Source organism: Podarcis filfolensis (genome assembly GCF_964270895.1).
Source record: "Podarcis filfolensis genome assembly, chromosome: 13".
Classification (NCBI taxonomy): domain Eukaryota; kingdom Metazoa; phylum Chordata; class Lepidosauria; order Squamata; family Lacertidae; genus Podarcis; species Podarcis filfolensis.
In genome coordinates, this window is record NC_139615.1 from 11,649,540 (window position 1) to 11,771,435 (window position 121,896).

The 121,896-nt window shown below is 41.7% G+C and overlaps 5 protein-coding genes across 5 annotated transcripts; 1 reads left to right on the forward strand and 4 right to left on the reverse strand.

The window, feature by feature from the left end:
* Positions 1-35,764: 35,764 nt before the first annotated feature.
* LOC310748535 (vomeronasal type-2 receptor 26-like) lies at positions 35,765-39,932 on the reverse strand (the record flags this gene model as incomplete). The annotated part of the gene is made up of 4 exons (XM_083584366.1): positions 35,765-36,666; positions 36,903-37,029; positions 37,529-37,756; positions 39,312-39,932. The coding sequence occupies 4 exons, from the start codon at positions 39,930-39,932 to the stop codon at positions 35,765-35,767; spliced, it is 1,878 nt and encodes a 625-aa protein (XP_083440492.1).
* Positions 39,933-46,154: 6,222 nt separating this feature from the next.
* LOC310748536 (vomeronasal type-2 receptor 26-like) lies at positions 46,155-53,628 on the reverse strand (the record flags this gene model as incomplete). The annotated part of the gene is made up of 6 exons (XM_083584367.1): positions 46,155-47,053; positions 47,946-48,072; positions 49,884-50,111; positions 51,951-52,165; positions 52,607-52,811; positions 53,593-53,628. 6 exons carry the CDS (start codon positions 53,626-53,628, stop codon positions 46,155-46,157), a joined length of 1,710 nt encoding a protein of 569 aa, XP_083440493.1.
* Positions 53,629-60,392: 6,764 nt separating this feature from the next.
* Positions 60,393-78,134, reverse strand: LOC310748537 (vomeronasal type-2 receptor 26-like; the record flags this gene model as incomplete). The annotated part of the gene is made up of 8 exons (XM_083584368.1): positions 60,393-61,291; positions 62,508-62,634; positions 64,120-64,347; positions 66,990-67,112; positions 75,034-75,261; positions 76,246-76,460; positions 77,028-77,106; positions 77,847-78,134. The coding sequence occupies 8 exons, from the start codon at positions 78,132-78,134 to the stop codon at positions 60,393-60,395; spliced, it is 2,187 nt and encodes a 728-aa protein (XP_083440494.1).
* A 10,674-nt stretch (positions 78,135-88,808) lies between these two features.
* On the reverse strand, positions 88,809-105,409 carry LOC310747120 (vomeronasal type-2 receptor 26-like). The gene is made up of 4 exons (XM_083581455.1): positions 105,295-105,409; positions 91,601-91,828; positions 90,800-90,926; positions 88,809-90,070 (listed from the first exon to the last, which is right to left on the reverse strand). Exons 2-4 carry the CDS (start codon positions 91,667-91,669, stop codon positions 89,172-89,174), a joined length of 1,095 nt encoding a protein of 364 aa, XP_083437581.1. The 5' UTR covers positions 91,670-91,828; positions 105,295-105,409; the 3' UTR covers positions 88,809-89,171.
* A 5,628-nt stretch (positions 105,410-111,037) lies between these two features.
* Positions 111,038-121,663, forward strand: LOC310748539 (vomeronasal type-2 receptor 116-like; the record flags this gene model as incomplete). The annotated part of the gene is made up of 4 exons (XM_083584391.1): positions 111,038-111,295; positions 114,034-114,261; positions 115,589-115,715; positions 120,509-121,663. The coding sequence occupies 4 exons, from the start codon at positions 111,038-111,040 to the stop codon at positions 121,408-121,410; spliced, it is 1,515 nt and encodes a 504-aa protein (XP_083440517.1). The 3' UTR covers positions 121,411-121,663.
* Between the last annotated feature and the right edge of the window lie 233 nt (positions 121,664-121,896).

The following is a 121,896-nucleotide window of genomic DNA, read 5'->3' on the forward strand; positions in this document are numbered from 1 at the left end:
AAATCCCTTTGCGTAGATACAAATTTGGATGGACCAGGGCCCTAGAATTGTAGATGCTTCACTCATTTCTTCTTCTTAACTGCTCCTTGTTGTTCAGCTCTGGCTTCATCACAATAATATAACATTTAGGTGAAAATATACAGCCTAGTAAACCAGCACTGGAGGCCAAGATGGAGAAAATCTCCACAGCCACCATATATTTTCCTTTTGTGCTTAAATAAGTTGGAACAAAGGACAGCCACACACTGCAAAATACCAGCATGCTGAAGGTGATAAACTTGGCTTCATTAAAGCTGTCGGGTAACTTCCTGGCTAGGAAGGCTACAGATAAGCTGACAATGGCCAGCAAGCCCATAAACCCCAAGACACAGTAGAACATGGTGACTGACCCTTCATTACATTCCAGAACAATTTCTTTACTCATTGAATGCATGTCTAAAGCTGGAAATGGGGGAGAAGTTGCCAGCCACACAGTGCAAAGAGCAGCTTGAATCAAGGAACAGGAAAGAAGAATGGAAGTGGCCTGTTGTTTCCCCACCCATTTCCTCATGCTGGACCCTGGTTTGGTGACCATGAAAGCAAGGACCACAATGATTGTCTTTGTCAACACACAAGAAACTGCCACTGAAAAGATGATGCCAAAAGCTGTTTGTCGAAGGAAACACGTCACTTTCTCAGGTCGACCGATGAATAGAAGAGCACAGAGGAAAGCAAGCAAGAGGGAGATGAGGAGAGTGTAGGAGAGGTTGCGGTTGTTGGCTTTGACGATGGGAGTGCTCCGGTGCTTAATGAAGATCCAAAGCACCAAAGCTGTAAGGAAGGACAAGGAAAGAGAAAAACAGGCCAAAGAGATCCCCAGGGGTTCCCCATAAGACAAGAAATGGATGTCCTTTGCCACGCACGAATCCTTTTCCACATTTGGGTAATGATCCGGTCGGCATTGAAAGCATTCATCCGTGTCTGAAAAAGAGAAGCCATAGGAGCACCACTACATGCATAATACTAAAATGATCAAAATAAAAACAACAAAACTTAAATAAGGGTTGCCAGCTTGAAATCTGAAAAACAATTTGCCACACTTCTCATTTAATTATACTATTAGCAACATGCCTTATTCAATTCCCACCCACCCCCAGATGTTAGCACCTAACACGACTTCTGAAGCTCAATGTTATCTCTTACGGTCAGGATTCTAGCAGATTTTACTTGTTCACATTTTTAAACATCCCAACATGATTTGAACTTCCCATTCTAATATGTCGATTGGAGCAAGGTTGTATTTCAGTTTTATCACATCTCCGAATTGTGAAAAATGGTTCTTGGATCTTGTTTTTTAAGAGAGAGGCTGTTGCACCGTTAGCTTTCCCCTGACGTTCTTTCATATTTCTGAAGGTTTCTGTTTTTTCCGTTTATGATACCTCCTTCGTTTGATTAATTACCAGCTGTCAGTGGCTTGGGCTGATATTATTGAATATATCAGGCTGTATCCCCATATCAGGAACCACAACCTTCACTGAATTCTGAACAATTTTCCTGAATTTTCTGAACAACTGAACACCACAAGGGAATTGCGTCTCTGAATATCTTAGTGTCAGTACATTTGAAAGGCTCTATACATGATGTCTCTTACCTGTCTGGTTGGAAATCTTCCCTTCTGGACATAAGACGCAATCATAGCAGCAAAATGGTTTCCCTTCCTTCTTTGTTTTTTGATAACCCAGAGGACAATTGGCATTACAAAAAGAAACAGGCTGTGCCTGTCCACAAATGAAAGAGGATCATGGTTGTTGTTTTTCCCAATATTGTGTATCCACAATGTATACTTGCTGAACGATCTCCTTGAACTGTTGCATTACCAGCACCAAACCTGGGCACTGTATATGGAGGTCCTGGGTTGCCCAGACAAAAAGACATTTTTCTTGACCTCACTGATGTGGTTCAAAGGAAAGCAGAGCAATATGTCACAGATTTGGGTAGGGAAAGGAAATGAGCAAGCCCCGTTGTGATAAAAGGAATCCTTAGGCCGCCTTCCCCTACACGAATATGACCCTCTGTAAATTTATGAAGTTTTACTTTTTTTTCGGGTGGTAAATTTGGTGGTTGTAGTGCAATAGTGGATTTAATGAATGTCACTTAATTGGCAAAACATGGAAGATCTCTACAGCCATGCCCTCACTCCTATACTAAGCACATGGATATACAAAGCACAGAGCTAGATCAGTATCTGAATTGTGAATCGTTGTAGAAGTGATGGATAGTCTACAAAATATGAATTTATCTCACCTGGTTAAACCTGCTGGGCCACACAATGGCTTCTTCACAAATGCTGAACTCTTCTTCTTGGGGAGCCATGGGGTCGATCTTTCCAACTTTCACCCTCCGAAAGGACTGGTTTGGAAATGTAACCCAGTTTATAATATCAAATCCAGACTCTAACTCTCCATTTTGGTTGAAGGAAACTTTCCCCCCACCACTATTATTAAATGAAATGCTTTTAACAAAGTGGTTGAGCTGTTTGGGGGGGGGAAGAATAGATAGAATTAGAGAGAAATTAAAAGAAAGCAAATTCATAAGAATATAGGTGATCAGGCTTGTGATCATTCACAATTGATTCCTGAACTGTTTAAAGCTTTATACCAAGGAAGAATGGATACAGAGAAAGGAAGAGCCCGATAGGCCACCTTGAGCTTATTGCAGGAATGTTGAGATACATGTACAACAATAAACAGATAGAGTAATAAACTACAATAATAAAATGTAACCGTGCTACTAATGAAGGAAGTGACTGGGCAGCAGTGGAGCAGGTCAGAATGGCATTAGCCACCACTACATTTATAACCGTGACGTGCTGGATGGTAGAAGCAGAAAGAAACCCTGCTCCATGCTTCTTATTATCACCTTTTGGTCTTTCCAGAGAATCTAGATTCTCTGCTTATTCCTTTGTATCTGGTGAACAGTGGAGATTAGATAAAGTCAAGGAAGAAATTGGATATCTATGGCTATTAGCCACAATGACTTTATACTTGCTGCAGAAAAAATGGCATTTTCGCTCTGAACACCAGACTGTTGGGAGTGAACTATTGCGATTATGTCCAGATTGAGCACTTCCCACTGCCTTGGGAAACCTTTGGACTGATCCATCCTCATTTCTACTCCACTTTTAGCACGCTCGGGAGATTACCGTCCACAACTGCTCATTCTGAAATGTTTTTCCTTCATCCACTGTTATTCTGCCTTTCATTCTAGATGTGTGCATGGCATGCAAACCATGTGCAACCACATAGACTTCTATATAGACATTGTAGTTGTACGGTGCGGGACCTACAGGTATTGGCTATGTTTGCTGGGGATATGGGTGTTGCAGTTCAGAAATATCTGGAGGGCTGGAGGTTTCCCATCCCAGCCTTAGGACTAGAGACAGAAGTATTTCCATTACACTTCTTTCGCAAAATGGCCTGCAACAATGTGTCTGGAGTCAAAGCTGATTAAACCTGCTGGGCTATAAAATGGCATCCTCATGAATGGTGAACTCTTTGCCCAGGGGTTCTTGTGGGTCTACTCCTTCAACTCTCACTCTAAGAATGGACTGGTTTGGGAATGTCACCCAGTTTATGAGATCAAATGCAGCCTCTACTTTTCCATGTTGGTTGAAATAAACATTTCCCCCAGCTCTAATATTAAAGAAGCTATTTCTCACCAAGCAGCTGAGCTAAATTATGCAGGGGGAATGATGGGGAAAGGAGGGTATTTCAAAAGCAAATATAACAGGTTGATTATGAACTTTCCTTCTTGAGGAAAATGAGCAAAGATTCAAAAGACCAGTAATGTATGCAATAGAAGTCACTGAGCATTACATCACCATCATCTTCTTTTGACGAATGAGGACTAGATGGCCCAATGTCCTGGTCCAGCAATATCTTCTTATGGCCTTACGTAAGGGAATGCAGAACAATTACCTCCTGTATTCTCTCTTTCTCGGCATACATATGGGCATTTTATTTCAGTAATTTTTTTAAATAAGATCTTTTTATGAAGAGGAGAGCGAGAGAGAGAAATCCTTCTGAAGAAGCTGCCATTTGGCATTAAATGGAAACTCCTGGTGTAATCTCCTATTAGTAAGATAAAAGGGCTAACCCCATTCAGTATGAGTCAGTCACAGTCCTGAGTGAGGTCCCTGGAACAGATTCACAAAACAGTGAGCTGTGTTTTCAATGTCACATGTAATTTGGTCTTTAGATGCTAACCACCCTTCGTAGAAACAGAAACCTTTCAAACACTCTGGATACTTTCTTTTTATTGTTATTTCCAGGGCTATGGTGAACATTCCTGCATTATTGTGCTCATGATATTACCTTCCACATCTGTTGATTCCAAAGCTTCAGCCGCCCTTGATCCACCCTGCGCTTCAGCTTAGATGAATGCATGGCATGTACAGCGTGTGCCACAGCATAGACTGCATTGTAGATGCTATAGCTGTGGCCAGTCATGCTTGTTGGAAAAATAGAGCTAGGAAGAGTCTCCAGCTTCTCCTCCCCAGTACATATATCACCATCCTGCGTATTTCCCTCAGAGTCAGGGAAATGACACTGAAATGCCTTTTCCCAGTATATCCTCATAAAGCCATCTTCTTTTTCCAAGATGGGATTTCTCATCTGAACAAATTCCTGGAATCCCAAGACCTCCTTTGAGTGAATTGTGAAGGATAGAGTACCATGGAGGAAGTCTATGTCCTGATCTCTCTGAAAGGGAAGTGATGTGAAATCCATCTGAACTGTCATAACCCAAACTTTACCTTTAGCCTTTATTGGTATATCTTCATATTCTGATATAGCAGGAAACATTCTCAAAAGTGTCATGGAATCTATTTCCCCATGAATGATCAACACATTAACAGTACTTCTCATGGCAACATTAAATGACTTGAGCCCATCTGCAACCAAGTCCGTAACACCATTAGTATAAGACATTGATGGAAATCTTCCTATGAAATCAAAGCAGATTCCTCTCCGAATAAATTTTGGAATCATGCTTTGTAGAAACCTCTCTCCATTCTCATCATTCACAATCACCACACCAGTCCAGAGCCATCTGAAGTGTAGCAATAACTTGAGAATCCCTTCATATTGATGGTCTATATTTGGGAACATTTGGTTAAGGAAAGCAACTTCAGTTTTACTATTTCTCATTGGAGCAGGACCATAGATGAGCTAAATCAAAGACAGGAAATGAGGAGATGAGAAATTTTGTTTAAGTGTACAGTGGTTTTCAATGTTAACTAGTATTCACTGCAGTGAAAATACAATCTAGATTTCAGATTTTGTTTTGAGGGAGTGCTGCTGACATGGGATCTTGTCCACGTTTTCCTCAAACTTCCTCAAACTTAAGAGAACATTAAAGAATGAGCAATCCACTAAACATAGAAAAATGTTCTCACCAGTGATATTGTAGTAGCACAAAGTATATGCTGGTTGAGGGTTGTGGCAATCTGCTCAAGCAATAATGCTCAGTTACCTTTCATGGTAGTGCCATGTCTTACATTACACTGGTTAAACAGGATTTCTGCCGTATTCCATTGTAGGATGAGAACTCCCATAATCTATGAATAGGTTGCTCTTGCTGGCTGGGGCTGATGAAAGTTGGATTTCAATAACATCTGTAGGACACCTTACTGTAGTCCCTAAGGCAGCTTATTTCAATTATTTGTATTAAGATATCTAGCTCCTCACTATTTATTTCCAAGTCAGTTAATAACATTCTATATTAAGCAACAAGGAGAAAAAGCAAATGAAAAAGAACCGACAAAGGATCAACACCATAACAGTTGCGAAGTGGCAGCTGATCATCGGTGCTTGCAAAGTACCATCGTTTTGTCTGAAAAGAAGACCTAATGGTCTGGGTAGTTTTTTATCAGGAGAGGAGCTCTGAGAGAATGTTACCTGTGGAATCTTGTAGTTGCTCAGTATACTTGCCATATGAAGACAAACCTTAGAGTTCGGACCTCCAATGACTGCTGCTAGTTCATTCTGGGAGTCACACTTGTAGTTGGGGATGAATCTGCTGTACGTAGAGAGGAGTTCCAAGGAGGCACGATAGGTCCAGCTGGCACTAAAATGGCTGTTATAGATGTGGAAGCCCAGGGTGAGGTTGGGTAAGATTTGGATGTTAGCATTGATCTCTTTTACAGCAAATGCTAATGCCAGGATATGTTGGTAGAGTTGTGTCATAACCCTGAAATGAGAGTTACATGCTGTAACACAGTGCGTTTCCTTCTGGATAGGACAATTGTGACACCATAGCTACACCAATAGTAACTTACTGATCAATCTCAATTCAGGTAAATCTGGAGGAATATTAACATGCCCAAGTTCCAGCTCTAAACTATGGTCTTTAAATCTACTTCTTTTTCAAATTAAATTTCTACACAGGTGTTCATCCAAGGATCATAGGGCACTTTAAAACATAAAAACACAAAAATACATAAGGCTCCTTAAAAAATGTAACAAAGGCACCAGGTGAGCCTCCCTTAGCAGAGTATTCTACAAAGAGGGTCCACTGCAGAAAAAGGCTCTGAACCTTTTGTGAAGGTGACACACAAAGAAAGGCCTCAGATGATGATCGCAAGGTCTCACTTAGTTCATATGCGGCATAATAGTTTTTTAGGTATTGCAGTCCTGAAACAGTTAAGGCTCACTTGAGTGATTTGTACCCCACTAATCTGAGTTATAATGTACAGATAATAATGTGGCTTAGCCCAAGATCTGTCTGTTCCAAACTCTGCACATTCTGGCAGATTCTGGGCTTGAAATGCTCCTTAGGCTGCTGATATTAGATTCATGGCTGCCACAACTAAAAAGATAACAGATGATGATTAATATGGGGGTGATACAACTCTTTGGCAAAGACAGAGAAAGCTGTCCTTCTCTCATTCACTGGATCTACCACTGCTCTATGGGCCTGGCACTCCTAGGGAAAATTAATATAACACACGGTACCAGAGGTTTTTACAAAACAAATCTTACACAATGTCATCAAAGAGGTCAGTAGAAGGACATTTATCGAAGTCTATTGGGCTGAATAATATGGAGATCTGAGACATAATACCAGCAACGATGAGGTCTCCTGGTTGGTAATAATTGTGAAGAAAAGGAAGGGGACTGCAGATGCTGCACTTAGTGTTAGGAATCTTGCACATCACCTGAAGCAGAAGCACTGATGGCAATAGTAATATAAATCCAACTATCTTACATGAAATAATTCCTCTTCTACCTAAATTCTCCTGTCCCCACATTATCTTTCAGTAAGTCCTTTGCTGTGTTGGGCAGCTTAACTTAACTCCATACTACACTGATTTGTGAGTCAGATTGTGCAGTGTAAAGCATCTGTTATCAGCCTGACCAAGCTCTGACTATCTCTTGTTACACCTTGGAATTGTACCGGCGATATTCACAGCATCCTCCTATCTTCATTGATAATAATGCAACTCATATCTGCAGCTCCCTTGATAATGTGCAAACGAAGCTTCCATGCTTAATTGCATAATTACAGGGAGGATAATAATATCATTGAGATTTACAGGCACTTAGATGTGACGGCTACATTCATCCAGCTCATGTGGTCATCTAATAGTGTTATGAGAATTAATGGTCCCAGATAGTGCAATTTGTAGCAGGAAACTAGGTGGATGTAACTATAGTAGTTAGGAGCAGATGATATTTATATTCTCGACTTTGTACAAGTAGGGACCTTTGAGCAAATACCATGCTAGATGCATTACACTTGAAAGTGAAGTTACTCAGCTTGCTCTGTGCAGGTCTCACTGGTATTCACAAACTGACAGATTAATATGATGATGCCAAAAATCCCCTTCAAAAAATGGTATGTGGGGAGGGAGTTAAATGTCATTGAAAACCAGCCCTAAGTTTGTATTCTGTACAGTCCTGACTTTTGTTCATTTTGTTGTTGTTGTGGGTTTTTTAAATAAATTTATTTATTTTTAAAATATTCAAATTAACAAGCAATCCTCAAACAACAAAACAGGGGGGAGGTATTCCATAAATACCCATGAACATCTCTCCTCCCCGTTGTGGGTCCTTTATTATCTTTTTTCTCCACATTTTCTCTGTTGGACTTCTGTTCATTTGTAATGAGATACCCAGAGAGCAAGGAGCAACTCGTCATCCCAGCTGACCCTCCCCCTCTTCCCATGCCAGATGTTGCCCATCTTATAATGTCTGCCAGAGACTATTCATTCCCTGCCCAGTTCTGTATTGCAGAAACTTCCAAGTTCACATAAGATGAGTCTGGCTTCACATTGGACCTTAAGGCCCTAGAAACTATACACTGGTTAGCTTAACATCTGTCCTGGGAAGACTGAAATACAGGTCAATCATTCATTAGCATTTTTATTTGTACCCTGCACTTCCACTGAAAGCATTTTACTCCAAGTAGCTAACAACAAGAATACAGGAACACATCTCAAAATCAACAGCGTCAAGAACAATTTCATAATAAAAGAACAACAAAATAGCAGATTTAATGACATAGAAAAAGGAATAGTTTAGTGTAAGAAATATAGCAAGATGACATTAATAGAATTAAACCTCTCGGAAACAGCAAAAATAACCACTCATCTAACCACAACACCCTGCTGACTATATGGTGGCTGTAATAAATGATGTAGATTCAGTATCATACAAGCCGGAGCATTATACATAATCTTTGCTCCACAACCAGTCTGTTTGGGGGAATAACACAAGATGAAATGCTTTGCTAGATGAAATGCACTCCCCAGCAGAGCTAAACAGGTTGCTGAGTGCAGACCTTTCTGTCCTTCATGCAATGAGAACAGGGCTTGGGAATTCCAGATCTGGGAGCTGAATATGATGCTGATATTTGGAATCTTCCCAGGTAAAACCCCTTAGTAGCCAGCTCCACACCCAGAGATCTTTTCCCTCACTGGAATGTGTCCTTGAACTCCAATAATGCCCCTTACTTGACTTGTGAGTGTGTGCAGGTACTAGTGTACTGTACAAATGCAAAACTTACATTTGTTGCTGCTCACTCTTTTGCCTCTGGACCCATGTGTGAAAGGAGGTGGAAGGCTGGTCCGGAACTTTTTTCTCATTTCCTTTTGTAGAAAGCTTTGATTTCCCCCTCCCCCATGTGAACTCTAGGTTCTCCCTCCCCCGACACTCTGGAGCAGATACTGCGAGGGTATGAGACCAACCCAGGGTGAGGAGAAGGGAGAAAATCCATTATACAAGCAGAAATGCTTGCTTTCATGAGATGAAGCAGTCTCACATAACTCAAAAAGTTGGGGCAGGAGTTTTCTGGAGTTGGGAGCTTTGAATCTCCACAGAGCAACTAGTCAAATGACATGGCCCATTTGCATATAGGCAGACAAAATAAATTTCCCACAAATCCTGAGCTATGTATAACTTAGATTTATTGTTTGTACTCTTGCATTCAGGAAATAAATGGCAATGCTGTGGCATTCAAAATGGAAGGGCAGACTTATATTCTTGGGTTGGCTATAGATTGTTGGGCTGCCGGATGAGGGGAGGAAATAATGAATTAACATAGGATATCTCCAAAGAGGGGGTATCTTCATATCCACTCTAGGTTGCAGATATTCATGCCACTACGTTTGGCAAACCAAAGGAAGAAAGATTTGGCTCCCATATCTTGTTTGGTTGCCAGACTTGGGATAGGGAGTTGATACTAACATAGGATGGTTCCTATATTCAATCCATATGTTGCAATATATATGTACTGCCTAATGAGGGAATAAAGGGAGAAACTGTAATCTAAACTGCAATCCATTAGAACTAATCAGTTGTGGCTGTCTTAAATCCCTTTGCGTAGATACAAATTTAGATGGACCAGGACCATAGAATTGTAGGTTCTTCACTGAGTTCTTCTTCTTAACTGGTCCTTCTTGTTCAGCTCTGGCTTCATCACAATTATATAACATTTTGGGGAAAAGATGCACGCCAGTAACCCAGCACTGGAGACCAAGATGGAGAAAATCTCCACAGCCACCATATATTTTCCTTTTGTGCTTAAATAAGTTGGAACAAAGGACAGCCACACACTGCAAAATACCAGCATGCTGAAGGTGATAAACTTGGCTTCATTAAAGCTGTCGGGTAACTTCCTGGCTAGGAAGGCTACAGATAAGCTGACAATGGCCAGCAAGCCCATAAACCCCAAGACACAGTAGAACATGGTGACTGACCCTTCGTTACATTCCAGAACAATTTCTTTACTCATTGAATGCATGTCTAAAGCTGGAAATGGGGGAGAAGTTGCCAGCCACACAGTACAAAGAGCAGCTTGAATCAAGGAACAGGAAAGAAGAATGGAGGTGGCCTGTTGTTTCCCCACCCATTTCCTCATGCTGGACCTTGGTTTGGTGACCATGAAAGCAAGGACCACAATGATTGTCTTTGTCAACACGGAAGAAACTGCCACTGAAAAGATGATGCCAAAAGCTGTTTGTCGAAGGAGACATGTCACTTTCTTAGGTCTACCGATGAATAGCAAAGCACAAAGGAAAGCAAGCAAGAGGGAGGTGAGGAGAGTGTAGGAGAGGTTGCGGTTGTTGGCTATGACGATGGGAGTCTCCCGGTGCTTAATGAAAATCCAAAGCACCAAAGCTGTAAGGAAGGACATGGAAACAGAAAAGGAGGCCAAAGAGATCCCCAGTGGTTCCCCATAAGACAAGAAATGGATGACCTTTGGCACGCATGAATCCTTTTCCACATTTGGGTAATGATCCGGTGGGCATTGAAAGCATTCATCCATGTCTGAAAAAGAAATGCCGTTGGAGCACCACTACATGCATAATACTAAAAAGATCAAAATAAAAACAACAAACCTTAAATAAGGGTTGCCAGCTTCAAATCTTAAAAACAATTTGCCACACTTCTCATGTAATTATATTATTAGAAAAATGCCGTATTCAATTCCCACCCACCCCCAGATGTTAGGACCTAACACGACATCTGAAGCTCAATATTATCACTTACTGTCAGGATTCTAGCAGATTTTACTTGTTCACATTTTTAAACATCCCAACATTATTTGAACTTCCCATTCTAATATGTCAATTGGAGCAAGGTTGTATTTCAGTTTTATCGCATCTCCGAATTGTGAAAAATGATTCTTGGGTCTTGTTTTTAAGAGAGAGGGGCTGTTGCACCTAGCTTTCCCCTGAAGTTCTTTCATATTTCTGAAGGTTTCTGTTTTTTCATCATCATCATCAATCTTTATTACGGTCCAGAGACCCAACAAATCGTTAGCTGTTTTTTCAGTTTTTGATACCTCCTTCGTCTGAGTAATTACCAGCTGTCAATGGCTTGGACTGATATCATTGAATATATCAGGCTGTATCCCCATATAAGGAACCACAACCTTCACAAAATTCTGAACAATTTTCCTGAATTTTCTGAACAACTGAACACCACAAGGGAATTGCGTGTCGGAATATTTTAGTGTCAGTACATTTTAAAGGTTCTATACATGATGTCTCTTACCTGTCTGGTTGGAAATCTTCCCTTCTGGACATAAGACACAATCATAGCAGCAAAATGGTTTCCCTTCCTTCTTTGTTTTTTGATAACCCAGAGGACAATTGGCATTACAAAGAGAAAGAGGCTGGGCCTGTCCACAAATGAAAGAGGATTATGGTTGTTGTTTTTCCCAATATTGTGTATCCACAATGTATACTTGCTGAACAATCTCCTTGAACAGTTGCATTACCAGCACCAAACCTGGGCAGTGTATAAGGAGGTCCTGGGTTGCCCACACAAAAAGACATCCTGCTCGACCTCACTGATGTGGTCCAAAGGAAAGCAGATCAATATGTCACAGATTTGGTTAGGGAAAGGAAACCAGCAAGCCCCGTTGTGATAAAAGCAATCCTTAGGCTGCCTTCCCCTACACGAATATGGCCCTCTGTAAATTTATCAAGTTTTACTTTTATATATATATCAGTCCAAGCTATGGTTTTCCCAGTAGTGATGTATGGAAGTGAAAGCTGGACCATAAAGAAGGCTGATTGCCAAAGAATTGATGCTTTTGAATTATGGTGCTGGAGGAGACTCTTGAGAGTCCCATGGACTGCAAGAAGATCAAACCTCTCCATTCTTAAGGAAATCAGACCTGAGTGCTCACTGGAAGGACAGATCGTGAAGCTGAGGCTCCAATACTTTGGCCACCTCATGAGAAGAGAAGACTCCTTGGAAAAGACCCAGATGTTGGGAAAGATTGAGGGCACAAGGAGAAGGGGACGACAGAGGACGAAAGAGGACGAGATAGTGTTCGCGAAGCTACCAGCATGAGTTTGACCAAATTGCGGGAGGCAGTGGGAGACAGAAGTGCCTAGCATGCTCTGGTCCATGGGGTCACAAAGAGTCAGACACGACTAAACGACTAAACAACAAAAACGTTTTTTTCAGGTGGTAAATTTGGTGGTTGTAGTGCAAGAGTGGATTTAATGGGTGTCACTTAATTGGCAAAACATGGAAGATCTCTACAGCCATGCCCTCACTCCTATACTAAGCACATGGAATACAAAGCACAGAGCTAGGTCAGTATCTGAACTGCAAATCGTTGTAGAAGTGAAGGATAGGCTACAAAATATGAATTTATCTCACCTGGTTAAACCTGCTGGGCCACACAATGGCTTCTTCACAAATGCTGAACACTTCTTCTTTGGGAGCCATGGGGTCGATCTTTCCAACTTTCACTCTCCGAAAGGACTGGTTTGGAAATGTAACCCAGTTTATAATATCAAATCCAGACTCTAACTCTCCATTTTGGTTGAAGGAAACTTTCCCCCCATCGCTATTATTAAATGAGATGCTTTTAACAAAATGGTTGAGCTGTTTGGGGGGAAAGAATAGATAGAATCAGAGAGAAATTAAAAGAAAGCAAATTCATAAGAATATACAAAAGGCTGGTGATCATTCACATTTGAGTACTGAACTGTTTAAAGCTTTATACCAAGGAAGAATGGATACGGAGAGAGGAAGAGCCCGAAAGGCCACCTTGAGCTTATTGCAGGAATGTTGAGAGATACGTATAACAATAAACAGATACAGTAATAAACTACAATAATAAAATGTAACAGTGGTACTAATGAAGGAAGTAACTGATCAGCAGTGGAGCAGGTCAGAATGGTATAGCCACCACTACATTTATAACTGTGACGTGGAGGATGGTAGAAGCAGAAAAAAATCTTTTGCCATGTTTATCATGATCACCGTTGGGACTTTCCAGAGAATCTAGATTCTCTATTTATTCCTTTGCTTCTGGTGAGCAGTGGAGATTAGACAAAGTCAAGGAAGAAATTGGATATCTATGGCTATTAGCCACAATGACTATAGACTTGCTCCAGAAAAAGGGGCATCGTCGCTCTGAACACCAGACTGTTGGGAGTGGCCTATTGCCATAATGTCATGATTGAACACTTCCAACAAGTATCAAGTTGGCTGCCTTGGGAAACCTTTCAACTGATCCATCACCTTTTCTACTCTGCTTTTAGCATTCTCGGGACACTACCGTCCACAACTGCTCATTCTGAAATGTTATTCCTTCATCCACTGTTATTCTGCCTTTGAGTCTAGATGGGTGCATGGCATGCAGAGCATGTGCAACCACATAGACTTCTATGTAGATATTGTAGTTGTAGGGTGCGTGGCCGACAGGTATTGGCTATGTTTGCTGGGAATATGGGTGTTGCAGTTCAGAAACATCAGGAAGGCTGGAGGTTCCCCATCCCTGCCTTAGGACTAGAGACAGAAGTATTTCCATGACACTTCTTTTGCAAAATGGCCTACAAAAATGTGTCTACATTTGGCAGGGGGAATGATGGGATAACAGGTTGATGATGAACTTTCCTTCTTGTGGGAAATGAGCAATGGGCCCTTCAAAAGATTCATAAAGACCAGTAATGGATGTAATAGAAGTCATTGAGCACTTCATCACCATCATCTTCTTTTGATGGAGGATGCTAGATTAGATGGACCAATGTCCTGGTACAGTCATATCTTATTATGGTAAGTGAATGCGGTAAAACTACCTCCTGCAATCTCTCTTTATCGGCATACATATAGGCATTGGATTTCAGTAAGGGTTTTTTTAATATGCTCTTTAATATGATCTCTTTTCATGAAGAGCAATGAGAGAGAGAGAGAGAAATCCTTCTGAAGAAGCTGCCATTTGGCATTAAATGGAAACTCCTGGCGTAATCTCCTCTTAGTAAGATAAAAGGGCTAACCCCATTCAGTATGAGTCAGTCACAGTCCTGAGTGAGGTCCCTGGAACAGATTCACAAAACAGTGAGCTGTGTTTTCAATGTCACATGTAATTTGGTCTTTAAATGCTAACCACCCTTGGTAGAAACAGAAACCTTTCAAACACTCTGGATACTTTCTTTTTATTGTTATTTCCAGGGCTATGGTGAACATTCCTGCATTATTGTGCTCATTATATTACCTTCCACATCTGTTGATTCCAAAGCTTCAGCTGCCCTTCATCCACTCTGTGCTTCAACTTAGATGAATGCATGGCATGCACAGCGTGTGCCACAGCATAGACTGCATTGTAGATGCTATAGCTGTGGCCAGTCATGCTTGTTGGAAAAATAGAGCCAGGAAGAGTCTCCAGCTTCTCTTCCCCAGTGCAAATATCGCCATCCTGCGCATTTCTTTCAGAGTCAGGGAAATGACACTGAAATGCCTTTTCCCAGTATATCCTCATAAAGCCGTCTTCTTTTTCCGAGATGGGATTTCTCATCTGAACAAATTCCTGGAATCCCAAGATCTCCTTTGAGGGAATTGTGAAAGATAGAGTACCATGGAGGAAGTCTATGTCCTGATCTCTCTGAAAGGGAAGTGATGTGAAATCCATCTGAACTGTCATAACCCAAACTTTACCTTTAGCCTTTATTGGTATATTCTCATATTCTGACACAGCAGGAAGCATTCTCAAAAGTGTCATGGAATCAATTTCCCCATGAATGATCAACACGTTAGCAGTACTTCTCATGGCAATATTAAATGTCTTGAACCCATCTGCAACCAAGTCTGCAATACCATTAGTATATGAAATTGATGGAAATCTTCCTATGAAATCAAAGCAAATACCTCTCAGAATTAATTTTGGAATCACGCTCTGTAGAAACCTCTCTCCATTCTCATTATCTGCAATCACCACACCAGTCCACAGCCATTTGAAGTGTAGCAGTAACTTGAGAATGCCTTCATATTGATGGTCTATATTTGGGAACATTTGGTTAAGGAAAGCAACTTCAGTTTTAAAATTTCTCATTGGAGCAGGACCATAGATGAGCTAAATCAAAGACAGGAAATGAGGAGATGAGAAATTTTGTTTAAGTGTACAGTGGTTTTCTATGTTAACTTGTATTGACTGCAGTGAAAATACAATCTAGATTTCAGATTTTGTTTTGAGGGAGTGCTGCTGACATGGGATCTTGTCCAGGTTTTCCTCAAACTTATGAGAACATTAAAGAATGAGCAATCCACTAAACGGAGAAAAATGTTCTCACCAGTGAAGTTGTAACACAAAGTATGTGCTGGTTGAGGGTTGTGGCAATCTGCTCAAGCAATAATGCTCAGTTATCTTTCATGCTAGTGCCATGTCCTACATTACACTGGTGAAACAGGACTTCCAGCATATTCCATTGTAGGATGAGAACTCCCATAATCTATGAGTAGGTTACCCTTGCTGGCTGGGGCTGGTGAAAGTTGGATTTCAATAACATCTGCAGGACACCTTACTGTAGTCCCTCAGGCAGCTTATTTCAATTATTTGTATTAAGATATCTATCCAGCTCCTCACCATTTATTTCCAAGTCAGTTAATAACATTCTATATTAAGCAACAAGGAGAAAAAGCAAATGAAAAAAAACTGACAAAGGATCAACACAGTAACAGTTGCGACGTGGCAACTGATCAGCGGTGCTTGCAAAGCACCATCATTTTGGCTGAAAAGAAGATCTAATTGTCAAGGTAGTTTTCTATCAGGAGAGGTGCTCTGAGAGAATGTTACCTGTGGAATCTTGTAGTTACTCAGTATACTTGCCATATGAAGACAAACCTCAGAGTTCGGATCTCCAATGACTGCTGCTAGTTCATTCTGGGAGTCACACTTGTAGTTGGGAATGAATCTGCTGTATGTAGAGAGGAGTTCCAAGGAGGAACGGAAGGTCCACCTTGCACTAAAATGGCTGTTATAGATGTGGAAGCCCAGGGTGAGGTTGGGTAAGATTTGGAGGTTTGCATTGATCTCTTTTACAGCAAATACTAATGCCAGGATATGTTGGTAGAGTTGTGTCATAACCCTGAAATGAGAGTTACATGCTGTAACAGAGTGCGTTTCCTTCTGGATAGGACAATTTCTGCACCTCAGCTGCACCAATACTATCTTACTGATCAATCTGAATTCAAGTAAATCAGGAGGAATATTAACATGCACAGGTTGCAGCTCTAAACTATGGTCTTTAATTCTAGTTATTTTAAAATTAGATTTCTATGCAGGTGTTCATCCAAGGATCATAGTGCACTTTAAAACATAAAAACTAAAAAACATAAAAAATACACAAGGCTCCTAAAGAAATGTAACAAAGGCACCAGGTGAGCCTCCCTTAGCAGAGTATTCTACAAAAGGGGCCACTGCAGAAAAAGGCCCTGAACTTCTTGTGAAGGGGGCACACAAAGAAATTCCTCAGATGATGATCGCATGGTCTCGCTAAGTTCATGTGGGGCATGACAGTTTTTTACGTATTACAGTCCAAAGACATTTAAGGCTCACTTCAGTGATTTGTACCCCACCAATCTGAGTTACTATGTGGCTTAGCCCAAGACCTGTCTCTCCCAAACTCTTCAAATACTGGCAGATACTGGGCTTGAAATGCTCCTAAAGCTGCTGATATTAGATTCATGGCTGCTGCAACTAAAAAGATAACAGATGATGATTAATATGGGCATGATGCAACTATTTGCCAAAGACAGAGAAAGCTGTCCTTCTCTCATTCACTGAATCTGCCACAGATCTACGGGCCTGGCACTCCTAGGGAAAATTAATATAACAAATATATGGTACCAGAGGTTTTTAACAAAACAAATCTTACACAATGTCATCAAACAGGTCAGTAGAAGGACATTTATCAAAGTCTATTGAGTTGAATAATATGGAGATCTGAGACATAATACCAGCAATGATGAGGTCTCCTGGTTGGTAATACTTGTGAAGAAAAGGAAGGGGACTGCAGATGCTGCACTTAGTGTTAGGAATCTTGCACATCACCTGAAGTAGAAGCACTGATGGCAATAGTACAAATCCAACTATCCTGCCTGAAATAATTCCTCTTCTACCTAAATTCTCCTGTCCCCACATTATCTTTCAGTGAGTCCTTTGCTGTGTTTGGCAGCTTAACTTAAGTCAACACTACACTGATTTGTGAGTCAGATTGTGCAGTGTAAAGCATCTGTTATCAGCCTGACCAATCTCTGACTATCTCTTGTTACACCTTGGAATAGTACCAGCGATATTCACAGCACCCTCCGATCTTCATTGATAATGATGCAACTCATATTTGTAAATTCCTTGATATGTGGAAACAAAGCTTCCATGCTTAATTTCATAATTACAGGGAGGATAATAATATCATTGAGATTTACAGGCACTTAGATGTGACGGCTGCAATCATCCAGCTCATGTGGTTACCTAATGGTGTTAGGGGAATTAATGGTCTCAGATAGTGCAATTTGTAGCAGGAAACTAGGTGGATGTAACTATAGTAGTTAGGAGCAGATGATATTTATATTCTCAACTTTGTACAAGCAGGGACCTTTGATCAAATACCATGCTAGATGCATTATACTTGAAAGTGAAGTTACGCAGCTTGCTCTGTGCAGGTCTCACTGGTATTCACAAACTGACAGGTGAATATGATGATGTCAGAAATCCCCTTGAAAAAATGATGTGTGTGGAGGGAATTAAATGTTGAAAACCAGCCCTAAGTTTGTAATGTCTACAGTCATGACTTCTGTTCATTTGTTTTTCTTGTGGGTTTTTTAAAATAATGTTTTTTTTCAATTTTTCAAATCAAAAACAATCCTCAAGCAACAAAAAGGGGGTGGGAAGGTATTCCATAAATCCCCATGAACTTCTCTCCTCCCCTTTGTGGGTCCTTTACTAAGTTTTTTTCTCCTGCATCTTCTCTGTTGGACTTCTGTTCATTTGGAAAGAGATACCCAGAGAGCAAAGAGCAATTCGTCATCCCAGCTGACCCTCCCCCTCTTCCCATGCCAGATGTTGCCCATCTTATAATGCCTGCCAGAGACATTCATTCCCTGCCAAGTACTGTATTGCAGAGACTTCAAAGGTAACTTAATATGAGTTTGGCTTCAATCGACTTTAAGGCCCTAGAAATTATAGACTCGTTAGCTTGAGATCTGTCCTGGGAAGACTGAAAGTACAGGTCAATCATTGATTCATAATTTTATTTGTACCCCGCACTTCCACTAAAAGAATCTTACTCCAAGTAGCTAACAACAAGAATACAGGAACACGTCTCAAAATCAACAGTGTCAAGAACAATTTCATAATAAATGAAGAACAAAATAGCAAATACAACAACATAAATCCCCCCAATATTTTAGTATAATAAATATAGCAAGATGGCATTAATAGGATCACACCTCTTAGAAACAGCAAAAATAAACACTGATCTAATCACAACACCCCGCTGACTATTTGGCGGCTGTAATAGATGATCTAGATACAGGATCATACAAGCAGGACCATTAAACCCAAGCTATGCCCACAACCAGGCTGTTCGGGGGAATAACACAAGATGAAATGCTTTTCTAGATGAAATGCACTCACCAGCAGAGCTAGACAGGTTGCTGAGTGCAGACCTTTAGGCCTTCATGCAATGAGAACAGGGCTTGGGAATCCCACACCTGGGAGCTGAATATGATGCTGATATATGGAATTCTTCCCAGTTGAAACCCCTTACTAGCCAGCTCCACACCCAGAGATCTTTTCCCTCATTGGAATGCGTCCTCGAACTCCAATAATGCCCCTTACTTGACTTGTGAGTGTGCGCAAATACTTGTATACTATACAAATGCAAAAGTTACATTTGTTGCTGCTCACTCTTTTGCCTCTGGTCCCCTGTGTGACAGGCAGGTGGAAAGCTGCTCTGGAACTTTTTTCTCATTTCCTTTTGTAAAAGGTTTGATCTCCCACTCCCCCATTTGAACTCTAAATCTGTCCTAGGTTCTCCCTCCCCCGACACCCTGGAGCAGATATTGGGAGGGTATGAGGCCCACCCAGGGTGAGGAGAAGGGAGAAAATCCATTGTACAAGCAAAAAAGCTTGCACTCATGAGATGAAGCAGTTGGATACGACACACAGATTTGGGGCAGGAGGTTTCTGGAGTTGGGAATCTCCACAGAACTACTAGCCAAACGATACCACCCATTTGCATGCAGGCAGACAAAATAAATTTCCCACAAATCCTGGGCTCTGTATAACTTGGATTTATTGTTTGTACTGTTGCATTCAGGAAATAAATGGCAGTGCTGTGGCATTTAAAAATGGAAGGGCAGAGCTTACATTCTTGGGTTGGCTATATGTTGTCGGGCTGCCGGATGTGGGGAGGAAATAATGAATTAACATAGGATAGCTCCAAAGAGGGGGTATCTTCATATCCACTCAAGGTGGCACATAATTATGCCACTACATTTGGCAAACCTAAGGAAGAAAGCTTTGGCTCCCATATCTTGTTTGGTTGGCAGACTTGGAATAGGGAGTTGATATTAACATAGGATGATTCCTATATTCAATCCATATGTTGCAATATATATGTACTCCCGAATGAGGGAATAAAGGGAGAAACTGTAATCTAAACTGCAATCCAGTTGAACTAATCATTTGTGGCTGGCTTAAATCCCTTTGCGTAGATACAAATTAAGATGGAGCAGGGCCATAGAATTGTAGATGCTTCACTGATTTCGTCTTCTTAACTGGTCCTTGTTGTTCAGCTCTGGCTTCATCACAATAATATAACATTTTGGTGAAAATATACAGCCTAGTAATCCAGCACTGGAGGACAAGATGGAGAAAATCTCCACAGCCACCATATATTTTCCTTTTGTGCTGAAATAAGTTGGAACAAAGGACAGCCACACACTGCAAAATACCAACATACTGAAGGTGATAAACTTGGCTTCATTAAAGCTGTCGGGTAACTTCCTGGCTAGGAAGGCGACAGATAAGCTGACAATGGCTAGCAATCCCATAAACCCCAAGACACAGTAGAACATGGTGACAGACCCTTCGTTACATTCCAGAACAATTTCTTTACTCATTGAATGCATGTCTAAAGCTGGAAATGGGGGAGAGGTTGCCAGCCACACAGTACAAAGAGCAGCTTGAATCAAGGAACAGGAAAGAAGAATGGAAGTGGCCTGTTGTTTCCCCACCCATTTCCTCATGCTGGACCCTGGTTTGGTGACCATGAAAGCAAGGATCACAATGATTGTCTTTGTCAACACACAAGAAACTGCCACTGAAAAGATGATGCCAAAAGCTGTTTGTCGAAGGAGACATGTCACTTTCTTAGGTCGACCGATGAATAGCAAAGCACAAAGGAAGGCAAGCAAGAGGGAGGTGAGGAGAATGTAGGAGAGGTTGCGATTGTTGGCTTTGACTATGGGAGTGTCCTGGTGCTTAATGAAAATCCAAAGCACCAAAGCTGTAAGGAAGGACATGGAAACAGCAAAGCAGGCCAAAGAGATCCCCAGGGGTTCCCCATAAGACAAGAAATGGATGACCTTTGGCACGCATGAATCCTTTTCCACATTTGGGTAATGATCCAGTGGGCATTGAAAGCATTCATCCATGTCTGAAAAAGAAATGCCATAGGAGCACCACTACATGCATAATACTAAAAAGATCAAAATGAAAACAACAAACCTTAAATAAGGGTTGCCAGCTTCAAATCTTAAAAACAATTTGCCACACTTCTCATGTAATTATATTATTAGCAAAATGCCGTATTCAATTCCCACCCACCCCCAAATGTTAGGACCTAACACGACATCTGAAGATAAATGTTATCACTTACTGTAAGGATTCTAGCAGATTTTACTTGTTCTCATTTTTAAACATCCCAACATGATTTGAACTTCCCATTCTAATATGTCGATTGGAGCAAGGTTGTATTTCAGTTTTATCGCATCTCCAAATTGTGAAAAATGATTATTGGGTATTGTTTTTAAGAGAGAGAGGCTGTTGCACCTAGCTTTCCCCTCAAATTCTTTCATATTTCTGAAGGTTTCTGTTTTTTCATCATCATCATCAATCTTTATTACGGTCCAGAGACCCAACAAATCGTTAGCTGTTTTTTCAGTTTTTGAAACCTCCTTCGTCTGAGTAATTACCAACTGTCAATGGCTTGGACTGATATCATTGAATATATTAGGCTGTATCCCCATATAAGGAACCACAATATTCACAAAATTCTGAACAATTATCCTGAATTTTCTGAACAACTGAACACCACAAGGGAACTGCGTGTCTGAATATCTTAGTTTGAAAGGCTCTATACATGATGTCTCTTACCTGTCTGGTTGGAAATCTTCCCTTCTGGACATATTACGCAATCATAGCAGCAAAACGGTTTCCCTTCCTTCTTTGTTTTTTGATAACCCAAAGGACAATTGGCATTACAAAGAGAAAGAGGTTGTGCCTGTCCACAAATGAAAGAGGATCATGGTTTCTTTTTTTGCAATATTGTGTATCTGCAATGTATACTTTCTGAACAATCTCCTTGAACTGTTGCATTACCAGCACCAAACCTGGGCAGTGTATATGGAGGTCCTGGGTTACCCAGACAAAAAGACATCCTTCTTGACCTCACTGATGTGGTCCAAAGGAAAGCAGATCAATATGTCACAGATTTGGGTAGGGAAAGGAAATGAGCAAGCCCTATTTTGATAAAAGGAATCCTTAGGCCGCCTTCCCCTACATGAATATGGCCCTCTGTAAATTTATCAAGTTTTACTTTTTTCAGGTGGTAAATTTGGTGGTTGTAGTGCAATAGTGGATTTAATGAATGTCACTTAATTGGCAAAACATGGAAGATCTCTACAGCCATGCCCTCACTCCTATACTAAGCACATGGATATACAAAGCACAGAGCTAGATCAGTATCTGAATTGTGAATCATTGTAGAAGTGATGGATAGGCTACAAAATATGAATTTATCTCACCTGGTTAAACCTGCTGGGCCACACAATGGCTTCTTCACAAATGCTGAACACTTCTTCTTGGGGAGCCATGGGGTCGATCTTTCCAACTTTCACTCTCCGAAAGGACTGGTTTGGAAATGTGACCCAGTTTATAATATCAAATCCAGACTCTAACTCTCCATTTTGGTTGAAGGAAACTTTCCCCCCATCGCTATTACTAAATGAGATGCTTTTAACAAAGTGGTTGAGCTATTTGGGGAGAAAGAATAGATAGAATCAGAGAGAAATTAAAAGAAAGCAAATTCATAAGAATATACAAAAGGCTGGTGATCACTCACAATTGATTCCTGAACTGTTTAAAGCTTTATACCAAGGAAGAATGGATACAGAGAAAGGAAGAGCCCGATAGGCCACCTTGAGCTTATTGCAGGAACGTTGAGAGATACGTATAACAATAAACAGATACAGTAATAAACTACAATAATAAAATGTAACAGTGGTACTAATGAAGGAAGTGACTGGGCAGCAGTGGAGCAGGTCAAAATGCTATAGAAGAAGAGAAGAAGAGTTTGGATTTGATATCCCTCTTTATCACTACCCCAAGGCGTCTCAAAGCAGCAGTGGAGCATGTCAGAATGGTATAGCAACTTCTACATTTATAACCGTGATGTGGTGGAAGGTTGAAGCAGAAAAAAAACCTGCTCCATGCTTATTATTCTGAGCTTTTGGACTTTCCAGAGAATCTAGATTCTCTGCTTATTCCTTTGCATCTGGTGAGCAGTGAAGATTAGACATGGAAGAAATTGGATATCTATGGCTATTAGCCACAATGACTATATACTTGCTCCAGAAAAAGGGGCATCGTTGCTCTGATCACCAGACTGTTGGGAGTGGCCTATTCCCATAAAGTCCAGATTGAGCACTTCCTAGAGGTATCACATTGGCTACCTTGGGAAACCTTTGGCCTGATCCATCATCATTTCTACTCCACTTTTAGGACCCTTGGGACATTACCATCCACAACTGCTCATTCTGAAATGTTATTCCTTCATCCACTGTCATTCTGCCTTTGAGTCTAGATGGGTGCATGGCATGCAAAGCATGTGCAACCACAGAGGCTTCTATGGACACATTGTAGTTGTAGGGTGCGGGACCTACAGGTATTGGCTATGTTTGCTGGGAATATGGGTGTTGCAGTTCAGAAACATCTGGAGGGCTGAAGGTTCCTCATCCCTGCCTTAGGTCTAGAGACATGTGTCTGGAGTCAAAGCTGGTTCAACCTGCTGGGCCATACAATGGCATCCTCATGAATGGTGCACTTTCCCCAGGGGTCTTGTGGACCATTTTGGTTAAAATAAACTTTCCCCCCAAGCACTATTATTAAAGAAGCTATTTAAGGAAGCTTTTAATGTTTGATGGATAACTGTATTTTAATATTTTGGTGGAAGCTGCCCAGAGTGGCTGGGGAAGCTCAGCCAGATGGGCGGGGTATAAATAATAAATTATTATTATATTATTATTTCTCACCAAACGACTAAGCAAATTGGACAGGGGGAAAATGCTGGAGGATTCCATTACACCTTTAGTTGCAGGCATGAGATTATTACATGTCACATGTCTGTTTACATTTCAGCACAGTTTGCTGGCGTAAGCAGAACTTCCGCTGTATTTCTTTTGTTTTGACTCTCTCTCCGAGAAGACGGCAAGGAAAGATGACATGTTTCTTTGTTCTGATTTATGAAAAATAAATCCGTAGTTGTAGTATGTACCCACAGCCTCTTCTGTTTGTGCGGTTTACACTGCTACGTATAGTGTGCTCAAGTCAGCTAGGTTGAGTCGCTAATTTATGTCAGAGCCAGAGCTTGATGGATCTTTGCAGTGTGAAGGCTGAGAGGGAAATGAACCAGCTGAGGGCTAGCCAGCTGGCCTTTCAGCCCCCGGATGCAGACAGAAAGATGGGAAAAGAAGGGTATTTCATAAGAAAATATAACAGGTTGATGATGAAATTCCGTTATTGGGGATATGAGCAACGGACCCTTCAAAAGATTCATAAAGACCAGTAATGGATGCAATAGAAGAAACTGAGCATTACATCACCATCATCTTCCTTTGACAAAAAAGGATGCTGGACTAATGGGCCAATGTCCTCCTGCAATTACCTCTTGCATACTCTCTTTCTCTATGTTCATATGGGCATTTAATTTCAGTAAGGTTTTTTTTTATAAGATCTTTTCATGAAGAGCAATGAGAGAGAGAGGGAGGGAGGGAGGGAGGGAGGGAGCGCGCGCGCGAGAGAGAGAGAGAGAGAGACAGACAGACAGACAGACAGACAGAAATCCTTCTGAAGAAATCCTTCTGAAGAAGCTGACATTTGGCCTTAAATGGAAACTTCTGGATTCAATCTCCTATTAGTAAGATGAAAGGCCTAGCCCCATTCAGTGTGAGTCAGTCACAGTTCTGAGTGAGGTCCCTAGCAGCTTCTCTTGGCATATGTAGAACAGATTCACACAACAGTGATCTATGCTTTCAATGTCACATGTAATTTGGTCTTTAGATGCTAACCACCCTTGGTAGAAACAGAAACTTTTCAAACATTCTGGATTCTTTCTTTTTATTGTTATTTCCAGGGCTATGCTGAGCATTCTTGCATTATTGTGCTCATGATATTACCTTCCACATCTGTTGATTCCAAAGCTTCAGCCGCCCTTCATCCACCCTGCGCTTGAATTTAGATGAATGCATGGCATATACAGCGTGTGCCACAGCATAGACTGCATTGTAGATGCTATAGCTGTGGCCAGTCATGCTTGTTGGAAAAACAGAGCCAGGAAGAGTCTCCAGCTTCTCCTCCCCAGTGCAAATATCGCCACCCTGCATATTTCCCTCAGAGTCAGGGAAATGACACTGAAATGCCTTTTCCCAGTATATCCTCATAAAGCCATCTTCTTTTTCCAAGATGGGACTTCTCATCTGAACAAATTCCTGGAATCCCAATACCTCCTCTGAGTGAATTGTGAAGGATAGAGTACCATGGAGGAAGTCTGTGTCCTGATTCCTCTGAAAGGGAAGTGATGTGAAATCCATCTGTACTGTCATGACCCAAACTTTACCTTTAGCCTTTATTGGTATATCTTCATATTCTGACATAGCAGGAAACATTCTCAAAAGTGTCATGGAATCAATTTCCCCATGAATGATCAGCACGTTAGCAGTACTTCTCATGGCAACATTAAATGTCTTGAGCCCATCTGCAACTAAGTCTGTAATACCATTAGTATAAGACATTGTTGGAAATCTTCCTATGAAATCAAGGCAGATTCCTCTCAGAATAAATTTTGGAACCACGCACTGTAGAAACCTCTCTCCATTCTCATTATCCGCAATCAACACACCAGTCCATAGCCATCCGAAGTGTAGCAGTAACATGAGAATCCCTTCATATTGATGGTCTATACTTGGAAACATTTGGTTAAGGAAAGCAACTTCATTTTTATTATTTCTCATTGGCGCAGGACCATAGATGAGCTAAATCAAAGATAGGAAATGAGGAGATGAGAAATTTTGTTTAAGAATACAGTGGTTTCCTTTTTTAACTTATATTGACTGCAGTGAAAATACAATCTAGATTTCAGATTTTGTTTTGAGGGAGTGCTGCTGACATAAGAACTTGTTGCTTTTTCCTCAAACTTGAAAGAATTCAAAGGTACAGATACACTGATCAATCCTCTAAACATAGAAAAATGTTCTCACCAGTGAAATTGTAGTAGCACAAAGTATGTGCTGGTCAAGGGTTGTGGCAATCTGCTCATGCAATAATGCTCAGTTACCTTTCATGGTAGTGCCATGTCTTACATTACAATGGTGAAACAGGGCTTTCACCGTCTTCCATTGTAGGGTGAGAACTCCCATAATCTATGAGTAGGTTGCCCTTGCTGGCTGGGGCTGGTGAAAGTTGGATTTCAATAACATCTGCAGGACACCTTACTGTAGTCCCTCAGGCAGCTTATTTCAATTAGTTGTATTAAGATATCTATCCAGCTCCTCACTATTTATTTCCAAGTGAGTTAATAACATTCTATATTAAGCAACAAGGAGAAAAAGCATATGAAAAAGAACCGACAAAGTATCAACACTGTAACAGTTGCGAAGTGACAGCTGATCATCGGTGCTTGCAAAGTACCATCATTTTGTCTGAAAAGAAGACCTAATGGTCTGGGTAGTTTTCTATCAGGAGAGGTGCTCTGAGAGAATGTTACCTGTGGAATCTTGTAGTTACTCAGTATACTTGCCATATGAAGACAAACCTCAGAGTTCGGACCTCCAATGACTGCTGCTAGTTCATTCTCGGAGTCACACCTGTAGTTGGGAATGAATCTGCTGTATGTAGAGAGGAGTTCCAAGGAGGAACGGTAGGTCCAGCTTGCACTAAAATGGCTGTTATAGATGTGGAAGCCCAGGGTGAGGTTGGGTAAGATTTGGAGGTTTGCATTGATCTCTTTTACAGCAAATACTAATGCCAGGATATGTTGGTAGAGCTGTGTCAGAACCCTGAAATGATAGTTACATGCTATAACACAGTGAGTTTCCTTGGAACTGAATATAGGCTGTAGGGGGTAGAAGTAGAAGATAGTGTATTTTAAAATAGTATTATTTGTAAGTGAAATGGGAATAAAATGTGAATGAAAGTTCACATCTGGGCATGTTTAGCCTGGAGAAGAGGAGGTTAAGGGGTGATATGATAGCCATGTTCAAATATATTAAAGGATGTCATATAGAGGAGGGAGAAAGGTTGTTTTCTGCTGCTCCAGAGAAGCGGACACGGAGCAATGGATCCAAACTACAAGAAAGAAGATTCCACCTAAACATTAGGAAGAACTTCCTGACAGTAAGAGCTGTTCGACAGTGGAATTTGCTGCCAAGGAGTGTGGTGGAGTCCCCTTCTTTGGAGGTCTTTAAGCAGAGGCTTGACAACCATATGTCAGGAGTGCTCTGATGGTGTTTCCTGCTTGGCAGGGGGTTGGACTCGATGGCCCTTGTGGTCTATTCCAACTCTATGATTCTATGATTCTATGATTCTATGAAAAAAATTGTAAAAAGAAATACAAAACAAATCTTACACAATGTCGTCAAAGAGGTCATTAGAAGGACATTTATCAAAGTCTATTGCGTTGAAAAATATGGAGATCTGAGACATAATACTAGCAACGATGAGGTCTCCTGGTTGGTAATATTTGTGAAGAAAAGGAAGGGGACTGCAGATGCTGCACTTAGTGTTAGGAATCTTGCACATCACCTGAAGTAGAAGCACTGATGGCAATAGTACAAATCCAACTATCTTGCATGAAAGAATTCCTCTTCTACCTAAATTCTCCTCTCCCCACATTATCTTTCAGTGAGTCCTTTGCTGTGTTTGGCAGCTTAACTTAAGTCAACACTACACTGATTTGTGAGTCAGATTGTGCAGTGTAAAGCATCTGTTATCAGCCTGACCAATCTCTGACTATCTCTTGTTACACCTTGGAATTGTACCGGCGATATTCACAGCACCCTCCTATCTTCATTGATAATGATGCAACTCATATTTGTAAATTCCTTGATATGTGGAAACAAAGCTTCCATGCTTAATTTCATAATTACAGGGAGGATAATAATATCATTGAGATTTACTGGCACTTAGATGTGACGGCTGCAATCATCCAGCTCATGTGGTTACCTAATGGTGTTAGGGGAATTAATGGTCTCGGATAGTGCAATTTGTAGCAGGAAACTAGGTGGATGTAACTATAGTAGTTAGGAGCAGATGATATTTATATTCTCAACTTTGTACAAGCAGGGACCTTTGAGCAAATACAATGCTAGATGCATTATACTTGAAAGTGAAGTTACGCAGCTTGCTCTGTGCAGGTCTCACTGGTATTCACAAACTGACAGGTGAATATGATGATGTCAGAAATCCCCTTGAAAAAAGGATGTGTGTGGAGGGAGTTAAATGTTGAAAACCAGCCCTAAGTTTGTAATGTCTACAGTCATGACTTCTGTTCATTTGTTTTTCTTGTGGGTTTTTTAAAATAAATTTATTTTCAATTTTTCAAATCAAAAACAATCCTCAAGCAACAAAAAGGTGGTGGGAAGGTATTCCATAAATCCCCATGAACTTCTCTCCTCCCCTTTGTGGGTCCTTTACTAAGTTTTTTTCTCCTGCATCTTCTCTGTTGGACTTCTGTTCATTTGGAAAGAGATACCCAGAGAGCAAAGAGCAATTCGTCATCCCAGCTGACCCTCCCCCTCTTCCCATGCCAGATGTTGCCCATCTTATAATGCCTGCCAGAGACATTCATTCCCTGCTGTCAGGGAACTGTCATCTGAGACGAAGGAGGTGAAAGGGCTCATGGAGGGTGAGAGAGACCACTCAGCGGAGGAGGGGACCAGCAGGGGGAGAAGTGGAGTTACAAGGGAAAGTGAGTCGGAGGGAGAGCTCAGAGATACTTCAAGCGGGAACAGTGGAGAGGTTTCAGGACCTCCCGTAGGCATACCCACTCCTCGGCGGAAACTGTCACGCCGAGAGTCCAGAAGACGCGTTTCCGTCAAGGAGCTTTTATGCTGGAAGAAGTTCCGTAAACGCCCACTGTCCGATTCAACGAGCGATTGATGGAGCCATGCTTAAGGAGCTCCATCACAGACAGAGGTTTGGGAACTTAGCCAAACTCTGAGGGATCAGGATTTTACGCACAAGCAGCTCACCATCCCATCACAGCAATCGGACAGTCCCTGAAAGCAGCTTGTGCAGAGAGGCATCATGAGCAACCCAGCTGGAGCCGGAGGAGCAGCAGGAGCTGGAGAAGGTCCAACTCTGGAAGAAAGGTACAGAGTTTTGGAACTCCAGCTAGCAATGCAAACGGCGAGGCTAGAAGAAAGGAGGGCGCAGGATGCAGAAAAGGCAAAAGGCGCTACACTAGCAAGAAAGATGCCAGGAATGGTGCAGAAGTTTGGGGGGGACCCCAGGAACTACCAAGCCTTTAGGACAGAGATGCAGTATGCTCTTGAACTGCAGTTTAACGACTTTCCCGATGAGGCATCGCGAGTGGCGTTTGTGATTGGCCATCTCGAAGGGGGGGCTAGAGACTGGGTCCGGCCCCTGATGGCAGGGAATAGTGACATGCTGAAGGACGCGAGGAAGTTTTTTCGCGCCATGGATTTGATGTTTTCCAGCGAGATTGAACAGGGACTGGTGCGCAGACAATTGATGGCTTGCAAACAGGGGAGCCGATCGGTTCGTGAGTACTGGACTGAGTTTACAATGTTGATACATAAATTGGGGTGGGACCTATCGGCGGAACCCATTCAAATGCTCTTTGAAGAGGGGCTTTCTTCGGCGGTGAAAGACGAACTTTCCCGGGCGCCCAGGGCGGAGTCTATGGACCAGCTGACCAAATCAGCGCTGACCATTGGAGCGCGCCAGGAGGCAAGAGCCTTGGAGAAGCGGGAGGGGAAAGGAGAGGGTTGGAGGGATTTCCGCATTCCAGAGATTCCAGAACCCAGTTTCCCGCCCGGAGAGCCGATGGAAGTTGGAACAGCGCGCGCGCGCGCAGTTTCAAATCCCAGTGAAGGGAGGAAGAAGGAGGGAAAGAGCGCCAAGAAATGTTACCTCTGCCAGCAGCCAGGTCACTTTGCCAGAGTCTGCCCACAAAGAAAGGAATGGCAAGGGATGGCGGGAGCTGTTGGGGGGAAGGAGGAGGAAGTCCAGGAGCCAGTAAAAGCCAACGCCTGTCTGCCGCTGTCAGGGCACTGCAGACAGGCCAAGGAGCAGTAAAAGTGCCCACTCCGGAACCTCCAAGACCAGCTCTAGTAATAGAGGTGCTGCTAGAGCTGGCAAACGGATACCCACTAAAGACCAAGGCGCTGTTGGACTCAGGCAGCTCCTGTAATTTTATGAGCAAGGAGTTTGCAGCTGAACACCAGATACAGACACTCCCTTTAAGCAACCCCCTGCAGGTCACCACGATCGATGGAAGGGAGCTGTTGGGGGGAGAAGTTAGCCTACAGACCGTCCCAATGGTTATGAGGGTGGCAAGGCACACTGAAAGGATAGCGTTCAATGTAGCCACCCTGGGAGGGGCGCCAGTCATTTTGGGAATGAGCTGGCTAGCGTTGCATGACCCGCTAGTGGGCTGGCATCAGAGAGTGGTCTCCTTTGGGTCAGCACATTGCCTGGAGCACTGCAAAGAGGGAAAGGTGCCAGAAGGGGCAAAAGCCTCCCTAGCAGGGATGGAAGTGGCGGACAAAGGGAAGGTGCCCAAACAATACGCTGACCTGAGCAAGGTCTTCAGCGAAAGGGAAGCAGATAAACTACTACCGCATAGAGACTTTGACTGCCAAATTAACCTGGTCCCTGGGGCCCAGCTCCCCGTGGGCAAGCTGTACGCCATGTCAGACAGGGAAATGCAGGAGTTGAGGGAGTTTATTGACAAAAACCTGAAGAGAGGTTTCATCAGAGAGTCCAGAGCGGTGGGGGGCAGCCCAGTGTTTTTTGTGGACAACCGTCGTGGACTACCGGCGGCTGAATGCCGTGTCAGAACCAGTGACTTTCCCCATGCCCAGGATTGATGACATTTTGACCAGGGTGAGGAAGGGAAAGATATTCACGAAACTGGACCTGAGAGGAGCGTACAACCTGATACGAATAAAGAAGGGGGATGAATGGAAGACAACGATGTTCACCCCCCTAGGGGCTTTCGAATATCTCGTTATGCCCTTTGGATTACAAGCAGGCTCCGCCTGTTTTCAATCGCTCATGAACCATGTACTGGGACCTTTGCTCTACAAGAATTGCGTGGCCTTTCTCGATGACGTGCTGATATATTCAGAGAATGAGAAGCAGCATGTAAAGGATGTCAGGGAAGTGCTGAGCCAGCTGCAAGCAAACCAGTTGTGGGTGAAATTGGAGAAGTGTCAGTTCCACGCCAAGGAGGTGGAATTCCTGGGGTACCGCCTATCAGACAAGGGATTAGCCATGGATCCAGGCAAGGTACAGGCGGTGCTGGAATGGAAGACACCGAAAACGAAAAAAGATGTGCAAAGGTTCTTAGGGTTTGGGAACTTTTACCGTAAATTCATCAAGAACTTTGCCCACTTAACGGCTCCCATCACGGACTGTCTGAGCAGCAAGAAGAAATTTGTTTGGACGGCGGAGGCGGAGCACGCTTTTGAGGAATTGAAAAAGGCATTCGCTTCGGAAGAACAGCTCCTGCATGTGGATTTACAAAAACCCATGAGAGTGGAAACTGATGCCTCAGACCGCGCGGTGGGGGCGGTGCTGCTTCAGCCAGGGAGCAATAAGTCGGAATGGAGACCGTGTGCCTTCTTTTCGCGTAAGCTGAACAAATCCGAGAGGAACTACACGGTATATGACCGAGAACTACTCGCCATTCACGAAGCGTTCCGGAGATGGAGACACTTACTAATTGGTGCACAGCATAAGGTACAAGTATGTACGGACCACAAGAATTTGGAGTATTGGAGAACGGCACGAGTGCTCAACCAACGACAAGTGAGATGGGCCCAGGAGTTCTCCAAATTCCATTTTGAAATCTGCTATGTGCCAGGTCCAGAAAACATCAGAGCGGACGCTCTCTCTCGCAAACCTGAATATTTGGAGGGGGAGGGAGCGCCAGAAGAGAGACATATTATCCCAAAGGACCACTGGGTGTGTGGTGCGGCCTGGCTGGGGCAAAGAGAACTGGTAGAGGGAACGGTAAATGATGAGTACGCCCAGGATAAGCTCAGAGGTTTAAGGGGAGAGGGAGAAGACCCCGGAGGTTTTGAAGAAAGAAACGGGGCATTGTATTACAAAGGGGCGCTATATATACCCGAAGGGGAATTGAGGGGGAGAGTACTCAAACAGCTGCACGACAATCCCACAGCGGGGCATTTTGGGCAACACAAGACCATGTGGTTGGTGACCAGGGAGTTTTGGTGGCCCAAGGTGAGGGAGGATGTACGGGAGTATGTGAGAAGGTGTGACCAATGCCAGAGAGCCAAAGGAGAAAGGCGGGCACCAGCGGGATATTTAGAACCGTTACCCACACCAGAACGACCGTGGGAGGCGGTGTCGATAGATTTTATGACTGATCTGCCCAAATCCCAGGGGAAAACCGCCATACTAGTCGTAGTAGACCAGTTAACTAAGATGGGTCACTTTGTAGCTTGCTCACATGCAGTCACGGCGGAAGAGACAGCAAAATTGTTTGTAGAACATATTTTTAGGCTGCATGGCGCCCCCTTGAGGCTGGTTTCCGACAGAGGGAAACAGTTCACGTCCAGGTTCTGGAGGAAGCTTATGAGCTTGTTGCACGTAGAGGTCAACTTTTCGACTGCCAGGCACCCTGAGACCAATGGGCAGGCGGAGAGGGCAAACGGTATCCTTCAACAATACCTGAGGTGTTATGTCAATGACAGAGAAAACGATTGGGTCGAAAAGTTGGCGCTAGCGGAATTTGCTTACAATAATGCAGAGAATGTGTCCACCGGGATGAGCCCCTTTTTGGCTAATTATGGGTGCCACCCCAGGGCGTTTCCAGGGGAAGGAGGAGAGAGATGGAGTGTTCCGGCCGCTGAACTTTTTGTAGAAGAAATGGAAGCGATCCATCGTCAACTCCAACACAACTTAGAAAGGGCCAAAGAAGAATATAAGAGGCAGGCAGACAAGAGCAGAAGGGAAGGTGAAACAATTAGGGTGGGGAGTCGGGTCTGGCTATCAACCCAAGGGTTGCCGTTCAAGGGTAGTTGCAAGAAATTGAGACCCAAAAGATTGGGACCATTTGAGGTCATCCAACAGGTCAACCCAGTGGCTTTCAGACTCCGGTTACCGAACCACATGAAACTGCACCCAGTATTCCACAGGTCATTACTGTCACCATACAGGGGGGAAGGTGAAGGGGTATCCACACGGGGGCCAGCCATAGAAGAAAGGGAAAGCCGCAACTATGTGGCGGAAATCATCGACTCCAGGTGGAAGGGTAATCAGGTGGAGTATTTGGTCGCGTGGGAAGGGGAACCGGAGTCGGAAAACACCTGGGTGAAGGCAGAGGAGGTCCATGACGAGGTCTTGATCGAAACGTTCCACCAAAGGTTCCCCAGGAAACCTCAACCAGTAGCGAGGTTCCGGAGGGAGTACTTTGGCACCACCGACGATGAGGAGGAACTGGAGGGATTCAGGGAATCGGAGTTGGAAGAGGGTACAGACTCCGAGGAGGAGGAGTACTTGGAAACCGGAAACAGCAAAAGGTGGAGGGAAGTGTTCGAAACTTCGGAAGATGAGGGAGGTTCCTTCAGGGGTTTTGCTCCCTCGCCTCCCGCAGAGGAGGGGAGGGAAGGGGGTGAAGGGGGCCCTAGAGGGGAGGTGGATGTCAGGGAACTGTCATCTGAGACGAAGGAGGTGAAAGGGCTCATGGAGGGTGAGAGAGACCACTCAGCGGAGGAGGGGACCAGCAGGGGGAGAAGTGGAATTACAAGGGAAAGTGAGTCGGAGGGAGAGCTCAGAGATACTTCAAGCGGGAACAGTGGAGAGGTTTCAGGACCTCCCGTAGGCATACCCACTCCTCGGCGGAAACTGTCACGCCGAGAGTCCAGAAGACGCGTTTCCGTCAAGGAGCTTTTATGCTGGAAGAAGTTCCGTAAACGCCCACTGTCCGATTCAACGAGCGATTGATGGAGCCATGCTTAAGGAGCTCCATCACAGACAGAGGTTTGGGAACTTAGCCAAACTCTGAGGGATCAGGATTTTACGCACAAGCAGCTCACCATCCCATCACACCTGCCAAGTACTGTATTGCAGAGACTTCAAAGGTAACTTAATATGAGTTTGGCTTCAATCGACTTTAAGGCCCTAGAAATTATAGACTCGTTAGCTTGAGATCTGTCCTGGGAAGACTGAAAGTACAGGTCAATCATTGATTCATAATTTTATTTGTACCCTGCACTTCCACTAAAAGAATCTTACTCCAAGTAGCTAACAACAAGAATACAGGAACACGTCTCAAAATCAACAGTGTCAAGAACAATTTCATAATAAATGAAGAACAAAATAGCAAATACAACAACATAAATCCCCCCAATATTTTAGTATAATAAATATAGCAAGATGACATTAATAGGATCACACCTCTTAGAAACAACAAAAATAACCACTGTTCTAATCACAACACCCCGCTGACTATATGGTGGCTGTAATAGATGATGTAGATACAGGATCATACAAGCAGGACCATTAAACCCAAGCTATGCCCACAACCAGGCTGTTCGGGGGAATAACACAAGATGAAATGCTTTTCAAGATGAAATGCACTCACCAGCAGAGCTAGACAGGTTGCTGAGTGCAGACCTTTAGGCCTTCATACAATGAGAACAGGGCTTCGGAATCCCAGACCTGAGAGCTGAATATGATGCTGATATATGGAATTCTTCCCAGTTGAAACCCCTTACTAGCCAGCTCCACATCCAGAGATTTTTCCCCTCACTGGAATGTGTCCTTGAACTCTGGTAATGCCCCTTACCTGACTTGTGAGTGTGTGCAGGTACTAGTGTACTATGCAAATGCAAAACTTACATTTGTTGCTGCTCACTCTTTTGCCTCTGGACACATGTGTGACAGGCAGGTGGAAGGCTGCTCCGGAACTTTTTTCTCATTTCCTTTTGTAAAAGGTTTGATCTCCCACTCCCCCATTTGAACTCTAAATCTGTCCTAGGTTCTCCCTCCCACGACACTCTGGAGCAGATATTGGGAGGGTATGGGGCCCACCCAGGGTGAGGAGAAGGGAGAATATCGCTTATACAAGCCGAAAAGCTTGCACTCATGAGATGAAGCAGTGGGATACGACACACAGATTTGGGGCAGGAGATTTCTGGAGTTGGGAATCTCCACAGAACTACTAGCCAAACGATATCGCCCATTTGCATATAGGCAGACAAAATAAATTTCCCACAAATCCTGGGCTCTGTATAACTTGGATTTATTGTTTGTTCTGTTGCATTCAGGAAATAAATGGCAATGCTGTCACATTTAAAATGGAAGGGAAGAGCTTACATTACATTAGGTTGGCTATATGTTGTTGGGCTGCCGGATGTGGGGAGGAAATAATGAATTAACAAGGGATAGCTCCAAAGAGGGGGTATTTTCATATCCACTCAAGGTGGCAGATAATTATGCCACTACGTTTGGCAAACCTATGGAAGCAAGCTTTGGCTCCCATATCTTGTTTGGTTGGCAGACTTGGAATAGGGAGTTGATATTAACATGGGATGGTTCCTATATTCGATCCATACATTGCAATATATATGTACTGCCTAATGAGGGAATAAAGGGAGAAACTGTAATCTAAACTGCAATCCAGTTGAACTAACCAGTTGTGGCTGGCTTAAATCCCTTTGTGTAGATACAAATGTAGATGGACCAGGGCCATAGAATTGTAGATGCTTCAGTGATTTCTTCTTCTTAACTGCTCCTTGTTGTTCAGCTCTGGCTTCACCACAATAATATAACATTTTGGGGAAAATATAAAACCCAATAACCCAGCACTAGAAGACAAGATGGAGAAGATCTCCACAGCAACCATGTATTTTCCTTTTGTGCTCAAGTAAGTTGGAACAAAGGACAGCCAAACACTGCAAAAGACCAACATGCTGAAGGTGATAAACTTGGCTTCATTAAAACTGTCGGGTAACTTCCTGGCTAGGAATGCCACAATGAAGCTCACAATGGCCAAGAAGCCCAGGAAGCCCAGGACAGAGTAGAACATGGTACTGGAACCTTCATTACACTCTGATACAATTTGGTCAGTCACTGAGAGCATGTCGAATTCTGGGAATGGAGGTGAGATTGACAGCCACGCACCACAAAGAGTGGCTTGAATAAGGGAACAAGAAAGGACAATAGAAATGGCCAGTCTTTTCCCTGCCCATTTTCTCATCCTAGTTTCAGGCTGAGTGGCCATGAAGGCTACAACCACAATTATAGTTTTGGCCAGCACACAAGAAACAGCCACTGCAAAGATGATAAGAAAAGTGGTTTGCCGAAACAGGCATGCCACCTTCTCAGGCTGACCAATGAACAGGAAAGCACAAAGGAAGGAGAGCAGGAGGGAGACAAGGAGAGTGTAAGTAAGATCCCGATTGTTAGCTTTGACTATGGGAGTGTCTTGGTGCTTCACAAAAATCCAAAGCACCAAAGCAGTGAGGAAAGAAAACGAGAGGGCCATAGTAGCCAAAGAGATTCCCAAAGGTTCACCAAAAGTGAGGAAGGTTATGAATTTTGGAATGCATGAATTATGGGCATGGTTTGGATACTGATCTTCTGGACATCGAAAGCAGTCATCCATGTCTGGAAAACAAAACATCTGCTTTAAAATATGGTAGCCCTGATGGAACCTTGAAATCATATCTTGATATTACAAAGAAATGAACGAGAGTTGTCAGGCTGAAATCTAAAAAACAAATATTCAGTCTTATTGTGCCATTTTGTTAGAAGGTTGTAATATTCCAGATTACGTAGAGAAACAAACATCTGATTACCCTAAATTTTTTATATTTTACATGCTCTGTATAGTACATCCTTACCTGTCTGGTTTGAAATCTTCCCTTCAGGACATGGAAGGCAATGATAGCAGCAAGATGGCTGCCCTTCCTTCTTTGCCTTATGATATCCCAAATTGCAATGGTCATTACAAAGAGAAAGGGGCTGAGCCTGTCCACAAATGAAAAAGGAGAATGTTTTCTCTTTTGCATGCTTCCATATATACAATGTATTATATTATGGAAATCCACTAAGCTATCTCCAACAGGACAGCCAACAGAGATCAGAAGCCAGATAAGTGTTTAAGGCCACTATTTCTTTGTCACACTTAACAATGATAGCAGTCCACATTGGTTGGTCACTTATGTGATTTTTCCCTTTGGCCAAGTTATATAGTTATCATTGCTGACATTATGAAAGGTATGTCTTCTCAGCATAATTAGTTGCAGTTATTTGGTTATACTTTGCTCACTCATCTTTTTGTTATGCCTTTGCGTTCCAATGCATGATTATTTGGAAGTAAGCTACACTGTACACCATAGAACATTTTCCAGCATACATAGGAACTCAGAATGGTGAGGTCAATACTATACAAGTATGTTGGTGTTTGAACTGCGAACCTCTGTGAAAATGAGTAGTGGAGACACCCCAATATATGAACGGACCTTACCTGATTAAACCTGCTGGGCCACACAATGGCTTCCTCAAAAATGGTGAAAACTTCTTTTTGTGGAGTCATGGGGTCAATCTTTCCAATTTTAACTCTACAAAAAGACTGGTTTGGAAATGTGATCCAGTTTAGAATATCATATCCAGCTGCTAACTCTCCATTTTCATTGAAGGAAACTTTTTCTCCCGCACTATTATTAAACGAGATGCTCCTCACAAGATGGTTGAGCTAATAGGGGAAGTGGAAGTGGGGAGAAATTAAGGGAAACAGTTAGACAATTATTATCTTTCCCATTTGAACAGAGGCTCCCCATTTGTAGAAAGTTCTTCTCAGGGAAACATGCCTGTCCCCATCTCTGTCAGCTTCCAGACACAAAGCTAAGCCTTCCTTTTTGCTTAGGCTTTTGGCTGTTAATTTGGATCATTTCTTGGTATGCTTTTGGCCTTTTTTTGTCGTGCTCATCTTTTGGTTGGGTGTGGAGTATTTATACTTTTTATACCATTGTTGGATGAGCACTTCAGGAATTTTGTTTGATTTTGTTTTTCCTTTTCATATCTAGCCTTTATTAATGTTTTATTCTGTTGGTGTTTACTAACTTTGTAAGTAAATTTGAGACTTTTCTGTAGAAAGTGATGTATAAATGTGAATGTAAATCATTATCCACAGAGCGAATAACATATTAATATGTGCATGCTGCTAAATTGTTGCTTTCTGCTTTAAAGACTATTATTTTGACTTGGAAAATCAAAAATTCAGCCTTAGAAACTGACGCCTAAAGAAGAATGAAACCTAAAAGCTATGGGTTGAGGAAAAAGAGGCCAAAAAAGTTGTGCAAAAGGTAAACAGTATTCTACTGCTCTTCAGATTCATCATGTGGCTAAGTGGGGGAGTAGTTAGAGTTTACTGATTTTTTCTCCATAATGACTGATACTTAGTGCTAGCTTACCTTTTTAATTAACAATGCGTATATATCTGGGGAAAGTCAGTATAAACCATTCAGCTATCTCCATTTTTTTCTATTTAGTCCCCCAATTGTTGGTATATGGTTACTGCACAGATACACAAAGCTAGACCACACATGAATTGTGACCAAGGCATTAGTGTTTTTTTAAAAATTGACTTTGACACAGCACTAGCCGAGGAAAAGCAAAATTTAAACAGCAAAACTGATGAAGTTTTCAAAACTGGGTGGGAAGGTTGTTGGGAGGAGAGGAATATATCACAATCAGTGCTTCATCTTACTCAGCTGTGAGTGATCGCCAAAAAGAGAGAGAAGAAGATGTGAGGAATGAGAGAACATTTCCCTCAGTGGAGTATTATTATCATCTGTGTAGTACCTATTACATTTCTATACTGTCCATATTGATAGTTGCCTTGCAATTCAAATCAACTGGAATCTCCCATTGACAAGAATAAAGAGTTAACCCCACTTCCTGCAAGCCACAGTTGCACCCCTAAACTGCTGCTATATAGAACTTTCAGTGATTCACATAATGCCATGTGATGTATCTAACATATCACATAATGTGGCCCAAAACAACCTTGATAAAAAGAAAATTTTCTACAGATCACTGATGTTCTTTTTGCTCCCATAGATATGGTGAACTCCAGATTTAAAAGGGTATTAGCCAAGTTCATGGAGAAAAAGGCTATCAATGACTACAAGCCATGACAGCAGACTCAGAGCCTCAATGCCTCTGAATATCACCTCCCAAGAGTGGGAGGAGACCATTACTATTGATGTAATCCAGCAAAGCTCATCTCAGGCTCTTTGTGTGTTCACCTTCCACAGTTCTTGGCTAAGAAGCTTCATTCTTCCGTCATGCACCATTCCTCTGTGTTTGAATCTAGATGAATACATAGCATGCAAAGCATGTGCCACGGCATAAACTGCATTGTAGATGCTGTAGCTGTGGCCGGTCATGCTCCTTTCAAAAACTGATGCAGGAAGAGACTCCAGCTTCTCCTCCCCACTGCAGATTTCCCCATCTTGGCTGTCTACCTGGGAGTTGGGGAAGTGACATGCAAATGCCTCTTCCCAGAAGACTTTGATAAAACCATCTTCTTTAGATGAAGTAGGACTTATAATCTGAAGAAATTCCTGGAATCCTACAGCTTCACTGGAGTGAACAGCAAAGGATATAGCACCATGGAGGAAGTCTATGTCCCAACCTCTTTGAAAGGAAAGAGATGTGAAATCCATATGGACTGTTATAATCCAGACCTTGCCTTTTTCTTTTATTGGTAGGTCTTGGTGTTGTGAATACTGAAAAAATATGCTCAGCATGATCATGGTATCTATTTCACCATGAATGACCAAGGCATTAGCATTACTTCTCATGAGAATATTGTGTATTTTGATCCCCTCATTGAACATGTCAACAACAGCAGAGGAAAAAGCCATTGTTGGGAATTTTTCTATTAATTCAAAGCAAATGCCTCTCTGGGCATACTTGGGAAGTATGTTCCGCACAAACCTCTCTCCATTGTCATCACTCACATACAACACCCCAATCCATGTCCACCTGAAATGCAGCAGTAACTGGAGAATCCCATTATATTGATGGTTCAGTTTTGGGAATATCTGGTTGTAGAGAACTGACTGGGTTTTCTGATCTATCACTGGAGCAGAGCCGTATATGAGCTAAATAAAATGGGGAAAATAAGGATACAGGAAATGATACTATCAATATTTAAGGAAAATGTGAGCAGCGATATTATGTGTAAAGTCTATTTTCTAGATATCAATTCATATTATATTCTGATTTGAATCACTGTATTCAAGTGGTTGATGAATTACAACAGTGTTCACCAACCTGATGCCCTCGCCCACATGATTTGGAAAACAACTCCCATCAGGCTGAACCAGAATTATGATGGTGGATGGAAGTTGTAGTCAAAAACATCTGGAGGGCACTAGACTGAAGAAGGTTGAACTAGGAGATTTCAAAATTTCTGAAGTTCCTGTTAGTGGGTGAACTGCAAAGGCACAACAGACTGGAGCTACCCTATACACCAGGCTTCCTCAATCTGTTGCCCTCCTGATGTTTTTTTACTTCAATTTCCCTCAGCCTTTAGCTAGCGGCTTCATTTACAATAATGGTAATATAGCTGCATCTTGCTTGGAGACTGATGTGAGTTGTAGTATGTTAAGGACCACTAAGAAGCACCCAACTGCACCCTGTGTTTCCTTCCTACAGCCAACAGGGATTGCTGATAGATGTTAGAAAGGAGTAGAGCCTGCAGGAAGAGAAGACATGTAATTTTCCCTTCCTGGGGGGCTGCCAGGTAAGTTAGGTAGCAAATAGTCAAAGCCATACAAAGTTTCAGGCTTGGTGAGGTCTCAGGTCCTCTTCTAAAAGAAACACCAAAGAGAGGGACAGAGGCCAGGCAGAGACCAGAAATGGAAGAACTGGCTGGAGTCACTGTTGAACAAATAATGAGCAGAAAGCAAAATTCCTAGAAGGACCTTGAGCATCCGGCTTTGCCCATGGTAAGGTATATCGACTGGCCATGCTTAACAGACCCCAGTCTAGCAAGGTATCCACGGAGATGCCACAGAAGGAACTAGAGTGCCAAAAGAGGTGCTCTCCTGGCATGGAGACTGTTTTGAGTCTGACAAGGAAGTAAAACTCATTCAGGGTTTATTTACCAGGAAATGCTGCAAGGTCTTAAAAGTTAGTTTTTTCCTTCTTCATACATTCAACAGCAAGTGCTGAGTTATAGATGCCAGAAAAAGAACGTCTTGGGTTGACCAGGTAGAAACTATGGATGGATAAATCTGTCAATTTCATTTTCTTTCAGTATTTTGTTGTTCCAGTTCTCCTCATAAGTTTCCTTTTTTAATTTTTAAGAAATCCCTGTTAAATTCCATTAGTATTTTAATGAGAATTTGTCCTGAGGCAGATATAATTATGCACACATTACGTGGCTGGAGAACGGTGTTTCAAAATTTAGAGACGAGTGAATTTCAAATGATGGCTGTGTTTAAGATCACATATTATTTTGGGAAGTGCAGATTAAGTAGATTTAGCTTTTAAAGTGAACTGGAACAAAAATCCCACCCACCCACCCCCACCCCCGACCATAGGAAGGACAGTACTTTTTGCTGGCAGATGGCAGATGTGTATTAATCTGTATCACGGGGTGATAAAAGGAGGCTGTATTGATGCTCAGGGTAACTGATGCTGTCTGGGGGTTGCAGAGTAAGCTGTATCAAATAATGCCCAGTAAAAGCTGTGAGTAACCTGTTTTCTGAGAAGAGAAGACTCCCTGGAAAAGACCCTGATGTTGGGAAAGATGGAGGGCACAAGAAGAAGGGGCCGACAGAGGACGAGATGGTTGGACAGTGTTCTCGAAGCTACAAACATGAGTCTGACCAAACTGCGGGAGGCAGTGGAAGACAGGAGTGCCTGGCATGCTCTGGTCCATGGGGTCACAAAGAGTCGGACACGACTAAACGACTAAACAACAACAACAACAAAACCTGTTTTCATTTTTGTTCAATATTCTAAAGAAAAAAACCCCATTGATTTCCTTTGAAATATGATGGTTATTTTTCTTTTTAAGCATTTGACCTTAAGGACATATTAAACCCCTATGTTCCATGCATACACCTTACCTGTGGAATCTTGTATATGCACAAGGTATCTGCCATGTAGAGACAGACTTTAGAGTTAGGTCCTCCAATGACTGCTACTGGATTGTTCCGAGGATGACATTTGTAGTTAGGGACAAATCTGCCCTGCGTAGAGAAGAGTTCCAATGAGGCCTGATAGGTCCATCTTGGATTGAAATAGCTATTGTAAATATGGTAGCCCAGGGTGGCATTGGGTAGGATGTGTGGATTTTCATTGATCTCCTTTACAGAAAATACCAAGACCAGGATGTGCTGGTAGATCTGAGTCATGACCCTGAAATGAGAGAAACATGTTATGTGCATTTGCATCAGACCAAAGTACTTGTACCATTATCCATATTGGCCAACTAATCCTTTACCACTGAGTGGTGAGACCCTCTGGAATTCAAGGATATTGGGAAAGCATGAGATAGAAATATTGTAGCTTAGTTATAGAACATCTGTCTTGTAAGCAGAAGGTTGCAGGTTCAATCTCCAGCACAAGGCTCCAAGTCCCTGCTATCTGAAACCCTGAGAAGCCAACTGTCAGACAATGTGCAGACAGTATTTAGCTAGGTGGACTGGCATCCTATGTGCCTAGAGGGCTTTTCTCAATGGTGTCGCTCTCCCTCCTGAAATTCCCTCAGGCAGTTTCTTTCCTTGGTCATGATCGGAAGCAATTTGAAGATGTTTGCATTTGTTCATACTTTTGGAAGGAAATAGGTATTGTTAGGTGCTGTAGGGTTTTTATAAGAGGAAGAAAATACTGGGGATATTGGGGAGGGGCAGAGAGTTAATTTAATGGGTATTCCATACAGTTCCAGAATTAACATAGTTATATGCAAAATTATTTGATAAATCGGAATCCTATGCGAGATTGCATGTTCTCATTCTTTTTGTAGTAGGGGCTGCCTGATATTGGAAATTCCCTGACTCCCCCCCCCCATAGTTAGAAATTAGAATGCTTTCAACCGTAAATTCACCCTGCTATTGTGCTATCCCCCTTAATCTCTCCAACAATAGCAAAAACAACCACAGGCTCCAGTTACTTTAACCCCCAAAGTCCTTAGACAGTGGAGTTTTATGATCACATTTTCCTTTTATTTGATTGTATGTTGCTAGCCAGCCTCATCGCCCTTTGAGGAAGACGGGTAGGATATACATTTTAGGCTGCAACAGTTTATAATATGGGAAATCTCATTGTTGAATAGTGAACTAAGAAGAGGTGCTCTCTCTTTTGCATGTTTATGATTTAAGTATAGCTTCAGAAGCTATTACAGGGGCATGAGATAAGGTTCCTACTGATGCTGCCTTCAACACTATAGCTTGCACCATTCCTTTGGCAACCAACCCAACTTTTAGTCATTCCAACTAAACAGTATATTATTATCCCACACCACATTTTGGCTGAGAGGGCCCTCTGTAGAAATTTCCCATTTATTTTTCTATCAGGGGAGATATTTTTCAACGTTCACGCTGGAACTCCTGAAGAAGAATATATCACATGCAATAGTAAAATCAGTTAAATTTTTATATATTTAAGGTCTTACAGAGTTTCTTCAAAGAGGTCAATAGAAGGACGGTTTTCGAAGGTTATCAGTTTGAAAATTATAGAGATCTGAGACATAATGCCTGCAATTATAGCGTCTCCTGGCTGGTAGTGCTTGTGAAGAATAGGAAGAGGGTCACAGAGTCTGCATTGAATAATTGAATTCTTGCTTGACACCTGAGGCAGAAGCACTAATACCAGTATCACAAATCCCATGATTTTGCATGAAACAGTTCCTTCTGTACACCAGTTCAGCTTTCTCCACATTATCCTTTAATTTGCTGAATTGCACAACCTGACTTGAATGGAGAACCAGTTCTTTGTTTAAAATTATCAATGATTAGACTGGCAGAGTTCTGACTATTCCTAGCCCCAGTTCGGAATGGTGCAGTGATTATTATAAGCATTTATAGGTCTTGGTTCGTATTTTTGCTGTTGCTTGATGCAATTCTGTTAGGTCTTGAAAGAATACTGCATTGATTATGGCTGAGCTGATATTTTGAGCAGTAGTAATTAATGACCAACCATAGTTAATGTGATAATTAAAGGGACACACACCTATTTATAATTACAGTTATTACACGCACAAAACATATTTACCACATCTCTTCACTTGGTTGCAATAGACACAAAGACTTGTAATAACCCACAGCAAGAAAAGCTTCTCAGAAAAAAGAAGACTTAAAACATATGTGGTGAACATCCAGCCTGAAGGCCAAATGTGCTTCATTAAAGGAACAGGTTTTGACCATTTTCTCCAAATCATGCCCACCCACCCCACACCTGATGCCATATGTGGTGTGGTGTGTACAGTGGGAACTGATGTGGCTTATAATATACAATTGGGAGCTAAAGCAAACTCCTGATCATTCATTTGCTTGAAATGGACCATGTGAGTGCACCTTTCTCCCAGGCGGGGAGAAGTCGTTTCCATTAAAACTGCTGTTGAAATAGAAGAAACAAATCTCTATCTGGCAGTGGTTTCAATGAAAGCCATTTCACCCCCACCCCCCACCAATTTGGCTCCTTGAAATGCTGAAAAGTATAGGTTCAAAGAGCAATGTTAGGCTATTTGATAGCCCTTTTGAAAAGAGCTCCCCGTCACACTTTAAACCTCATAATTGAAATAAATCTTGACTGTACCAAACAATAATCCAACCCCACTTTTGAAAGTCTGACTTTTACTGGTTTTAGAGTCCCATAATTATGAAAGGGTTTATTCTCAATCTTGTCTTCCTGGAAACATCTGATCAGGAATCCAAATATACCCTCTCTCAGAACAGCAAGAAATTGTGCATGTAACTCATTAGCTAAGTTAGACTGATTCTACTTACTTCATTGGCAAGTCTCTGTGCTGCATTGTTGCTTTCCCTCCTAGCAAGTAAACACATGTTCTTGTATCCAAAGTAAATCATGCTTAGAATACGCCCATTGAAAATAATGAATAGTTAATAACTAATTTAGGTCCATGGGTTTCAACTGTTCTACTAAGCATATTTATTTTTCCAATATTGTGCTGAATCATGCAAGCTGAACATTAATACCAAACTTCATTTTGCTGTCCAGAGAATATTTAATAAACACAAAAGATGTAACAGGCTGTACGTATGAAAAAATAATATATACTATTCATTGTATTAAATTGTAGATTTCAACAGAAGTAATAAAGTTCAACGAAAAAGGTTGAAATGGCTGCTGAACAATGCCAATGGCTTTGTAACTTATAAAGTAGCTCTCTGTTCCTTGGCAGCAAGGATGCTTAGGGGAAAAGAACATTTTATATGAGGACTATCTTTTATTCTATGCACCAAAGGATTTTAGTAGATTTGGCTGTGGTTTTACTATTTATTTCACGACTATTGATGTTTCAGAGGATGTTTCAGCCTTTGGGTAGTGCAATGAATCAGTTCTTTTTATTTAAGCAAACAAAACAAACAAATAAATGCATTTAAAATATACATTCATTGTTCTGATTGCAAAATTCAACAACTACAAACAATCTGTAACTGAGAAAATGAACTACTATTAAAAAGGCGGAAGATATTTCAAAGCTGCAGTTGGTTCAACTACCCTCAATTCCCAGGGAGTGTTCTTCTTGTAATTCCAATTGATCTAGCCCAACAAATTTTCACAAACTTCATGAAGTACTTCCATAGAGGTGGCAGGAAAAAATAGCAGCATGTCTACAAAAAATCTGTCATCTTATCATTTAATATTCCGCTTGGTGAGCCCAAGTTAAAAATGACAACAACCCATCATATATTTAAATAAAGTTATTCCTACATTAAAGCCACAGTATTGAGGAATAAAGAGTACAACAGTAGCAGAGGGAACATTGCCAGGTAAAATCTGAGATGATGATTCTCAAATAAATGCCAATCAAACAAATTACTTATTTCTAGGAGAAGTCTTGTTGTTTTCCCATGGGGGATGTGGGTCCCAGAATTTCAGGTGCATCATTAACTTGTTCTTTTTAGCTGCTCCCTGCTGTTCAATTCCGGCCTCAGGACTATAATATAACATTTTGGGGAAAAGATACAACCCAGTAACCCAGCACTGGAGGCCAAGATGGAGAAGATCTCCACAGCCACCATGAATTTTCCTTTTGTGCTCAGATAGCTTGGAACAAATGAAAGCCACACACTGCAAAAAACCAACATGCTGAAGGTGATAAACTTGGCTTCATTAAAACTGTCAGGTAACTTCCTGGCTAGGAAGGCTACGCAGAAGCTGACAATGGCCAGCAAGCCCATAAACCCCAAGACACAATAGAACATGGTGACAGACCCTTCATTACATTGCAGAACAATTTCTTTATTCATTGAGTGCATGTCTAAATCTGGGAATGGGGGAGAAATTGCCAGCCACACAGTACAAAGAGCAGCTTGAATCAAGGAACAGGAAAGAACAATGGAGGTGGCCTGTTGTTTCCCCACCCATTTCCTCATGCTGGACCCTGGTTTGGTGACCATGAAAGCAAGGACCACAATGATTGTCTTTGTCAACACAGAAGAAACTGCCACTGAAAAGATGATGCCAAAAGCTGTTTGTCGAAGGAGACATGTCACTTTCTCAGGTCGACCAATGAATAGCAAAGCACAGAGGAAAGAAAGCAAGAGGGAGATGAGGAGAGTGTAGGAGAGGTTGCGGTTGTTGGCTTTGACTATGGGAGTGTCCTGGTACCTAATGAAAATCCAAAGCACCAACCCTGTGATGAAAGCAAAAGAGAGAGCAAAATAGGCCAAAGAGATCCCAAGTGGTTCTCCATAAGACAAGAAACTTATATCTTTTGGAATGCATGAATCTTTTTCCACGTTTCGGTAATGATCTTGTGGGCACTGAAAGCATTCATCCATGTCTGAAAAAGAGAAGCCAGATTTCTATACAACATTTATGTGAATTACAAAAATGTAGAAATATAATTAGAATGAAAGTTGCCATGCTGATATAAGAAATGCAAGTTTACAGTCTCCTCACGTAATCACACTAACAAGTTGTGTAGAGATTTTCCATGGGCCATACATGTCTTTGGAAGCCCAGTAGTATCACCTTACAGGTATTACTAATTCGAAAGGATCTGGATCATGTCTATTTCCTCTTTATGTTAATCTTGAGTGTGTATTTTAACAATCATTTCCTCCATTTTTATTTCTGCATTAATCTGGATATTCCAGCTATAATACATATTTAAATGTATGTGATGCTAGATCTAGATTGCTGAGAACTGTGTTGAACAACTTTTAAGTGAATATAGATGTTCTAATCTGCACCTTTATCCAAGAAATGTTCTTTAATTAATTTTCTCCTCTAGAATCTGCAGATATTTAATTCCTCCAAAGCTCTCAGCATCACTGCTTCCAGCAAGTTTCAATAAATTATTAGGATTGGTATTAGTTCTAACATGGTGTTAATTGAATCATGGTGTTGACTAGGAGAGCACTGGCATCTGTAACAAAATTTTGCAGTTTTGGAATCCCACTGTTCAGTATTTTCCATTGCACTTCCTCTCTTATCATATATTCTTTTCTGCCCCAACACATCAGTTTCCATCCCATAATCATTTAGCACACCTTCTATTCATTGGGTGCTGCTGCTGCAAGCCTAGTGGTTCTTCCAAGAAGGCTTGCATATCTCCACCTAGTGTTTGAACTCTGAGTGCTGAGATTCCTATTAGTCCTCCAAACCCCCATATCAGCAGCCCCAATCATCCTTAAATTTTGAACATTTCCAGCAAACATAACTTTCCTTACCCGTCTGGTTGGAAATCTTTCCTTCTGGACATGGGAGGCAATCATAGCAACAAAATGGCTCTCCTTCCTTCTTTGCCTTATGATATCCCAAATGGCAATGGTCATTACAAAGAGAAAGGGGCTGAGCCTGTCCAGAAATGAAAGAGGATCATGGTTTCTCCTTTGGAAAATTGCATATCAATAGTGTTCTGTATTATGGAAATCTGCTGAGCTATCTCATACAGGCCAGCCAATGGAGGTCAGGAGCCAGAAAGCTATTAAAGACCAGCATTTCATTATCACAGTTACGCCCCCCTTTGGTTGGTCAGTTCTGCGCTACTTCACGTCACCATATTATTATCTAAATTCTCACTCCAATGGCTAATACAACTGGAGATGACATTGAAACAGCTAAATAGAATTAAATTTCATCTCATTGCAGACACTATTGACTATTTAAAAATATGAGGAGCATATTGAATTCCAGTCCTTGCATCTAATCTCATTCTGCAGCCCATGTGGCAATACATTGGGTTTATTTTAGAATTCCACAATGGCAATATACCTGGAATAATGTCAATATCTCTGGAAAGTCTGGAGCCACTGCTAACACTGCGAAGAACAGCAGCAGCAGCAGCAGCAGCAGCAGCAACAGCAGCAGGAAGAAGAAGAAGAAGAAGAAGAAGAAGAAGAAGAAGAAGAAGAAGAAGAAGAACAACAACAACAACAACAACAACAACAACAACAACAACAACAACAACAACAACTAATATTTGTTCCCTGCGCATCAGACTGGGTTAGCCCTGGGTGTTAACTTTTGCACATATCATAACTCTGGGTGTTAACTTTTGCACATATCATAAAAATTGGAACTCTGTGCAGCAACTTGTTTTTTGAAACACATTGGCAGTAAGTTGCTTTTCAAGCCACCCCCCTAAATAAATCACAATTCACACAGAAATTTTTGTTTAAGGTTTTTTGGCATAATTTTGGCCACAACTTTATTAAAATACATGTGAGTGGTTGCTTAAGCATTGGTTACGACTATCTGTCCCCACCCTGGGACAGAACTGACCTCCAGATTCCAGAGAAAGCCAGTAAAGGAAAACAATATTGGGGAGAGAATGGGGCGGGGCACCATACCCATCAACCCCTCCCTGCATGCTCCCAGGGGCTTGCAAGGCCCTAGCCCCTTTCCAGGGATATGGACAAAAGTATGGCAAACCCCTGGATTCCTTTAACAGAATTCCCTTGCAGCAGCAGCATTGGAGGGACAGGCACAGGCAACTCTTACCCCTCCACCAACCAAATTTTATCCAATTTTAACAGCAAAAACCAAATGGCACCAGCCAATCTGCCAAAATTCCTACCAGGCTCCTGCCCCAAAAGCAGATGACCCCATTACAGGCATAGCAATGTCAAATTCAACAGCCCTAAATTAGGGAGGGTGGGCAGGCGATCCGATGCATGCAGCAAAAGAGACTGAAAAAAGCTGCGTACCAAGAATATATAACCTTCGAGCCTACCCTCTAAATGGTAACATCAAATTCTCCCCAACAACCCAAATTGGCCCAATCACAGTCATGGCCATCCCAACGGTCCCACCCAGTAACCAAGTGGGGATGTCCTGTTAGACCCCACCGCAACACGTGCTCTCCATGAAGGAGAACATGCTTTGCATTGTATTATATATATAATTCTATCCTTGATAAATTCACACTAAATTACCACGTTTGAAGTTAAATTTATTAATTTGGCTTCAAAGGTTTCCAGGAGGAAGATCTTCTTCGGTTAAAAGAATGGGTGACATAACTTACTTGTCACATAGAGAAGACCACTACACATATGTCCCCATGTGTACCCTAAACGCACGGGTGAACAGAACAATGTCAGTATGTGAACTGTGAAGCACAGTGGAAGTGACTGGTAAATAGACCCCACTATATGAATGGACCTTACCTGGTTAAACCTGCTGGGCCACACAAGGCCTTTTTCACGAATACTGAACGCTTCTTCTTGGGGAGCCATGGACTCAACTTTCCCAACTTTGACTCTATGAAAAGACTGGTTTGGGAATGTGACCCAATTGATGATATCAAATACAGCTTCTATCTCTCCATATTCATTGAAAGAAACTTTTTCCCCAGCACTGTTGTTAAATGAGGTGCTTCTCACAAAGTAGTTGAGCTGAATTGGTGGGGAAAATGTGAGCAATTCATGAGGATGTAAAGGAATGATGAGAGATTTATTAAATCTGTATATAGATTACCATAATAATGTACTAGATTGCCATTATAATGTTCTAACACATTAGAAAACAGCTACTAACTTTGCTCTAGAAGCATAGTGAGATAAAATATGGAATGTTGCCCTTAGGGAGAAACTACAAAAGCATCTTAGAATTTTCAGGAACACAAAATATGTATGGTACATGTTAATTTAAATATGGTACACTGGAAAGGACAATATTGCCTTTTCATCATCAGCTAAACATGCGTGATTCTGAGACAATCTGTTAAGATGGAGAGTAGAAGATACCAAACTGATATAATCATTTCTAAAGAATTTAAAACTGTTATGTTTAACTGCATTACTTACATTGCAATATTTATTGGGGATGAGAGAATATAAGGATTGTTTGTTATATACATTTTTAGAAACTTTGAAGTGAAGGAAAGGTGGAGAAAGAAATAAGAGAGCCATTGAAATCATAGCAACAAAGTCCTGTCTCAATAATCATAACTGTTAGCATGACTAAATCTGGATGCAATCAGATCAGATAAAAACAGCTGAGTGACATACTTCCTCTATGTTTAATTCATATTGCGTGTCAAGGCCCTCAAACCATCCCCTATTAGAATAAAGAAATTGACACTGACGCAGAATTTTGGTTTAAGGTTAATGGGCAAAATTTGGGCCACAACTTTATTGATTACACCAAATGTGAGTGGTATTGGCTTAGACATTGACAAAAGACTATATCGGACTCCTGCCCCCTTTGCAGGAAGTCGGCAAGGGTAAACCACCCAAAGAGGAAGCCCTGCATCTCCCCAGGTGTTCCCAGAGGCCTGGCATGGCCCTAGCCCCTCAACCGGACTTCAGACAGGATCCAGGCCCTGGATTCCTTTAATGGAATAACCTTGGATGATGGAGGGGCAGTCAATGGCCAACATCCCTTCCCCCACTCATCAATAAGCCAATGCCTAACCGCCAAACCTTACAAGGTTGTGATGATTGCTAAGAGGTAGGAGAAAACCAAAAAGCTAGTGCAAATCTGCCAAATGGAAAAATTCCTACGCAGTCCCCATCCCAAGATTGGTGATCAACCAAAGTCCAAAGCAAGGACAGAGGATACCTAAATTAAAGGGAGGGTAGGTGGGTGTTTGGCAGCGCAAAGTAGGTGCTTGGCACACATCGGGCTGCCACTTTTATACCCCCCACAATCACCCCACTCAAAATGATTGGCCTGCCCACAACAGGGACCATCTTTTAAGATGATCCCACTTATCAAAATGCTCAAAAGAATAAACATACTGTCTAAAGAATATCTTACCATGATGTGTAAAAGACAATAAAGTGAATGCCAGGTGCATTTCTTTGGGAAGGTAAATTTAGGATTAAATTTCATATTATGACTTTGTAAGCACAAAATGTGTCAACTTGACATGCTTATTCAAAGAGTATTCTAATGCTTAATGTTATGGATTGGAAGAAAAAATAATAATTTCAACCAGTCATTAAATGAAATACATTATGAGTGATATGTAGATCTATATCAAAGCAGATAGGGGGCACCTGGCTTAAGGGCAGTGCATGTGAAACGGATTGAGGAGTCCTAGCAGACTACAAACTTAACATAAATGAATAGTGTGATTCAGCACCAAAAATACCGAAGCAATTCTAGGGTGTATCAAAAGAAGTACAGATCAAGGGACTCTTAAAAATAGCCACTGAAGAACAACAACAGGTCTGATTCAGCAGGGATCATTTTATGTTCTAAAGTTCTTAGTATGCTGAAGACATTACCTTCCACAGTTGCTGACTCAGAAGCTTCCATCTTCCTTCACCCACTCTTGCTCTGTGTTTGAATCTCAATGAACGCATGGCATGCAAAGCGTGTGCCACAGTATAGACTGCATTGTAGATGCTGTAGCTGTGGCCGGTCATGGTCATTTCAAAAACTGATGCAGGAAGATTCTCCAGCTTCTCCTCCCCAGTGCAGATTTTTGTATTCTCTCCATCTACCAGGGAAGGGTTGAAAGAACAAAGAAATGCTTCTTCCCAAAACTCCTGGAAAAAGTTATCTTTGTTTTCCAAAGTAGGTTTTATTATCTGAAGAAATCTCTGGAAACCTTCTATTTCACGGGAGTGAACAGAAAAGTATATAGTACCATGAAGTAAGTCTATGTTCCAGCCTCTTTGAAAGGGAACTGATGTGAAATCTATCTGGGACGTCATAATCCAGACTTTGCCTCTTCCCTTTGTTGATTCATCCATAGTTTCTGAATAACTGGCAAATGTTCTCAAAACTACCATGGTATCAATTTCACCATGAAAGATTACTGCATTAACAGTGCTGTTAAGGATCAGATAGTTTGTTTTGACCCCATCTTCCACCATATCAAAAATATTATTGGAAAAAGTCATAATGGGTATTCTTAACATGAAATCAAAGCAAATACCTCTCTGGATAAACATGGGAACCACAGTGTGTACAAACCGCTCTACATTGTCATCATGCCCAGATAGGACCCCAATCCATGTCCACCTGAAATGCAGCAATAACTGGAGAATCCCTTTATACTGATGGTCCACATCTGGAAACATCTGGTGGTATAGAACAGCTTCTGCTTTCTTATTTTTCACTGGGGCAGAGCCATATATAAACTAAAGAAAAAGAAAATTATTTAAGCAAGGAGAAATGATATTGAAGAGGCCTGAACAAATCTTTTCAACAGTCACCACAGAGGAGACATACACTGAAATTGCAAAGGCAGAGCTAAGTTGGACAAGTGCATGCCCTCGTGGAATATTGCAGTGGAGTGTTCACTGGCATATTTCACATAATGTCAGTTTAATTCGTAGGTATTTAACACAATAATGAATAAGTGTTTTGGATGATACCTCCCATCAGTCCTAGTGAGCATAGACAATGATCAGAGATTATGACACTTTTGGTCTGCATTATTTGGAGGGCTCAGTCTTGGCTGTCCTTGTTTGTTTTAAGGAAATAAAACCTGAATTTCACAATAATTGACACCTGCTAATGTGTATGTAGTATATGTATATGATTTACTTGGATATCCCTCACAACTTACATATTTATCATATCTTGAGGGCATCCTCTGGTTAATCTTACATTCCATAAAAGGGGTTAGCAAAAGGTACATCAGGATAATGATACATTTTGGAGATGAGAGTAGATTGGCAAGAGATTTTTTCCTCCCAGCTATTTCACAAGTTTATATGTCCCTATAAATAGAGGGATTGGAGCTTCTGCACAACATCGCCACCCAAGCATAGCACACGCAATTATCCTCCCAAAAGGCATGTTGAATATGGTACTTTGGAAACAATTTTTATCTTCAATGTGCAAAGCTACATTTAAAGGCAAGGCATGTGACAAATTGTGTCTCAAAAACTGAACTGCCCCATGCACACGTTTTACCTGTGGAATCTTGTAGATGCATAGAATATCTGCCATGTGGAGACAGACTTCAGAAGTAGGTCCACCAATGACTGCTACTGGATTGCTCACCCTATCACATTTGTAGTTGGGGATGAATCTGCCCTGTGTAGAGAAGAGTTCCAATGAGGCCTGATAGGTCCATCTTGGACTGAAATAACTATTATAGATATGGAAGCCCAGTGTAACATTGGGTAAGAGGTGTGGATTTTCATTGATCTCTTTTGCAGCAAATATTGAGGCCAGGAAATGCTGGTATATTTGGATCATAGCCCTGTAATTAGAGTTACATGCTGTGTCATTGTGCGTTTGATTCAGAATATGAAGTGTACTTCATTTCAGTTAGGTACATGGAAAGTAAATATATGGTTTCAGTAACAGAAACATAGCAGAAGTATAATGAAATGTTGCTGGAGATTGACATTCTTCATCGTTGTTTACCTGTACAGTTCTAGTACTGTTTTCAAAGATACTTGTTAATGGTAGGATGTCTCTGAAATTATCCATATACCAATTTATTTTAGGATTGTAGCATTTCCCTACACAACAACAAGCAGTTGCTGAAAACACAAAGCTAATCACACTGGTACTCTTCTGGAAACATGTTATCCCTCTGAAAATAAATTGTAGATGTGGGGTTTATGAGGAATAGTTTTAATTCATAGGAAGAAATTTAGGTGGCTTACCAAAGGTGATCTCCAACTCTTCCAATTTACCACATTTTGTGCAGTGGGTTAGCCATGATCAGCTGCAAGAATTTATAATCTAAGGTACCCTAAGGAAGTCAAAAGACATCCTTGCCCAAAAGCAAATAAATCATATTGCATATGGCAAGGGAAAAAGACAGCATTCAGTAAAAATGGAAAATATGTTTTAAACATAATAAATGAATATATAATTAATCTTGTCCCATCCACTAGAGCAGGGGTGGCCCACTCCCAAGAGACTGCGATCTACTTACAGAATTAAAACTGTCCATGATCTACCCCTGTTTTTTTGGGGGGGGGTGTTCCAGGTCAAAGTTGCTGCGCTTTTCTTAGGGGGGGGGAGAAATGCCCCATTTTTGGGGTTCAGGTCTAAGTTGTTGAGCTTTCTTTAGGGGAAAGGAAAGGCCCATTTTTATGGGTTTTGAGGGAGAAATAGGAGCAGCCACTCACCAAGAAATCACTGGGGAAACAAACAGCCTCACTGCGTAAACTCCATTTTCCATTCTGCAGATTATGCAACAATGGAGGGCGGGGCGAGGGGTGGGGCTGGATTCAATTTTAACAATGCTAAGGAAAGGGACCCCGCGATCGACCGCGATCTACCAAAACCTCCTGGGGATCTACCAGTAGATCGCGATTGACCTGCTGGACATCCCTGCACCAGAGCTATCAATTGATGGACAGATGGACAGAAAAGAATTGAAGCAAATTTATTAAACATAATCCATTAATATGTAATTAATCTTCTCCCCTTATCAGGGCAGAACCAGGACGCTCCGAGTCCCCAGACGTAGCTGAGCATGGGCGCTTAGAGACAGGAGCAGAAGAGGAATACATGTATGTGGAAGAGGAGGGAGAAGAGTCCAGTGAGGCAGCGTCAATTCCCGAGAACAGGACCCGAGAACCAGGAAGAGGTGGGGGGTGAACAGGCTGACTTACAGGCACCGCAAGGGTTAACCTCTGAATAGGATGGGGACAGAAGATTTACGATGACGCAAGGACAAAAGACAGGGTCAGAGGCAGGGCTCTAAGTTCCTGCACTTTAGGTGCTGGAGGAGGAGGAAGAAGAAGCCGTTGGCTATAGCCGTTGGCTATAACGGAGTGACTCGGATTAATGGATTAATCATTATGCCTTCTGAATATAGTTGTAAATAAAGACTATAAAACCATCAGCGGTCTGCCATGGTTTATTGTGAAGAGAGCAGCTTCCAGCCCTGACACCCATCCACTAGAGCTATCAATAGATGCACAGAAAAGAATTGAAGCAAATATATTAAACATAAAACATTAATATGTACCGTATTTTTCGCCCTATAGGACGCACCGTCCCATAAGGCGCACCTAGTTTTTTTGGGGGGGAAATAAAGGGAAAAAAATTATTTTCCCCCCAGGCGCGGGGCTGGGGCGGGGGAAGCCCGAGATTCCCCCGACCCCAGCCCCCAAACAGGCAGCTCTCTGCAAGCCGTGGGAGCCCAGCGCCGGGCTCCCGCTGCTTGCGGAGAGGTCCGCGAAGCCTGGACGTGCTGAGCTCAGCGAGCGCAGGCTTCAGCATACAAGCAACTTTCCGCAAGCAGCGGGAGCGCTCCCGCTGCTTGCGGAGGGGTCCACGAAGCCTGGACACGCTGAGCTCGGCGCGTGCAGGCTTCAGCATGCAGGCAACTCTCCGCAAGCAGCGGGAGCACTCCCGTTGCTTGCGGAGAGGTCCGCGAAGCCTGGATGCGTTGAGCTCAGCGCGCGCAGGCTTCAGCATGCAGGCAGCTCTCTGCAAGCCATGGGAGCCCAGCGCTGGCTCCTGCTGCTTGCGGAGAGGTCCGCGAAGCCTGGAGAGCGAGAGGGGTCGTTGCGCACAGACCCCTCTCGCTCTCCAGGCTTCAGCGAAAGCCTGCATTCGCCCCATAGGACGCACACACATTTCCCCTTCATTTTTGGAGGGGGAAAAGTGCGTCCTATAGGGCAAAAAATACGGTAATTAATCTTCTCCCATCCACTAGAGCTACCATTTGATAGATAGAAAAGAATTGAGGCAAATGTATGCTATGCATTTTTTTAATCTAAGAAAACTTACATGGGTTCTTCAAATATGTCATTAGAGGGACATTCCTTAAATTTTATAACTTTGGAAAATCTGTATAGATGAGACATAATGCCAGCAATGATTTGGTCTCCTGGCTGGTAATACTTGTGAAGAATAGGAAGAGGGTCACGGCGGCTGCAGCTGATGTCAGGAATCTTGGACACCACCTGTGGCAAAAAAACTACTACCAACACTAGAAATGCTACTAACTTGCATAAAAAAATTCTGTCTGCCCACCAGTACACCTGCCAACACATTATCCTTCTCTGAATCCTGACTTCAATGGCTCTCAGTTGATCTATGTCTCCAGCTATGTCTCAGTGATCAGACTGACCCAGTGTGATTGTCTCCAGCCCCAGCTTGAAGTGATACTGGGAGTATTAAAAATCACATCCAGCCTTGTTGTTTCGTAGGTGGTTACCACAGTTCCCTTGGGACTTAAGAAGTAGAGTAATCTTTACTAATTGAATAATTACAAGGTAGCTAATCTTCTTTTTCTGTTTCTATGAGACATTGCAGAAGAAAACATATTTATCACATCTCAGCAGAAGTCGCCTCTAGTCCAACTCACTGTATTTGTTGGTGTCATGAAAGTTGCAAATTAAGTCAATTCACAAATATACATATGCAAATTTCAGTGGTCACTGAGAAACAACTGAGTAGGGATGGATTGTCTATTTCTTTCAGTCTTGCCTGTGCTGAAATCATACGTCCATTATGTCAAAATACATCATTGTTCAGTAGCACCTTAAAGACCAACTAAGTTTGTTCTTGGTATGAGCTTTTGTGTGCATGCACACTTCTTCAGATATAGATATATATATATATATATATATATATATATATATATATATATACACACACATACATACATATATACATATACATACACACACACACACACACACACACACACATAAATAAATTGGGACGCGGGTGGCACTGTGGGTTAAACCACAGAGCCTAGGGCTTGCTGATATGAAGATCGGCGGTTCGAATCCCCGCGACGGGGTGAGCTCCCGTTGCTCGGTCCCTGCTCCTGCCAACCTAGCAGTTTGAAAGCACGTCAAAGTTCAAGTAGATAAATAGGTACCGCTCCAGCGGGAAGGTAAACGGTGTTTCCGTGCGCTGCTCTGGTTCGCCAGAAGTGGCTTAGTCATGCTGGCCACATGACCCGGAAGCTGTCTGCGGACAAACGCTGGCTCCTCGGCCAGTAAAGCAAGATGAGTGCCGCAACCCCAGAGTCGGTCACGACTGGACCTAATTAATGGTCAGGGGTCCCTTTACCTTTATACATATATATTACATATTTCTTCTGTGTCAGACCAACACGGCTACCTACCAGAATCTAGATTATTTTTGAAATTCTGCAAAGCGCTAGGTAAAACGGTAATTTCAATAACAAAAAATAACAATTAATCATTCCAGTAGTGCTGGGGGGGAGGTGAAGCATTGATATTCACAAACTAGTTTGCAACTCTGAGAAAGACATGTCCAACATCACCTTGGAATGAACTTCCTCCAACAGTGGGAAAGCAAAAAAGGCATCTTCCAATCTTAACAGATTTGTAAAGGGAGTGGTTCTCCCTTAAGTGTTTGGCTTTCAAGTGGCTAAGGGTTTAACCTTAATATGCTTACATCAATATATTGAATTGTATGGGTAGTGTATATGCAGTCTGTTCAAGTTGTGCAGATGAAGTCAGAACAAGTTCTTCAAAATTGGTTCCCAGTAACATGGGGCACTAGCTGAAGTTTCTGGACTGTCTTCAAAAACTCTGAAACAGTGCACTCCAGTCATCCAACTGGAAGGTTACCAAATGATAGATTATTTTGGCAAGGCAATAATATGGATTGTTGTGGCAAGGTATCAATATGCTGAAAGAAGAATACAAGGCCTTGACCAGGAAGCATGTAGCTGCAGAGATGAGGACAATTTACTTAGTAATAAGAGCATCAAGCTGTAAATGAGGATGTTATGAGAGATTTTGCTGATGATCTTATCATCAGACTTACCCATGCAAGCATGAGAATTAATCCCAATTATTTGCACAGGTTGTTGAAAGAATAACACAAGAGTCTTGCTAGATACCATGTGCTTGTCAGCAGAATTAGGCTGAATGTATATCTCATTGGTCTTCATGGAATGGGAGTGTGAAAAGCATCACCAAAGGAAAGAGTATAGTTGTTACCTTTGAGAGTAATGGGAGACTGCAATCTGCATAGATGATCTTGGTGGATATCACTCACTATTGGAATTTCCAGCCACAATACATTTTGTCTAAACATTTTACTTGGCTCTCAGTTCAGGGGTTAAGAATTCATAAAAAGGGTGTGAAAGATGTTGGACACTATACATTTCTATTTTGATTATATTAAAATTCCACCTGCATGACTAAGCTTTTAGTCTCGTTCTTCAAGGTTATGGCCAAATTTCATTCTATCAATTAATATCTTTATTACTGGGATTTAATTAAACAGCAAGGGAGAATGGGGCAACTCAACAATACAGTTTGTTGCATTAAAGAGGATGGAAAGGATAATGCTCCTTATGAAAAGGGCTAAATCTAAGATGCAGATACACACATTATTCTGTTCACTTTCTTTCCAAGTAAGCAGACAAAAAAGATGAGGATTTAGAATATCTATTCATTGTCCTGATGGTAAAGAAAAGCAGTACAAACATGTGGCTGAGAAAACAAGGCATTAAAAAGTCAGAGGGTGCTTGACCACTGCAAGTTGGTTCAGCCATGTTGTCTTCTCAAAGAGCGTTCATGCCATAATTCTCATCTATTTCACATAGCACATTTTCACAGCAATTACAAAAGTAATATTATGGAGCTGGCAATTTTATGGTGACCTCTGAGGATAATGGGGAACTGGAGTCTACTTACATGACAGTTTTTGCTGAGTTTGCCAATGCATGTAACTAAGCAAGAGGCATGAAATAGGTGTGTCCCTCCTGGCCTCAGCCCATGCCGCCACACCCTGGAACACCCTTTTTAAGAGATGTACACCTCCTCACTTTGCATTTCATTTTGTGAGGAGAATTGAACAGTAATATATCACAGATTTTAAAACAATTACTCCAATATGGCACTGACAATATAAATTACATTTGAATTTAGCTGTGTGAAGGGAAGCTTTGCTTCTGCTGCACATGACTGTGGCATGATGGGAGCTTTGCTTCCAAGCTTTGCTTCTGCACATGATGCTACACACACCGTTCCAATACTGAGACATTCCCTCATCATCCCAGAATGTTCAGTTCACATTGAGTTCATAACAATATTACACTCTGACACACTCTGACCTGTTCTTAATGCATAGTTGACCACATCTATTGGAGTGTAATTGTTTAACCTTGTTATATCAATCACTAGTTATTAATTCAATTAGGAGGTTTTCATGCCTGTCTAGTTCTGTGCTCCCTTTCCCAGCCTTTAATCTGTTAGTGATTAATGCCTATATGTAACTTTTGCTTTGTACTTGTGTTGACCAATCAGCAATAAGCACATGTGTAGCAATGCTGTAATATTCAATAAAAGGGACTCCCCGAGACTTGCTCGAGAGATGCCTCCCAGATGACACTTGCTACTCGTCTGTCGTTATTCCAACCCAACAGCTATGGAAATGAAAAACACAAAAATTACATGAACTTCATTTAAAATTAAAATATGACATGGATGAAGGACCCAGAATTTGTCATTTCTTCCTTCTGAGTTGCTCCTTGCTATTCAACTCATTTCTACTCAATTTCTACTCAATTCTATACAATATTTACTACAATAATATTACATTCTGGAGAAACTATACAGTCCAGTAACACAGCACTGGTGGCCAAGATGAAGAACATCTCCACAGGCACCATATATTTTCCTTTTTTTGTTCAGATATGTTGGAATAAATGACAGCCAAGGACAGCCAAACAAGTTACTTATTTCTAGGAGACGTCACGTTGCTTTCACATGGGGGATGTGGGTCCCAGAATATCAGGAGCATCATTAATTTGTTCTTTTTAGCTGCTCCCTGTTGTTCAGTTCTGGCCTCAGGACTATAATATAACATTTTGGGGAAAAGATGCAACCCAGTAACCCAGCACTGGAGACCAAGATGGAGAAGATCTCCACAGCCACCATGAATTTTCCTTTGGTGCTCAGATAGGTTGGAACAAATGAAAGCCACACACTGCAAAAAACCAACATGCTGAAGGTGATAAACTTGGCTTCATTAAAACTGTCAGGTAACTTCCTGGCTAGGAAGGCTACACAGAAGCTGACAATGGCCAGCAAGCCCATAAACCCCAAGACACAGTAGAACATGGTGACTGACCCTTCATTACATTGCAGAACAATTTCTTTATTCATTGAGTACATGTCTAAATCTGGGAATGGGGGAGAAGTTGCCAGCCACACGGTACAAAGAGCAGCTTGAATCAAGGAGCAGGAGAGGACAATGGAAATGGCCTGCTGTTTCCCCACCCATTTCCTCATGCTGGACCCTGGTTTGGTGACCATGAAAGCAAGGATCACAGTGATTGTCTTAGACAACACACAAGAAACTGCCACTGAAAAGATGATGCCAAAAGCTGTTTGTCGAAGGAGACATGTCACTTTCTTAGGTCGACCAATGAATAGCAAAGCACAAAGGAAGGAGAACAAGAGGGAGGTGAGGAGAGTGTAGGAGAGGTTGCGGTTGTTGGCTTTGACTATGGGAGTGTCCCGGTGCCTAACGAAAATCCAAAGCACCAACCCTGTGATGAAAGCAAAAGAGAGAGCAAAACAGGCCAAACTGATCCCCAGTGGTTCTCCATAAGACAAGAAACTTATATCTTTTGGAATGCATGAATCCTTTTCCACGTTTGGGTAATGATCTTGTGGGCACTGAAAGCATTCATCCATGTCTGAAAAGGAGAAGCCAGATTTCTGTACAGCATTTATGTGAAGTACCAAAATGGACAAATTTACTTAGAATGAAAGTTGCTATGCTGAAATCAGAAATGCAAGTTTGCAGTCTCCTCATGCAATGCTCCATGGGCCACACGTCTTTGGAAGCCAAGTGGTATCACCTCACAAATACAGTGGTACCTCTGGTTACGTATTTAATTCGTTATGGAGGTCTGTTCTTAACCTGAAACTGTTTTTAACCTGAGGTACCACTTTATCTAATGGAGCCTCCCACTGCCAACGCGCGATTTCTGTTCTCATCCTGAAGCAAAGTTCTTAACCCGAGGTACTATTTCTGGATTGGTGGAGTCTGTAACCTGAAACATATGTAACCTGAAGTGTATGTAACCCAAAGTCCTACTGTACTACCAAATTGAAAAGATCTGGGCCACACATGTCTTTGGAAGCCCAGTAGTATCACTTTACAGGTATTACCAATTTAAAAGGATCTGGAACATGTCTATTTCCTCTTTATGTTAATTCTGAATGTGTATTTTAACAATCATTTTCCCCATTTTTATTTCTGCATTAATCTGGATATTCCAACTATAATACATATTTAAATGTAAGCGATGCTAGATTTAGATTGCTGACAACTGTGCTGAACCACATTTAAGTGAAGGGTCGTATGCAATCAATACAGGTGTTCTAATCTGCACCTTCATCCAAGAAATGTGATTTAGTTAATTTCCTACCAGAATCTGCAGATATTTAATTCCTCCAAATCTCTCAGCATCACCGCCTCCACCAAGTTTCAATAAATTATTAGGATTGGTATTAGTTCTAATATGGTGTTAATTGAATCATGGTGTTGACTAGGAGAGCACTGAGATCTGTAACAAAATTTTGCAGTGTTGGAATCCCACTGTTCAGTATTTTTCATTCCACTTCATCTCTTATCATATATTCATTTCTGCCACAACACATCAGTCTCCATTCCATAGTCATTTAACACACCATGTGTTCATTGAGGGGGGTTGCTGCTGCAAGCCTAGAGCTTCTTCCAAGCAAGCTTGTATATCGCCACCTAGTGTTTGAACTCTGATTTTTTTTTCCTACATGATGACTGGCACCCAGAGAGCTGAGATTCCTATTAGTACTCCAAACCCCCATATCAGCAGCCCCAGTCATCCTTAAATTCTGAGCATTTCCCACGAACATGATTTCTCTTACCTGTCTGGTTGGAAATCTTTCCTTCCGGACATGGGAGGCAATCATAGCAGCAAAATGGCTTTCCTTCCTTCTTTGCCTTATGATGTCCCAAATGGCAATGGTCATTACAAAGAGAAAGGGGCTGTGCCTGTCCAGAAATGAAAGAGGATCATGGTTTCTCCTTTGGAAAATTGCATATCAATAGTGTTCTGTATTATGGAAATCTGCTGAGCTATCTCATACAGGCCAGCCAATGGAGGTCAGGAGCCAGAAAGCTATTAAAGACCAACATTTCATTATCACAGTTACAGCCCCCTTTGGTTAATCTGCAATTCACAATTTCTCCACTAGAGGACATCAGAAAACTTCATCAAAAATTGTTTGTCTGTCACTTTCAATGTACAGAATGCTCAGTGTGGACAACCTCTCTTAAGACATCATGGCCCTTAATTCATTTTTAATTCTTTTGAGTCTTGAAAAACTCCTCTCTCCTGAGCAGTTAGTGACCAGAAAGCTAAGAAATAGCCCCAAAATTGCTTCGATGTTAGGAAAGGCCATCTGATTTTCCCCCCTTGTATATAATTTGATAAAGGTCTGTATGAGACAGAGAGGGATCTGCTGTAAGCCTATGGCTTTGTCTCATGTTCAGGTGAAAGTGGAAAAGTACATCCATAAGTTTCAAGTCAATATATTCTGGGTATGCTTCCATCAACAGTTCAACACCTTGATGAGTTTCTTGCTTAGATGCTATCAGAATAGCAAGAATCAAAAAACAATTGTGCAACATCCTGCACACAGTACTTTTTTTAAATTGGCTTCAAGTGCATCTAATATAGGAATAGAGGGTTTTATCCTAAACTTATCTCTTGAAGAAAGTGCATCTAAGGCATCAGGTGCACTTCTGTCATTTCTTTGTCGCTACCTCACTCTTTGTCTCCTTGTTTTGAAGTCAGCATTTGGCAAGGTGGCTTTTGCTTGTTTCTCAAGCTCATCAAACTCTTTAAAAAATCCAGAAGTGAACTGTACAAACTTGCAGAAGAACTCAATAACAGGTCTGATTTCTAAAGAGCTTTGCTGATCTTGTGAAAGTGACCTAGCACACAGATTTATATCTCTAAGATTCTGCAGACTTTGGCTGTGAACCAGGCCCCCACATTTTTTTCCCCAAGGTGGGCCCTAGAGTTTCAAATTGGCCCCCACGTCTAATAGTTGTTGGCCCCTAGTTGCCCTGCCCTTGCATGAAATCGCGGGTTTGCAATTTTGGGAGAGGGGACACTGCCCGCTGACGGGCAGGTGGGCTGGGGAGGCCCCCTAGATTTAGAGGCCCTAGGCTTCAGCCTACTTAGCCTATACATAAATCCGGCACTGAGTCTGCCCCACCTACAAGAGCGAGGGGATTCCAGTGTAGACTGTCCAACATCCCCCTCTCCCCCTGAGAGTGTGTTGGAGAGCTATGTCTGTTCTTCCTGCAAATTAACGAGAGGCATTCTAGGGGAAGAGGGCTCGGTTCCCCCTCTGACTGTAAGGGAAACAAGCCTTCATCCCTTTCTGTCTCCCCTCCCCCTAGCTCCCAGTCTTCACTTCGACTCTGGGAAGGAAAACTCATGAGACCCAATATTTGAATGGACCTTACCTGGTTAAACCTGCTAGGCCACACAAGGTCTTTTTCACGAATACTGAATGCTTCTTCTTGGGGAGCCATGGGCTCAACTTTCCCAACTTTGACTCTATGAAAAGATTGGTTTGGGAATGTGACCCAATTGATGATATCAAATACAGCCTCTATCTCTCCATATTCATTGAAAGAAACTTTTTCCCCAGCACTGTTGTTAAATGAGGTGCTGGTCACAAAGTAGTTGAGCTGAATTGGTGGGGGAAATGTGAGCAATTCATGAGGATGTAAAAGTATGATGAGCGATTTATTAAATCTGTTTATAGATTACCATAATAGTGTACTGTATAAGGAATTGCTATTTCTGGTCTGCAACTAGAAATATAACACAACATTAGAAAACAGCTACTAACTTTGCTCTAGAAGCATAGTGGGATAAAATATGGAATATTGCCCTTAGGGAGAAACCACAAAAGGATCTTAGAATTCTCAGACACACAAAGACCAAACATGTTTTGATATTATATATATTAATTTATGTATGGTGCACTGGAAAGGGCAATATTGTCTTTTCATCAGCAGCTATACATGCTTGATTCTAAGACAATCTGTTAAGATGGAGAGTAGAAGATACCTAACTCAGGTAAGCATTTCTAAATCTGTGGATTGTTTTGTGCTGTTTGCCCTTTTAAAAAAAGCATATGGAAAATCAAGAAAGAAAGAAAGAAAGAAAGAAAGAAAGAAAGAAAGAAAGAAAGAAAGATCCTAGCAAAAAAGTCGTGTTGATGTTAAGTCTCAATAATCATAAATGTTAGCATGACTAAATCTGCATGCAACCAAATCAGATAAAAACAGCTGAGTGACATACTTCTATGTTTAATTCATTCTGTTGAAAGGCTCAAAAGAATAAACATGCTGTCTAAATATCTTAACATGATGTGTAAAAGACAATAAAGTGAACGCCAGTTGCATTTCTTTGGGGAGGTATATTTAGGATTAAATTTCAAATTATGACATTGTAAGCACAAAATGTGTCAACTTGACATGCTTATTCAAAGCGTATTCTTATGTTAATGTTATGGGTTGGAAATAATAATAATAATAATCCAACACTTTGACCAGTCATTAAACGAAAGGCATTATGAGTGACATATACATCTATATCAAACCAAATGGGGAGCCACTCAGGAATAACAACAGGTCTGATTCACCAGGGATCCTTTTATGGTCTAAAGTTCTTAGTATGCTGAAGACATTACCTTCCACAGTTGCTGACTCAGAAGCTTCCATCTTCCTTCACCCACTCTTGCTCTGTGTTTGAATCTCAATGAATGCATGGTATGCAAAGCGTGTGCCACAGTATAGACTGCATTGTAGATGCTGTAGCTGTGGCCGGTCATGGTCATTTCAAAAACTGATGCGGGAAGATTCTCCAGCTTCTCCTCCCCAGTGCAGATTTTTGTATTCTCTCCATCTACCAGGGAAGGGTTGAAAGAACAAAGAAATGCTTCTTCCCAAAACTCTCGGAAAAGGTTATCTTTGTTTTCCAAGGTAGGTTTTATTATCTGAAGAAATTTCTGGAAACCTTCTATCTCATGGGAGTGAACAGATAAGTATATATTACCATGAAGAAAGTCCACGCGCCAGGTTCTCTGAAGGGGAACTGATGTGAAATCTATCTGGGATGTCATAATCCAAACTTTCCATTTTCCCTTTGTTGATTCATCCATAGTTTCTGAATACCTGGGAAAAGGTCTCAAAACTACCATGTTACCAATTTCACCATGAAAGATCACTGCATTAACAGTGCTGTTGAGGATAAGATAGTATGTTTTAAATGCCTCTTCTGCCATATCAGGAACATTATTGGAAAAAGTCATAATGGGTATTCTTAACATGAAATCAAAGCAAATACCCCTCTGGACAAACATGGGAACCACAGTGTGTACAAACCTCTCTACATTATCACCATGCCCAGATAGGACCCCAATCCACGTCCACCTGAAATGCAGCAATAACTGCAGAATCCCTTTATACATATGGTCCACATCTGGAAACATCTGGTGGTATAGAACCGCTTCTGCTTTCTTATTTATCACCGGGGCAGAGCCATATATGAACTAAAGAAAAAAGAAAATTATTTAAGCAAGGGGAAATGGTATTGAAGAGGCTTGAACAAATCTTTTCAACAGTCACCACAGAGGAGAAATGCATTGAAACTGCAAAGGCAGAGCTACGTTGGCCAAGTGCGTGCCCTCGTGGAATATTGCAGCGGAGTGTTCACTGGCATATTTCACATAATGTCAGTTTAATTCATAGGTATTTAACACAACAATGATTAAGTGTTTTGGATGATACCTCCCATCAGTCCTAGTGAGCATAGACAATGATCAGGGATTATGACATTTGCGGTCTGCATTATTAGGAGGGCTCAGTCTTGGCTGTCCTTATTTGTTCTAAGGAAATAAAACCTGAATTTAAAAATAATTGACATCTGTTAGTGTCTATGTAGTATATATATATGACTTAGTGGGATATTGTTCATAACTTACATATATATCATACTTTGAGGACACCTTCTGGTTAATCCTATATTCCATAAAAGGGGTTAGCAAAGGTACATCAGGATAATGATTCATTTTGGAGATGAGAGTAGATTAGCAAGAGATTTTTTTCCTCCCAGATATTTCAACAAGTTTATATGTCGAAGCATTGGAGCTTCTTCACAACATCGCCACCCAAAGATAGCATGCACAATAATCCCAAAAAAGCATGTGGAATATGATACTTTGGAAACAAATTTTATCTTCAATGTGCAAAGCCACATTTAAAGGCAAGAGATGTGACAAATTGTGTCTCAAAAACTGATCTGCCCCATGCACACGTTTTACCTGTGGAATCTTGTAGATGCATAGAATATCTGCCATGTAGAGAGAGACCTCGGAAGTAGCTCCACCAATGACTGCTACTGGATTGCTCACCCTATCACATTTGTAGTTAGGGATGAATCTGCCCTGTGTAGAGAAGAGTTCCAATGAGGCCTGATAGGTCACTCGTGGACTGAAATAACTATTATAGATATGGAAGCCCAGTGTAATATTGGGTAAGAGGTGTGGATTTTCATTGATCTCTTTTGCAGCAAATATTGATGCCAGGAAATGCTGGTATATTTGGATCATAGCCCTGTAATTAGAGTTACATGCTGTGTCATGATGTATTTGATTCTGAATATGATGTGTACTTCATTTCAGTTAGGTACATGGAAAGTAAATATATGGCATTCAGTAACAGAAACATCACAGAAGTATAATGAAATGTTGCCAGAGATTGGCATTCTTCATCTTTGTTTACCTGCACAATTCTAATACAATTCTTGTACTGTTTTGAAAGATTTGTTAATACAGTGGTACCTCAGGTTACATACGCTTCAGGTTACATACGCTTCAGGTTACAGACTCCGCTAACCCAGAAATAGTGCTTCAGGTTAATAACTTTGCTTCAGGATGAGAACAGAAATTGTGCTCTGGCGGCACAGCAGAAGTAGGAGTCCCCATTAGCTAAAGTGGTCTTCAGGTTAAGAACAGTTTCAGGTTAAGTACGGACCTCCGGAATGAATTAAGTGCTTAACCCGAGGGAGCCAGTGTGGTGTAGTGGTTAAGAGCGGTAGTCTCCTAATCTGGGGAACCGGGTTCGCGTCTCCGCTCCTCCACATACAGCTGCTGGGTGACCTTGGGCCAGTCACACTTCTGTGAAGTCTCTCAGCCCCACTCACCTCACAGAGTGTTTGTTGTGGAGGAGGAAGGGAAAGGAGAATGTTAGCCGCTTTGAGACTCCTGAAGGGGAGTGAAAGGCGGGATATCAAATCCAAACTCTTCTTCTTCTACTACCATTGTATAAGGATTTGAATTACCCTGCGTTCTTTCCAAAGTGGGACCAAGGCATCAAGTATGTAACATTTTCTCTTTAGATTTTTATTTTTAGGATTGTGTATACATTACTGTGTTTAAACAGTTTTTCATGGCTTGCTGGTCCTTGATATTTTTGCATCTTTTCTGCTTTAATACATCAAAGCTAGGCATATGTGGCATCAAAAGGATGGGTCAAATCTCTCACTCTCACTCTCACTCTCACTTTCTTCCTTACAGACACACACACAAACAAACACACAATATGGTGTATTGTTTTTGTTGTTTTTTTAAAAAAAGATTAGCTGCAGGTCAGTAGAAGATAATAGATTGGATGGAATTTCCTGCAATTAACATGTTTGGAGGAGATCTAAGGGAGCTTCCTCGGATACAAGTAAGCTTATATGGAACCATATAAAAACCATGTTTTTAGACCATGAACTTTCAATCTGTGGCTCAGGGACACCCAACCTGCTGCCCTGTTGTTGGACTATAACTTACCAAACCATTGGCCATGCTGGCTGGGGTTGATGGGAGTTGGAGTCCAACATCATCTGCATAAATTTCATCGACTTCATAAGATGCATAGAGTAATATTTGTTTGGCCGTGTATGTGTTTCTCTCTCTCTCTCTCTCTCTCTCTCTCTCTCTCTCTCCTGCTCTCTTTATCTCACACATGTACACACAAAGTGCAGGTATTAGTTAGATGAAAGGGAAGGGGTTACAGGCTGGGACAGCTCAGTCAGAGCTTACATGCCCAGTGACGTTTCACAACGACAAGCAGTTGCTGAAAAGACAAAACTAATAGCCCTGTTATTGTTCTGGAAGTATGCTATCCCTCTGTAAATAAATTGTAGATGTGGGGTTTATGAGGAATAGGAGTTTTAATTCAAAGGAAGAAATTTAGGTAGCTTACCAAAGAAGATCTCCACCTCTTCCAACTTACCACATTATGTGCAATGGGTTAGCCATGATCAGCTGCAAGAATTTATAATCTCAGGTAACCCAAGGAAGTCAAAAGACATCCTTGCCCAAAAGCAAATAAAACATGTTGCATATGGCAAGGGGAAAGATGGCATTCAGTTTAAATGGAAAATATATATTAAACATAAAACATTAATATGTAATTAATCTTCTCCCATCCACTGGAGCTACCATTTGACAGACAGGGGGGAAAATTGAGGCAAATGTATGCTGTGCATTTTTTTTAAATCTAAGATAACTTACACTGGTTCTTCAAATATATCATTAGAGGGACATTCTTTAAATTCAATTGAACTGGAAAATCTGTATATATAAGACATAATGCCAGCAATGATTTGGTCTCCTGGCTGGTAATACTTGTGAAGAATAGGAAGAGGGTCACGGTGGCTGCAGCTGATGTCAGGAATCTTAGACACCACCTGTGGCAAAAAAACTACTACCAACACTAGAAATGCTACTAACTTGCATAAAAAAATTCTTTCTGCCCACCAGTACACCTGCCAACACATTATCCTTCTCTGAATCCTGACTTAAATGGCTCTCAGTTGATCTATGTCTCCAGCTATGTCTCAGTGATCAGACTGACCCAGTGTGATTGTCTCCAGCCCCAGCTTGAAGTGATACTGGGAGTATTAAAAATCACATCCAGCCTTGTTGTTTCGTAGGTGGTTACCACAGTTCCCTTGGGGCTTAAGAAGTAGAGTAATCCTTAGTAATTGGAGAATTACAAGGTAGCTAATCTTCTCTTTCTGTTTCTATGAGACATTGCAGAAGAAAACATATTTATCACATCTCAGCAGAAGTTGCCTCTAGTCCAACTCACTGTATTTGCTGGTGTCATGAAAGCTGAAAATTAAGTCAGTTCATAAATATACATATGCAAATTTCAGTGGTCACTGAGAAACAACTGAGTAGGGATGTATTGTCCATTCCTTTCCATCTTGCCTGTGCTGAAATCATACGTCCATTATGTCAAAATAGATCATTGTTGAAAATCTGCAAAGGGCTAGGTAAAGGGGTAATTTTAATAACAAACTATCAACAATGATCATTCCAGTAGTGCTTGGAGGCATTGATATTCCCAATCTAGTTTGCAATTCTGAGAAAGACCTGTCGCACATCACCTCAGAATGACCTTCCTCCAGCAGTGGGAAAACAAGAAAGAGATCTTCCATTCTTAACAGATTCAGAAAGGGAGTGGTACTCCTTTAAGTGCTTGGCTTTCAAGTCGCTAAGGGTTTTACCTTCATATGCTAACAACAATATCTCGAACTGTACTAGTAGTGAATATGCAGAATAACACAAGAGGCTTGCTAGATACAATGTGCTTGTCAGCAGGATTAGGCTGCATGTGTATCTCATTAGTCTTCATGACATGGGAGTGTTAAAAGCATCACCAAAGCAAAGAGAATAGTTGTTACCTTTGAGAGTAATGAGAGACTGCAATCTGCATAGTGACATCTAGACAATCTTGGTGGATATCGCTCAGTATTGGGATTTACTGCCGCAATACATTTTGTCTAAACATTTTACTCGGCTCTCCATACAAGGGTTTAGAATTCATAAAAAGGGGGTGAAAGATGTAGGACACTATACATCTCAATTTTGATTACATTAAAATTCCATCTGCAAGTCATGTGAAAGTATGCTTGAAATGTGCTTCAGTTTTCATCTAAAGCAGGAGACTCAGCATTTATTGTGGTTGTTTGAAGTTATGGCAAAATTTCATTCTATCAATTAATATCTTTATTACTGGGATTTAATGAAACAGCAAGGGAGAATGGGACAACTCAACAATACAGTTTGTTGCATTAAAGAGGATGGAAAGGATAATGTTCCTTATGAAAAGAGCTAAATCTAAGATGCAGATACACACATTATTCTCCTTAATTTCTTTCTAAGTAAACAGACAAAAAATATGAGGATTTAGAATATCTATTTATTGTCCTGATGGTAAAGAAAAGCAGTACAAACATGTAGCTGAGAAAACAAGGCATTAAAAAGTCAGAAGGTGCTTGACACCTGCAAGTTGGTTCAGCCATGTTGTCTTCTCAAAGAGCGTTCATGCCCTAATTCTCATCTATTTCACATAGCACATTTTCACAACAATTACAGAAGTAGTATTATGGAGTTGGCAATTTTATGGTGACCTCTGATGGGGATAATGGGAAACTGGAGATTACTTTGGCCAGGGCACAGCCTGATTCCCTCCCTCGGCAATCTTCGCGGAGCTCTGGCCCAATGGTTGCCGGTGGCTTGAATTAATTAATTTTATAATGAATGATTTTAGAGTATTGTTTGTGCTGTACTTCTGTACTGTTTTATTGTTGTTAGCCGCCCTGAGCCCGGCTTCGGCTGGGGAGGGTGGGCTATAAATAAAAATTATTATTATTATTATTATTACTTATATGGCAATTTTTGCTGGCATAATCATGGTTTCATCACAGATTTTAAAAGGATTACTCCAATATGGCACTGACAGTTTAAATTACATTTGCATTTAGCTGAGGAAATAAAAAAATACAGAAGTAACAGAGACCCCATTTCTAATTAAAATATGACATAGATGAAGGAATTTCATTAAAATATGACATAGATGAAGAATTTGTCAATTCTTCCTTCTGAGTTGCTCCTTGCTATTCAACTCAGGCTTCACCATAATAATATAACATTTAGGTGAAAATATACAGGCTAGTAAACCAGCACTGGAGGCCAAGATGGAGAAGATCTCCACAGCCACCATATATTTTCCTTTTGTGCTTAAGTAAGTTGGAACAAAGGACAGCCACACACTGCAAAATACCAGCATGCTGAAGGTGATAAACTTGGCTTCATTAAAGCTGTCAGGTAACTTCCTGGCTAGGAAGGCTACACAGAAGCTGACAATGGCCAGCAAGCCCATAAACCCCAAGACACAGTAGAACATGGTGACAGACCCTTCATTACATTGCAGAACAATTTCTTTATTCATTGAGTACATGTCTAAATCTGGGAATGGGGGAGAAGTTGCCAGCCACACAGTACAAAGAACAGCTTGAATCAGGGAGCAGAAAAGAACAATGGAAATGGCCTGTTGTTTCCCCACCCATTTCCTCATCCTGGACCCTGGTTTGGTGACCATGAAAGCAAGGACCACTGTGATTGTCTTGGCCAACACACAAGAAACAGCCACTGAAAAGATGATGCCAAAAGCTGTTTGTCGAAGGAGACACGTCAATTTCTCAGGTCGACCGATGAATAGCAAAGCACAAAGGGAGGAGAACAAGAGGGAGGTGAGGAGAGTATAGGAGAGGTTGCGGTTGTTGGCTTTGACTATGGGAGTGTCCCGGTGCCTAACGAAAATCCAAAGCACCAACCCTGTGATGAAAGCAAAAGAGAGAGCAAAACAGGCCAAAGACATCCCCAGTGGTTCTCCATAAGACAAGAAACTTATATCTTTTGGAATGCATGAATCTTTTTCCATGCTTGGATAATGATCTTGTGGGCACTGAAAGCATTCATCCATGTCTGAAAAAGAGAAGCCAGATTTCTGTACAGCATTTATGTGAAGTACCAAAATGGACAAATCTACTTAGAATGAAAGTTGCTATGCTGAAATCAGAAATGAAAGTTTGCAGTCTCCTCATGAAATGCTCCATGGGCCACACATGTCTTTGGAAGCCAAGTGGTATCACCTCACAAATACTACCAATTGGAAAGGATCTGGAAAATGTCTATTTCCTCTTTATGTTAATTCTGAATGTGTGTTTTTAACCATCATTTCCTCCATTTTTATTTCTGCATTAATCTGGATATTCCTACTAAAATACATATTCAAATGTATGTGATGCTAGATTTAGATTGCTGTGCTGAACCACATTTAAGTGAAGGGTCAGATCCAATCAATACAGGTGTTCTAATCTGCACCTTCATCCAAGAAATGCGATTTAGTTAATTTCCTACGAGAATCTGCAGATATTTAATTCCTCCAAATCTCTCAGCATCACCGCCTCCACCAAGTTTCAATAAATTATTAGGATTGGTATTAGTTCTAACATGGTGTTAATTGAATCATGGTGTTGACTAGGAGAGCACTGAGATCTGTAACAAAGTTTTGCAGTGTTGGAATCCCACTGTTCAGTATTTTCCATTCCACTTCATCTCTTATCATATATTCTTTTCTGCCACAACACATCAGTCTCCATTCCATAGTCATTTAACACACCATGTGTTCATTGAGGGGGGTTGCTGCTGCAAGCCTAGAGCTTCTTCCAAGCAAGCTTGTATATCGCCACCTAGTGTTTGAACTCTGATTTTTTTTTCCTACATGATGACTGGCACCCAGAGAGCTGAGATTCCTATTAGTACTCCAAACCCCCATATCAGCAGCCCCAGTCATCCTTAAATTCTGAGCATTTCCCATAGACATGATTTCTCTTACCCGTCTGGTTGGAAATCTTTCCTTCCGGACATGGGAGGCAATCATAGCAGCAAAACGGCTTTCCTTCCTTCTTTGCCTTATGATATCCCAAATGGCAATGGTCATTACAAAGAGAAAGGGGCTGTGCCTGTCCAGAAATGAAAGAGGATCATGGTTTCTCCATTGGAAATTTGCATATCAATAGTCTTCTGTATTATGGATATCTGCTGAGCTATCTCATACAGACCAGCCAATGAAGGTCAGGAGCCAGAAAGCTATTAAAGACCAGCATTTCATTATCACAGTTACGCCCCCCTTTGGTTGGTCGTTTCTGCGCTACTTTACTTCACCATATTATTTATGTCACATCTAGCTAGATGAGCATGTTAGAAGAGGGAAGATGAAGAAGAAATGCTGAGAAACATATAACTTCACTTTCTTCCCCATTTCAAAGCTTATTGGCCTAGGGGTTAGAGATATGACCAGGCTACTATCTCTCGGCCTGTAAAGCGAGATAAGCGCTGCAACCCCAGAGCCGTCCGCAACTAGACTTAATGGTTCAGGGTCCCTTTACCTTTTATCCTTCATAAGTGCACACTAAATTACAAAGTTTGAAGTCAAAAGTATCCCTATAGCTTCAAAGGTTTCCAGGAAGAAGATCTTTGGTTAAAAGAATGGGTGACATAATCTACTTGTCACAACAGAGAAGACCACTACACATCTGTTCCCATGTGTGCACCAAACCCATGGATGAGCAGAACAATGTCAGTATCTGTACACAGTGGAAATGACTAGTAAAGGTAAAGGTAAAGGTAAAGGTAAAGGTAAAGGTAAAGGTAAAGGTAAAGGTAAAGTAAAGGGACGCCTGACCATTAGGTCCAGTCGTGGATGACTCTGCGGTTGTGGCGCTCATCTTGCTTTATTGCAGACAGCTTCCATGTCATGTGGCCAGCATGACTAAGCCACTTCTGGCGAACCTGAGTAGCGCACAGAAACACTGTTTACCTTCCCGCCGGAGTGGTACCTATTTATCTACTTGCACTTCGTGTTTCGAACCACTAGGTTGGAAGGAGCTAAGACTGAACAACGGGAACTCAACCCCTGGGCGGGGATTTGAACCACCAACATTCTGATCGGCAAGCCCTAGGCTCTTTGGTTTAACCCACAGACACAAATGTCAGGATTTATAGTCTCCTACACACACCAAGAGGCAGCAGGCTGGCAGTTTTATGGTTTTCAGATTTATCAGTATTAACACAGAAGCTCGATCGGAGCACACAGTCAATCATCATCACTCGAATTTCCAGTTGAGCCGACTAGAGCGCGGGATCTGTATAGGCAGGAAATATGCCATTGAAGAACCCTCTTTTGTGGACAGGACACCAAGACTGCAGTCTGCCTAGGGCTGGATTTAGATGAAGAGAGACCCTAGTCTACTCCAATTGTGGGGCCCCTCCCAATCCCCCACTCTGACAACTAGAAGAAATGGCAAGAGGGTTATAAACAGAATTGAATGAAGCCAAGGATGGTGATGGGTATTTAAAATTCTGCAATTCACAATTTCTCCACTAAAGGAAGGAAGGAAGGAAGGAAGGAAGGAAGGAAGGAAGGAAAACTCCTGAGACCCAATATTTGAATGGACCTTACCTGGTTAAACCTGCTGGGCCACACAAGACCTTTTTCACGAATACTGAACGCTTCTTCTTGGGGAGCCATGGGCTCAACTTTCCCAACTTTGACTCTATGAAAAGACTGGTTTGGGAATGTGACCCAATTGATGATATCAAATACAGCTTCTATCTCTCCATATTCATTGAAAGAAACTTTTTCCCCAGCACTGTTGTTAAATGAGGTGCTGGTCACAAAGTAGTTGAGCTGAATTGGTGGGGGAAATGTGAGCAATTCATGAGGATGTAAAAGTATGATGAGCGATTTATTAAATCTGTTTATAGATTACCATAATAGTGTACTGTATAAGGAATTGCTATTCTTTCTTCTGGTCCGCAAGTAGAAATATAACACAACATTAGAAAACAGCTACTAACTTTGCTCTAGAAGCATAGTGGGATAAAATATGGAATATTGCCCTTAGGGAGAAACTACAAAAGGATCTTAGAATTCTCAGACACACAAAGACCAAACATGTTTTGATATTATATATATATTAATTTATGTATGGTGCACTGGAAAGGGCAATATTGTCTTTTCATCAGCAGCTATACATGCTTGATTCTAGGACAATCTGTTAAGACGGAGAGTAGAAGATACCTAACTCAGGTAAGCATTTCTAAATCTGTGGATTGTTTTGTGCTGTTTGCCCTTTTAAAAAAAGCATATGGAAAATCAAGAAAGAAAGAAAGAAAGAAAGATCCTAGCAAAAAAGTCGTGTTGATGTTAAGTCTCAATAATCATAAATGTTAGCATGACTAAATCTGGATGCAACCAAATCAGATAAAAACAGCTGAGTGACATACTTCTATGTTTAATTCATTTTGTTGAAATGATCAAAAGAATAAACATGCTGTCTAAATATCTTAACATGATGTGTAAAAGACAATAAAGTGAACGCCAGTTGCATTTCTTTGGGGAGGTATATTTAGGATTAAATTTCATATTATGATTTTGAAGGCACAAAATATGTCAACTTGACATGCTTATTCAAAGCTTATTCTTATGTTAATGTTATGGGTTGAAAATAATAATAATCCAACACTTTGACCTGTCCTTAAACGAAAGGCATTATAAGTGACATATACATCTATATCAAACCAAATGGGGAGCCACTCAGGAACAACAACAGGTCTGATTCACCAGGGATCCTTTTATGGTCTAGAGTTCTTAGTATGCTGAAGACATTACCTTCCACAGTTGCTGCCTCAGAAGCTTCCATCTTCCTTCACCCACTCTTGCTCTGTGTTTGAATCTCAATGAATGCATGGCATGCAAAGCGTGTGCCACAGTATAGACTGCATTGTAGATGCTGTAGCTGTGGCCGGTCATGGTCATTTCAAAAACTGATGCAGGAAGATTCTCCAGCTTCTCCTCCCCAGTGCAGATTTTTGTATTCTCTCCATCTACCAGGGAAGGGTTGAAAGAACAAAGAAATGCTTCTTCCCAAAACTCCCGGAAAAGGTTATCTTTGTTTTCCAAGGTAGGTTTTATTATCTGAAGAAATTTCTGGAATCCTTCTATCTCATGGGAGTGAACAGATAAGTATATATTACCATGAAGAAAGTCCACGCGCCAGGTTCTCTGAAGGGGAACTGATGTGAAATCTATCTGGGATGTCATAATCCAGACTTTCCATTTTCCCTTTGTTGATTCATCCATAGTTTCTGAATACCTGGGAAATGTTCTGAAAACTACCATGTTATTAATTTCACCATGAAAGATCACTGCATTAACAGTGCTGTTGTGGATAATACAGTAGGTTTTAAACACCTCTTCCGCCATTTTAAAAATATTATTGGAAAAAGTCATAATGGGCATTCTTAACATGAAATCAAAGCAAATACCCCTCTGCACAAACATGGGAACCACAGTGTGTACAAACCTCTCTACATTATCATCATGCCCAGATAGGACCCCAATCCACGTCCACCTGAAATGCAGCAATAACTGGAGAATCCCTGTATACATACGGTCCACATCTGGAAACATCTGGTGGTACAGAAGAGCCTCTGCTTTCTTATTTATCACCGGGGCAGAGCCATATATGAACTAAAGAAAAAAGAACATTATTTAAGCAAGGGGAAATGGTACTGGAGAGGCTTGAACAAATCTTTTCAACAGTCACCACAGAGGAGACATACATTGAAACTGCAAAGGCAGAGCTACGTTGGCCAAGTGTGTGCCCTCGTGGAATATTGCAGCAGAGTGTTCACTGGCATATTTCACATAATGTCAGTTTAATTCATAGGTATTTAACACAATAATGAATAAGTGTTTTGGATGATACCTCCCATCTGTCCTAGTGAGCATAGACAATGATCAGAGATTATGACACTTTTGGTCTGCATTATTTGGAGGGCTCAGTCTTGGCTGTCCTTGTTTGTTTTAAGGAAATAAAACCTGAATTTCACAATAATTGACATCTGCTAATGTCTATGTAGTATATGTATATGGCTTAGTGGGATATTGAGAATACCTTCTGGTTAATCCTATATTCCATAAAAGGGGTTAGCAAAGGTACATCAGGATAATGATTCATTTTGGAGATGAGAGTAGATTGGCAAAAGATTTTTTCCTCCCAGCTATATCAAAAAGTTTATATGCAGAAGCATTGGAGCTTCTTCACAACATCGCCACCCAAACATAGCATGCACAATAATCCCAAAAAGCATGTTGAATATGATACTTTAGAAACAAATTTTATCTTCAATGTGCAAAGCCACATTTAAATGCAAGGGATGTGACAAATTGTATCTCAAAAACTGATCTGCCCCATGCACACGTTTTACCTGTGGAATCTTGTAGATGCATAGAATATCTGCCATGTAGAGAGAGACCTCGGAAGTAGCTCCACCAATGACTGCTACTGGATTGCTCACCCTATCACATTTGTAGTTAGGGATGAATCTGCCCTGTGTAGAGAAGAGTTCCAATGAGGCCTGATAGGTCACTCGTGGACTGAAATAACTATTATAGATATGGAAGCCCAGTGTAATATTGGGTAAGAGGTGTGGATTTTCATTGATCTCTTTTGCAGCAAATATTGATGCCAGGAAATGCTGGTATATTTGGATCATAGCCCTGTAATTAGAATTACATGCTATGTAATGGTGTATTTGATTCAGAATATGATATGTACTTCATTTCAGTTAGGTACATGGAAAGTAAATATATGGCATTCAGTAACAGAAACATCACAGAAGTATAATGAAATGTTGCCAGAGATTGGCATTCTTCATCTTTGTTTACCTGCACAATTCTAATACAATTCTAGTAATGTTTTGAAAGATTTGTTAATGTAAGGATGTCGCTGAAATTATCCTTATCCCAATTTATTTTAGGATTGTAGCATTTCCATCAGTATATTTGAATTACTCTGCGTTCTTTCCAAATTGGGACCAAGGCACCCAGTATATAACATTTTCTCTTTAGATTTTTATTTTTAGGATTGTGTATACATTACTGTGTTTAAACATGGCTTGCTGGTCCTTTTTTTTTTTTTTTTTTTATAATATATTTATTGAAGTTTTCAAATAAAGCATATATTAGATAAGCACCACTTATCATTGTCCATTTAACATCTCTCAATTGTTACATGGGACTCCCCCACACCTCCCGCATACACTTACATCATTATTAAATTAATTTCAAACAAATTATCATTTAACTCATCTTAATTAATAATCTTAATTTGGTTTGACATATAATTCAGCCTTAAATCTAATTTTAATGGTAGACAATTGTCTGCACTGGCATCCAATTCAGCACTCAGCCAAATTACAATATTTTTGTAAATAAATCTTAAATTTCCTCCAGTCTTCTTCCATCCTTTCTTCTCCCTGGTCTCGAATTCTGCCGGTCATCTCGGCTAATTGCATATAGTCCATCAGTTGCATCTGCCATTCTTCCACAGTGGGTAGCTCCTGAGTTTTCCAATTCTTGGCAATTAATATTCTTGCTGCTGTTGTTGCGTACAAAAAGAATGTTCTGTCCTTTTTTAACACACTCTGGCCGACAATACCCAGGAGAAAGGCCTCTGATTTCTTAGTGAAGGTGTATTTAAACACCTTTTTTAATTCATTATATATCTTCTCCCAAAAGGCCTTCACTCTAGGGCAGGTCCACCAGAGGTGAAAAAATGTTCCTTCATTTTCCTTACATTTCCAACATTTGCTATCAGACGAATGGTATATTTTAGCCAGTTTAACAGGGGTCATGTACCATCTATACATCATTTTCATCACATTTTCCTTCAACGCATTACATGCAGTGAAGTTCAGCCCAGAGGTCCACAACCTTTCCCAATCTTCAAACATAATATTATACCCAATATCCTGCGCCCATTTTATCATTGTTGATTTTACCATTTCGTCATGTGTGTTCCATTTCAGCAGCAAGTTATACATTCTTGAAAGTACCTTAGTCTTAGGTTCTAACAGTTCAGTTTCTAACTTTGACTTTTCCACTTGGAATCCTAGCTTTTTGTCATTTTTAAACACTTCTTTAATCTGAGCATAGTGTAACCAGTCTCGCACTTTGTCTCTCATCTTTTCTAAACTCTGCAATTTCCAGTTGTCACCATCCTTTTCTATTATCTCCCAATATTTTGGCCAGTTGGCCTCCATATTGGCTCTTTTCCGAGCCTTAGCCTCCAGGGGTGACAGCCACCTCGGAGTTTTATTCTCCAGTAAGTCTTTATATTTTGTCCAGACATTAAAAACTGATTTTCTGACAATATGGTTCTTGAAGGCCTTATTTATCTTAGCTTTATCATACCATAAATATGCATGCCATCCAAACGCATTATTAAAACCTTCCAAATCCAAGACATCCGTATCTTCAAGAAGTAACCAATCTTTTAACCAGCAGAAAGCTGCAGCTTCATAATACAACTTTAAATCTGGCAGGGCAAAGCCCCCTCTTTCTTTCGCATCTGTTAATATTTTAAATTTGATTCTGGGCTTTTTGCCCTGCCAGACAAATTTAGAAATATCTTTCTGCCACTTCCGGAAGCACTCTGTCTTGTCTACAATCTGCAGTGTCTGAAACAAAAATAACATTTTTGGCAATACATTCATCTTGATGGCAGCTATTCGGCCTAACAAAGAAAGTTTTAGTCTTGACCAACTATCCAAGTCTCTCTTAATCTCTGACCAACATTTTTCATAATTATCTTTAAATAAACTCAGATTTTTTGCTGTTATGTTTACCCCTAGGTATTTAACTTTTTTAACCACATTTAGTTCTGTCTCTTTCTGAAGCTGTTCCAACTCAATATCTGTCACGTTTTTCCCCAAAACTTTAGTTTTTTGCTTATTTAACTTAAATCCTGCCACTCGACCAAAGTTTTGAATCAGTTGTAGTACTCTTTTCAAACTAGACTCCGGCTCCTGTAATGTCAGAACTAGGTCATCTGCAAAAGCTTTAAGTTTATATTGTTTCGCTCCGACCTGAATCCCTTCCACCAACCGGTCCCCCCTAATCATATTCAGGAGCACTTCCAGAACCGAAATAAACAGTAATGGGGAAATCGGGCAGCCTTGTCGTGTACCTTTTTCAATTTTAAACTCTTCTGTAACCACATTGTTAACTATCAGTTTAGCCTTTTGTTCTGAATATATTGCCTCAATCCCGTTCTCAAACCCCCGTCCCACTCCCATTTCTTTTAAATTCCCCTTCATAAATTTCCAAGATATGTTGTCAAAGGCTTTCTCCGCGTCTATAAAAATTAAAACTGCTTTAGTGTTTATGTTTGTTTGTAAAAGTTCCAATATGTCTATGATGTTCCTTGTGTTAGTAAACATATGTCTGCCCGGGAGAAAGCCTGCCTGGTCTTTATGGATTATCTCACTTAAAACTTTCTTAAATCTTCGTGCCAAAACATCTGCAAATATTTTGTAATCCACATTTAAAAGGGAGATGGGACGGTAATTCTTGAGTTGTGTCTTTTCAGTTTCTGACTTTGGAATCAATGTGATAAATGCTTCTTTCCACGATTCAGGCGCCTTCTTCCCCTCCATTATTTCATTACTGACCTCCAACAAAGGTTGTATCAAATAATCCTTCAATGTCTTATAGTAGTTAGAGGTCAGTCCATCTGGCCCTGGTGATTTGCCCTGTTTCAGACTCAGGATGGCCTGTTCAATCTCTTGTCGTGTTATTTTGCCATTTAAAATTGTTCTATTTTCTTCTGACAGCTTTGCTAATCCATTTCTCTCCAAAAATTGTGTAATCTCTATTTCATCTTGTGGCCCTTGAGTATATAACTTTTTAAAATACCTCTGGAAGCACTTTCTAATCTCTCCCGGGTTCTGAATGTTCCTTCCTTCAACCTCTAAGTTTGTTACTGTATTTAATCTTTGTCTCCTTTTCAACTGCCAAGCTAGCAGTTTCCCACATTTATTTGCCGATTCAAAAGTTTTTTGTTTCATTATTTTAATCTTCCATTCTATTTCCTGATTTATCAGCTTGGAATATTGCGCCTGATAAAGTTTAATTTCTCTCAGAATCGGTTGGGACTTCGGGTTAGATCTTAACTTCTTCTCCAACTCTTTGATACTTTCCAGAATTTTATCTTTCTTTTCATTTTGCAGTCTTTTCTTTAAGGAATTCTGTTGAATCAAGAACCCTCTCATCACAGCTTTACTTGCATCCCAGATAGTTCTTTTTTCCACCGTAGTGTTCAAATTAATCTCAAAATAGTCCTTTAAGGTTTTTTGGGCCTTCTTTACAATTCTTTGGTCTCTAAACAGGCCATCATTCATCTTCCATCTAAAGGAGCCGATTGGGATCAATGTCATATCCATTCTCAAGGCGTTATGGTCGGAGCATGTTTTGGGGCAGATTTCCACCTTCCTCACCTTAGGTGCCAGACTTCTAGTTATCCATATTTGGTCGATTCGTGTCCAAGTCAGTTGAGCTTCAGAAAAGAATGTTCCTTCTCTTCCCAGGGGGTTTCTAACTCTCCAGATGTCAACCCAGTCCATATTGTCAGTCATTTCAAAAAAGGTCTTAGGTAGTCTTCCCTCTTTAGTAATGTTCTGGTTCTGTGACTTATCCATATTTGTTGATACGACCCCGTTCATGTCCCCCATCATGATGACGTTGTTGTAATCCAGATAATCCAGCATGGTCTCGTGCAACTTCTTATAAAAATCCGATTTTCCTTCATTTGGAGCATAAATTCCTAATATCAAAATTTTTTCTCCTTGATACTGTACTTCTATTGCGAGGATTCTTCCACTTTCATCTTTAAAGAGAAATTTTGGTGAAAGGCTCTCTTTTGCATAGATCACTACACCTCTCTTTTTAACTGTATCCGATGATATAAATTCTTGACCAAGCCTTTTATTTATTAACACCTTTCTATGGAGCCTAATCACATGTGTTTCTTGTAAGCATATAATGTCCAATTGTTCCTTTTTTAAAATATGAAAAATTTTAGACCTTTTTTCGGGACTGTTACAGCCATTTATGTTCCAGCTCAAAAGCTGCAGAGACATCCTGGATAGGTCTGGTTATTCTTTCTGGGGTGGTACCTTGTTCTCCGGTCCTTGAGGATCCGAGGGGGCGGGCTCCTCTGGAAGTTCTGGCGCTGGCAATCCAAGTCCTTTGTGGAGGTCTTCTCCGTGTGCTCCCAAAAACTTGTCTCTATCTTCCACTGTTTTGATTTTGATCTTTCTCCCTCTGTAGGTAAAGGATAATCCTTGTGGAAACTCCCACCTGAAGATAATTGCGTTGCTTCTCAACAGTCTTGCCAATTCCGTGTAGTTAGATCTAAGGTCCAGCAACTGCTTAGGAATGTCCTTGTAGATTTCAATTCTCTTGCCCAAAATGTCTAGTGACTTTTCGTAGTGCAGGCCCAAAATCTTGTCCCTTTCCTCCTTTGATCTCAGTGTTATCAAACAATCTCTGGGCTTCTCTGTCCTTCTGACTCTGCCAAGCCTGAAAGCAGATACAATTTTAAAGTCTTTTTCCTCTAACTTCCAAAACTTGGCAAATTCCTTAGTTAGAAATTCAATAAAATTATCTTCTTCCACCTCTGGTATTGACCGTATCCTCAAGTTGGTCTCCCTGTTTCGCAGTTCTGTCATCAAAAAGTAAATCTGATGTTCTCCAACTTGTTTGCTGAGTGGTCTTACTTCTTTCTCAAGTTCTTCCAATCTTTGACTAGTATCTTCAGCCAGTTTACGATTTTCACCTACAGCCTCCTTTAATTCTCCAATAGACTGGGCATTCTGTGCAACTTGTCCAGTCAGCTTATTCAAGCTTTCTGTGTTCTGTTCAATTTTAGCTGTATGCAAATCAGCCTTCTTGTCCAGAGCCTCCAGTTTCTCCAAAATTTTCTCCAAGACAGAGCTACTTGTCCCTGAAGCCATATCTCCCAGGTGCAGCTCCTCTGTCTCACCCTCCCCTGCCTGTATTAGGGAGGCCGCCTCTATGTCTGGAGGCAAAGTGGAAGGCAAGGCCGGCACAGAAGATCTACGCTGTGAGGCTGCAGATAAAGTTAGAGTTGTTTGTTTAGTCCTTCCTCTTCTCCTTGCGCCACTCATTCCAAAGTTATCTGTAATCCAAGGTCAATCCAAGTTGTTCCCATGAGAAAGCAGAGTCCCAGATACAATAGTCAAACAGAGGCCGGGAAAGGGAAAGTAAAACAAAGTCACTGCTGTAAGTCCAAAATCCTCTAGAGGGAGCTTAATACGTCTTCAGGGAAAAGATCAAATCCAAGTTAAACTTATAAATTTAAATCCATGTCTATCGCCTCCACAATGTATTATTTTTAGCAGAGTAAAACTTAAAACAAAACAGTGTTTCTTACAGTGCCTTGACTGCAACAGTTTCAAAGTATCCAGTTCCAACTCAGAATGTTTCAAAACCTGAATTCAATGTATCCAAAGTTGCAAACTGGTGCTCATCCAGGCAGCTCCAGCACCAGAGATTCTTATTTATTTTATAATCCACTGGTGCCACAGAAGAAGGATATCAATGCACCCCGAATATGACCAGCAAAAGTCAATAGCTCAAAGTCTTTCACTCAGAAAACTGCTTTAACAGGGTGCCAGCATTTAGTTAACGCATAACTTTTTGTCTCCACTCCTCCTGCTCTTTGCTTAAAGTTCAGTATAGCGGGAGATGGGCTTCCTGCTTATCCTCACTCCGTTTTCAGCCAGATTTCAACTTTTTAAAAAAGTTTTAAAAGTTTCATAAAGTTCTCAAAAAGTTTCAGAAAGTTGACAAAAGTTTCAGAAAGTTTTCAATGTCCAAATTTACTCACGGGTTGTAGTTTCCAAAGTTCAGAAAAGTTGCAGGAAGAAAGGACAGCGCTGACCGGCAACAGCAACGCGGCTTCACTTCGCTGTTTGCGCAACGACCCACAGCGCCGCTACCCCCTCCGCGATCCGGAGCCCCTTACGGGGTCCCTTCAACGTTTTGGGGGCTGCTTCTGGCGCCCGCCGGGTCCCGAGACCACAGGCTTCTGCCACCTGTGGTTTTCCTGAATGGGTCTCCGCTTCGCCGTAGCGGACGACCCGTTTACAGCGGAGCTCCCTTCTCCTTACTCGGAGAAGGCAGCCATTACCGGTCGCGCCGCCTCCGGAAGTCATGGCTTGCTGGTCCTTGATATTTTTGCATCTTTTCTGCTTTAATACATCAAAGCTAGGCATATGTGACATCGAAAGGATGGGTCATATCTCTCACTCTCACTCTCACTCTCACTCTCACTCTCACTCTCACTCTCACTCTCACTCTAACTCTCTCTCTTACACACAAACAAAAACTGTATGGTGTATTGTTTTTGTTGTTGTTGTTAAAAAAGATTAGCTGCAGGTCAGTAGAAGATAATAGATTGGATTTCAAATTTCCTGCAACGAGCATGTTTGGAGGAGATCTAAGGGAACTTCCTCAGATACAAGTAAGCTCATTTGGAATCATATAAAAACCACATTTTTAGACCATGAACTCTCGATTTGTGTTCTCTAAGACACCCAACCTGCTGCCCTGTTGTTGGACTATAACTCACCAAACCATTGGTCATGCTGGCTTGGGCTGATGGGAGTTGGAGTCCAACAACGTATGTAGAAGCCGGAGATAAAGAAGGTAAAGGGACCCCTGACCATTAGGTCCAGTCGCGGACGACTCTGAGGTTACGGAACTCATCTCGCTTCTAGCAAACTAAGGAAGGTATGAGATAAGAAGAGGAATAAATTAGAACCAGAATTTCTCCATCTTAGAAGTCTTCAGGCTTGATTTAAACAATTGAATTTGGCAATATTTGAATAAACTTTCATCCATTTCATAAGATGCATAGAGTAATATTTGTTTGGCTGTGTATGTGTTTCTCTTTCTCTCTCTCTCTCTCTCTCTCTCTCTCTCTCTCTCTCTCTTGCCCTCCCCCTGCTCTCCTTATCTCATACATGTACACAAAAAGTGCAAATATTAGTTAGGGGTTACAGGCTGTGACAGCTCAGTCAGAGCTTACATGCCCAGGGATGTTTCACAACGACAAGCAGCTGCTGAAAACACAAAACTAATAGCACTGTTATTGTCCTGGAATGTTATTGTCCTGTATGGTGCTGGAGGAGACTCTTGAGAGTCCCATGGACTGCAAGAAGATCAAACCTATCCATTCTTAAGGAAATCAGCGCTGAGTGCTCACTGGAAGGACAGATCGTGAAGTTGAGGCTCCAATACTTTGGCCACCTCATGAGAAGAGAACACTCCCTGGAAAAGACCCTGATGTTGGGAAAGATTGAGGGCACAAGAAGAAGGGGATGACAGAGGATGAGATGGTTGGACAGTGTCCTTGAAGCTACAAACATGAGTCTGACCAAACTGCAGGAGGCAGTGGAAGACAGGAGTGCCTGGCGTGCTCTGGTCCATGGGGTCACGAAGAGTCGGACACCACTAAACGACTAAACAACAAAATTGTCCTGGAAGTATGCTGTCCCTCTGTAAATAAATTGTAGATGTGGGGTTTAGGAGGAATAGGAGTTTTAATTCAAACAAAGAAATTTAGGTAGCTTACCAAAGATGATCTCCACCTCTTCCAACTTACCACTTTTTGTGCAATGGGTTAGTCATGATCAGCTGCAAGAATTTATAATCTCAGGTAACCCAAGGAAGTCAAAAGACATCCTTGCCCAAAAGCAAATAAATCATGTGGCATATGTCAAGGGAAAGGATGGCATTAATGAAAAATATGTATTAAACATAATACATTCATATGTAATTAATCTTCTCCCATTCACTGGAGCTACCATTTGACAGACAGGGGAAAAAATTGAGGCAAATGTATGCTGTGCATTTTTTTTTAATCTAAGATAACTTACATGGGTTCTTCAAATATATCATTAGAGGGACATTCTCTAAATTCGATTGAATTGGAAAATCTGTATATATAAGACATAATGCCAGCAATGATTTGGTCTCCTGGCTGGTAATACTTGTGAAGAATAGGAAGAGGGTCACGGCGGCTGCAGCTGATGTCAGGAATCTTAGACACCACCTGCGGCAAAAAAACTACTACCAAGACTACAAATGCTACTAACTTGCATAAAAAAATTCTTTCTGCCCACCAGTACACCTGCCAACACATTATCCTTCTCTGAATCCTGACTTAAATGGCTCTCAGTTGATCTATGTCTCCAGCTATGTCTCAGTGATCAGACTGACCCAGTGTGATTGTCTCCAGCCCCAGCTTGAAGTGATACTGGGAGTATTAAAAATCACATCCAGCCTTGTTGTTTCGTAGGTGGTTACCACAGTTCCCTTGGGACTTAAGAAGTAGAGTAATCTTTACTAATTGGATAATTACAAGGTAGCTAATCTTCTCTTTCTGTTTCTATGAGACATTGCAGAAGAAAACATATTTATCACATCTCAGCAGAAGTTGCCTCTAGTCCAACTCACTGTATTTGCTGGTGTCATGAAAGTTGCAAATTAAGTCAGTTCATAAATATACATAAATATACATATGCAAATTTCAGTGGTCACTGAGAAACAACTGAGTAGGGATGGATTGTCCATTCCTTTCCATCTTGCCTGTGCTGAAATCATAGGTCCTTTATGTCAAAATAGATCATTGTTGAAAATCTGCAAAGGGCTATGTAAAGGGGCAATTTTAATAACAAAAAATAAACAATGATTATTCCAGTAGTGCTTTTTTTTGGGGGGGGTGGTATTCACAACACTGAGAAAGTAGTGTCCCACATCACCTCAGAATTAACTTCCTCCAACAGTGGTAAAGCAAAAAAGGTATCTTCCTGTCTTAACAGGTTTATAAATGGAGTGGTGCTCCTTTAAGTGTTTGGCTTTCAAGTCCCTATGGGTCTTATCTTCATATGCTAACAACAATATCTCGAACTGTACTAGTAGTGAATATGCAGGTCTTTGAAAGAATAACACAAGAGGCTTGCTAGATACAATGTGCTTGTCAGCAGAATTAGGCTGCATGTGTATCTCGTTAGTCTTTATGACATGGGAGTGTTAAAAGCATCACCAAAGCAAAGAGAATAGTTGTTACCTTTGAGAGTAATTGAAAACTTCAATCTGGATAGTGACATCTAGATAATCTTGGTGGATGTCACCGTTTTGAGATTTCCTGTCGCAATACAATACTTGGCTCTGGAGGCAAGTGAGGATTCCCAGGTAAGATCCTCCCTCTATTGTGTGGGCAGGTAATCCCTCCCCTACCTGGCCTGGTCTCCTTGGCAACGCTTCCCCCAGGTGGTATTGGACAACTGACTGAGGTAGGCAGAGACCTCCAGATATCCCACCTGAGTGAAGGCAAGGCCAAGCCTATGCTGTTGGAGCCGCTCCAGATCTAGGGGCTGCACGCGTGCACGCAAAGGGCGCCCCCCGTTTTAAGCGGGGAGCGGTCATTCCTGTCGCAATACATTCTGTGTAATATTTTTCTTGACTCTCAGTTCAGGGGTTAAGAATTCATAAAAAGGGGGTGAAAGATGTTGGACACTATACATTTCAATATTGATTACTTTAAAATTCCACCTGCAAATCATGTGAAAGTATGTTTGACATGTGTTTCAGGATTCATCTAATGCAGAAGACTAAGCATTTAGTCTGGTTGTTCGAGGTTATGGCCAAATTTCATTCTATCAATTAATATCTTTATTACTGGGATTTAATTAAACAGCAAGGGAGAACACAGCAACAACACAGTTTGTTCCATTGAGGAGGGTGGAAACTATAATGCTCCTTATGAAAAGGGCTAAATCTAAGATGCAGATCCACACATCATTCTGCTCACTTTGTTTCCAAGTAAGCAGACCAAAAAGATGAGGATTTAAAATATCTATTTATTGTCCTGAACCTAAGTTGGTTCAGCAATGTTGCCTTCTCAAAGAGCGTTCATGCCATAATTCTCATCTATTTCACATAGCACATTTTCACAGCAATTACAAAAGTAGTATTATGGAGTTGGCAATTTTATGGTGACCTCTGAGGATAATGGGGAACTGGAGTCTACTTTCACAACAATTTTTGCTGGGTTTGCCAACGCATGTAACTACTTAAGAAGCATGAAACAGGTGTGTCCCTTCTGGTCTCACCCCATGCTGCCACACCCTGGAATACCCCTTCATGCCATAATTCTCATCTATTTAACATAGCACATTTTCACAGCAATTACAAAAGTAGTAATTGCATTTTCACAGCAATTACAAAAGTAGTATTATTACAAAGCAATTACAAAGTAGTATTATGGAGCTGGCAATTTTATGGTGACCTCTGATGGGGATAATGGGGAACTGGAGTCTACTTACATGACAATTTTTGCTGGCATGAGTTTCATGGGTTTATCAGCTCATGTAACTAATCAAGAAGCATGAAACAGGTGTGTCCCTCCTGGCCTCACCCCGTGCTGCCACACCCTGGAATACCCCTTTTAAGAGATGCACACCTCCTCTCTTTGCATTTCATTTGGTGAGGAGAATAGAACAAGAATATATCACAGATTTGAAAAGGATTGCTCCAATATGGCACAAACAGTTAAAATTACATTTGCATTTAGCTGAGGAATATAAAAAATACAGAAGTAACATAGACCCCATTTCTAATTAAAATATGACATGGATGAGGGACCCTGAATTTTAGATATGTCAATTCTTCCTTCTGAGTTGCTCCTTGCTATTCAATTCAGGCTTCACTACAATAATATAACATTTTGGTGAAAATATACAGCCTAGCAACCCAGCACTGGAGGCCAAGATGGAGAAGATCTCCACAGCCACCATATATTTTCCTTTTGTGCTTAAATAAGTTGGAACAAAAGACAGCCACACACTGCAAAATACCAACATGCTGAAGGTGATAAACTTGGCTTCATTAAAGCTGTCAGGTAACTTCCTGGCTAGGAAGGCTACAGAGAAGCTGACAATGGCCAGCAAGCCCATAAACCCCAAGACACAGTAGAACATGGTGACAGACCCTTCATTACATTGCAGAACAATTTCTTTACTCATTGAGTGCATGTCTAAATCTGGGAATGGGGGAGAAGTTGTCAGCCACACAGTACAAAGAGCAGACTGAATCAAGGAACAGGAAAGAACAATGGAGGTGGCCTGTTGTTTCCCCACCCATTTCCTCATGCTGGACCCTGGTTTGGTGACCATGAAAGCAAGGACCACAATGATTGTCTTGGCCAACACACAAGAAACTGCCACTGAAAAGATGATGCCAAAAGCTGTTTGTCGAAGGAGACATGTCACTTTCTCAGGTCGACCGATAAATAGCAAAGCACAAAGGAAGGATAACAAGAGGGAGGTGAGGAGAGTATAGGAGAGGTTGCGGTTGTTGGCTTTGACTATGGGAGTTTCACGGTGCTTAATGAAGATCCAAAGCACCAAAGCTGCAAGGAAGGACAAGGAAACAGCAAAGCAGGCCAAAGAGATCCCCAGTGGTTCCCCATAAGACAAGAAACGTATGTCCTTTTGCACGCATGAATCCTTTTCCACATTTGGGTAATGATCTTGTGGGCACTGAAAGCATTCATCTATGTCTGAAAAAGAAATGCCGTAGGAGCATCACTACATGCATAATACTAAAATGATCAAAATGAAAATAACAAAACCTTAAAGAAGGGCTGCCATGTTGAAATCTGTGAAGAAGAAAAAAGTTTGCCACACTTCTCATGTAATTATATTATTAGCAACATGCCATATTCAGGAATGGTTCAATTCCCAACCACCCCCCCGATGTTAGGACCTAACTAAGCTTCTGAAGCTCAATGTTAGCACTTAAGGTCAGGATTCTAGCAGATTTTACTTGTTCACATCTTTTAACATCCCAACATTATTTGAACTTCCAGACTAATATGTGTACTGGAGCACATTTGTATTTCAGTTTTAGTTCTTTTCTGAATTATGAGACATGGTTCTTAGGTCTTGTTTTAAGAGAGAGAGAGGCTGTTGCACCCTTAGCTTTTCCCCTAAAGTTATTTCATGTTTCTGAAGGTTTCTGCCCCCCCCCCCCCACTTATGATACCTCCTTCGTCTCATTTTATTTTATTATTTTATTTTATTTTATTTGTTGTACATAATTACCAGCTGTCAATGGCTTGGACTGATATTATTGAATATATCAGGCTGTATCCCCATATCTGATACCACAACCTTCAATGAATTCTGAACAACTTTCCTAAATTGTCTGAACAACTGAAAACCACAAGAGAAATGAGTGTCTGAATATCTCAGTATATTTTAAAGGCTGTATACATGATGTCTCTTACCGGTCTGGTTGGAAATCTTCCCTTCCGGACATATAATGCAATCATAGCAGCAAAACGGTTTCCCTTCCTTCTTTGTTTTTTGATAACCCAAAGGACAATTGGCATTACAAAGAGAAAGCGGCTGTGCCTGTCCAAAAATGTAAGAGGATATTGTTTTCTATTTTGCAATATTGTGTATCCACAATGTATTATATTCTGTTAACTTGCTGAACTATCTCCTTTTATGGTGGAAGAGGCAAGAGACAAATAGGAAAGGGCAATCAAGGGCTACTTGCCCTGATGGCTTTGGTTCTTCTCCACAGTTGGAGGCAACTGTTGTTGTTATTGTCATCCAATGTAGTGCACCTCTGGGGGAGAAGTTGAACTGATGCATTAGCAGTACGCAACCTGAGCAGTGTGCATCGAGCACTGGGTTACCAAGACAAAAAGACACCCTTGCCAACCTCATTGATGTGGTCCAAAGGAAAGCAGAGCCATATTTCACAGATTTGGGCAGGGAAAGGAAACAAGCAAGCCCCACTGTGATAGAAGGAATCGTTATGCTGCTTTCCCCTACATGAATATGGCCCTCTGTAAATTTATCAAGTTTTATTTTTTTCCAAGTAGTAAATTTGGTGGTAGTAGTGCAATTGTGGATTTAATGAGTGTCACTTAATTGGCAAAACATGAAAGATCTCTACACCCATGCCCTCACTCCTACACTGAGCACATGGATGAACATAGCACAGAGCTAGGTCAGTATCTGAACCGCGAATCATTTTAGAAGTGATGGATAGGCTACAAAATATGAATTTATCTCACCTGGTTAAACCTGCTGGGCCACACAATGGCTTCTTCACAAATGCTGAACACTTCTTCTTGGGGAGCCATGGGGTTGATTTTTCCAACTTTCACTCTCCGAAAGGACTGGTTTGGAAATGTGACCCAGTTTATAATATCAAATCCAGACTCTAACTCTCCATTTTGGTTGAAGGAAACTTTCCCCCCAGCACTATTATTAAATGAGATGCTTTTAACAAAGTGGTTGAGCTGTTTAGAAAAAAAAATGGATAGAACCACAGAGAAAATAAAAGAAAGCCAATGCATAAGGATATACAAAAGACTGATCATCATTCCCACCTGTTTACTGAACTGTATAAAAGCTTTATATCAAGTAAGAATAGATATAGAGAGGGAAAGAGCCCTGTTGGCTCCCTTGAGCTTCTTGCAGGAACGGTGGGAGATACATACAAAAATAAACAGATATATTAATAGATTACAATAATAAAATGTAATAGTGGCACTGATGAAGGAAGTGACTGGGCAGCCGTGGAACATGTCAGAATGGTATAGCCACCACTACATTTATGACCATGACGTGGTGGAGGGCAGAAGCAGAAGTTGGCTGCCTTGGGAATCCTTTGGACTTATCCATCACCACTTCTACTCTACTTTTAGCATGCTCAGGACATTACCTTCCATAAGTGTTCATTCTTAAATTTTACTCCTTCATCCACTTTCATTCTTTTTTTAAAGCTAGTTGAATGCATGGCATGCAAAGCATGTGCAACCACATAGGCAGCTGTGAAGACACTGTAGCTGTGGCCAGTCATGCTCATTTCAAAAACAGATGCAGGAAGAGTCTCCAGCTTCTCTTCTCCACTGCAGATTTGGTCTTCCCGCAGGGATACCATGGAGTTGGGGAACAAACACCCAAATGCTTGTTCCCAGAAGACCCTAATGAAGCCATCTTCTTTCTCTGAGGTGGGGTTTCTCACCTGAAGAAATTTATTGAATCCTACAACCTGACTGGAGTGAATGGCAAAGGATATAGCACCATGGAGGAAGTCTATGTCCCAATCTCTTTGAAGGGGAATGGAAATGAAATCCATCTGAGCTGTCATGATCCAGACCTTACCATTTTTCTTTGTTGGTATATCCTCATGTTCTGCAACCCTGGGGAAAATCCTCAGGATTATCATGGTATCGATTTCACCATGAATAACCAATGCATTAACCGTGCTTCTCATAAGAATTTTGTTTATTTCAAATCCCTCTTCGACCATGTCATCAATTTCACTGGAATATGACATTTTGGGGATTCTCATTATGAAATCAAAACAAACACCTCTCTGGGCAAACATGGGGATCACATTCTGTTCAAACCTCTCTCCATTGTCATCATGCCCAGACATTACACCAATCCATATCCACTTGAAATATAGCAGTATCTGGAGAACTGCATTATATTGATGCTCCAAATTTGGGAACATTTGGTGATAGAAAGCAGCTTGGGTTTTTTTATCTATCACTGGAGCAGAACCATATATGAACTAAAGAAAATGATTAAAAATTAAATGAGGGGGGAAATACCATTCTTTTATCATTACTCCAGGGAAGACATAGGTTGATTCCATTAACCATCAGTGTAGCGGTGGTGCATCATGAAGGCAAGTGGTAGGTGTGAGGGAGCTGTGAGCTTGGTGTAATATACTGCAAATATACTGTTGGAGTCAATCTGGCACTTCCATAGGTGCTGCTACCTACCCCCTCTCTTACCTGGTGCACTAAAGTGGCTCCAGTCTGGCAAGGTCAGGTAAAGACTACATCCCCCCTAACCAATATTATTTGGTGTTCTACAAGCAGAGATACCTCAGCAGAATAGATATGACCACAGAATGTTGACCTAGAGTTTAGAACCTACTTCATTCATTAATTTTTCTTTGTCTATTAATGTTTTCCATCCAACTAGTCAAGATCGAGTCTCAGGTGTGGTTGGGAGGTGATCCAGCAGGTTCTCCTTATGTTCTTTTTTTTAGCTAGGGATCAACTGATCAAACCCTTACTGGCAAATTTGCCAGGAAAATCTGAAGCCTCCCCTATTAAATATCTTTTGGAAGGCAGGTCAAATGATATTACACTGGCCGTGGCAAAGTTTCTTTCAGAGGTTATTAAGAAACAAAGATCATTATGCCCTAGATAAAACCAAAGGACTGCCTTGGTTTTTCCAATCTGTATGTCTGGTCATTTTAAATGTATCTAGTTTTGAAATTGTTTTGTAGGTCTTTGGACCACAATTAAAGTATTGTTGTATGTTCTTTTGTAAACAGGGAGGAACTCTAAAATTTAGAAAACTCTTGAGTGAAAGGTGTACCCTCGGCTTAAGCCTTAAACTTCTACAAGACAGCAGCCTAAGCTGATCACCAGAACACAGACCATTATGTATAAGCAGGAAGCATTTTGAATTAGATACTGAATACCAATTGCTGGGTGTTACAAGTGCAGAGAGTGATGCTGTGCTCATGCTTGAGGAATCCCCAAAGGCTTTGGGTTGGCCACTTTGAGAACAGAATGAGGGACTAGGCAGGCTTTTGGTGCACACACACACACACACACACACACACACACACACACACACACATATATATATATATATATATATATATATATATATATATATATTCTCTCATTCTTACTTCTGGAAGCCTCAAAGGTGCAGACATTGCAAATGCAACTTTTAAAAACAGTTAAAAAGGAGAGAGATGAGCAAATGCTTGTTAACCTTTCCCACTGCATGCATACATCATACCTGTGGAATCTTATAAATGGACAGGATATCTGCCATGTAGAGACAGACTTCAGAGATAGGTCCCCCAATGACTGCTACTAGATTGTTCTGACTGTCACATTTATAGTTGGGGGTGAATCTGCCCTGTGTAGAGAAGAGTTCCAATGAGGCATGATAAGTCCATTTTGGAGTGAAATAGCTATTATAGATATGGAAGCCCAGAGTGACATTAGGTAAGATCTGGGGATTTTCATTGATCTCCTTTATAGCAAATATCAAGGCCAGAATATGCTGGTAGATCTGGGTCATCACCCTGTAATTAGAGTGACATGCAGTGTGACAGTGCATTTGCTACAAAATATGACATATACTTCCATACAGTTCAAAGCATTCTTGAATAACACATGATCTAGGTAAGCATGATGAAATATTGTTACGCAGAGCAGTTTTGTCCTCTGTGCTTACCAGCACAGTACTGATACAGTATTCAGTACATCTCTGAAATACTCCTCATCCCAATTTCTCTCTAAGATTTTGGAGGACTCAGAGATTAAACCTAGGACTCTCTGCATTAAAACCAGATCCTCTACCCCTAAACTACAGCCCTTCTCTTTATCAATACTTGTTGAGAACATATGGCCAGGGGGAGCAGGAACTGCTGAAAGAAAGCAATAAACATAGTAATCCAAAAGTCACTGAGGACTAAAATGACAAATGAATTTCCCTGCTACAATCCCTGCTACATTTGTTACAACCAGGAAAGTCTTAAATATTTAAGAGTCTTAAAATGAGAACATTATCATGATCACAGTGTTGAAGGGTAGAGTAAGAGAGGACAGATATATAACATTTTTACAAAAAAGAACTTTACACAGTATCTTCAAAGAGGTCGTTGGAAGGGCATGTTGTGAAAGCCATTGGACTGGAGAATCTGTATATCTGAGACATAATGCCAGCAATGATGAGGTCTCCAGGCTGGTGAAACTTGTGAAGAATGGGAAGCGAGTTGCATTTGATGTCAGGAATCTTGCACGCCATATGAGGCAAAAAGACTAGAAGCAGGACTATAAAGGCAACCAATTTCCCTGAGAGAATTCTGTCTCTACACCCATTCACTTGTCCCCACATCCTCCTTCGCTGAGTTTTGTGATGACCAGAACAGCTTGATTTGAAGGGCTGCACACTGTTGTATGATGTGTGTCTCACACTGTGTGGACTAAGATGTGCCTTATCAGACTGACAGAGCCCTCGCTGTCTTCAGCTCCATGTAAGAAGAGCAAAGAGCATAGTAATAGCAACCTTCTGCCTTGTAGTTTTACTGGTGGTTACTACAGCTCCCTTGAAACATGAAGAAATAGTAGGGTAATCATGACTAATTATTTAATTACAAGGGAGATAATCACCAATTTGGAAATACACACTTACTCTGAGACATTGCAGAAATAACAGTGTTTATCACATCTGCTTCTAGACCACCTAAATTGGATGGCAAGAGAGACAGAGCCTTATAATCAATGACTTTTTAAAAAAGCCTTCAGAATAGTGAGAAGCTAAGAAGAAAAGGTACCACAAAAGAAGTCTGCATTTGCCTTAAAAGTTGCCAATTTATTTACTTTTAATTATATACCACTTAAATGCCAAAATGGCTTCCAAGTGTTTTAAAATCAATTCATAATAATACTACAGAGCAACACTAGGACATTCTTAATGAAAGTACGATAATTAAAACAGTTTTAAAACAGTTAAAACCACAAATTCACAAATTCAATTCATTGAGTGCTTGCCTAACAATATGAATTACTTAGGTCCATATATTTTTGTGGTTCCACTCTGAGCAGGACTAAGATGTATATCACCCAATGAATGTGGAAATCATAAGCCTTGCATGAACCAGACTTTTTAAGAAAGCTGTTTTCCATATTGCGTTTTGTGGAAGCTGAAATGTTTATATACTCTGAAGAATATTTATGACAATTCAAACATAATTTAAGAAAGAATTTAAAAACATACTCGTAAGCTTAGAAATAGAATACCAAAAGTTTTTAGCATTCGGTAGATTGCATATTTATCATGTTTGCATTATTGCATTTCTATTCCTCTTCTCCTGTAAGGAGCTCAAGTTGGCTTACATCATTCTCCTGCTTCCCATTTTATTCTCACAGCAACCCTGGGTTGTACAATAGACTGAGCAGTAATTACTGGATTATCGTGACATAGGCTGCATCTAGACACATCAAAGAAGCATTTCTGGAAAATGCGTAGTAAACTTTGTGTGAGAAATCGCGTTGGCAAAAATGGAATTCAACAGCGCCATCTAGTGCCATACTGGTTCTATATGTATACATACTCATATTGAGCCTGTTTTCAAACATGAAATACTTCAAAACCTATACAGAAAGTCAATGTCTTATGGTGTAGTTTGCATAGTGTGAGAACCATATAACACCTTGATGTCAGGTAGCAGAGGAACCAACCCCCATGGCAGGTTTCCAGGAATGGACAGAACAAGAGAAAGTCCTTACCATCTGCTTTTATTCAATATTCACACAGAGAGGCTTGGGAACGTGGTCTCTCAGAATAATGGGGTTGCTCCGAGTCTCCACCCCCTCCCTTTCTCCCATTATGTGTCCTCATTACGGGTACTGACATGTGCCTTCTGTCTCTGAGCTCCCTGCTCTCCTGCTTTCAATGCCCGCCAGGTTCTGGGAGAGGAGGGTTCTGGAATGCTTTCTAAAGACACTGTGTCTGCTAGCTGTCCCCACTCTGGTGCTTCTTCTTCCTCCTCTCCCATTATTTCCAGCTTTTCCCCTTGTCTGCCTCTGAGCTATGATCTCCCTCAAACCCCTGTTGCAGTTCTGAACTGTCTTCTTCTCTGGAAAGGTCAGGCTGGGAAGAGGGTCTCCACCATTCCTCTTCTGCCCAGTCCCTGTGTGATGGCCTGGGAATCCGATTCGGAGGCTGAACCGGAGGAATCCCAGCCTGCACAGGAGTCCCCGCCTCCAGGGCCGGCTGAACTGGGGCAGGGCCTTGATTCTGAAGCGCCTGCACCTGTGCCGGATCCTCAGGAGCAGGCACCAGGTGAATCCCCTCTGGCTCCAGAGGTGGTTGAGGACTCAGTGCCTACAGGTGAGTCTCCCCCTGGGCCCAGTAACCCTTCAGCCTCTCCTGAACTGCAGAGGCTCAGGGCAGAGAGGCGAAGGGAACTGGTTTCTCCCAGGAGGAGTGCTCGCCTTAAGGCCAGGAGAGGCGGGTCTCCTGGGGGCCGGGGCCGCCCCTGGCCTCAGAGAAGATAAAGGCCAGTCAGCCCGGTCCCAGGTTGCGGGAGCAACGTCGTTGTTGAGTACCTGTTCCTGCCCGGACCCAGACCTGACCCTCCAGTGTTCCTGTCCCCGCCCGGCTTCCTGCTTCGGACCTCGCCCCGCTCCTTGTGAACTGTTTCCAGGCTAGTGACCCAGGACCGGACTTTGACTACGCCAACGGTAACCTTCCCCCCAGGACCAGCACACCCTGACACTTGATCACCAAAGATGTAGCTGCAGACACATGTAATGTTCTGCAGACACTTGTAATATGTTCACATGTAATATGTTCTGCAGACACATGTAATATGTTCACTCTCCTTACATTCACACCATATTTATAAAGCACTCTTATGCCACTTTAACCCATCACATAATGTTACTTTTTGTAAAAAAATATATACAACATGTGAGCCAGTTTATAATATCAAATCCGGTCTCTAGCTTTCCTTTTCCATTGATGGAAACCTTTCCCCCACCACTATTATTAAATACAATCATCTTAACAAAGTGGTTGAGCTAAAGAAAAAGGGATGGGGATAAATAAAATTAAACAAAGGCAATTCTTAATGATATGTTAAAAGGTTGGTGATCATTCCCACTTGGTTACAGAACCCTTGCAAAGCTTTATGCCTGGTAATCATGGATATAGAGAGTGGAAGATGTGCATTTGCCACATTGAGCTAGTAATTAGTAAAGCAATCTTAACCCTGGCAGGGCAGCAGCAGAATAAGACAGGGAAGAATAGCCGACACTGCATCCACAGCTGTATCATTCCACCCCTGGTGGAAGGCAGGGACATCAAAAAATAAAATAAAATACTCCCTGCTCATCATCACGTCCTTTGGAACTTCCACAGAGTTCTTTTTCTACTCATTTCTATCTGCTGAGCCCTGGGGCTTGGACAAATTCATGGAGACATAACAAAATCTAGTATTCAAGGCAGTTATATTCATTTCCCAGAAACAGAGACATCATGCCTCTGAATACCAGGCATTGGGGGGGGGGATGTGGGAGAAGGCTATTGCAAGAAAACTCTACTTCAGTGTGTCCCAAAGCTATATTCAAGACATTACCTTCCACAACTCTTGATTTGAAAGTTTTACTCCTTCATCCACTATCATTCTGCCTTTGCGTCTAGTTGAATGCATGGCATGCAAAGCATGTGCGACCACATAGGCAGCTGTGAAGACACTGTAGCTGTGGCCAGTCATGCTCATTTCAAAAACAGAGGCAGGAAGAGTCTCCAGCTTCTCCTCTCCACTGCAGAGGTCTTCATCCTGTTGGACTTCATCCATGGACTTGGGGAAGAAACACCCAAAGACCTGTTCCCAGAAGACTCTAACAAAACCATCTGCTTTCTCTGAGGTGGGGTTTCTCACCTGAAGAAATTTATGGAATCCTACAACCTCACTGGAGTGAATAGCAAAGGATATAGCACCATGGAGGAAGTCTATGTCCCAATCTCTTTGAAGAGGAATGGAAGTGAAATCTATCTCACCTGTCAAAATCCACACTTTACCAGTTCTCTTTGTTGATATAAGCTCATATGCTGAAGCCCTGGAAAATATCCTCAGGATGATCATGGTCTCGATCTCACCATGAATGACCAATGCATTGACAGTGCTCCTCATAATAATTTCATTCATTTCAAATACCTCTCCCATCACGTCATCAAAATCATTTGTAAAAGACATTTTGGGAATTCTCACTATGAAATCAAAGCAGATACCTCTCTGGGCAAACATGGGAATAATATTATGTTCAAACTTCTCTCCATTATCATCTTGCCCAGAAATGACGCCAATCCATGTCCACTTGAAATATAGCAGTATCCAGAGAATTGCTTTATATTGAAGCTTCAAATCTGGGAACACTTGGTAATAGAAAGCAGCTTGGGTTTTCTTATCTAGGGCCGCAGCAGAGCAATATATGATCTAATGGAAATTTTAAAAAGTTAAGTGGGGGAGGGGACCAATCCCATATAATTTCTCTAGGGAAGACATATGATGCCAATAATAATAATAATAATAATAATAATAATAATAATAATAATAATAATAATAATAATAATTTATTATTTATACCCCGTCCATCTGGCTGAGTTTCCCCAGCCACTCTGGGCAGCTTCCAATCAAGTGTTAAAAACAATACAGCATTAAATATTAAAAACCTCCCTAAACAGGACTGCCTTTAGATGTCTTTTAAAAAGAAGATAGCTGCTTATTTCCTTCATATCTGAATGGGGGGGGGCGTTCCACAGGGTGGGCGCCACTACCGAGAAGGCCATCTGTCTGGTTCCCTGTAACCTCACTTCTCGCAATGAGGGAAACGCCAGAAGGCCCTCGGCGCTGGATCTCAGTGTCCGGGCTAAACAGTTGGTTCAGTAGTGGCCAGCAGGGTAGGGCAAGTGTGCTCAGAGATTTTATGGTGTTTTGGAAAGGTGAGTGGAAGGAGTGAGGCAGCAGTAAGGTTTGTACAGTGCACTTTCTTTCTAACTTGCAAATTTAAGCAGCTTTTGTAATAAAAGGGAAAAGTCTGCCATGTGGTTTCTCCCTAATCAGATGACACAATCTGTCCCTATGCTCTCTTTAAGGCATTAGTTTTACCTAGATATCTTCTGTATTTTGAGTTCTTGAATGGCATATATTAAGGTTCAACATGCTGTCTGATAGGAAAAGAATTCCTTCTCCTTTGATCTCCTGCTTAATGTAAATCTAGTACTACCAGCCTTTGGCTAAGTAGCTCTGACTCTTGTCTTTATAACGTATTTCATCAAATGAAACAAAACATTGACTCTTTCTAAGGATTTATTTGTTCTTGCCAACAAATACATCAAACATCAAAAATATGAGTCTCCTCTTCCTGTAAAATTTGTTATAATCTTATGCAGAGAAATAGATTTTGAACAATGTGCATAAAATGGTTGGCAAGGAAGAGAAAGCTGAACGCAGACAGATCACTTCTGCAACAGCGATGATGCAAGCAGTTAATGACAAAGTACAAAATCTACACTTCTTATTTACAGAGTGAGGAAAAGCCTTTATTGCTATTAAAATTCATCTAGAACAATTAACCCAGAAAACACAAAAATCAGGAATCATTCCAATTGAAGCTACAGAACTGAGTGTGAAAAAACACACAATTCTTCTACAATATCAGAAACCATTAACTGACCTATTGGATGACAAAGAAAATAGGAGATGACTTTGAATTTAAAATTCGGAGACCCTGCAGATATAATAAATTTCTTACTAACATGATGAACAACAAAAATGCCAGAAATCCTCATAATAGTCAGACATAGAAATTGTTCATTGCCATCTAGCTCCCAACAAAACAAATAAAAATGCAGTATTTTCCCATTATATTATTATTTGCTTTGACAGATTTCTCATTAATGGCAAATTTATGAAAGCTGTCACTGTGAAAGTGGGGTGTGTGTATAACAACAACAACAACAACAACAACAACAACAACAACAACAACAACAACAACAACAACAACAACAACAACATGATCTTGCTGCAAGATCTAAGTACAGAGACACAGAAAAAGGCAGACACTGAACTTGCTACAGAAAAATCTCAGGAACCTCAAATACTTTATTGTTGAAGCTTCTGGAAAAAACATTGCAAATAAAACTCTTAAAAAGAAAAGTTTACCAGGAAAGGGATGAGCAAATGGCTTGTTAACCTCTCTTCCTGCACGCTTACATCTTACCTGTGGAATCTTATAAATGGAGAGAATGTCTGCCATGTAGAGACAGACTTCAGAGACAGGTCCCCCAATGACTGCTCCTGGATTCTTCTGAATATCACATTTGTAGTTGGGGGTTAATTTGCCCAGTGTAGAGAAGAGTTCCATTGAGGCATGATAGGTCCATTTTGCAGTGAAATAGCTATTATAGATATGGAAACCTAGGGTGACATTAGGTAAAATCTGGGGGTTTTCATTGATCTCCTTTACAGCAAATATCAAGGCCAAGATATGTTGGTAGATCTGGGTCACCACCCTGCAATTAGAGTTGCATGCAGTATGACAGTGTATTTACTACAAAATATGACATATACTTCCATTCAGTTCAATGCATTATTACTGAATACACTATAGTATAATGGTTCTGATCTAGGTAAGCATGATGAAATATTGTTACACTCCATTGCCTTAAAACCAATAAGGACCAAAATTAAAAATCAATCTTCAACTCTGGTCACTGCTCTCTCACGGTTTATTCCTTACAAACAAGAAATTCTCAAATACTCCTAAGCATAAAACAGCACGATCACCACAAGACTGAAGGGTAATGTGGTGTAGCTAGGGCAAATATATGACATTGCAAAATAACTTTTTTTAAAAAAGAAAGAAAGCCTTACACCGTGTCTTCAAAGATGTCATTAGAAGGGCGCTTTGTGAAACTTAGTGGAATGTAAAATCTATATATCTGAGTTATAATGCTGGCAATGATGAAGTCTCCAGGCTGGTAAAACTTGTGAAGAATAGGAAGAGAGTTGCTGACTTGGCATTTGATGTCAGGCATCTTGAATGCCACCAGAGGCAAAAGGACAACTGCAAATGCCACTATCTTCCATGACAGAATTCCTTCTCCACACCTATTCTCTTGCCTCCACATTATACCTTACTGGGTTTCGTGCTGAGTCTCACAACTTCATTTGAACGGCCGCACCCAGAATGATATGTGACTCAAACTGTGCCATCTAAAATGTCCACGATCAAATTTACAAAGCCCTCACCCTCTTAATTTCCAGCACTGAGTTGCCCAGGGGATAGTTATAGAATCACACTGTCTTGTAGTTTTACTCATGATTACTTGGGACTTGAAGAAGAAATAGCATGTAATCACAGTTAATTGGATAATTATAAGGGAGATAATCACCTATTCAAAATTGCACTTGCTGTGAGACTTTGCAGAAGAAACTATAATCCAGCTCACTGGAATGGCCAGAGATACTGATGCCTCTATGGACTGACAGATTCCTGCGTTGCAAATGACCCCTGTGGTCCCTTCCCAGTGTACAATTGTATGATTATGTGACATCCAGAGTAAAGGACTTCGGTATAATGAGATATTCAAAAGAACAGTACCACAATAGAAACCGCATTTGGCTTGAAAGTTTTCATTTTGTTTATTTATTCATGCATGCATTCATTAATATTATTGCATTTTTATTTTGGTGTGTCAAGAAGGAATGGAGAGTTAAAAGTTAGACCCTTACGGTTAAACCATCAAATAGGAATTGGAAAACCCTTAGATAGGTCTTAACTGTCATATATGGCTCAGACAGGGATTACCTTAGGACCTGAAAAGGGCTGTATTATGGGTTAGCTAGGAAGGGCAATGTAGATTATGAAAGTTCCTGGAAGGGGCTTGGAGTGGGTTTCTGGTTTGAGAAAAAAGAATAGCCATTCTATGGGGAATCAGTTTATTCCGCTGTGTGTTGAAGTGAGAGTTTTATCACCTCTCTGTAAAGAGTTTTTGCTGAAACCAAGTCTTGTGCTATATCAGAATAACAATTAAGCTGTAAACCTCACCAAGTGTATTTCAATAAAAGTACTAAGAGCCTTAACATTACTTTGATGCTCTTGTTGAGTCAGGGCCAGCCCACCCATGAGGCAAGGTGAGGCAAGTGCTTCGAAAGGCAGGATTCACAGGGGAAGCAGAATTGGAACCCAAAGAATGCATCACCTGCCGCTGCTGCCACAGTGGCAGCAATGACTGTGGCACACTCCTTAGAAGTCTTTCACAGCACCCATCTCCTGTTACAAAAGTGTGATGATAATGGGGAACTGGAGTCTACGTAAATGACAATTTTTGCTGGCATGAGTTTCATGGGTTTACCAGCTCATGTAACTAAACAAGAGGCATGAAACAGGTGTGTCCCTCCTGGCCTCACCCCGTGCCGCCACACCCTGGAATACCCCTTTTAAGAGATGCACACCTCCTCTCTTTGCATTTCATTTGGTGAGGAGAATTGAACAAGAATATATCACAGATTTGAAAAGGAAGACTCCAATATGGCACTGACAGCTTAAATTACATTTGCATTTAGCTGAGGAATATAAAAAATACAGAAGTAACATAGACCCCATTTCTTATTAAAATATGACATGGATGAGGGACCCTGAACTTTAGATATGTCAATTCTTCCTTCTGAGTTGCTCCTTGCTATTCAACGTAGGCTTCACCATAATAATATAACATTTTGGTGAAAATATACAGCCTAGTAACCCAGCACTGGAGGCCAAGATGGAGAAGATCTCCACAGCCACCATGTATTTTCCTTTTCTGCTTAAGTAAGTTGGAACAAAGGACAGCCACACACTGCAAAATACCAGCATGCTGAAGGTGATAAACTTGGCTTCATTAAAGCTGTCGGGTAGCTTCCTGGCTAGGAAGGCTACACAGAAGCTGACAATGGCCAGCAAGCCCATAAACCCCAAGACACAGTAGAACATGGTGACTGACCCTTCATTACATTGCAGAACAATTTCTTTACTCATTGAGTGCATGTCTAAATCTGGGAATGGGGGAGAAGTTGCCAGCCACACAGTACAAAGAGCAGCCTGAATCAAGGAACAGAAAAGAACAATGGAGGTGGCCTGTTGTTTCCCCACCCATTTCCTCATCCTGGACCCTGGTTTGGTGACCATGAAAGCAAGGACGACAATGATTGTCTTTGTCAACACAGAAGAAACTGCCACTGAAAAGATAATGTCAAAAGCTGTTTGCCGAAGGAGACATGTCACTTTCTCAGGTCGACCGATGAATAGAAGAGCACAAAGGAAGGAGAACAAGAGGGAGATGAGGAGAGTGTAGGAGAGGTTGCAGTTGTTGGCTTTGACTATGGGAGTGTCCCGGTCATTCAGTCTAACCTCCTGCAATGGAGGAATCTCAACTATAGAATCCATGACAGATGGCCACCCAACCTCTGCTTAAAACCTCCAAAGAAGGAGAGTCCACAACCTCCCAAGGAAATCAGTTCCATTGTCAAACAGCTCCCACTCTCAGAAAATTCTTCCAGATGTGTATTTGGAATCTCCTTTCTTGTAACTTGAAGCTATTGGTTCGAGTCCTACCCTCCAGAGCAGTAGAGAACAAGCTTGCTCCAGCTTCCATGTGACAGGCCTCGGGATATTTGAAGATGGCTATCTTCATATCTCCTCTCAGTCTCCTCTCCAAGCTAAAAGTGGAGGGAACTATGCAAATATCTGACATTTTGTCATTTCTCCACATTTAAGCATATAAGAAAAATAAAACAATAATTTAAAAAGAGGATGGGTTTTTATTTGAATTTCCAGTCTTGTTTAATTCATGGTACACCGCTTTGGAAAATTCATCAATGAAGAAGGAGAGGGAGAAGGAGAACGAGAAGGAAGAAGGAGGAGGAGGAGGAGGAGGAGGAGAAGAAGAAGAAGAATGCACATTCCCTTTTTTATTTTTATTTTATTTATTCTGTCTGTCTGTTTGTTTGTTTGTTTGTTTGTTTTATATACCACCCTTCCTCTGAGGAACACAGGGCAGTTTGCAGTATAGGATTTAGTACAGGATTTAGCAAAACTGTGTGTTCCAAGAGCAGATGGCAAGGCAGGGTAGTGTCCAGAGCCACCCTAATAATAGCTTTGCTTACCCTTATCTGGATGATGGTGGGATAGGGCAGAGTGGCAGCAAGGTTGCAGCTGCACGGGCAAACTGTCAAGAGTGCCAGCTTTGCCCTGCCCCATCTCACTACTGCCCTGTCTTGTCCTGCAGCAACACTGTTGTTGGGAAGGCCTGTCTTCCACGCTACCCCATCATGTCAGCCCCCCCCATCAGCATGTTCCCATTACAACTACAGAACGTGGGTGCTTCTCCTTGGCCCCCTGCCTGCCTCTCCCTGATGCTTGCCCACCCCAATGTGGAAGTACACCAAACACCACTCCTGGCACTCCCAGCCTCCGATCAAAAAACTGGAAATTTGAATTTTTCAAGTAAGGATGGATAAGTAGGGTTGGCATGAAAAGAGACTAGGATAAATGGATTTGGGTGTGGATCAAGGGCTGTATAATACTCAAATAATTATGGACTGGTGCTCTGATACATAAACACAGTAAAGAAATCATGGAGGAAATAAGACGGGTTGAATGTTTCCTAATATTGCAGGTAACATTGTGACGCGGGACTAGAGGAGAACTATTGTAGACTATTATAATATTATTTGGAGAATTTTACTTGGACTTCACACTGAAAAAAAATAATGAACTGGAGCACCCTGGATCAAAGACTGGGAAATTACCTAACAGAGGGGGAGCATCTGAATACTAATTTAGACTGAACATTTAATGGTTTTGAAGAACTATTGTATATTTAACTAACAGATGGATAGTTTTTACTTTTTTCTTTTATTTCTGTTATTTTTTCTCCCTTTGTTATCTTATTCATTTCTTCAATGCTTTCTATGGCTCTGTCTTTATTCTTTCCTTCTCTTTAGATTAGGTTGGCCTTTTTTGTATTTTATGTTGAAATTTTTTAATGAAAAAAAAATGATTTTAAAAGAAAAAAACTGGCTTTCTGCTGTCTCAGCACAAAAGTGTGCCGTAAAGGAGGAGGCGGGGGTTCATCATCAATTGGCTAAGAGTCAGAGTGTCACAGTTCTGAGCCATAGAGATTCAGAGTCTTTAGCTGTTTACCAGAAGTTTAGGTTGTATTATCACTGTACACCTTTTCCTATTTTTATATCCATCCCTCTTCTTGACTCTCATCCACCAATCAGTGTGCTGCTGTCTGCCCCCTGCCCCTCTCAGCACACTGACAAAACTTCGGCAGCGTGACACCAAAAGACGCACATCCCAATTTTCCTCTGACATGTTGGAGGATGTGGTATTTCTATTTAAATCATTGTACAGTCAAACCTTGGCTCCTGAACGGCTCCGTTTTTGAATGATTCGGTTAGGGAAGTAAAACCCGGAAGTAAATTCTTCAGTTTTCAGATGTTTTCTGGAAGCCTAACATCCGACGTGGTTTCTGCTTGAGTGCAGGAAGCTCCTGCAATGAATCAGAAGCAGTGATTCTGTTGTCGAACGTTTCGTAAGCCGAATGGGCTTCTGGAACGGATTACGTTTGACAACCATGGTTTGACTGTGTTGTTGTTGTTGTTGTTGTTGTTGTTGTTGTTGTTGTTGTTGTTATGTCCCACCCATCTGACTGGGTTGCCCAGCCACTCTGGCTGGCTTCCAGCATATGAAAAAACATAATAAAACACTAAACATTAAAATCTTCAGATGTCTTCCAATGGTTGTATCATTACTTATCTCTTTGACATCTGATGAGATGGTGTTCCACAGGGTGGCTGCCACTACCGAGAAGGTCCTTTGCCTGATTCCCTGTAACCTCACTTCTTGAAGAGAGGGAACCACCAGAAGACCCTTAGATCTGTTTCTAGACATATAAATCAAGATATTTCTATTCAAATCTGTGTTCTCTTTTTCAAAGTGATGCATTTCCTTTTAGCCCTTCAATGTTCTTTCAGTGGTTCTGCTACCAACAATGCCACCAAAATACAAAATAAAATAAAATGCAGAGCTAAGAACATTACCATTTACCTTCCCGCTGCAGTGGTACCCGGAAGCTGTACGCCGGCTCCCTCAGCCAATAAAGCGAGATGAGCGCCGCAACCCCAGAGTCGTCCGCGACTGGACCTATTGGTCAGGAGTCCCTTTACCTTTACCTTTACCTTTACCTTTAAGAACAATACAAAGCCTTGTTGGATGAGGCCAACTACCCATCTAGTTCTGCTTTCTGTTCTCACAATGACTATCCAGATGCCTGTGGGAAGCGTGCAAGCAGGAAACGAGCACCACAGCATTCTCCTTGCCTGTGATTCACAGCAACTGTCATTCAGAGGCATACGGCCTCTGAGGCCAAACCTGCACTATGCATCTAAAGCCAGGCATATGCAAACTCGGCCCTCCAGATGTTTTGGGACGACAAATCCCATCAACCCTAGCTAACAGGACCAGTGGTCAGGGATGATGGGAATTGTAGTCTCAAAACATCTGGAGGGCTGAGTTTGCCTATGCCTGATCTAAAGCAGTACTGCACCACTCGAAGGATGCAGGTGGCACTGTGGGTTAAACCACAGAGCCTAGGACTTGCCGATCAGAAGGTCGGCGGTTCGAATGGGGTAAGCTCCCATTGCTCGGTCCCTGCTCCTGCCAACCTAGCAGTTCGAAAGCACGTCAAAGTGCAAGTAGATAAATAGGTACCACTCCAGCGGAAAGGTAAATGGCGTTTCCGTGCGCTGCTCTGGTTCACCAAAAGCGGCTTAGTCATGCTGGCCACATGAGCTGTATGCCAACTCCCTCAGCCAATAAAGCAAGATGAGCGCTGCAACCCCAGAGTTGGCCACGACTGGACCTAATGGTCAGGGGTCCCTTTACCTTTACCTTACACCACTCGAAACAATCTTCCCCCAAATAATTCTGTGGTTGACAAGATCTCTGGGAATTGTAGCTCTGTGAAGGAAACAGGAATCTCTGAACAACTCTCAGCACCCTTAACAAACTACATGTCCCAGGACTCTTTGGGGGGAAGCCGTGACTGTTTATAGTGATATGATACAATTTTACGTACATAGTGCAGACGGGGCCTGATAGTGGAAGTGAAACATAACCATCAGGGTTAGCTATTACCACCCCTGTAATTATCCAAATCATTGTCATTTATTTGCCTGGACAAAGCCCCAGACGTCTCTAAAAGAAAAGGGAAAAAAGGAAGAAACAATTTTATTATTTATACCCCATCCATCTGGCTTACAGCACATAAGAAATTGTCTGAAAACAAATCTGAAATTGTTATATAAACCCCCAACAGTGTCACTTAGAGCTATGGTTCCAGAGCTCTGTCTGTCTGAACTGGGCAGTTTCTCCTTTAAGTAGGACAGGTCATGCTTCAGATAAGTGTCACTAGATTAGTATCCAATGTGTGCTTCTGTTCTCCAGTTGATGCTCAAAGTAAAGCACATACATGCCACTTTAATACATGTATTGGCAGAATCAGCTGTCCTCCGAGCCATGTAATTTCAATCCAGCGTGATGCTGTCCTGAGAGACAGATGCCACATCTTACAGGAGCCTTTACCACCAGGAAGCTGAGGTTCTGCAATGATGTTGTTGTTGCTGCTGCTGCTCTCTCAGATGGTGCACAAAGGACACTCTTTGAAGTGTGCCGGAAACAATCCCATTCATGTCCCATCGGAGTGGTACCAACCTGGCGAAATCCTCATTGGTGGGATTGCCTCTCACACAGTTTACATTTTGCCCAGCGTGTCCTTCAAGGAACACCCTTCTAAAGACTGGGTTAAATTTCCATTGTAAGGATTCTTCTTTCTTCTTCTTCTTCTTCTTCTTCTTCATTATTATTATTATTATTAAAAAATAAGGATATAGAATAAAGAAAAACATGAATAAATTAACAAGTGTCAAAAGAGAAGAAAACATATTCAGGACTGAAATCAAAGAACAGGTTTCCATAACAAATCAGTGGTGGGACCAGAAAAGTACTGTATTTTTCCATGTATAATGCGCCCCCATGTATAAGACGTCCCCTATTTTGGGGGACACAAATTTAAGAAGGCCCAGAGTTGTTGAGCTTTTTTCGGGGGTGGGGGAATGCTGAAAATCACTAACCCGAATGAAAAATGCTGACAATCACTCTTGCGTTGATGAAGCCAACATGTGCCTGCCCGCTCACAAACAGCAGACGGCAATCGCACGCCCACTTGCTGAAGAGGCAGCCAATCCTAAGCAACCCTTGCCGCAGCAACCAATCACCCACCCAATTTCCGCAGCACCAGCCAATAAAAAGCAGCACTTGACACAGCCACCAATCACTAACAAAATCGCCGCTGACAAGCTCCTGCTCACGGCTGCAACCAATCACTCATCCCCCCCCCCCCAAGCACTATCTGTGCATAAGACAAGCCCTGTTTTTTAAACATTATTTTACAGTAAAAAAAAAACCACCTCATCTTTTACATGGAAAAGTACGGTGTATTTCTAGGTGTGTGAGTCCCCGTCCCCCCATATTAATATTTCTGAAAGAAAAAAATAGCAGTATATGTTAATGACAGGAGCCCAGCAATAGAGGAAGGTGAGTGGGAGGGAGAATTCAGCTTGTTTGTTTGTTTGTTTGTTTGGAGAGGGGTAGCATTTCCCCAACCTGCCTCACCTCTGCTGTCACCTATGTACCAAAATCAAATAGAGCACATTGAAGTTCTGAGTAATGAAAAAGGGTTTACGTTATGCTGAACCTTATCGTGACAATACCTAATCCTCTATTAGTGCAAGATCTTTATCATATCCAAATAACAAAGTTAGAGGGTCCATTGGTAAGATAGAACTTGTTGTTACTTTAATGTCAGTTATTGTATTCCCCTCCAAAAAATATATATATATTCTGATTTTAGGATACATCCAGAATATGCTACAACCTGGCATTTGCTTCTTTGCACCTCCTATAGGCATCACTCGCTATATATGGTCATGACTTGATGGTGTTAAGAACAATAACTTATAAAAGCTTTTCTTAAGGATTACACTGACTGCTCTCTTTTCGTATTTTATAATACGTATAAAAATACGTATAAAAATTCGTATTTTTATTTTTTCTCCCCCTGCCCACAAAGAAATCTAGATCCAGTAGGTTGGGGCTATCCCATTTCCAGTTGGGGTTTCAAAAAAAATATGCATGGAAAATCAGTAACCACTCCTTTGATTATTTAGTCAGTAGAAAGTGTCATATTTCTGCCCAACAGCAGATATTCAAGGTGCCTTATGATAACAGAAAATTGCAATGCTGTTAAGACTGGAGATGTTAGGGAGTGGACTTTTTGAATGCAACACATGTTTTGGGATTCTTCCCATTTAGGGATGCAGTCTTGGCAAATCTCAAAATAAGGAGAAGGAGGCAGGGATTATTATTTTTAAGCAAACTCCACTATAAATAATATTTGTCATTTCTTACTGCACAAAAGCACACAGTACGGCACACACTATGCAACTATATGGGCATAACTGAGCAGGAGATGACCACTGTCACTTTCCCTCATTTTCAACGATGCTCCTACATTTCATCACCTCCTTATGTTCAGGCATCTGAATCTCTTACAGCACCCTTCCCCAACCTGGTGCCCTCCAGACCACAACTGCCACCATCCTTGTCCACTGACCATACTATATGAGGCTGATGGGAGCTGTAGTCCAAAGCATCCAGAGGGCATCAGGCTGGCAAAGGGTGTATTAGAGGCACAATGAACCATTTCTGTGATACCATGGTGAATTATTGTATGGCTTTATTTACAGAGTGGTGACAAAGTTCTACCAGCACATCCTGGCCATGGTTTTTGCTGTAGAAGAGATCAATGAAAATCCCAGCATCTTGCTTAATGTCACTCTTGGCTTCCACATCTATGACAGCAATTCCATTGCAAGGAATACCTACCGGGCCACGTTGGACCTGCTCTGCAACTCACTCCAGTTCTTCCCGAACTATAACTGTGGCATCCAGAAAAAGCTTGTGGCTGTCATCGGAGGACTTAGCTCTGCTACGACCGCACACATGGCAAAGGTCTTGAGCCTTTACAAGATCCCCCAGGTAGGGCATTCGGCTGTGGGGATTTCCCCTGATCTCATATCCTTCCCTTTTCTTTCTGGTAGCATGCTCATTAATTAGAAGCAGGAGGAAGAATAATGCTGGGTGGGGTTTGAGAGAAAATGAGATATTTGCAGAGAGGTACAAAATGGAGCTTTGAGCATGTGTCTCTTTATAAGGGGGATCTCAAGGCTGCCCGTTTAATATTCATATTCATCCCAGAAAACTGCCTTGCCTGCTTTATCTGACAGAGGTTCATGGCAAACTGAAATTTGCTGTCCTGATGTTAACTTAGGCTGCAGTATGCATGCTTACTCTAGAGTACGTATAACAGATAATAATAATTCCAGGGTTGTATGCATTCTGCTCTGCAACTCCTGGAACAATGTGGGAGCCAGAACACGATAAGCTCCTCCTTCCCACCATCACATGTCTTTTCCTGAAGGTTTTTGTTCTTTTGTAAACCTTGGAGTCTGTCACGGTCCAGGTTACAGGCAGTCGGAGTCCCGGCTTGGTACGTCAGGAAGCAGGAATCAGCAGTCCAGGGTCAGCAGTCCAGGGGTCAGGAAGCCAAGAGTCCACGAATCAGAAAACCAGGAGTCAGGACGCCAAAGGTCCAAGAGTCAGGAAACCAGGAGTCAGGAAGCCGAAGCACAGTTAGGTGGGTAGTGTGTTGCTGTGGTAAAGAGCCAGAGGGAAATGCTTGTCTTATATACCCCTCCCAGCCCTTGCCACCAGGTGCTATGAGTCTTCTGTCAAGCCTCACCTGTGCAGCCACGCCTTGCCCTTCCAGGCCAAACTCAGGAAGACCCCAGTCCTGCAAAGCCCTACCAGTCACAGGGCCTGGTTCCTGCATGCACTGACAGAGTCTATCCAAGCCTGCTACTATCTCCTTCCTGTGTGTGAATGCAGCCATTTTGGCATCACCAAATAGAGCCTCCACATCATTTTGTGGCTCTATTTAAAAAATAGAGTAATAAGAATAAATAAATAATCAAAAGTATAATATGTGATGAGGTGCTTCTTCTATTTCACCTCTGAAATTTCTGCCATCTCCCCTTTCCTCCCTGCCCAGCTGTCATATGGCTCATTTGAACCAGGAGTGAGTGGCGAATCTCATTTTCCTTCCTTTTACCTCATGGCTCCCAATGAAGCACTTCAATATCAGGGAATTGCCCACCTACTTTTGCATTTTGGGTGGAGATGGGTAGGCCTCATCACTATAGATGACGACAGTGGAGAACATTTCTTGGATGCTTTGGAACCAGTTCTTTCCCATTTAAGAATCTGTCTGGCCTTCACAGAAAGAATTAAAAAGTATATGAGGATGGCCAGCATACAAAAAATTTTCGAGCACATTTTTAATAATACCCCACTTTTCATGAAAAGCAAAGTCAATGCTATTGTTGTATATGGAGAATCTACCACCATGCAGGCGGTGGCAACTATTGTGTGGTTGACAATGGAGTTTATTCCTCTAATACTTTCTGATTCTGTAGAGATGTATTCTGCAGGAAAGGTGTGGATTACAACAGCCCAAATCGATTTCACATTTAGTCCTTTCCAAAGGTTTCTTGATATACAAATGTTCCATGGTTCAATCTCTTTCACAATTCACTCTATGGAAGTTCAAGGCTTCCAAGAATTTGTTCAGGGTGCAAACCCTTATTATGCATACGGAGATGGTTTTATCAAGGATTTATGGGAACAAGCATTTATTTGCTCTGTTTCAAACTCCTCTGAGTCACCAAACATCACTGACACATGTACCGGAGAAGAGAGTCTGGAGAATCTTCCTGCACCTTATTTTGAAATGAGCATGACTGGCCACAGCTACAGTATCTACAATACAGTCTATGCCCTGGCACGTGCTATACATAGTATGTACAGCTCTAGATCCAGTCACAGAGCAATGAAATATGAAGGTAGCCTGACACATCTAAATATGGAACCCTGGAAGGTAATGTGTCCCCCAGTGTCCCTGAATGTCATGTGGTTTGGTGTGAAATGTTCAGCTTAGGGATGGGAGAATCCATCAATTTCACCTTTTCTCAGATGCACATTTTTCCAGTCTTAGGTTCCATTCACCATCAGTTTGCAATAATAAAAAAGTCTTCATGAAAGTTCATCAGCATTATAGCATGCATCTCCCAGTGTGGTGTAGTGGTTAAGAGCGGTAGACTCATAATCTGGTGAACCGGGTTTGATTCCCCGCTCCTCCACTTGCAGCTGCTGGGTGACCTTGGGCCAGTCACACTTCTCTGAAGTCTCTCAGCCTCACTCACCTCACAGAGTGTTTGTTGTGGGGGAGGAAGGGAAAGGAGAATGTTAGCCGCTTTGAGACTCCTTCGGGTAGTGATAAAGCGGGATATCAAATCCAAACTCTTCTTCTTCTTCTTCTTCCCCCTTTTTTTGCGAATGATTTCCCCTGACAGAATGCATTCTGTATGTAATGTACACAAATATATTCATTTTTGCACATACTTTCCCCTAATGTGCACACATTATGGGATGAACCGCATTGCAAAATTCAAGGAAGAGCAAATTTAGAAGAAAAGCTGTGTTTTGAATCACATGTTATTTTAGGAAGTGTGATTTAGGGAGGTTCGCATTAAAATCCAAATTAAACTGAATTGCCCACTCCTATGACTAGCATGCCTTGTTACAAAATTATCTGGGGGGAAATATATCATTGAGTGTGTTTCAAGACTTAAAAGGTTCTTCAATTCTCTCGTGCGAAGCTCCACTCATTTCTTCAGAGGATCTCATTCAACAACAGTGTTGGAGATGAAATTAGATTTAATGAACGTGGAGAATTAGAAGCTGGTTTTGATGTTACCAACTTGATCACTTTCCCAAATCAATCCTATGTCAGGGTCAAAGTAGGACGTCTGGATCCTCAGGCTCCTCCAGAGAAAGTGTTCACCATTGATGAGGAAAAAATCCAGTGGCATGGAGAATTCACCAAAGTAAGACAATAGCTACACTCCCTCTCTAATATGAAAATAAAGGTTATCCACCAGCAGCACAATCTATGAATCTATTCAGATTTAAGTCCAAGTTCAATGTGGCTCATTCTCAGGTCAATGAGTAGAGAATTACAGAGTAAAATGGGTGGACAACAGTTTTAAAGTGAGTGAAATGAAGCATTTATTCATGCTTTGCCAGGTAAATATTTTTTGTTGGTTTTTTGTTTTTGTTTTTGTTTTTGAAATTAAGTAGGACAGAATGTTGTGGTGGCAACTAGCAGTGATGATCATGAAGAGAACTACAAGGTAATAAGGATTGTTGCTGTTGTTTAGTCATTTAGTAGTGTCCGACTCTTTGTGACCCCATGGACCAGAGCACGCCAGGCACTCCTGTCTTCCACTCCCTCCCGCAGTTTGGTCAAACTCATGCTGGTAGCTTCGAGAACACTGTCCAGCCATCTCGTCCTCTGTCGTCCCCTTCTCCTTGTGCCCTCCATCTTTCCCAACATCAGGGTCTTTTCCAGGGAGTCTTCTCTTCTCATGAGGTGGCCAAAGTACTGGAGCCTCAGCTTCACGATCTGTCCTTCCAGTGAGCACTCAGGGCTGATTTCCTTAAGAATGGATGCATTTGATCTTCTTGCAGTCCATGGGACTCTCAAGAGTCTCCTCCAGCACCATAATTCAAAAGCATCAATAAGGATTAGAAATAATAATTAGGAGGTTTAAAGGAGCAGAGTGAGGCTGTTTGCAAAAGGGTTTCAAACATCCCTGTGTTGTACTTCATAGTCCCGACAAGCAGCATCAGCATCTGATATCGCTATGATGTTAGATGATTGACAGATGGACAGTCGCACCCACATTTGATTGACAGATGGACAGTAACCCTGTCCCATTTGGCCTGCTAGGAGTGGGGAAATGACAATTTGACCTGCCAACCAGAAAACATAAAATGCCATCATTTCATAGCAGCAGTTCACTTGCTTAACCTCTCTCACCACCAAAGGAATACAAGCGAATAGTAAAGAGAACCTGCAGAAGCGACACTGACACAAAACCCCACACATACACCACGTAGAATAGAAGCATTGCCACCTCACCCCACCCACCATTCCCCCCTCCACCTCTTTCCCCCTTTTCTTCCTAATGTACCACTAATGTCTCAGCAAATGAAACTGATCTGTAGAAAATGTAACATGAAAAAAGAGACATTGCATATACTTTTGTAAACCAAGAAATCTTTAATAAAAATGTTTTTTTAAAAAACAATAAACACCCGCTGGTGAAAACAAAATACCATCTTCCCCAGTCTTCTGTCGTTTATGGACAGGTGCCCCCCGTCTCGGTGTGCAATGACTGCTGCCAGCCTGGTTATCAGAAGATCACAAAGGAGGGTGCACCATCTTGCTGCTACACCTGTTCTCCATGCCAAGAAGGGAAGATTTCAGCTCTGGAGGGTAAGTGACAAAGAGCACGGTATTCTCAAGCAAATGAAAAGTGAGAACCAAAGAGGTCCGGAGAAATGAGAGTTGAACTTTGAACAGGCAGTCAGATCTCACCTCTGGATAGAGAGAGCCACTGTTCCTCAACCCCAGAATTCCCACCTGTCAAATCAGAACCACCATTGTGAGAAGACATGTGGTAAGGCAGGGATGGGGAACCTCCAGATCCTCCTGGACTCCAACTCCCATCTGGCCCAGCCAGCACAGCCAATGGCCAGGGGTGATGGGTGTTGTAGTCCAGCAACACCTAAAGGGCCAGTCAGACCAAGTTCAGCCTTAAGATCTTCCAAGGAAACCATGCTGGCTATTCCACAAGCAGCTGATTGTCACTTGGTGGTTGGAGTGTAGTGTCCTCTTTTGCCACTAGAGGTGAAGCGGGAAGTGCTGCCAACACCGCCCGCTCTACTGCTGCTGTGTGCCCTTCCAAGCAGCACCAGTTTGCGTGAGATCTCACCCCAAATGGATGCAATATGGCCCAAAATAGGCACCAATGGTGGTGGCGTTTTCCGCTGCTAGCAAAGGCAGTGAGACAAGTGGGGCACCCATAGAAGTGCCACCTGGGGGTCTACTACCACCAAATGGAGCGGCCTCACCCTGCCTAATGGCTGGGCCAGCTCTGCTTGGTGGCAACACGTAAGTGGACTTTCTTGGGGGCAGCACCCACCCTAGTACCCTCCCCTGAGTGGTTTGAGAGGCAGCTACAGTAACCAGCTTTAAATGCCTCTTTGAAAGCACATATGCTTACATAGAATCATAGAATCATAGAATCATAGAATCATAGAGTTGGAAGAGACCACAAGGGCCATCGAGTCCAACCCCCTGCCAAGCAGGAAACACCATCAGAGCACTCCTGACATATGGTTGTCAAGCCTCTGCTTAAAGACCTCCAAAGAAGGAGACTCCACCACACTCCTTGGCAGCAAATTCCACTGTCGAACAGCTCTTACTGTAAGGAAGTTCTTCCTAATGTTTAGGTGGAATCTTCTTTCTTGTAGTTTGGATCCATTGCTCCGTGTCCGCTTCTCTGGAGCAGCAGAAAACAACCTTTCTCCCTCCTCTATGTGACATCCTTTTATATATTTGAACATGGCTATCATATCACCCCTTAACCTCCTCTTCTCCAGGGTAAACATGTCCAGCTCCCTTAGCCGTTCCTCATAAGGCATCGTTTCCAGGCCTTTGACCATTTTGGTTGCCCTCCTCTGGACACATTCCAGTTTGTCAATGTCCTTCTTGAACTGTGGTGCCCAGAACTGGACACAGTACTCCAGGTGAGGTCTGACCAGAGCAGAATACAGTGGCACTATTACTTCCCTTGATCTAGATGCTATACTCCTATTGATGCAGCCCAGAATTGCATTGGCTTTTTTAGCTGCCGCGTCACACTGTTGGCTCATGTCAAGTTTGTGGTCAACCAAGACTCCTAGATCCTTTTCACATGTAGTGCTCTCAAGCCAGGTGTCACCCATCTTGTATTTGTGCCTCTCATTTTTTTTGCCCAAGTGCAATACTTTACATTTCTCCCTGTTAAAATTCATCTTGTTTGTTTTGGCCCAGTTCTCTAATCTGTCAAGGTCGTTTTGAAGTGTGATCCTGTCCTCTGGGGTGTTAGCCACCCCTCCCAGTTTGGTGTCATCTGCAAATTTGATCAGGATGCCCTTGAGTCCATCATCCAAGTCGTTGATAAAGATGTTGAATAAGACCGGGCCCAAGACAGAACCCTGTGGCACCCCACTAGTCACTCTTCTCCAGGATGAAGAGGAACCATTGATGAGCACCCTTTGGGTTCGGTCAGTCAGCCAGTTACAAATCCACTGAGTGGTAGCATAGTCAAGACCGCATTTTACCAGCTTCTTTACAAGAATATCATGGGGCACCTTGTCAAATGCCTTGCTGAAATCAAGGTAGGCTACATCCACTGCATTCCCTTCATCTACCAGGCTTGTAATTCTGTCAAAAAACGAGATCAGGTTAGTCTGACATGACTTATTTTTCAGAAATCCATGCTGACTATTGGTGATCACAGCATTCCTTTCTAGGTGCTCACAGACTGTTTGCTTAATGATCTGCTCCAGAATCTTCCCTGGTATTGATGTCAGACTGACTGGGCGGTAATTATTTGGGTCCTCTCTTTTCCCCTTTTTGAAAATAGGGACAACATTTGCCCTCCTCCAGTCTGCCGGGACTTCGCCTGTTCTCCAGGAATTCTCAAAGATGACTGCCAGTGGTTCTGAGATCACATCTGCCAGTTCTTTTAATACTCTTGGATGCAGTTCATCTGGCCCTGGAGACTTGAATACATCTAGACTAGCCAAGTATTCTTGTACTATCTCCTTAGTTATTCTGGGCTGTGTTTCCTCTGCTGAATCATTTGCTCCAAATTCTTCAGGTCGGGCATTGTTTTCTTTATCGGAGAAGACTGAGGCAAAGAAGGCATTGAGGAGTTCAGCCCTTTCTGTGTCCCCTGTTTGCATTTCACCATCTTCTCCTCTGAGTGACCCCACTGTTTCTTTGTTCTTCCTTTTGCTACGAACATACCCATAAAAGCCTTTTTTGTTGCTTTTAACCTCTCTAGCAAGCCTGAGTTCATTCTGTGCTTTAGCTTTTCTGACTTTGTGTCTACACGTGCTGGCTATTTGTTTGAATTCCTCTTTGGTGGTTTCCCCCCTTTTCCATTTTTTGTACACATCCTTTTTTAATCTTAACTCAGTTAAAAGTTCTTTAGATAGCCACCCTGGCTTCTTTAGGCACCTTCCATGTTTCCGTCTCATTGGTATTGCCTGAAGTTGTGCTTTTACTATCTCCCTCTTAACAAACTCCCAGCCATCATGAACTCCCTTTCCTTTTAGTATTACTGTCCATGGGATCTCACCAAGCACTTCCCTAAGTTTTATGAAGTCGGCTTTCTTAAAGTCGAGAAATTGTGTCCTAGTATGCTTGGCTGCTCCTTTCCGCTGTATAGTAAACTTCAGAAGAGCATGATCACTCGCGCCTAATGATCCTTCCACTTCTACCCCACTAACTAGGTCATCAACATTGGTTAGGACCAGATCTAAAATGGCTGTTCCTCTTGTTGCTTCTCCCACTTTCTGGACAATGAAGTTGTCTGCAAGGCCAGTGAGGAATCTGTTTGACCTTATGCTCTTGGCTGAGTTTGACATCCAACAAATATCCGGGTAATTGAAGTCCCCCATTACTACTATCTCCCTTCCTTTTGCATGCTTGGCCATCTGTTCCAGGAAGGCATCATCTATGTCCTCCGTTTGGCTTGGGGATCTATAGTAAACTCCCACAATGAGGTCACTGTTATTCTTCTCTCCCTTAATTTTGACCCAAATGCTCTCACTTTGGCTTTGAGGTTCTAAATCTTGGATCTCTTCACAGGTATACACATCCCTGACATATAACGCCACTCCTCCTCCTTTCTTGTCTGGTCTGTTTCTCTGAAATAGATTGTATCCCTCCATTATTACATTCCAATCGTGGGACTTATCCCACCAGGTTTCAGTGATTCCTATTATGTCATATTTAGTTTGCTGTACCAAGAGCTCAAGCTCATCTTGTTTATTTCCCATACTTTGCGCATTAGTGTACAGACATTGAAGTCCATTAATCATTCCCCCGTGTCTCTTATTTAAGGATTTTTTCCTCCCACCACTAGGTCTGCGTGCTGTTTGCTCCATTCGGTCTATGACATTTGGATGATCATCTTCATCAATTGATAGACTCCTACCTTCAGGAGCACTGTCTCCCTCCCCCACATTAGTCAGTTTAAAGCCCTCCTGATGAGGTTTCTGAGATTTTTTGCAAAAACATTCCTCCCAACCGTTGTGAGGTGCAGCCCATCGCTTGCCAGAAGTCCATCTTCAAGAAACTGCATTCCGTGATCTAAGAATCCAAACCGTTCCTGTTTACACCATTTGCGAAGCCAGTTGTTCACTTCCACTATTTTTCCCTCTCTCCCTGGGCCACGTCGTTCAACTGGGAGGCTTTCCTGGAGTCAGATTCCTTCTTTTCAAACTTTTTTTTAAATCTAAGGTTTTGAATCCCCGCGACGGGGTGAGCTCCCGTTGTTCAGTCCCTGCTCCTGCCAACCTAGCAGTTCGAAAGCACCTCAAAGGGCAAGTAGATAAATAGGTACCGCTCCAGCAGGAAGGTAAACAGCGTTTCCATGCGCTGCTCTGGTTTCCCAGAAGCGGCTTAGTCATGCTGGCCACATTACCTGGAAGCTGTACGCCGGCTCCCTTGGCCAATAAAGTGAGATGAGCGCCGCAACCCCAGAGTCGGTCACGACTGGACCTAATGGTCAGGGGTCCCCTTACTTTTAAATATTGACTTTCTGTTTTCATTTAAGAAGTTTTATTTTATTGTTGCTGTATTTTAATATGACTTGATTCCTCCTCATCCTGATTATATTTCATGTAAACCACTTCAAGATTTCTTTCTATATGGATTTTACAAATCAACCAGTGTAAGCACACCACTGGCAATTGGATAGTTCTTCTGGCATGGTATCCTGCTGGATTTAACAAGGTATCTATCAAGTTAGCAAGCATGAGTTTGTGCAGAGGTCACCAAGTGGTCATTGCTCCCTACTAGCACCTTCTGGAGGGGAAGGCAGGAATTCCCACCCTATCCCAGTCACCCTACAGTTATGCTTGTAGCAACCAGAGAAGTCGCTGGTCACCTCTACAAATATGTAAATATATGAATTGTCACTGAGACTTTTCAACTCCTCCTTTTCTCAGACACGGACTCATGTTTCCAGTGCTCTGAAGATCAGCATCCAAACGAGGCTCAAAATCGATGCATCCCTAAGGTTGTAAGTTTCCTCTCTTACGAAGAACCTTTGGGGATCAGCGTGGCTTTGTTTGCCATCTCTTTTTCCCTGGTAACTTCCTTAGTGTTGGGAACTTTTATTAAACACCGGGACACGCCCATTGTCAAAGCCAATAACCGGAGCCTCAGCTACACTCTCCTCATCTCCCTCCTGCTCTGTTTCCTCTGTCCGCTGCTGTTCATTGGCCAACCTGGGAGAGTGATTTGCATGCTCAGGCAAACATCATTCAGCATCACCTTCTCTGTGGCTGTTTCATCCGTCTTGGCCAAAACCATGACAGTGCTTCTGGCCTTCTTGGCCACTAAACCAGGTTCCAGGATGAGCAAATGGGTGGGGAAAAGGCTAGCAACTTCCATTGTTCTTTGTTGCTCCCTTGTTCAAGTTGGCATTTCGACAGCATGGCTGGGATCGGCTCCCCCCTTCCCAGATTTTGACATGCACTCATTGGCAGGTGAGGTCATAGTGGAATGTAATGAAGGCTATGCCACCTTCTTCTACTGTCTACTGGCCTTTATGGGTTTGCTAGCTGTCATCAGCTTCACTTTGGCTTTCCTAGCCAGGAAGCTTCCAGATGCTTTCAACGAAGCCAAGTTTATCACCTTCAGCATGTTGGTTTTCTGCAGTGTTTGGGTATCCTTCGTTCCAACCTACCTGAGCACTAAGGGGAAATACATGGTGGCAGTAGAGATCTTCTCCATCTTGGCCTCTGGGGCTGGACTGCTGAGCTGTATCTTTTTCCCCAAATGCTTTGTCATTATGATGAGGCCAGAGCTGAACAACAGAGAACAGCTAATAAAGAGAAATAAATAAATGACCTGAAGTGCCACCTGTCTCTTGTCATGTCCTCACACAGAAAGAAGCATGATGAAAAAACACTGCAGTTAGGCACAGCACCAAGAGAAGGTGTCCCAAACTAGAGCCCCTATTAGGCAGTCTCTGATGACTTTCCTTACCTGGTACCAGAAGTTTTCACTTTTTAGCAATCTAGGGCAGACCAAGGGAGCCAATGGTGCCCTCTCAAATTTGGTATTATTCAGTTTATTGTCAGCTAACCTTCATAAGCTAACTTTAAAGCACAATGGAGGAGGGCCATATTCCCTCATTTGCTCTCCTTCTTGGGGGCCACTCATCAGTGGTCAGCAGGACTGGAGACAAAATTGGATGGAAATTCGCCCAAATCTACACTACCAACACAGGTTGTCATATGTCTGGATTTTCCCGGACATCTCAGCGATTCCTGCCCAAATAGTTTCCGACAGCTGAATCCCGGCTATGTCTGGGAAATTCCAGATGTAT

What these genes read in the sequence shown, in the direction of transcription:
- LOC310747120 (XM_083581455.1), bottom strand. Translation starts at nt 91,669, where the DNA reads ATGGCTCCCCAAGAAGAAGTGTTCAGCATTTGTGAAGAAGCCATTGTG. An exon ending in GGCCCAGCAGGTTTAACCAG is followed by an intron (nt 90,927 to 91,600) that starts GTGAGATAAATT and finishes ATTTTTGGACAG; the next exon opens with GCACAGCCGCTTTCTCTTTG. An exon ending in GAAGATTTCCAACCAGACCG is followed by an intron (nt 90,071 to 90,799) that starts GTAAGAGACATC and finishes TTTCTTTTTCAG; the next exon opens with ACATAGATGAATGCTTTCAG.